At 34.4% G+C, this 119,676-nt stretch overlaps 19 protein-coding genes across 19 annotated transcripts; 13 read left to right on the forward strand and 6 right to left on the reverse strand.

Moving 5' to 3' along the window:
- Nucleotides 1-21,976: 21,976 nt before the first annotated feature.
- On the forward strand, nt 21,977-23,683 carry J7337_013878 (uncharacterized protein; the record flags this gene model as incomplete). Its single annotated transcript, XM_044831353.1, has 1 exon — nt 21,977-23,683. The coding sequence occupies one exon, from the start codon at nt 21,977-21,979 to the stop codon at nt 23,681-23,683; it is 1,707 nt and encodes a 568-aa protein (XP_044673739.1).
- A 1,019-nt stretch (nt 23,684-24,702) lies between these two features.
- Nucleotides 24,703-27,146, forward strand: J7337_013879 (uncharacterized protein; the record flags this gene model as incomplete). Its single annotated transcript, XM_044831354.1, has 5 exons — nt 24,703-24,895; nt 24,967-24,991; nt 25,049-25,630; nt 25,683-27,055; nt 27,109-27,146. 5 exons carry the CDS (start codon nt 24,703-24,705, stop codon nt 27,144-27,146), a joined length of 2,211 nt encoding a protein of 736 aa, XP_044673740.1.
- A 4,519-nt stretch (nt 27,147-31,665) lies between these two features.
- On the forward strand, nt 31,666-33,648 carry J7337_013880 (uncharacterized protein; the record flags this gene model as incomplete). Its single annotated transcript, XM_044831355.1, has 5 exons — nt 31,666-31,779; nt 31,853-32,254; nt 32,317-33,241; nt 33,290-33,535; nt 33,641-33,648. The coding sequence occupies 5 exons, from the start codon at nt 31,666-31,668 to the stop codon at nt 33,646-33,648; spliced, it is 1,695 nt and encodes a 564-aa protein (XP_044673741.1).
- Nucleotides 33,649-34,949: 1,301 nt separating this feature from the next.
- On the forward strand, nt 34,950-36,262 carry J7337_013881 (uncharacterized protein; the record flags this gene model as incomplete). The annotated part of the gene is made up of 3 exons (XM_044831356.1): nt 34,950-34,953; nt 34,978-35,306; nt 35,360-36,262. 3 exons carry the CDS (start codon nt 34,950-34,952, stop codon nt 36,260-36,262), a joined length of 1,236 nt encoding a protein of 411 aa, XP_044673742.1.
- A 1,784-nt stretch (nt 36,263-38,046) lies between these two features.
- Nucleotides 38,047-39,436, forward strand: J7337_013882 (uncharacterized protein; the record flags this gene model as incomplete). Its single annotated transcript, XM_044831357.1, has 2 exons — nt 38,047-38,407; nt 38,466-39,436. The coding sequence occupies 2 exons, from the start codon at nt 38,047-38,049 to the stop codon at nt 39,434-39,436; spliced, it is 1,332 nt and encodes a 443-aa protein (XP_044673743.1).
- Nucleotides 39,437-39,735: 299 nt separating this feature from the next.
- J7337_013883 (uncharacterized protein) lies at nt 39,736-40,727 on the reverse strand (the record flags this gene model as incomplete). The annotated part of the gene is made up of 3 exons (XM_044831358.1): nt 39,736-40,041; nt 40,174-40,418; nt 40,508-40,727. 3 exons carry the CDS (start codon nt 40,725-40,727, stop codon nt 39,736-39,738), a joined length of 771 nt encoding a protein of 256 aa, XP_044673744.1.
- Nucleotides 40,728-42,179: 1,452 nt separating this feature from the next.
- Nucleotides 42,180-45,686, forward strand: J7337_013884 (uncharacterized protein; the record flags this gene model as incomplete). The annotated part of the gene is made up of 2 exons (XM_044831359.1): nt 42,180-43,989; nt 44,140-45,686. 2 exons carry the CDS (start codon nt 42,180-42,182, stop codon nt 45,684-45,686), a joined length of 3,357 nt encoding a protein of 1,118 aa, XP_044673745.1.
- A 4,086-nt stretch (nt 45,687-49,772) lies between these two features.
- On the reverse strand, nt 49,773-50,720 carry J7337_013885 (uncharacterized protein; the record flags this gene model as incomplete). Its single annotated transcript, XM_044831360.1, has 1 exon — nt 49,773-50,720. The coding sequence occupies one exon, from the start codon at nt 50,718-50,720 to the stop codon at nt 49,773-49,775; it is 948 nt and encodes a 315-aa protein (XP_044673746.1).
- Nucleotides 50,721-52,332: 1,612 nt separating this feature from the next.
- Nucleotides 52,333-53,282, reverse strand: J7337_013886 (uncharacterized protein; the record flags this gene model as incomplete). The annotated part of the gene is given in 2 exon segments (XM_044831361.1): nt 52,333-52,388; nt 52,406-53,282. The coding sequence occupies 2 exon segments, from the start codon at nt 53,280-53,282 to the stop codon at nt 52,333-52,335; spliced, it is 933 nt and encodes a 310-aa protein (XP_044673747.1).
- A 3,734-nt stretch (nt 53,283-57,016) lies between these two features.
- J7337_013887 (uncharacterized protein) lies at nt 57,017-57,359 on the forward strand (the record flags this gene model as incomplete). The annotated part of the gene is made up of 2 exons (XM_044831362.1): nt 57,017-57,207; nt 57,314-57,359. 2 exons carry the CDS (start codon nt 57,017-57,019, stop codon nt 57,357-57,359), a joined length of 237 nt encoding a protein of 78 aa, XP_044673748.1.
- Nucleotides 57,360-57,515: 156 nt separating this feature from the next.
- On the reverse strand, nt 57,516-57,977 carry J7337_013888 (uncharacterized protein; the record flags this gene model as incomplete). Its single annotated transcript, XM_044831363.1, has 1 exon — nt 57,516-57,977. One exon carries the CDS (start codon nt 57,975-57,977, stop codon nt 57,516-57,518), a length of 462 nt encoding a protein of 153 aa, XP_044673749.1.
- Nucleotides 57,978-60,429: 2,452 nt separating this feature from the next.
- On the reverse strand, nt 60,430-62,367 carry J7337_013889 (uncharacterized protein; the record flags this gene model as incomplete). Its single annotated transcript, XM_044831364.1, has 3 exons — nt 60,430-61,402; nt 61,451-62,129; nt 62,178-62,367. 3 exons carry the CDS (start codon nt 62,365-62,367, stop codon nt 60,430-60,432), a joined length of 1,842 nt encoding a protein of 613 aa, XP_044673750.1.
- Nucleotides 62,368-73,923: 11,556 nt separating this feature from the next.
- Nucleotides 73,924-75,068, forward strand: J7337_013890 (uncharacterized protein; the record flags this gene model as incomplete). The annotated part of the gene is made up of 2 exons (XM_044831365.1): nt 73,924-75,020; nt 75,059-75,068. 2 exons carry the CDS (start codon nt 73,924-73,926, stop codon nt 75,066-75,068), a joined length of 1,107 nt encoding a protein of 368 aa, XP_044673751.1.
- A 2,836-nt stretch (nt 75,069-77,904) lies between these two features.
- J7337_013891 (uncharacterized protein) lies at nt 77,905-78,573 on the forward strand (the record flags this gene model as incomplete). The annotated part of the gene is made up of 4 exons (XM_044831366.1): nt 77,905-78,205; nt 78,252-78,424; nt 78,473-78,497; nt 78,527-78,573. The coding sequence occupies 4 exons, from the start codon at nt 77,905-77,907 to the stop codon at nt 78,571-78,573; spliced, it is 546 nt and encodes a 181-aa protein (XP_044673752.1).
- Nucleotides 78,574-83,020: 4,447 nt separating this feature from the next.
- J7337_013892 (uncharacterized protein) lies at nt 83,021-84,052 on the forward strand (the record flags this gene model as incomplete). Its single annotated transcript, XM_044831367.1, has 1 exon — nt 83,021-84,052. One exon carries the CDS (start codon nt 83,021-83,023, stop codon nt 84,050-84,052), a length of 1,032 nt encoding a protein of 343 aa, XP_044673753.1.
- Nucleotides 84,053-86,414: 2,362 nt separating this feature from the next.
- J7337_013893 (uncharacterized protein) lies at nt 86,415-88,172 on the forward strand (the record flags this gene model as incomplete). Its single annotated transcript, XM_044831368.1, has 1 exon — nt 86,415-88,172. The coding sequence occupies one exon, from the start codon at nt 86,415-86,417 to the stop codon at nt 88,170-88,172; it is 1,758 nt and encodes a 585-aa protein (XP_044673754.1).
- Nucleotides 88,173-92,428: 4,256 nt separating this feature from the next.
- On the reverse strand, nt 92,429-94,086 carry J7337_013894 (uncharacterized protein; the record flags this gene model as incomplete). Its single annotated transcript, XM_044831369.1, has 3 exons — nt 92,429-92,538; nt 92,600-93,535; nt 93,594-94,086. 3 exons carry the CDS (start codon nt 94,084-94,086, stop codon nt 92,429-92,431), a joined length of 1,539 nt encoding a protein of 512 aa, XP_044673755.1.
- A 445-nt stretch (nt 94,087-94,531) lies between these two features.
- J7337_013895 (uncharacterized protein) lies at nt 94,532-95,704 on the forward strand (the record flags this gene model as incomplete). Its single annotated transcript, XM_044831370.1, has 3 exons — nt 94,532-94,864; nt 94,920-95,539; nt 95,590-95,704. The coding sequence occupies 3 exons, from the start codon at nt 94,532-94,534 to the stop codon at nt 95,702-95,704; spliced, it is 1,068 nt and encodes a 355-aa protein (XP_044673756.1).
- Nucleotides 95,705-96,452: 748 nt separating this feature from the next.
- J7337_013896 (uncharacterized protein) lies at nt 96,453-98,165 on the forward strand (the record flags this gene model as incomplete). The annotated part of the gene is made up of 5 exons (XM_044831371.1): nt 96,453-97,291; nt 97,353-97,526; nt 97,576-97,726; nt 97,780-97,878; nt 98,127-98,165. 5 exons carry the CDS (start codon nt 96,453-96,455, stop codon nt 98,163-98,165), a joined length of 1,302 nt encoding a protein of 433 aa, XP_044673757.1.
- Nucleotides 98,166-119,676: the final 21,511 nt, after the last annotated feature.

The raw sequence follows: 119,676 nt of genomic DNA on the forward strand, positions 1-119,676 counted from the left end.
AATACTATAAGTACTATTTTACTACCTGGTTTATTTATTTTATTTATCTATTTACTTAAGGTCTAAATGCTATTATAAGTCTATAGTTGACTCTTAAGTAGGCTATTAATACTTACTAAAACTTACTAATAAATGTTATGTTTTTATTAGTAAGGATCTTTTTAAGTAATCCTTGTTCTTATACTATCTTATTATAAAAGATATAAGCTATTTTCTTAGTATCTGTATTTTCTTTATAAGGTATATAGATTAAAAATTTTATAAGTCTTTTAATAATAACTATAATACTATTATAGAAGATTCTAGTTAAGGGTTTTTCTAATAATAGTAATTTAATAATAAAGTCTATTATAATTAAGCTCTATAGTGCTTCTATAACTAGTAGTAGTTATAGTTCTCTATATAGTTTATATCTTTATGCTTTTATCTTAGTATAGATATTATATTACTTAATTACTTTTTCTACTATAGGTTGTTTAGCTTAATACTTATATTATAAAAATCTTTTTAGGGTTTTAGTAACCCCTTAGTATTTATATACTAGGTATTTATAAAATTCTTATATAAATTTTTTAAGATTGCTTAGTATTTCTTTAGTAATTACTATCTATATCTATCTTAGTATTTATATTTATTAAGTAAATTTAAGTTCTCCCTTTTTATTTCTTTTTAATACCTATTTCTTAGCTTTTATAATACTAGTATTATAATCTAGTTTATAGCTAATTATATCTACTTTACTATTTTCTAATCTTTTTTTATAAATAATTATAAAGTTAAATTTATATAGGTATTTTATATAATATAATTATTATTTATTAAGTTTATATATTATTATAAAGTAGGAGATATTTTAATAATTAGTATAGACTTTAACTTAATATTTGCTTCTTATAAAGTAATACTTAAATTCCTTAAAGTAGTTAATAATTGCTAGGAATTTCTTATTATAGATTAGGTAGTTAAGTTCTGCTTTATATAGCTTATATAAGTAAAATATAATAAGATATAGTTTTCCTATATTATCTTATTAGCTTATTTGCCTTCTTAATATAAAATCTAATATATCTGTTTCTAGTTTAATTTCTTTTTCTAGATTAAATATAGTTAAGACTGGTTTACTAGTTATTATAGCCTTAAGTTAATTAAAGGCTTCTTATGCTTTATTATTTTATTTAAATTTCTTATCTTTCTTTATAAATTCTATTAATAGGTTAGCGATCCTGCTAAACCCTTTAATAAATTATTAGTAGTAGTTAGCTGCTTTTAAGAAGGCCTATACTTCCTTAATATTATAAAGTTCTTTCTATTTTACTATTACTGTAATTTTCTTTAGTTCTATCTTAATCTTATTTAATAAGATAATATATCTTAAGAAGTCTACTTTTATAATATAGAAGTAACTCTTTTCTAGCTTAATTAATAGCTTAGTATTTTATAATATTTTTAAAACTTTATAGATATATTTTATATATTTTTCTTTATTATTTAAAAAGATTAGGATATTATCTAGGTAATATATTATAAAGATATTAAAGTACTATTAAAGTATATTATTAATTATCTATTAAAATATTATAGGTATATTAGTAAGATTAAAGGGCATTATTATATATTTATATAGTCTAAATTAAGTTTTAAATACTGTTTTTTACTTATCTTTTTTTTTAATATAGATAAGGTTATATATTCCTTTAAGGTTTAAAGTTATAAAGATTTTTTTACTTTATAGCTAATCTTTTAATTCTATAATAAGTAGAAGTAGGGTTTAGTCTTTAATAATATATATATTGACCTATCTATAGTTAATAACTAGTCTTTCCTTTTTAGTTTTTTTTAATATAAAGAATATTACTAATATTATTAATAAGCTAGATTCCTTAATATAGCCCTTTTTTAGTATCTTATTAATATATTTTTTTTAGACTTATAGCTTTTTTTAATTAAGTATATAGAGCTTTTAAAATAATAAGTTATTATTTATAAGGTTAATTTTATAGTCTTACTTATTATATTTAGGGATTTCTATTTTTAATTTTTCTTTAAATAATTTATTATAGATTTAATATTATTTTAAGATATTTTTAAGTCTATCCTGGCTTAGCTTTATATTTATTTCTTTTTTTCTTATATCTTATTATTTAAAGATACTTAGGATTTCTGTTTTATTTTTTATACTTTTCTTATACTTATATTATATTCCTTTTAGAGGTAATAGATACTCTATTCTATACTTACTTATGCTATCCTCCCTAGTTAGGGTTTAAGATCTCTTATTATTTATTATAATTGTTTCTTTCTTACTATTAGGATTACTAGGGAATATAACCTGGCCTATTTTTTAGTTAATAAGTAGATTTTTTTATATAAGCTATAGTATACCTAGGATAATATATATATCCTTTCCTAGAGGTATAATATTAAAATCTACTTATTAGCTTTATCTTTTAGTAATTATCTTAAGATAATTAGTTTTTTAATTTATAATACTGTTATTATAGTTAAAGAGCTGTCTTTCTATATTAATTAGTAAGTAAGGTAATAATTTCTTCTTTTAAGGTAGTTATAGTTCTATAACTATTTTTAGGTTAATAAAGTTCTTTCTTACTTTATAGTTAATTTAAGTATTTAGCTATCTCTCTTTAATCTAAACTTATAGTATTAGGCTATTTATTAAGTTTACTATATATAATACTCCTAGTATATTTATTATTTTAAGTTATTCTTATTCTTACTTTTAGCCTATCTATAGCCTAGTTATAGATAGTATATAGCTTTTTTTAAGGTATCCTTATAAGTCTTTTTATATTTACTATTACAGTATCCTTTACTATTAGTATAATTATTTATAAATTTATTATTAAATAGCTATTATTAAAATTATTTTTCTAATTCTTTTAATTATTTAAGGTTTATATTTTATTAATTTAAGTTTATTTCTATTATAAATTAAAACTCTCTTTTTATTATAATAAAGTGTTATAGTTTATAGTCTTTTTCTTTATAATTAAGTCTTTAGTAATATTTATTATTATTATTTAACTTACTAGTTAGCGTTTTTAGGTTTTCTATAAAGTACTTAAGTCTCTATTTATAGGTTCTTTTTTACTATTTTTTATATTTTTTTATTTCTTATTAGTATTCCTTGTTTATATAAAGAGCTTAATTCTTAGTTTTTTCTTTTTTTAAGTATAATCTATTTACTTCTTATTATCTTTAAAGTTCTTCTATACTCTTTAAACTAGTATTATTAACTAATAGTGTCTTTTTTAGATATATATATTTTCTTTAAGTAGTTTTTTTAAATTTTTTTTCTGCTTTTTTAATTATATATTAGGATTATCTAATTTTATTAAGTAGATCTTTATTTTTATAAATCTATTAATAATAAGCTATACTAAACTATAGTTTTAGTACTTTAAGATTATTATACTATATAAAGGGTAAATATCTTTTTATTTTTTTTTTAAAGTATAAGTTATTATTAAAGGTTTTAAGAATTATAACTAGAAAATAATTATTATTAAGTTTTTTCTATTTATATATATTATACTAGTAGTTCTTATATAAAACTTATAAAATATCTTAGTATTATTTATATATTAGTAGTATTTATATATTATCTTAAAAGTTAAACTCCTTTTCTTTATATTATGGGTTTATAGTATTGCTAGTATAATATACTTTAACTAGTATTAAGCTAATTATATTAATATCTTTATATTCCCTAGCTCTTTATATATAGAAGTTTTTATAACTTAAATATATTCTTCTAGTCTTATTTCCTTTATAAAGCAGTTTATATTCTTTAGTTTATTTTTATTAAATTTCCTTATCCCTATAGTAGAGGTATTATACTACTTATTTAGCTATGCCTCCCCTATATCCTATACTTTAATTATTCTTATATTATTAAGTATAAAGTTAATCTCTAGCTTTATATTCTCTTTTCTATACTTTTTCTATAGTTTAAAGTATAGTTCTTATTAAGATATTATTAATAGTTTATAAGGTTTCCTTTTACTTATCTTTTTTAAAGGTAGCTAGGCTTCTTTATCTTATTATCCCTAAAGCTTATATTTTTCCTAGTTTTTTTATTTTTTATTTTAGCCTAGCTTTTTTTATATTTTAATTCTTTTTTTTATAGTATTTAGTATTAGTTTACTATTATAGTTTCTTATTTTTATAGTATTTCTATTACTATTTTTAGTAATCCTTACTTCCTAGGTTACTTATATAGTTTCCCTTAATTATATTTTTAGTAGCTTCTTTTAAGGTTTTAAATAGGTTATATAGTTATTTAACTAAGCTTTTTAAGTATAGTTATTACTTAGGTATTTTTTTATTTTTAAGTAATATAGTTATTAATATATTATATAGGTTTTATATTATACCTAGTATTTATATTTTCTAGGCTATTTAAAGTTCCTGTTATTAAATTAATCCTAAGGCCTACTTACCTTAGTTTAGGTTTCTTAATTTCTGTAATTCTAGGTATTACTATACTATATATCTTATCTAATTATAGTTATAGTATTTATATTTAGATATATCTTATAGTTTATATTAGCTATTATTAGGTTATATAGCTCCTAGGGATATAAGTCTTAAATATATTTTATATAAGGTATTATTATAGTAATTACTTTATTATTATCTTTAGTTTTAAGAGTTACCTTAGTTATTATATTATTAGTTAAGGTAGTATAGGTTATAGTTATTCCCTTTTCTTATCTTACTTACTCTTTTTTTTTTATATTTATATTATTTTTTATTAATCTTAATTACTATTATAATATATTCTGTAATATTATCTAGCTAGTCTGCCTTATATAGTTTATTTTTAACTTCTTCTTTTAGTTCTTTATAGTAGACTTCTATAAAGGCTTTATTATCTTACTAAGTCTTAAAGGTAAGTTATTAAAATTTAATAAAGTAAGCAGTATATAAGTAAATTTACTTAAGTATTATTATTTTAGTAGCTACTTATTATTTTTTATTAACTACTTTAAAGTTATCTTTAAATATACTTTTAAAATTATTCTAGTTAGTAAAGATATTTTAGGTTTCCTAATTTTATATAATCTCTATATTCTTTAGGAAATCCCTAAAGATAGGTTTAAACTAGTTCTTAGTATTTCTTTAAATAAGTAATATAGTAAAAAGTACTTTTTTAATAGTAGTATCTAGCTTAGTTAGGAATATATAAAAGTATCTTTTTATTTAAGTTAAGAATAGGATTATATCTATAGCTTATCTTTTAAATAGTTCTAGCTTAGGTAATTTAAAGGCCTCTTTAATATCTTTTCCTCCTTAAAGGTTAATATTATTATTAGTTACTAGAGGGGTTTCCTAATTATTAACCTAATTCTATAGATTATAAATAGTATTTTATAACTAATAGATTTTAGCTATTATTTCTACTATACTAGGTAGTTCTTTAGTATAAGGAGGTACTAAGCTAGTATTACTAGATATTTTAATAGTATAATATTACTTAATATAAATATAATATAGTTTAAATAAGAGCTATTAATATATAATAGTTAGGGTTTTTAAATAAGTAAACTAGCTATACTAGGTTTATATTTATAGAATATATAAGGCATTATACTAAGTATATTAAGGTATTATATCTTTTAATAGTTAATAGTATAAGTTAGGCTTATTAAAGTAAAGAAGTATTATTAATAGCTAGTAAGCTAGGTTCTATTTACTACTAAATAAGTATATATATATACTTAAGTAATATATAAATTAAATAGGGTTTATTTAACTCTATTTATTTTATTATATAAGTTAAATAGGGTAGGTTTATCTTATTTATAATAGTTAATTCTATAAGTTAAATAGTATACGTTTAACTTATATAAGGTAGGTAGTTCTTAATTAGGAGAAAAAGGTAGGGTGTGTTTATATATGTATTAGAATGTGTTAAGTTATAATATAATCTAAAAATAGTTATAAAACTATAACTACTTTAAAAAAAGAAATTATTATTTTACTTACTAGTTAATATAGAAAAATAGCTCTTTAATTATAATAATAGTATTATAAATTAAAAAACTAATTATTTAAAGATTACTATTAAAAAATAAAGTTAATAAGTTAATTTTAATATTATACCTTTAGGAAAGGATATATATATAATCCTAGGTATATTATAGCTTATATAAAAAAATCTATTTATTAATTAAAAGATAGGCTAGGTTATGTTTTCTAGTGACCTTAATAGTAATAGAAAAATAATTATAATAAATAATAAGAAATCTTAAACCTTAACTAAAGAGGATAGTATAGGTAAGTATAAAATAAAGTATTTATTACTTTTAAAAGAAGTATAATATAAGTATAAAAAAGGTATAAGAAATAAAATAGAAATCCTAGGTATTTTTAAATAATAAGACTTAAAGAAAGAAAAAAATAGATATAAAGCTAAGCTAGGATAGACTTAAAAATATCCTAAAGTAATATTAAATCTATAATAAGTTATTTAAAAAAAAACTAGAAATAGGAGTCTTTAAATATAGTAAATAAAACTATAAAATTAACCTTATAAATAATAACTTACTATTTTAAAAGCTTTATATACTTAATTAAAGAAAGCTATAAGTTTAAAAGAAATATATTAATAAAATACTAAAAAAGGGCTATATTAAAAAATCTAGCTTATTAGTAATATTAGTAATATTCTTTATATTTAAAAAAAATAGAAAGGATAGACTAGTTATTAATTATAGATAAGTTAATATATATACTATTAAAGACTAAACCTTACTTTTACTTATTATAGAATTAAAAGATTAGCTATAAAGTAAAAAGATCTTTATAGCTTTAGAGTTTAAAAGAGTATATAACTTTATTTATATTAAGAAAGGAGATAAATAGAAAATAGTATTTAAGACTTAATTTAAACTATTTAAATATATAATAATACCTTTTAGTCTTATTAATATACCTATAATATTTTAATAGATAATTAATAGTATACTTTAATAATACCTTAATATCTTTATAATATATTACTTAAATAATATTTTAATCTTTTTAAATAATAAAGAAAAATATATAAAATATATCTATAAGGTTTTAAAAATATTATAAGATATTAAGCTACTAGTTAAATTAAAAAAGAGTTACTTTTATATTATAAAAGTAAATTTCTTAAAATATATTATCTTACTTAATAAAATTAAAATAAAACTAAAGAAAATTATAGTAATAGTAAAATAAAAAGAACCTTATAATATTAAAGAAATATAAGCCTTTTTAAAAGTAGCTAACTATTACTAGTAATTTATTAAAAGGTTTAATAAGATTACTAATTTATTAATAGAACTTATAAAAAAAAATAAGAAATTTAAATAAAATAATAAAGTATAAGAAGCCTTTAATTAACTTAAAATAGTAATAACTAATAAACTAATCTTAATTATATTTAATTTAAAAAAAGAAATTAAATTAAAAATAAATATATTAGATTTTATATTAAAAAGATAAATAAATTAATAAAATAATATAAAGAAACTGTACCTTATTATATTTTACTTATATAAGCTATATAAAGTAAAACTTAACTACCTAGTTTATAATAAAGAATTTCTAGTAATTATTAATTACTTTAAGGAATTTAAATATTTCTTTATAAAAAGTAAATATTAAGTTAAAGTTTATACTAATTATTAAAATATCTTTTATTTTATAATAATATATAAACTTAATAAATAATAGCTATATTATATAAAATATTTATATAAATTTAATTTTATAATTATTTATAAAAAAAAATTAGAAAATAGTAAAATAGATATAATTAGCTATAGACTAGATTATAATATTAATATTATAAAAGTAAAAAAATAAATATTAAAGAAAAATAAAAAAAGAGAATTTAAATTTACTTAATAAATATAGGTATTAGGATAGATATAAATAGCAATTATTAAGGAAATCTTAAGTAAACCTGAAAAATTTATATATAAATTCTATAGATATTTAATATATAAATACTAAAAAGTAACTAAAACCTTAAAAAGGCTTTAATAATATAGATATTAAGTTAAATAACTTATAGTAAAAAAAGTAATTAAATAATATAATATTTATACTAAAATAAAAGTATAAAGATATAAATTATATAAAGAACTATAACTACTACTAATTATAAAAGCACTATAAAGCTTAATTATAATAGATTTTATTACTAAATTACTATTATTAAAAAAACCTTTAACTAGAATTTTCTATAATAGTATTATAGTTATTATTAAAAGACTTATAAAATTTTTAATCTATATACCTTATAAAGAAAATATAAATACTAAAAAAATAGCTTATATCTTTTATAATAAAATAGTATAAAAATAAAAATTACCTAAAGAAATCTTTACTAATAGAAATATAATATTTACTAGTAAGTTTTAGTAAGTATTAATAGCCTACTTAAAAGTTAATTATAGACTTATAATAGTATTTAAACCTTAAGTAAATAGATAAATAAAATAAATAAATTAAGTAATAGAATAGTACTTATAATATTATATTAATTATAAATAAAATAATTAAATTAAAAAGTTATTATATACTTAATTAGCTTATAATACTATTTATAATAAAAGTACTAGACTTATACTATTAAATATTAACTTTAGCTATATACTAAAAGTATACTATAATATATAAAAAACTAAAATTATTAACTTTATAGTAATAATTAAAAGTAAAGATCTAAAAAATATATATAATAAACTCTAGATAAAGCTAGAGTTTATTAATAAATAGATATAATAATACTATAACTCTAAAAAGTTAAAGAGACTAACCTTTAAAAAGAGAAATATAATATACTTATTTACTAAAAATATTATTATAAAATAATTAAGTTATAAGCTTAATTTTAAGTATATTAAACCTTATAAGATTATTAAGAAAATTTTTAAAAATAACTATAAGCTAGACTTACTAATAAGGGTTAGGCTTTATAAAATCTTTTATATTATATTACTTAAATTAGTAGCTAATATAATATATATTAAAATTAGTAATAAACTAGAAAAAATTAATAAACTAAAATTCTATAAAGTAAAAGTAATTAAAGAAATATAAGTAAAAAATAATAAGAAAAAATACTTAGTAAAATAAAAAGACTACTTAAAAAATAAAAATATATAGGAATTACTAAAATACTTTACTAATACTTAATAACTCCTAAAGAATTTCTATTAACCTTAAAGAAATAAAAGTTAAGTATAGAGCTTTAATTAATAATATTATAGTCTTTTAAAAGCTAGATATTATTAAAGGCAAAAGACTTTATAGCTTAGTAATTAAAAGACTTTTAATTTTCTAGCTTTTTTAGCTTATTTAGATCCTTATAACTATAATAAATTATTTTAATAGCTTTCTTATAAAAATACTTTTTTTAATAATATAAATACTATAGCTAAACTAAAGCCTTTTAAAAGTCTGCCTTTACTTACTCTTTTTACTTATTTATATAATCCTTTTTATATAATATATATATAATTATAAAGTTAATAAAAAAAAGAAGAAAAATAGAAAGAACCTATAAGCTTAAAAAGTTATATTACTAAAATTATAATTAATATATTTCTTAAAAATATAAAAATTATATTATTATTTACCCTTAAAAACTATATACTAAAGATAATTAATATAAAAGTAAGTTAAATATTAAAGTATCTTAAAATTAAATTTATAAATTAAGTTAAAAATATCTTTATAATAATTAAAAGCTACTTTAGGATAGTTAATATATTTAAAAATATAGCTAGATATATTATTAATATAAAAAATATTTATAAAAGTAAGTTTAATATATATCTCTAGATTTTATACTTAATTACTTATAAGCTTTAAGGATAAGACCTTAAAGGGGGGAGAGATTATATTATAACTTAATATATTTTAATATATATATAAATATACTTTACCTTTTTTCTCTTAATTAAGAACTACTTACTTTATATAAGTTAAATATATACTATTTAACTTATAGAATTAACTATTATAAATAAAGTTAAACTTACTTTATTTAACTTATATAATAAGATAAATAGAGTTAAATAGACTCTATTTAACTTATATATTACCTAAATATATATATATACTTATTTAATAATAAATAGAACTTAGCTTACTAGCTATTAATAAGACTTTTTTATTTTAATAAGCCTAACTTATATTATTAACTATTAAGAGATATAATACCTTAATATACTTAATATAATACTTTATATATTCTGTAAATATAAACCTAGTATAGACTAGTTTACTTATTTAAAAACCCTAACTATTATACCTAGTAATAACTAATAAATAGGACCTAGATATTTTAATAATAGCTATAAAAGTATTAACTATAAAGTCTTTAGCTAAACTAAAATCTTAATAAACTTAATTAATAAAATTACTTTTAGGCTATAGTATCTTAAGTAACTTTAATTAAAATAAATATATTACTTAACTAGCTAAAAAGCTATAAAACTTAACTAATAAGGTCTATAACTCTCTTATAACCTTAACCTTTTTTAATCTATTTATTACTTAATAAAGTTATTATAATAATTATAAAATTATTAAAAAACTAACTAAGCCTAAGTTATTTATAGATTCTTTACTTTAACTATATTAAATTAATATTACTAACCTTAATTATAATTAAAATATTAAACTTAAATAGTCTATTTTCTTTTTTTTTTTAAATTACTATTAGCCTTATTTAAAGCTATTAAGCTTTTAACTTTTTATATAATAGCTTAAATAATAAGGCCCCTATAGTAAGCTAGAATTATAAAGCTTAAAATCAGTTAAAGTTTATCTACTTTAAGTAATATAATTACTGCCTTAACTAAGTAATATAAGTACTGCTTATCCCTTAGCAGCTATACTAATCTTTTTCCTTTACTCTAGTTAAAAGAATACTAGGCCTAGTATACCTATTATAAAATATATTCCCTAACCTAACTTTCCTTATACCTATTAATTATAGTTATTAATATCTATTAAAGCTACTAATATAATACTTATATAAAATAGCCTATAGCTATATAATTAGGCCTACTATATAACTAGCTATAACCTTAATATAGCTATTAAGCCTGCCTTATAGGCAGCTAATAAAGAAGATTTAGAAGATATTTATATAATAGTAGCTACTATTAAAAAAAACTTTTTATTAAAGTACTAATTTAACCTTATTAAAATAGCTATCTTTAACTATAGGTTAATTAAATTAATTAATTATATAAATTATTTAGCTTATTTTAATATAATTAACTTAAGCTAGGTTTATAATAAGCTTATAAGCCTTTTGAATTTAAAAAAAGGTCTTAAAAGAAGGTTATTCTTTTTAATTAAATTAAGTAGCCTTTTTTACTGCTTTTATAAGCTTAGATATATATAAAAAGTAGCTTTATAATATAGCTAAAAGGGTTATTACTATAAGGGAGATCTTATTATTAATATAATAGGCTAGTTATAGTCTAAGACTATAATAATTAAAAGGCAGTATATTTATATATAGAGTTAGATAAAGGTAAGGTAATAGTAGGGTTTTATAAAAGTTTAAAAGAAAAAGGTTAACTTTTATATAAGTTAGTTAGTAAAAGCTAAATTAACCTAAAGTTAATAATAACTTTATTAATTAAATGCATATACCTAGGCATATAACTAACTGCCTTTATATCTAAACTATAGATAAAGTAAAATTAATAATAAAATAGTAGTTAAACTAGGGTTAAATAGCCTATAACCTTAAACTATTAACTAATTAAATATATAATCCTTACCTTTACTTAACTATAATTAAGAGATTAATAATAATAATATTATAAACCTTATTTAAAGTATAACCCTAAAGGCTAGAATATAAGTATAAAAGTTAATAAAAAAAGTATCTATAATTAGCTATAATAATTAAATAGATAAGTAGTTACTTAACTTAATTAAATTTAAGTATAAAATACTTATTATAACCCTAGCAGTTATATTATATATTACCTGCAATTTTCTTACTAATTATTAAAGGATTAATAACTTTTATCTTAATCTATAATAGAAACACTAATTATACTAAGACTAAAGATTTATTATTATAGTCTAGGATTAATATTTAAGTATCTTAGTCCTTAAACCTTAATATACTAATATATTATAATAGCTAATATATAAAAACACTTATTTAGCACTTCTATAGATTCTAGCTTACTAATTATTAATAAAACTTCTTTATATTAATTAAGCCTAATATATATTAAATTTACTATTAAGAGATATAATATTTTAATAAGCTTAGTATTATACTTTATATAATTTACTAATAATAAACCTAAATATAGCTTAGTTTAATATAATTAGACCTAACTATTATATATTAATAGCTTTTATTTAGACTTTACTATATAATACTAAGTAATATAAATATAATAGTTACTAATATTAACCTTACCTAGTAATATACTATATTTAATAATAATATACCTTTTATTTTATAAGATATAAATATAAATAATAACTCTAATAGCAGTATTAACTTTAATATTAAATAGCTATATTAGTAGATAATTAATATAAATATTAAAATAGATAATCTTTAATAAGTACTTATTAAGGTAACCTAGCTATAAGCCTAGTAGGCTACTAACTAGTAAAATGCTATTTAGGAAATATATTAACTTACTGCTATTGCTATTAATAATAAGGAAATAGGTAAAATCCTTAAACCTAATATACTTAAACCTTTTAATAGAAACTTAGTAAAATTATTTATATTCTTTACTTAATATTAAGCTTTTATAAGTTATTTTTTAAACTAATTTAGTAAAGATAGTAATAGAATTATATATATATTAAGATAACTTAAAGGAAATATAATTTAGTAGTTTTAGCCTATATTAAAAGATATAATTACTAAACTAGAGCATAAACTGCTACTTTAAATATTCTAAATCTATAAGAGTTACTTAGCTTTTAAAGAAGCCTTATAATAAGCCTTTAAATTAGTTAATAAAAAAAGCTAAGTAAAATAGAAAATTAAAATACTTAAGTAAACTAAATCTATATCTAAATATAGAATTAAGTTTCTTTAACTAGCTATTAAGTTAAAATAAGACTAGAAACTGCTTATATTATTATTTTTTAATAGACTTAAAGAATCTATTTAAGTAAAACTCTATAAAGAAAAAAGACCTAAAATACTAGTTAACTATATTAAATAAGCTATCTATATTAATAATATATAATTCTAATAAAAAATTTATAATAATTAAAGTAACTAAAGATAATAAGGAAATAAACCTTATTATAATACTAATTAAGGGAGGTAATATAACTATAATATTTTATATAAAACTGAGTTAAGACCTATAACTATTAAGGTAATTAAAAAAGATAAATCTAAGATTACTTACTAGAACTATAGTAAAAAAGGATACTATAATTAGAAATATAAAAACCCTATTAAGACTAACTAGAAATATAAACCTATACCTAAAGGTAAGAAATATATTAATAGTATTAATAAAAAAGAAGAACTATAAATAGTAATTTACTTTATTAATATAATAAGAAAAAATAGATATAATATATAAAGAATACTTTATATATAAAACCTGAACCTAGGTATTACTATATATAACCTATTTTTTAGTAAATAATAGATATATAAATAATATTACCTAGATATTATAGAAAAGTAATAACTTAAATTAAGCTACTTACTAATTAATTTATAATATATAACTTAGATACTAAAAGAAAAGAAAATTAAAAAAAAAGAATATAATATAAAGAAATAAGAAAATTTAAAATTTAAAAAAAAAGAAAGTAAGTAATAAAAATAATAAAGAAAAAAAGTAAAATAAAATAAAAAGATTAAACTTAAATAGAACCTAGTCCCTAAGCTAGGATAATAATATATTAAATAAGGATATACTATTTATATAGTTAAAAAAAGAAAAGAAGTTAACCCTAACTTAGATAATAAACCTAATACTTAAATATATAACCTAAATATAAAATAAGTACTAAAGTAATCTTTAAAAGAAATAGAAAAAGAACTAAACCTTTATATATTAGTAAATAAAATCCTAATTAGAACTACTTTATAAAGACCTAACTAATACTATAATAATCTAAACTATATATTAGCTTTAAGGATAGTCTAAGACTTAAAAGTAATAAAAATTAAAAGATAAGTAAATTATATTATTTAAAATATAAATATTAAACTGTAGTATAATAAATATAGAAATTATATATAGTATAGTAAGGCACTTAAATATACTAAACTTATAAAATAAAAAGCTATTATAAAATAAAATAATAATATTTATATCTAGTTATATATAAGGTATAAAGTAAAAGACCTAATTATATTAAAGGAATAGATTTAAATTAAAGTAGACTTTTAAAGATACCTAGATTATTTAAACTATTAGTAGATATTATAGATATCTTATATATAATATTATTACTAATAATATAAGTAAGATAAAAAAATAAATAACTATTTCTTAATATAAATTAAAGAATATAAAAAATAAAAACCTTACTTAATTATTAATACCTTAGGATACTAGCTTACTAAAAGGTATAGAAAGACTTAAGTAGTAAAACTTATAGTAAATATTAAAATAAGAAAATAAGCTTTAAACTATATCTAAAACTTTTATTATATTACTTAATAAAAATTAAAAGTTTATAATAAAAAAGACTATAAAAAAAAAGCCTTAAATAAGGAACTTTATAAGATTATTATAGAAATTAATAAGCTAGAAAAAGTATAAGATAATATATTAAATAATAGCTAAATAAATAAAAAAAGTAAAAGCTTTAATAAAAAAAAATTAGTATAGCTAACTAATAAAGATATTATATTAGATAAATAAATTATATAAATAAAAACTAAATACTAAAATAAATTAGCTTATTAATATAAATACCTAAATAATATTAATTACTATAATAGTAAATATAGCTATAATTACCTTTAGATAGGAAAAGAATACTACTATCTATAATAAAGTACTAGATAAGTAATAGAATAAAAGGAAATAAACTTACTATAAAAGCTTTAAAAATAACTATAAAAAATAGTTAATAAACTTACTTTAAACTAAAAGTTAGAATTACAGGTAAGTAATTAAGTGTATTTATAAATAGTAAAGCTAATATAAATTATATTTCCTTTAATATAGTAAATAATCTTAAGCTATTATAAAAAGATAAGGAAAAACTATATATAGTAACTAATAAAAAAAGAGGAACCTATAATTATAATAATAAATAAATAACTTAAAAAATTAATTACTTTAAGGTATTTATAAATAAAAGAAATTAAGAAATTAATTTTAATATTATCCTTATTAGTAAATATAACTTAATACTAGGATATCTATAGTTAAAATGCTATAACTTATAATTTAATTAAAGAACTAGTTAAGTAACTTATAAAAAGTACTTTTTAAATAATAAAAATAATTTAGGTAATAATAAAATAAGATCTTAAACTTTAATTAAAAAGAATAGTAAAGTTTAAAGTAATAAATTATTACCTATTTTAAAAGGAATATAATATAAGTACTATAAAAATAGAATAAAATATATTAAATAAATAATAATAACTTTTAAAAGATAGTTTAAATAGCTAGACTATAATCTTTAAGAGATAAAATAGATTATTAAAAAGGAATTTAATAAATAATTTAAAAATATACTAATCTAGTACTATAGTTATAAGAAACTATTTTAAGAAAAACTTAATATAAAGTTACTTTAATATATAAATTATAATATTAAAATTATATTAAAAAATAGAAAAAACCTGAAATTTTTCTTAATCTATAACCTATCTTTAAATAAGCTTAATATACTTAAGAAATAGTTAAATAATATACTATAAAAAGGATATATTAAACTATTTAAATCCTTAGTAAAATACCTAGTTATATTTATATTAAAACTAAATACTAATAAACTTTAATTTATAGTAAATTACTAATAGCTTAATAAGATTACTAATAAGGATAGAATACTATTATTACTTATTATTAAACTTAAAGATTAACTATTTAATAAAAAATAGTTTATAGCTTTTAATTTTAAATTTATATATAACCTTATTTAAATTAAAGAAAGTAATAAATAAAAAATAGCTTTTAGAATAAAATATAGATTATTTAAGTATTTAGTAATACCTTTTAGCTTAACTAATATACTTATAGTATTTTAATATATAATTATAAATATACTTTAAGAGTACCTTAATATCTTTATAGTTTATTACCTAAATAATATCTTTATCTTTTTTAATATAAAAAAAGAGTATATATATTTATAAAGTCTTAAAAGTACTAAAAAACACTAATATATTTATTAAACCTATAAAAAGTTATTTCTATTAAATATAAGTAATATACCTAAAATATAAAATCTTATATAATAAGATTAAGATAGATAAATAAAAAATTATAGTAATTATTAAATAAAAAATACTTACTTTAGTAAAAAAAATATAATCCTTTTTAGGATTTATAAACTATTATTAATAATTTATTAAAGATTTTAGTAAGATTGCTATACTACTTATAGAAATTACTAAAAAGGATTAAACCTTTAAATAAAATAATAAGGCTTAAAAAGCTTTTAAATAGCTTAAACTAGCTATTATTAATAAACTAGTTTTAATTATATTTAACTTAAAATAGTAAGTTAAACTTAAAACTAATACTTTTAACTTTACTTTAAGAGGATAAATTAAATAATATAATAATAATAGTATATTATATTTAATAGCTTTTTACTTTTATAAGATATATAAAGTAGAACTTAACTATTTTATTTATAATAAAGAATTCCTAGCTATTATTAATTATTTTAAGGAATTCTAATACTACCTTAAAGGGAGTAAATACCCAGTTAAGGTATTCACTGATTATAAAAATATAACTTACTTTATAATAACTTAAAAGCTAAATTAATAATAACTATATTATATTAAATACTTATATAAATTTAACTTTACTATAGTATATTATAAAGGCACTAATAATAGATATATAAATACTATTAGCTAGTAAATAGATTTTAATATAAGTACTATTAAAATAAAAAAACAACTCCTAGAATTTAATAAAAAAAGAGAATATTAGTTTATATAACTTATTAAAACTATTACTAGAACTTATAGAGGGGTAATAGAAAGAGAAAAAGAAATTTATATTAACTTTAAAAAATATATTATAATATAAAAGTTAGAAAAATATTATTAGGATATATATAATAATCTTAAAAAAGCTAAAACTAACTAGCTTAATTACTATATTTATCTAAGATAGGATAAATAAATTAAAGAAATATAAAATAAATACCTTATCTATAGATAAAAACTAGAAAGATAGAGATACTTAATATAACTACTTTTAAATTAAGTATTATAAGAAAGAGTAAAGGAAGAATTTATTTATAAAATCTACTTATATTTATTATATAAATACTAAGGAGTTATAAAAATAATAAAATAACTCTAGGAATTAGGTTACTAATATTTTAAAAAGAAATAGGTAAAAAAGGTTATAAAGGAATATAACTTATATATAAAAATAAAAGTATAAAGATATAAACTTTATAGATAATTATAACTACTATTAGTAATATAATAACTTTAAGACTTAATTATAATAGATTTTATTATAAAGTTACTTTTATTAAAAGAACCTTTAACTAAAATCTTTTATAATAATATTATAGTTATAGTTAACTAATTTATAAAATTTTTATATTATTTACTATATAAGGAATCTATAAATATAAAAGAATTTTCTTATATTTTTTATTAATATATTATTAATATATATAATTTACTTATAGAAATTCTTTTTAATAAAGGACTTATATTTATAGTAAACTTTTAGTAATTACTTATAGTATAACTTAGACTAAACTATTAACTTATAACTATATTTTAGCTATAAGTTAATAAATAAATTAAAAGAATAAATTAAGTACTTAAATAATACTTATAGTATTATATTAACTATAAATAAAATAATTAAGTTAAGAAACTCTTAATAGCCTAGCTTACTTATAATACTATATATAATAAAAGTATAAAGCTTATATTAGCTTATATTAATTTTAGATTTATACTAAATATATACTATAATATATAATAAAAGAAAATAATTAATCTAGCTACTATATTTAAAAGTAATAACTTAAAAAACCTATATAAAGAAATAAAAATAGAACTTAAATTTATTAAAAAATATATAAAAAATTACTATAACTTAAAAAGGTTAAAGGGACTAACCTTTTTAAAAAGAGATATAGTTTACTTAGCTATAAAAAATATTAAAATAGATTAACTAAGTTATAAATTAGACTATAAATTTATTAGACTTTATAAGGTACTATAAAAAATCTTAGAAAATAACTATAAACTAGACTTACTACTAGAAGTTAGGCTTTATTTAATTTTTTATATTTTATTATTTAAATTAGCAGTAAATATAATATAAATTAAAATAGGTAATAAATTATAAGAAATCTTAAAACTAGAAATCTATAAAGTAGAAGTAATTAAAAATATATATAAAATTAATAGTTAAAGAAAATACTTAATAAAATAGAAAAACTACTTAGAAAATAAAAATATATAAAAACTACTAAAATACTTTATTAATACTTAATAATTCTTAAAGAAGTTTTACTAAAACTAGAATAAGGAATATTACTAAATATAGAATTCTAGTTAATAATATTAATAGCCTTATAAAATTAAGCTTTAGAAATAATTAAAGATTTAGCTTTATTAATAGAAAAACTACTTTATTTTTCTAGTAACTATATACTATAAATAAATAACTTATTACTTTATTCTTTAAAATAATACTTCATTTTTTATATATAAGTAAGATAAGCTATAGCCTCTTTAAAAGCTTACTTAGCTTTAGCTTTATCTTCTTTTAACTTTTTATACTTTTTTATATTCTTAAAAACTATAAAATTAATATAAAGTTAAATTAAAAAACGCTTTACTATATAGAAAAAACTTATAAAAAGTTATAATACTAAAACTATTATAAACTACTTTAATATTAATACAATTTCTATACTAATTAACTTGATTTTTATTAGCTTTATAAATAAAACTATAATAAAAATAACAAGAATATAATATAATATAATTACTAAATATATAAATATATTAAGTAAAAAAACTAGATTTAGAGGTTTTAGTATATCTAGCTTTAGAAATATAACTTAATATAATAATTAGTAAGATATATAGGAAAATAATATAAGTATAAGTTAATATATATTAAGATAAACTAATAGATAAATAGATAAGTATAGTCTTAAGGATAAGACCTAGAGAAAGGGAGAGATTATATTATAACCCTAGTAGTTATATTATATATTACCTATAATTTTTTTACTAATTACTAAAAGACTAATAACTTTTATCTTAATCTATAATAGAAATACTAATTATATTAAGACTAAGGATTTACTATTATAATCTAGGATTAATATTTAAATATTTTAGTCTTTAAACCTTAATATATTAATATATTATAATAGCTAGTATATAAAGATACTTATTTAGTATTTCTATAGATTTTAACTTACTAGCTATTAATAAAACTTCTTTATATTAATTAAGCCTAATATATATTAAATCTACTATTAAGAGATATAATACTTTAATAAGCTTAGTATTACACCCTATATAATCTATTAATAATAAACCTAAGCATGGCTTAGTTTAATATAGTTAGACCTAACTGTTATAATACTCTATTATTTAGACTTTAATTCTAATACTATTTAAAGTTAGTACTAAAATAAGATACTATTTTTAAGTATTAAATAATAATATACTAATACTTTAGGCTTAATAGATATTTAGATTATTAAATTAAGGGCCTATTATAGCCCCTAGATTATAATAATTATTATCTTATAATTATAATCCTTATAAACCTAGAGATATACTTTCTATAAGTAGTATTTAAAGTTTATATATAATAAAATTGCCTAGAAAATTTATAAAATAAAAAAGATTTTATATATAAAAAAAAGTTTTATTTAAAAATTAAAAAAGTCTTTTAGTAAGTAAATAAAGCTATAGTTAATTAAATAGAATTTGCCTAATTAAGTATATTTACCTTATAAAATAATAACTAATGCTAAGGCAATAAACAGTAGTATTAACAGTAATTTAATAAAGATAAATTTATTATATTATATATTTAAGCTTAGTTTTTTTTTATTAATTAAATTATATTATTTTTATTATTTTATAATATTATTTTTTAATTATAAATAACCTCTTTTTAATAATTATATAAGTTAATATTATAAATATATATATTAAAAGTAAAATAAATAAGATTTATAAAAACTTTATTTTTAATATAATTTTTTAAAATATTATTATAAAAACCTTTATAATTATTATTATTATTAAACTTTTAATATTTTTTATAATATAACTTTATAATATTATATAATATAAAATATATTAAAAAATATAAAAATAATATAAATTATTTATTAATTATTTATTATATAATTATAATAAAAGTTATTTTAAAAGTATTATTTTAAATTAATAGATTTACTTTAAATAAGTAATTTACTTTATATATATTTATATATTTTAATTTAATTATTTTTATAAATAAATAATAAATACTTATTTATATATTTTTAAAGTTAATTATTAAATTATTTAGTTTTTTAATTAAAAGTAAGATTTTAAATAATTATAAAAGTAATAAGTATATTACTTATATATATTTATTAATATCTTTTACTCTTATAGCTTTAAAGCTAAAGCCTCTTTTAAAACCTAAACCTTACTATAGAAGCCTGTAGCTGGCATCTAAGATAGCCTAAAAATCTTATAGATATTGCGATATTTAAGAGAAGAGAATCTAATGTTGCTGACTGAGGCATGCGCCAATGCCCAAGAGTAGGTACACACCATTGGCCGTCGAGAGGGCAGATATTTTTGCGTTGAGAGTTTCGTCGTTGCCGCTTACGGGTTGACCATTTAAACTCTTTAGCACGAACAACATGCTCACGACCAAAACGATGGAAACAAGCATTGAGAGAATCTGGAACCACCAATGAGTTCGCGGCACCCTTTTCTCGTGGCCAAGGTGAATGGTAAGTAAAGTTAGACGAAGAAAAACATTGAGAGTCGAGTGCGTGAATATTGTAGAGCTAATGAAACAGGACTTTGGCCACCTGTAATACCGTATGTATGTGAACCAGGCAGCGTAGGGGGAAAGATCAGGCAATCTGGAAATCTGCACATTTAAGCGCTGTGGCGTCGTGATAATTCTAACGAGTGCTGATGGAGGTTCGAAAATGGCCGCTATTGGATATGAAGTCTTACATAAACTTACTCTAGGTCTTGAAGCAGGCAGAATTTGCATCGGGCTCTGCCATTCCTGGCTGCACTGAGACACGAGCTGAACATGGGGTGCGCATCGAGCGGCACGGCATTATTAGGAACTGCATGGCTAAATCCGACCTCTATATGTGTATAGTGTGGCATTTGAGCCTAGGAACAGGCTGCTGTATCTTTTACAGTACTGCTCTCTCGTTCGAGAGAATTATGTAGACATACATTATGTTAGCCTTAAAGTCAGTAGCCATAACGCCCAACACATGCGCTTCCCGTCAGCTTTGTCTGGTGTGGCTTGCCGCTAGTAACGCCAAGCTGAAAAGAACACTTGGGTTGAAAGCCGGTGCAATCCGGTGAATATGCATGCTGGCATAGCAGTAAGCTGACAGGGCGTCAAAGATCTGGAGAAGACAATTCACCTTCACCCATTAAGTTTTAAGTTTTACATTTAAACTCGGCCTCTACACTTACTACAAATACCAAATGCTCATTCCCACTCAGACTCTAACCTGAGACATTGAACCTCTACTCATAATGGCAACATTCAGACTCATCAACCTCTCGACTGGTGTAGTCAGCGAGCAGGTCTTGGGTACCTCACCACCATACCTAGCCGCGTCACACGCCTGGAGTGAGCAACGATTTCCTCTCGGTAGGAAGTTTTTAGAAAGCCCAGGCCGACAAGCCCTCAAAGCAGTCAATGAGCAGCGATTTGCTGGTACAGTGGACTATTGCTGGGTGGACACAATCTGCATCAATCAGCAAGATGATGCAGATATGAACCAACAAATTCCACTGATGGGTCGCATTTTTGGCGATTCTATCGCTGTGGTGATTGTATTAAGCTGCGACCTGCAGATGTCCCAGGCGAGCGTAGATCGAGTAGTGGGACAGCTCAAGCCTGCGGTCAGAATGCATGAGGAAGAAGAATGGGCCGAGCAAGGTACGATTTGGAGGACGGGACATGGGCGAAAATTGATCATCAGAGGAATGAGGGGGCTGGCAAGGCTAACTACCACGCCCTGGGCCACACGGGTATGGACTTTGCAGGAATACATCCTTGCCAGCCAAGTAATATGGATTGGAAAGGAACTAGTACCCCTCGTCGTTCAAGATATTCTCTTCTCAGCATTACCGGATATCTGCGACACGCTGAGAATTGAGGAATGTTTCGGAGACGAGTTTCATAGATTATACAGTTACTTCAGTGGGATGGCGAATATGCGTTTGGCCCGGGGCGACAGAACACGGGTGATGGAGCTCCTCGGAAATCGGTCAGCTGAGCTGCCTCGTGACGAGGTTTACGGCATTATGGCTGCTTCCGGGGTGGAGATCTCAACATCGACAAGCGAGACGAACAAAGGAGCTTGGAGCAAGTGGTTCGAGCAGGCTGTCTCTTGCGGTCACTTGAGATGGCTTCTGATGCCGGTAGCGACACCGGCGCCTCTAACACATCGAGGCAAGCCTAGCTGCATATTGCCAGACTTTGATATAAGGCACAAGCTCTCTTCTTCAAGCTGTCTGGATACAGTCAAGCCACTAGGACTTGTTCGCATGGAGGAGGGGACCGCGATAGTCGACGGCCGATGGTTAGGTGTTTGCACTGTCAAAAAGCACTTGGGTACTGTGCATGAGCCTGTTCCTAATGAAATACATCGCGACATTACCCTAATTCTATTCAGTCAGGGTAAAAGTCGCAGAGCTCGCAAGGTCGCCAGTGCTTTTGGTGGTGGGCGATACAATTCTCGACAAATCTGCGTCATTGCAACAATTCTCCAGAGGAACTTTCGCAAGGCCGTCAGGGCGGTGAAGCTACAGAGAGAACGCGATTTCCGCTTGCGTCTCCGGAATGCGATTGAACACACCATCTGGGGTGACTTTATGGAGTTTCAGATGGGACAGATGCCGGGAATGAACGAAGGGACTGCTTATCTCACAGAACTTCGCCGAGGGTCGATCTTGGTGGAGGTCCCGATTGTCCTTCCTACCGCGCAAGCCATGCCGAGTACGGAGCTAGGTATTATCGATCTAGGAGCCCGCACAATCGATAAGAGATGCGTTTTCATGATAGTGGCTGGTGCCAACGCCGACGGCGATATGCGCGGTTCTGTCCTGCACAGAGTTGCTGTAACCCTGCCGGTTACTGGGGACTACGAAAGTCACATCGAAAAGCTCCCTTTGCGGGGGTTTGCCATTGGGGGAGAGGCTTGTCAAATCTGTCAGCAGGAAAGGGCTATCTAAGGCAGAACAGCTAAAATAAATATGCTTACGGCTTGAAACCACGCCACCAACGTAATGCTCGATTTTCAGCCACTGTTCGCCAGCCAATAACCCTTGTTATCTTAGTAAGGTCGAGTAAGAAGCAACGCAACGTGTTGGGTTTCGATTGGTTATAGAGATTGAACAAGCGGCAGTGCTTGATCACAGACTACATTCTTAGCTTTCTTTTCGCATCGCTGGGCGGTTTGCGGTTGTGTCTCTGATAAATACTGCAGCATTCGCATGTGCGTTCCGGAGTTCAATAACCTTGTGTCAGTCGTTTATGAACAGGTTCTTTTAGCTTCATAATTTCTTTCGTCAAGTCACCAGACTGGTTATATCAGTTTAATGGATCCTCTTAGCATCACAGCCGGTGTGATCGCTATCATTCAGACGGCCAACCAAGCTCTTTCGCTATGCTTGACCCTTCGTACTGCACTAAAGGATTCCCCTTCCGGATTAACAAGAACAATTGATGAGGTAAGGAACTTGAGAAATATCTTTGAAGCGCTTCAACTGGGACTCGACGGGAAGACGGACACACTGGCAGGGGCGGACGTCGGTGTCGTTTACGAAAAAGTACGAGGCTCTATAAGTGACATCTTGCCACATAGCCAAGCTATCCTAGATGAGCTGGAACAACGATTGAGCAGCCCGCTACCTGCTGCATCAGCACCAGTCTCAGCTATAAGCAGAGTAAGTGCTGCTGCTCGCTGGTATTTGATTGAGCCAGAAGTCAAGTCCTGCTTGGATCGGCTCGAGAAATGCAAGACTCGTCTCATTCTTGCCTTATCAGTACACCAATCGTAAGTCTTTAAAAACGGCCAACTTTGAAGATATGACTATATCTAAGGTTGACAGAACACTCCTTGTCGAAATACGTGCGACTACAATTACTTGGCATTCCAGGTTAGAGGCATCAAATTCCCGCATCGAGGATAAATTAAACGCGATGAGTGCTTCGAAATCAGGTTAGTCTTCGTCTCTTGAAAGGGAACAAAATGCCTGTTGTAACACGTAAAGAAGCAGAAGATCGCGATATTTTCAAGTGGCTGTCATCGATAACATTTCGACCGAGCCACCTTGACGCAGTGAGGCAACATCAAGTGGGTACAAGTAACTGGGTGTCCGCTTGCGATGAGTTCAAGAAGTGGTATCGAGGCGATACTCGATTACTGTGGCTGAATGGTGCTCGTAAGTGTCTCATATCCTGCCACGGGATCGAAGAAGTAAATCAACGGTGGAAATACTCATGCCTTTGATAGCTGGCACCGGAAAGACTCAATTATTGTAAGCTTGAGATCACCGGGTTTAGGAAATAGCTCTGACTTTATGATCCTGGTATAGCGCTTATCTCGTTGAGTACCTGATCACCGACACATCCGAATCCTCGGAACACTCTCTTGTCGCGTATACATACTGTGATTTCCGAAAGTCGGAATCTCTTGAACCTTCCAACATTCTTGGCTCTATCGTCGCACAATGCTGCATGGAGACTGGCTCCATACCTGGCGCAATTCGAGCTGCATTCAAGGCATCTCAATCTGCTGGTCATGAGGCGTCCCCGTCACTGACGTTACTCAAAGAATCATTATCAGAAATGCTTCAAACCCGAAAGATCTTCATTCTGATCGATGGACTAGATGAGAGCAAGATGTCAATCGAGCTGGGCGATATCATTCGCAGCATCTATATTACAGATTCGCATTCACATGCAAGGGTTCTTGTGACGGGACGCAAGACGGAGAGCTTGGAGCAAGTCTTCAACGACGCGTTACAACTTCAACTGCATGATCACAGGCAAGAGATCCGCGAGGATATTCAAGTATACGTCAGGAGTCAACTTCAGAAGAACCGACACCTTCAATGGCTGCCTTCAGAAATCAAGCAGCATATATCGGATGCCTTGTCGGCAGACTCGAACCCAATGTTCGTAAACGTCTGATTATATCTGGTCAGGGCGATATTGACGCATATATAGGTTTCGCTGGGCTCAATGCCAACTAGATGCTATCGCGCCACTTCGCTCGGTCAAAGCTATACGCCAAGCTCTTACCCAGCTTCCCTCGGGCCTCGAAGCTACTTACAGAAAGATACTTCTAGGAGTTCCCCAATACGCTTGTCAAACAATGAGAAGCGCTCTAGAATGGATTAGTTTCTCTTTGATGCCGCTCACACTCACTGAACTTTATGAAGTCCTCGCTGTTGAACCTGGCACCTTTGACCTGGACTCTGAAGCTCGATTATCCAAGCCTATGGACATCATTTTTCTAGGCAACTCCCTTTTTGAACTATCGCCAACGGGGCATGTCCATCTATCGCATCTCTCTGTGCGAGACTATCTTGTATCTCCGAAATATGGAAGCGATACAAGTGTTGATCACTTTTGCTTTACTATGCAAGACTCGCATCGCAACCTTGCTTTGATATGCCTCACCTATCTCATGCTGAGGGACTTTTATGATGGGCCAGCCAGGACTGCGGAGAGCTATACCCAGAGGTTGCAGCAATATCCGTTCCTCAAATACGCGGCGAGTGCATGGCCGTATCATGCGAACTTGGCCTTCGCTTATTATTCCAGAGACTCACAGAACGAAGACAAGACAGGATATGACGAGTTACTTAAACTTGTGCTGGAATTCTTCAATTTCCGCCACAGAGCAAATTTTATGGCCTGGGTCCAAATTCTAAATGCGACCTATAATTTCAAATGGGACATTTATCCTCGCCATGCCACACCTTTATACTACGCTGCCTCCTTTGGGCTGAATTGCGTAGTTGAAAAGCTCATATCAAGCTCAGAATTCAACCCAAATGACCTTGATGCTCCAGGATCACGTTATGGTGGTACACCAGTTCATGCCGCTGCGTATCGGCAACACACCTCAACGTTGCAACTTCTTCTGAACGCTGGGGCGAACGCTGCGAAAGCAGACTTCAATGGCGTCACACCGCTACATTCAGCTGCGGCAATTGGGGATCTAGATATTCTTCGAATACTTTTGGATGACCCTTGCTCAGGCGAGATGGCAAACGCAGAGGACCACGCAGGCGAAACACCCTATGACTGGGCTCAACGAGCGTCGCAGACACTGGCGACCGAAATGTTGAAAGCGAGATCTCATCTGCGTCCCGAATCTCCTCAGGGACCAGGAGCATTACCTAAGGCCTTGGCACATGAACAGGAGGTTGACGTCTACGCTGTGGATACGGAACGTAGCGAATTGGAGGCAGAACAGTCAGTCTCGCCGCGTTTAGGGCCGATCTCACCGAATCAGCCCGTCGGCTACTTTCCAGATTTTTACAGTAAGAGATCTGGCCTGGACTCGTCAGTCATCTTAGCAGTGAGTACAGGTAAGAGTGAAATATAGCATTGCATTTCCTGGCTGGGATACTATTAGAAGTAGGATCTAGTTTCCTTGGTAGGACTCTTGTTACGGTCTAAATATTATAATATAGCACAAGTATAAAAGGAAAAAGCAGCGCTAGATCAAGGATAGTGTTGAATCTTTTCCAAGCAAGGATCTTTCAGAGGTAGTGAGGAATTTTAAATGTTGTCGCGGAGGCTGGCTATTGTAGATATACATTATAGTAGCTCGATATCTAGGAGTTATGAAGAGTTTCTACTGTCTCTAACCCCATCTTCTGTTCTAGGAGCCGCCCCTCGCTGAAGAGAGACAAAGCAGGCTCATGCAGCAGCAAAGTACTTAGCAAATGAATACATGCCTCTGAGACTTCAATTATGTAATAAAAATGAACTTAAAACAGGGAGATTTTACCCCAAGATTATATCCTTATCCATAGTTCAGATCATTTAGTTGACAGTGAGTCCTGAACTAGCGAGGTTGGGGGTCTTCACTCTCTGGGCCAATTGAACGAGAAGACAGTTAATTGTTGTCCGGATCGTTAACTATCTGATATAAGAAGATTCTGCGAAGAATGTTAGATTCTTCGATTGGATATTTCCTCTCCAACATCCTTGCAATGCACCATAACATCAAGTCATTTTATTTTCTGCCAATGACTTAATAAATATCACCCTCTTATTACTCCCCATTCAATCCATGTCCTTAGTACTGTATCTCGTAGCTCTAGCTGTTGCTCCTTTGTTAAAGCAGGTTGTTGACACCCTCGTCTCATCCTTGATTGTTCAGTCTCATCAAGAGAGCAACATCCACTCATGTTAGAAGGACAGGTAAAAGAGCGGACCTCAGCGTTACCCCAATCAGTTGCTACATCCCTCATTAGTATCAGTACTTATAATTACAGTATTAACAATAACACACCTTGAGGATTGATGGCATTAACCCAGTCATCTGTTAGAAAGTGTAGGAAACAACCATGTGAAATCACCACAATTTCAGCTTCAGGCCTTTCGCTCAACCATTGTCTGGCCAGCTGAGCTCTCTCTAGGAGGCAAGATGTAGTTGGAGCCCATTTTCCCTGCTTTATCATAAAGCCAAATTAGACCTCTAGAACGGAAGATCCGGAATTGAGGTTACATACCTTGAGGTACCAGTCTGGCTCAACAAGGCTGAAGTCTACAGGCAGATCATAGAACCTGGCTTAATATCAGGAAGACAACTGCCAGTATCACAGATCAGATCACTTGCTTCCTGCACCTCTGCCCAAGCCACAACTTGCGTGCCGGCTTTGAGCTTTGATGGGAACGCCAATAGAGCAGTCTAAATAGTACTGTATTAAGGTTCAGGTTTTAGAAGAGGCTTTAGCCCCTAGGCTATAAAGGTAAAGGATATTAATAAATATATATAAGTAATATACTTATTATTCTTATAATTACTTAAGGTCTTACTTTTAGCTAAAAAGCTAAATAATTTAATAACTAACTTTAAAAATATATAAAAAAGTAACTATTTATTATTTATTTATAAAAATAATTAAATTAAAGTATATAAAATATATATAAAGTAAGCTACTTATTAAAAGTAAGTCTATTAACTTAAAATAATACTTTTAAAATAACTTTTATTATAATTATATTTATATAATAAGTAATTAATAAGTAACTTTAATTATTTTTTTACTTTTTAATATATTTTATATTATATAATATTATAAACTTACTTTAAAAGCTATAGCTAAATATTAGTAATAAAAATAGCTATAAAAAACTCTTTAAAAATATCTTAAAAAGTAATATTAAAAATATTATTTTTATAAGCTTTATTTACTTTACTTATAATACTTATAAAAATAGCTATAAAAATTAAAGTTATTAAAAAATAATTCCTTAATATAATTTAAAAGTATTATTAAATAATAAGATAATAGTAATTAATAAAATAAACTAAAACTAAACTTAAGTATATTATATAATAGATTTATAAAAAAAAGTATATTCTTTTTATTTTTTTTAATAATAAGTTAAGTAATAAGTAATAATTATATTAATTAAAGAGTTATAAGAGGAAAAGTTAAATAGGCTAGTAATATTAAGTAAAAAAGCTTATTAGAGATTTAGTTATAATTAAGACTAGGTTTTTAGTTAAATAAAGCTTCTATATTAAATAAGTTATAAAGGTTTTAAATATAAAGGTCTAAATAGTACGTCATAGTGGTGATAATACGATAAGCTCAATGTTAGCCAGTTCAGGCCTGCTGGTCAGAGCCTGGGCTTGTTCCTCCCCAAGAGGGGTCAATTCGGGGTCGGGTAGATCATGGTTCGCGTAACTGAGGTTGTGAACGCCCTGTCCATGGCGCACGCAGTGGATAACCGGTGGCATGATGTGAGTGTGTCTTCTCAAATAGCTTGCGCTGGGAGACTGGATGAACGTTCAAAGATATGGTTAGAACACTGATGTCTTGTCAGAATGTTGTTTAAGTACGCACATGAGGCCCTTCATTTGGTAGGTATCAGCTAAATATAGTATCTGCGGGAAGCGGGGTTTTGTTTGTATTAACCAACGAATTCCCCGCTGAGGTGGGTCACCGATCCAGGAAGATCATGATAAGAACTGCATATTAAGGAAATTTGTGGCATGTGGAGAATTTCCACTTGTATAAGAATACTGTTGGGCTAACAACTCATATAAACTGATGTACTTGTAACAATCCCTCAATTTACGTTTGTTTCTCCGCGACCGACCTATATCCCTAGCGACCAACAACCCGAAACAACCCGAATAGCTCTTCTTCCTGTTAAGGAGGGCCATTGCTTTGACCATTCGTCAACTATAAGGTGGAGCTTTCCAATGCCATACCGTCGGCCAAATGGAGACTTTCCACCAGAACGGCAATGTTGGGCATCAAAGGCCACCAGATGATGCGCGATGGTGGGCCTTCCGCATAAGAGAAGAGGCAACTAGCGCGACATGCAATCAACAAATGACTGTAACAATGACAACACCGGTAGAAGTCCGGACGGGCTAATGCTATCTCTCACTTTGAGCAATAACACTTAAGTGAGGAAATGCCTCGAGGGTCGAGGTGGTTGCAAATTCATATTCTTCATCCAATGCTCTTCTGGTTCAGCAGTTTCTCCATATACAGTAGACATAACCCGGAAAGGCAACTAACCCTGACTAAGCTGTTGGGATTGGCCAGCCAGAATGAAAGCAAATTCCAAAGGCGCCGATCTTTTGCGCTCATCTGGCTCATACTTCTGGAGGATCTATGACACCAATATGGGTGTCCATTAGCTGGTGTCGAGCGTCTCGCTCTCATGGCATCTTCTCCAGAATATCGATTCCCATCAGCCATGGATCCCTTCGATGTAACTTAATAAAAGCCAGTAGTGTTTCGCGATCTGATAAGACCTTTATAAATGCGGGATAGAAAGATTTTATCATGAGCTCAACGGCTTACGTCTTATTAATCGAGCCGGCCATCAGGTAAGTAAATGTTACCATAACGAGGGAAAAGGTTGAAGTCTCCGTCATACAGTATTTCTTTTTCTGCTGGACCGCGGAGGGATGTCTGCAGCGCAAACTTGGGCTCAAGCCTCAGCGCGGCGGTGATACGGACCAGTCAAGAACGAGCTCCACGCGAAGCGTGGCACCGTCATGGAACCTTTAGGTATGGGCATGCCTGAGGGAGATAAAGACTACAGTATTACCACAGAGTGGAAAGCGTTCTGCGATGATCTCTCTCGGCCTTGCAAGCATACGACTACCTGCAGGCCCGGGAGGACCACGTAAAAACACTGCAGCAACTGCAACAGCCATCCAGACAAGGGTAATGGCAATTACGGTAATAAGACCTAATTCTGCTTAGGCAGACAGGTGATTCTGCCAGGGACTCCGGTTCATGATATCGTAGATTAAATTGCTGCTGCGTTTCAGTGGGTAGAGTGGTGAATTATTTACATTCAATTTCTTTCATGTTATTGTGACTCTTAGCGTTCTCTGAATCCAGAAATGCAGTACTGCTTTGGGTAATATGGACCGCTATGTACGGAGGTAATGTGCTAAGTTGGGACGCAGCAACACATAAGCTGCAGCTTTAGAGGACAGACCCACCCCCGTAGCGCATGATATTTCCGATTTCGATAGATAATCAGAAACTCTATATGTGACAGTAAGACCTAATAGGCCAATCCAAGTGAATTAACCCGCACTGCAGGGATCAACGGCACAACTATAGGGTTAAGCTTATCTTCGGAGAGGTGGATTACACCGCAAAATCTGCATCGATGCTCGTTCATTCTTTATTAACCGCTAGCCAGGAAGGGGGGCGGAAAGTCATATGCCCTCAGCCCCCTGTCTGCCCACGCGGAATTGCCGCTCACGTAATCGACTCGCATGGCGGCATGAAGGAATCAGGAAACTATGGACGCTGAGAGAAGGTCCAAGCCACAAGTTAGAGGGAGCTGACATGGTTCTCGTAAGTATATAACACCTCGCTGGGAAACCACCATTGAATCTCAGAAGATATTACCAACGCCTTCTATCCTCACTTAATCAAAATCGTTCCAATCTCTCTTACTTATCTAATCTCTCACTACCATGCGTGTATCTAACTACATACTACTGTTGACTGCTGTGTTGACCCCACAAGCCACTGCAGCCCCAAGCTCTAACGAAAGCTCGACTTATCTCCCTGCAGTTGATCTAGGCTATGTAAGTGCCCTTTAAACATATCCGTGATCCCCTTGTACTTCATGGTCGGAAAACTGAGAGGAAATTCGTTAAGGAACTCCACCGCGCCATCTGGCATAACCTCGACACCGACCTCTACAAATTCCAAAACGTCCGCTACGGCCGGTCCCCTACCGGTAAACTCCGCTTCCGCGCCCCTCGACCCCCTCTTGAGACCCGCACGGTTGTTCAGACCGGCGCCGGAACACGCATATGCCCGCAAGGTCAGCCCCAATGGCAGGCCAAGACGCTAATGGCCATCGGCAAGTACTCGAACCCGACAGTGCCCTTTACCTTGGAGGGCTGGGTCGAGGCAATCGAGAATGGGACGGTGCCGCCGGGGAATATCAATGCAAATGCAACTGAGGACTGTCTGTTGCTGGATGTATATGTTCCCAGGAAGGTGCTCAAGGCAGCGGGAACGGGGGATAAGCAGGGTGTGCCGGTGCTTGTATTCGTGAGTTGCATCTCGCTTTTGTTATCATAAGAAATGGACTGACAGAGTTTTGATGTGAACAGATCCATGGCGGCGGCGGCGTCTTCGGCTCTAAAGACGGCTCTGGGCCCACCCTCTTTGAACCCTCGGGCATCCTGGCACAGGCCCAATCTGCCTTTAACCAGGACTTCGTCTTCGTCACCCTCAACTACCGTCTCGGCGCCTTTGGCTGGCTTAACAGTGCTGAGGTGCTTGCCGACGGTGACGCCAACGCGGCCCTCCTTGACCAGCGCTTCGCCCTCCAGTGGGTTCAGGATAATATTCACTTGTTCGGCGGGTCCAAAGACCACGTGACGATTATGGGAGAGTCTGGGGGTGCAAGCTCGGCTCTTCGTCACTTGATTGCTGCTGGTGAGGATAAGAACCAGCAGGGTGCTTCGTGTATGCCGACGAAGAAACTGTTCCAGCAGGTTATCTTGCAGAGTCCGGCTGATGTGCCCGTGGCGACCAGCAACCCAGATGAGCTCTATGACGGGTTCCTCTCCATCCTCCAAGCTGGCAACCTAGATGCTGTCAGGTCTATGCCCTCCGCTGCCGTCATCGCCGCCAACGCCGCCCAGGTCGCGGCCTTTCCCCACACAAATTATGTTCATGCCCCCATCGTCGACTCAGACACCTCGTTCGGTCCCGTGATCGAATCCTTGCAGGAAGGGAAGTTCGATAAATCAGTGAAAGTGATGGCCGCGCACAACATCTTCGAGGGCGGGTTCTTCTTTGATCCGAGTGTAAAGACAGATGCCAACTTTGATAAGTGGTTGGAGAGGTCGTTCCCGGGGCTGGATGTGAAGCAGAGGCAGGAGTTGGCGAAGGAAATCTATCCACCTGCGTATGATGGGTCGGTGGGGTATGTGGACATGAATACCAGACAAATGAGAGTGTGGGGTGAGTCAGCCATTGACTGTGCCTTCAACGCCATCAGCCAGGCTACTAAGGACAAGAGCTACGCTTGTAAGTCAGCCGCACTGCACAACAGATCATCGCTAACCCAACCTTTAGACGAATTTGGTGTCTCCCCTGGTTTCCACATCCAGGACCTCTCCTACACCTTCGGCACTCCCGCCACCGCCATGCGCCCGTCTCAAAAGTCTCTTCAACTCGCCATCGCCAGCTTTGTCCTGAAGGGGGTGCCAGTCCTGGAGAACGGGAAGGAGTTCCCTATCTTCGGTGACGAGGGTCTACTGGTAAATATTACAGCTGCTGGAGCTATTTCTTCAGTGCCGAATAGTGTCAATCAGACCAGGTGTAAGTGGTGGACGTCAATTGCTCAATCGGTTTAGTATATATAAGCCGCTTCTGGTATAGATTAGCTGATCTGTTATCATATACTATTCTTTTAATTTATATTAGGCTTTTAGGCAGTCTACATATGTAGGAAATGTCAAAACATCAAGTGCTTCAACCTCACTAACGACTCCATACGGTCGATTCCCCCGTAGCACCCACCTGCAACAAGCAATGTTGCAATTGGGTTCAAGAGCTCAAGTATCACAACAGCTGTCTAGCTTGAGACTGCCTGATGCCATAGAACACCACCTGCAACATATGGCCAGGAAAAAGAGTTGTATGTCTGGCAAGGTTAACATTACCATAACAATAGCCTTTGAAATGCAATAGTCTACTTAAAAGGGAAGTAAATACACTGCTAATGCTAGCCGCTATGAGTTAGAGAGAAGAATCCCAATCCCTAAAGACTTAACAAGTATAAGCCACCACTTTCCGAGTCGCCTTTTATCATGGAATTGACTATGACAATGATGCTTTTTGTGGCTGACGTCCCGGTCTTCGTGCAGTTCGCTGAGCATATCGTTAATCACGGTTGTTGCATCGACTCTAATCTCTCTTCCTTATGGTGATCTGGCTGGCATGGCCACCCAGATTGCGTCTGGTCTCAATCAACACAACATCCCCCCCGAGACTATTGTTCAGCTATATTTTGAAAAGTCGCAATGATGATAATCGCTTGACTTGGCGTTTTGAAGGCTGGCGGAGCATTTCTTGCCGGATCTGGACGCCCAACCCTAATTACATCTCGACCGGGACATCAAAACGGATTTGCCTTAAGAGATAGTAAAGGTGATTTTTCCAATAATGAATTAACTCTAAGCTTTGAGAGTCTTCCCAATTCATAAGCAACCTGTAATTACGGGTAAGAACAAGGGATGGATGTTAACATATAAAAACGAGGTAAACCTGTTTTTGACTAGAACTATCGAACAATCATCATACCTGAAATAGTTCATCAGTGTATCTAGAGGTAGAGTTCATTAGTAGCTATTGCTTTCATTTGTTCTTGAACGATGTAGATACTCTTATCAAAGATTGTGAGGTCTCGCAGAAGGAATCAGACAGCAGGCCGATAATATTAGGCATCAAAGGCCACCAAATAATTGGTTCTTTGGCGTCGTATTCGTCATCCTTGCTATTGCTTGCTGTATGTTGGAGGCCCACTAAGCGCTCTATGCGCTCGTGGAAGATCTCCTAATAATTACGGACGATAAGCAGAGGTAGGTCAGGGAGTGAGGAACTTGAAGAAAGCGCCTGGCTAACAAAATTAAAGGCCTTTGACTATCCTCAAATTCTTTAGAGACTAAATTTTAGTCTTTGTTCCAACAACCCCATCCTTCACTCACCTGTTTTAGCCTACCAAAAGCTTACCATGAGTCAATCTATACTAACTTGCCCAGACCGGATTCACAAGATTGAACAGCTTCGCGAGAGAAACACTGCTACTTACCTTGACCTACCCCAATTGGTTGCCGTCGGAGATCAAAGCTCTGGAAAGTCAGCCATCCTCGAAAATTTAACTGGGATACCATTTCCGCGTGGCCAAGAGCTTTGCACTCGTTATGCAACTCAGATTACTCACCGCCGCGATGCCATGTCTCGTATTGCTATCAGTATCATTCCAGGACCAGCCGCCCCACTTGAGCACAGAGAGAGACTCGAGAGTTTTAATAAGGAAGCGCATTCGACTGAACAGCTCAACACTGAGTTCCCGGACATTTTAAATGACGTAAAGACAACGTGAACTGCCTTGGAAATCCATTGCTAACTTTCGGATAATAGGTGAATACACTTATGGGAATCAAAACGCCCAGAAACCCAGGTGGTATCAAGAGGTTTACCGAAGACGTGTTGAAAATTGAGAGATGTGGACCAGACGAAGATTACCTAACAGTTATCGATGTTCCTGGAATCTTTCGTATCACCACCCAAGGGGTCACTACAGATAAAGACCGTCCATTAGTTGAAAGGATGGTCAAGAATTACATTCGTGACAGTCGGACAGTGATCTTGGCTGTTCTCCCATGTAATGTTGATATTGCCACTCAGGAAATTCTGGCATTTGCTGAGGAGGTTGACCCAACTGGCGAGCGCACACTGGATATTCTCACGAAGCCAGATCTTCTCAAAGAACGAAGTACGAAAGCCGTCGTCTGCGACCTGGTCCTGGGCAAGCGGCGACCTCTCACTCTTGGTTATTATGTCGTCAGGAGCCGTGGCGGCGACGAGGAAGATTCTGACGGGGATGCCGATTTGCTGCACCGTGAGGGCATATTCAAAGATGAACATTGGACCTCTCTGCCAGACCGCAAAACTGGGATCAAGGCGCTACGAGTGTGCCTGCAAGACCTTCTTGGTCAGATCGCTGACAAGGCGTTCCCCAAACTTCGATCCGAAACGCGTCGCAAGCTCACTGAGAAGCAAGAAGAGCTGGCGAGTCTTGGACCCCCACGCCAGACAGGACGACAACAGCAGCAGTTTCTAGTCAGCGTTGCGAGCAACTTTCAGAACATTGTGAGAGCAGCATTGGATGCTGGTTACTCAACAAACCAAGCATTCGAGGATGATAACTTACGCCTCATCACGGAGGTCATTAACATGACGGATGAATTTGCTGTCGATTTTGAAGGTTATGCACACTTACAGCTTTCAAACGACAAATGGGAAAAAGACTTCCTCACTTGAGATTCCTGCACCAGACCTTCCACTTTTCACAAACGAGGAGGAGGAAGAAATTGATGATAAGTCATCTAACCGCAGTGATCTTGATATATATCCAGATCTAGAGGGTATCTTGATAAAAGACTGGCTTCCACATCGACTATCGAAAGGAATCATGCCTTGGATCCGCTTCAACTTTTCCCATTTTTATATCTGATCCCTGATCCAAATTTCCCACTTTAAACCAGCAATTCGAACCTATCGCCTCGCTATTAAACGACTTTTGTCAAGGCGAGCCCCTTGAGTTGCAAAGGACTAGGCATAGAGTTAAGGAATGGCATGGGCTGGCTGCCTTTCTGGTCTCTTGACACTCGTCCTAGTCCAAGAGTCTTGGAAAACTGTTATATAACAGATAACTCTAGACAATTCAAAAAGAGAAAAATGCAAAAAGAGACTGAGGAAGGGAGAGTAAGAAAACTGAATCTAATGGTTCTGCTTTTCTTCTATCAAATAAACTGCCCATCGATAAGTCCTTTCAACAATCAACTACCAGAAACATGAAACTAATTAAAACCTGATACTTAATCTATCTCCCTCTTCTTTCTTTTCTGGCCTTGGTGACACTCGTCCATATGACGTTTCAAATTATCCTGTCTTGTGTATTCCTTGCCGCATTCAGCGCATGTTCCGCCTATAGGATGGTAATTGGTTTGCTTAGCCCATGGTCCATGATTATTTCATACATGGCGCCGAATCTGCTTTTCCTCGCTAGCGTCTCCCCAAGAACAGTCACTCTTGGGGCATGATCTGTGTTGCGCCATATGCTGGCTGAAAACAAAGGATGCTATTGATCAGCATGTGTCCAGCAATGCCGAGAAGGACCCTCGTCCGGGATGATGGCAAAAATGGCCACTTACTCGTGGTCTTCTTTGTCGGCAGCTTTATGTTTGCAATCTTTCCAATTACAGGTGAGTCGCGGTTTTTTTTATACCTGATCAGTTGACTTGTCGGAGAAATCCTGTGTGTCGACTGGAAGGGGGTTCGCCGGCCCAGACCGATCTGCGGAATTATTTGATTGCCGGACTATTGCATCGCCAGATGGCTCAAACACCTTTTGCATCGTATCTTCAGCGGTGACCATGGGTCGCTGGTTGCTCGATTGCAAATCACCAATTGCTCATGCGTCATGGGATGGTGCAAGCAGCTGAAGCCGTAGATGCTCTGGCGTCGCAGGCTGCATCAACAGGCTTGGATCAATCGCGCCGTGACCCTGATCAGAGATTGCATTTGCAGAGTCAGGTAGAGGAACGATTGCCTGGAGTGCCACAGAGTCCAGGAACTGTGATTCTCTGTATTGCCCTTGATCCTGTGTTGGTGCATCGCCTCCGCTCAAGGGCGGATTTTGGGCACCATGTCGAAATGGGTGATTCAGCATGGAAAGAGATACCTTTCGCAAGTTTTGACTGGGGAATGGTAAGTCACCAAGAACCAAGAGTATCTGCTCGCAATATAGTTATAATTCAAAGCTTTGCAATTGTAACTGTTAATGCTGGAAGATGGCCAAAGGAGAGATATTGATGTGAGCGGGGAACGTTATCAGAAGAAGTCCTAACGATACAAAGGTACATGCTGGAGGCCGGGCACGTAGACCCCTGCAACATCCATGAGTGGCTCTTGGTCTCCTCAATGACGCCCCATAATTGTCCCCAGCCTGCACCATGATTTTTGTACCTAGCTTGTAGAAGGGGCTCTGTGTACCCATCTGCAACGATATCGTTATTAGCCCCCCAGCTTCACTGTTGATTAATATGAGTACGACGTCACAAAACGGTGCCATAACTGGTGAGACCCACAAGCGCTTTGTCAAGGTAGCAACTCTGCTGTCTCTGATTGACCCGGTCCGAGGTGAACCGACAGTACATAGTCTCGACATGCACCCGCATGAAAATGCGCGAAAAATGGAAAGTCTTCAAAAGAAATTCCTCGATTCATTCGCTCTAATCTCTTCAACTTCTGCCAAAAGCGGCGAGACAGCTTCAGCTGTGTGTATGGAACAGGGTCATCCTACAGGAACAGTCTTGCGACTTGCTCGCAACCTTGGTGTACCTCAACAGTTACTTCAGTCTCTAAATGACGTATTGGATGACCTTACTGCTGCCTCTTCCCCAGGTATGTAACAAAGCTCGCCACCTAAACCGCTACAGCATGACTGACACGCAAGGCACAGAACTGCCAATTCAGCAGAAAGAACATCAACTCCTACTCAAGATTGTCGATCTTACGCGTCTTAGAATTGAAAGCATCTTGCAAAGACTTCGTGATCCAAAAACTCAACAGCGCACTGAGAAAGTGGTCAACAACCTGAAAAAAGACACTGCCTTCTGCGACGACCCGGAAAAGGCCGGCTTCGTGACCTGGATGGAACGTCTTCCGGTTCTGATGTCTCTTGAACCCAACGCTGATTCTGCCGTTTTGGTTCCTCACATCAAGTGGGCATCGCGGGCGAAATGGGTCTACTCTGAGCATCTTGAGGCATTATTCTGTCCAGGTGAAGAAGAATTACCAGACTGGGTCTTTCAGATATACAAGCTTGGTCGATACTTTGCAGCAGCAAAAGCGATGATCAAATTGGCGATCAAGCAGCCGTTCCTTTTTACATCGATTCACATTGAAGTGATCAATGCCCCAGACCAAGAACGTTTCACCTTGGGAAACGATTTAGCAGCGTTGAAGACAGTACTTCAGAAGCTCACCGATGTCGACCATGACAAGCTCATGTCTCAACTAGGCCAAATATGGCTCACCGAGGACCCTGAGCTACGGTTCCGCCAGGCTTGCCGTTTGACATTAACAGTACATGCAGAGATGCAAATACTCGGTTTTTATGACCACCATCCTGAACTGACGCCTCGACTTGCTTTCATGGGAACGAGTAAGAAGACCTGCTTCTTGTGCCATCGCTTTATGTCCCGCCACCCACTGCAAATGAGCGCGTCAGCAAGTCACCAGAAGCTGTATAGACACTTGGAAGAAACTACTGCTCGCGATCTCGCAACAAGGTTGGGAATTCGTCGCCGGAAGAATCTAGATTCAACAGCAGGTCCATCGCTTACAACATCTGGAAGTACTGCTTCAGATTGGTGGACTAGTGGATTGGCACATCCTAACAACATACTGGACCTGGGTCCTTCTGTTTAATGCCCATCCTCTCAGATGTTGACCTCACTAGTTTTTCTTTATAAAGATAAAAAGTTCTTTTTAAGTTTGTAAATCTCTGAATAATTTTATTCAAATTTTTAAGCTCTAAATCTCTGAATTCCAGACTACTTGCTAGCGCCTGTGGACCAGCCGTCACAAGTCACCCTTTACACTATCACCAAGAGTAATCGGTACGATAGGGTAAATAAAAACATCTTTCTGAGCGGTTTTGGGACCGGCGTCTCAACCGCAGTATCCCATCTTGTCGTCAATAAATCCGTAGTCCGATATCCTTTATCTTATCTGTTCATTCCCACATAATGCATGAACTCATTTCGAGTCTTACTCTTATGCTTAAAACATCCCAACATGCAGCTTGTCAGAGTTGTGGCACTGGTCTTCTCAACGCCGCGCATCACCATGCACAGGTGACTAGACTCCATGATGACGGCCACACCTTGAGGCTTGAGGGTGTCCATAATGGCATGAGCGACTTGCTTCGTCAGGCGCTCCTGAATCTGTAAGCGACGAGAGAATATCTCAGCGACTCGAGGAAGCTTTGAGAGGCCAATAACGGTATCGCAGGGGATATAGCCAATGTGCATCTAGAAGAGAGAATTAGCCGGCATATCCCAGAGTCAAGTATATAGCATGTATCCGGGGAAAGGGGAGCTTTCCTTTCCTGTAAAGGGCACAAGATGGTGCTCACAAAGGCTACATATGTCAATATCCTTCACAATGACCATCTCGTTATCGCCTTCATGGAATAGCGCGTTATTCACAACATTTTCCACACTGGCATGGTAGCCTTTGGTCAAGAACAGCAATGCCTTGGCATAACGCGAAGGTGTATTCCGGAGGCCGTCACGTTCAGGATCCTCACCGATGCACTCCAACAAAGTGCGCACAGCACCTTGCATCTTTTCTAGGAGTAAGGCGGCCCGTTCTGGACTGTCTCCTTGGAGAGTTCTAGTTTTTGTCGCTGTGCAGTTCAAGTATTAGTCAATGCAAAGGAATATGTACCTATATACACAAGACGACTCAGTAAAAAGTGATACCATAGTAACTTACAAGAATCTCCAGCATCGGTCAATGGGCCGGGCGACTTCTTAGACTGATCGGGGGCACTCCAAATTGCAATATCAGCAGTAGCCCCAAGGCTGTCGAGCTTGTGCCTTTTCCGACTTTTGTGCTCATCTTGCGATAAATTGTCGCTGATCAAGGAAGAGACAGTATCATCGTTGGGCTCTCGCTTCTTAGAGAGGACGCTACCGTTTTTTGAACTAGCCATGTGAACTGATAGACCGGCATGGAACAATGGCATGAGGCAAGGTATTTCATGAAAGAAATTTAGTCGCAATTTGGCCTGAAAGTCCGCGACCAGAAAGGCTTGGAAACGAAGACAAAGGAACCTGATCTTACGATAGGGTTACTTCTCAACTAAGTAAACGTGTGGATAAAGGAACTCGGGGGTATATATACCATTATGGCTTATCATCTCACCTGCTCTCTATCAAATAGAGTGCATTCACAACCATATATGCCTCTTTTTTCGCCCCATCAGGTTTGAGGCTGGCCTGTGCATGTACCACTGTTTATGCATTAAAGACAAATTAAAGTTATCCAAGCCGACACATCTGTGCATATTTGCCTACATAACCCCTTCTCCGCACCAGATATTTTATTGCATTTCTGCTGGAGGCCGGCTAGCAAAGGAATGCTGGCGGCCGGCTAATGCTGGAGGCCGGCAGCTTATGTGTCGTGTCTGGCACCATACAACTCATATGATCACTATCTATCTCGGATCAAATTACTCCATGCTTACAGGTCATATGTATAGCTCAGTATATGACTTTGATGCTTTTGTCTGCATGGACACGATGAAATGCGGGATGTCGAATACTCCAGAGCTAATGTGGTTTTGTGCTACTGGATGTGCATTTCAATCTTGACAGCTTTCACTATAATATATTCACTCGATTCGTAAAGGTTTAACTCGAGTTACTACATTCTCCTGGGATTTGGCGGCAGTGAAGGATCCCTCTCCATCGATTGCTTTCTCACCATCCCGTGTAGAGTTGGATTTCAGTTTCGCATTACGTATAACCTATCGATGTGGTGCACAATACGTGGATACATGTATTGCACTTTTGTCTTGCAGCGACGATCTCGAACCCAAATGCCTCAGCACGGCTTCTCATAACAGCCTAATACAATCATACCATGTATTGCGAGCATACCCGGATTTCTGCCGTACATGATAGACCATGCGGGAGGCCGGCCGAACCAGTTTTTTTCTCGCGCAAGGTGACCCGTAAGCTCTTCCACGCACCACGCGGTAAACGTGGTCGTCGTTGATAGGGAGAGCTGGAATCACTTCGCATGATGAGGGAGATGACGTGGCCAAATATTAATGTTGCCAAGATAACATAACGTTTACGCCTACGTCAAGGATTCCACCCACTATCTAAAGAGGACTTGAATATCTCAACAACTCCCGGAGCGAATATCTCACCGGTAAGAGAAAGCATAACAACAAGAGTAAGGTGATTTGACTGGTCAGTCAAAGGTCGATATATACTCTTCGATAAACGCAAGATTTTGACGCTTCTATTACACCCCATATCGAGGCAGATGAGAAGCGACAACAGCCTGGCAGTTACACAATTCAGCTGAATTCAATCACCTTCCATACGCAATCATACTCTGTTATATCTACCAACACGGCAGAGGGAAAGCTGATATGGCCACTCTCGACACCCTGAAGCAAAGCCTTAGGCAGGCAGCGAGTGCGACAGCATCGCACGCAACGCAGCCGTTGTCCCACGTGCAGTACAGTGCCGGTTTCGACGTCTTTATGCAAGGCGCGGAATCGACGACATACCATAACTTCATTGTCCCTCAACTCTCTTCGCTCCTAGACCGTTTACTGAAATCGCGGGGCCATATCTCGGTGCTAGAAATTGGACCCGGCCCAAAGAGCGTTTTTGGATACTTGCCCTATTATATCAGGCGCAAAGTAAGGAGATATGTTGCGTTCGAGCCTAACGACTTGTTTGCCATCAGGCTAGATGAATGGCTTCACCCCACCTCAGGTACAAAGCCACCTCTACCATGTCTGGAACGCCGCCCCGATATCCATCACATGCCGTTCGCACCAGACAACGACAACAAAAACACAAGGGGCGGTACCAGCTTCGGAACAAGTGATGGTGGGAAGTTCGATATCGTCATGTTCTGCCATAGCATGTACGGCATGAAACCTAAACGCAGATTTATCGAACAAGCACTGAAATCACTTGACGAACACCCAGAACCGGGAATAGTGGTAGTATTCCATCGTGACAGCGACTTGAACCTTGACGGCTTGGTGTGTCATCACACGGCGTCTTTCCCCACCGGGGTCGTTCGGGTAGCAACCGACGATGAGACACTGGACCGATTTAGTTCTTTCATCGCGGGCTTTGCCTTCCGAGATGCGAAAATGGACCAAGCTATTCGGGGCGAATGGCGTAAGCTGTGCCACGCACTTGGTCGTCGCGAAAAAGTATACCCCGACCATCTCTTGTTCAGTTCGCCCAACGTCATGATAACTTTTACCAAACATGCAATTGCATTGCCGGACTTGATGGCGCAGATGCCATTGGCGAATGAAGACAGGAGAATTAAAAACCAGGAGGCCCGCCTCCACCGTCCCGCATCGATTGTTAAGCCGACACGGATTCAGCACATCCAGCAGTGCGTGAAATGGGCCCTTGAACAAAACGTTGGCGTTACTGTCATAGGCGGAAGCCATAGCGGCCAGTGTCTTTGGCCCAACGTCGTCGCCATTGACATGAGTGCTTTTGATCAAGTACACACGGTAGTAGCTGAGAGTGAGGGAGGACAAACCAATCTCGATCCTAAGTCCCTGGTTGTCGCGGAGGCTGGCTGTAATGCCGGAGAGATTATCCGCAAGACAATGGCAGTAGGCTTAACAGTACCGCTGGGAGCCCGCCCCAGTGTAGGCTCAGGGCTATGGCTGCAGGGCGGTATTGGACACTTGGCCAGATTGCATGGACTTGCGTGCGACGCTATCGTGGGCGCCGTGATGGTCAGCGTTGCCTCTGGTCAAGTACTAGCCGTCGGTCGCGTGCCGAACAAATATCGACCAGCCGATGCAGTGCAGTCAGAAGTTGAAAGTGATTTGTTATGGGCTTTGAAAGGCGCAGGCACAAACTTTGGCATCGTTGTCAGCGTTGTCTTTGAAACTCATGCGGCCCGAACATATTCCGTCCGAAACTGGAGCATCCCCCTGAAAGGCGATCATGAAGCGCAGCTCAAGCTTCACGAATTTGATCAATGTACCAGGACGCTCCCTGGACACTGTTCTGCGGATGCTTATTTGTATTCGAACAACGCGCAGATGCATCTTGGCGTTACGTTGATCGAATCTGCTACGACCAAAGTGCCTCCCCAATCGCATACGCTCATAGGCTCAGCACTGGGACCGGAGGATACTCTCAAGACCGTTGATGGCGTCGGCCTATTCGAAACTGAGTTGTACATATCCGGTATGCACGGTGGACATGGTGGTGGCAAGACGTCCTCTTTCAAGCGGTGCTTATTTTTGAAACAAATTGGGGCCGTTGATATCGCAAACATCTTAGTAGCGGCCATAGAGACTCGTCCGTCTCCCCTCTGTTATCTTCATTTGCTTCAAGGGGGTGGGGCTGTCAGCGATGTGGCCGATCATGCTACCGCTTTCGGGTGTCGAGACTGGGACTTTGCCTGCGTGATAACTGCTGTCTGGTCTCGTGACCAAGGCGGGACTGAAGTTGCTCTGAGTGCCATGCAATGGGTGTATAGCGTCGCCAGTGACTTATTGCCCTTGAGCAGCGGGGCTTACGGTGCTGACCTCGGGCCAGACCCTAGAGACGCGGCGCTGGCGGCCAAGGCCTTCGGACCGAACGGACCGCGGCTGGCCTGGCTCAAGCAGAGCCTAGACCCGCGCAACGTTCTGGCGTACGCCTGTCCGCTCCCGAAACCGCCAATGAAACAGAAGCTAATTATTCTTGCTACGGGAGAAAGCGGCGTTGGGAAAGACTACTGCGCTGATGTTTGGGTCTCCATGTTTACTAGATGTGCCGACACACACTGCAAAGCACGCAAGGTGAGCATCAGCGATGCCACCAAGCGAGAGTACGCAGCAGCTACTGGCGCAGACTTGGATGCTCTGTTGGGCGATCGCACTTACAAGGAACAACATAGGCTAGCATTGACAGCATTCTTCAAGGAACAGATGCGTCAGCAACCTCGACTGCCCGTGAAGCACTTCCTGAATGCGGTGTCCGACGCTGCAGATATGGATGTACTAGTAATCACTGGGATGAGAGATGAGGCGCCGACTGCAACGTTGTCGCATTTAGTTCCAAACAGCAGATTGCTTGACATTCGTGTCACAGCTAGCGAAGAGACGAGACAAGCTCGCCGGAAGTGCCCTGTCAATGATAATAATCAACATGACAACCATTGCAAGAATGAACATTGTGGCAGCAATGGTAGTAATTCCGAGTCGAATTCGACCACATTGGACTATCGCCATAGTCTCGTCTTTGACAATGAAGCAACTGGGGATGCCATGGCCAGAAGGTTTGCGGATAAATACCTCCTTCCCCTCATTCATAAGGACTTGGAGCGACTAGCTAATATGGTGGTCCCTGTGCCTGATTACCCACGCCCAGGGATCGAGTTCCGACATGTACTCAACATCGCCCAGCAGCAGGGCGGTTTGGCTTTGTGCACTTCTCTGCTACGAACCCAGTTCAAAGGTGACTGGGGTAAAATTGGTGCCGTAGCCTGTTGCGAAGCGGGAGGCTTCGTGTATGCATCGGCGTTGGCTCAGCAAGTTGACGTCCCCTTGGCGCTGATCCGCGAAACTGGGAAGCTTCCCCCACCCACCATTTTTGTCGAAAAGCCTTTGTCGCATATCTCGGGCTCAAGATCTGATGATTCAAGAGGGAAGAGAATTGAAATGAGTCAGGATGTGATTCCTAGGGGCTCATCGGTGGTGGTGATAGACGATGTACTTGCCACGGGAAAGACACTTTGTGCAGTGCTTCAACTGTTGGCTAAAGCAGGCATTAGTAACGAGAATATCAGCATCATGGTCGTAGCTGAATTTCCAGCTCACCACGGCCGGGAACTCCTGTATCATCGTGGCTTTGGTGGTATCAGTATTGAAAGCCTCTTAGTTTTTCAAGGGGTCTAGCCGGAGATAGAAACCCGAGATCTCGATGGTGCAGAGCTTGAATAGCCGCTTTATAAGACGAATTAGTAAAGATCATTGGAAAGAAACCTTAGGTTGCTATCACGGACTGCTCCGTTTCCCCACTGATGAATCAAAGCTTAATGATGACGAGCGAGGGCCTAGATAGACCGGTCTTGTGCAAGCAGGCCTTTTTCGATTCTTAAGAAGCCGCAAAGCTTAACGTCCTGAGTATCAAGTCTACGCATTCCATCAGGTCCTAATTGAGCCTGCATTTGCCTTACCAGACCCGGATATTTCGCCATCTGTTGCAGAGCTGTACGAAGAGACATAGTACCTTCTCATTGAGCAACCGCGCTCGTATCTGCCCAGTCAATCTAGAATGGGCAAGTTGCCATCATGGGCTTCGGACTATAGCCAGGCGTATTGTCCTCCAGGGCACTGGATGTAGCTTGTGGTAGGATCTACTTCAAAAGACCAGATTTTTGAACGCATCCTACGACAGCTGAAACTTCGTGCACCTTATCTGGATGTTGTCGTGGCGCTTTTAGGCCGAATATCCGACGTAGACCAGACAAACGTATAAAATCTCAAGCCAGGTTCGGCATGATACAGCACTGCGATGCTATGAGACAATGTATGGCTGGGTGGAGTCAATTGTCGGTCTTGAAGCCCCATTGGCCTACGATTTGCAAGCCGAGAATACTGCATTCCTTCCGAAGGTCACCATTGGTATTCTAGACACAACATGCCCCACCAGGGCCATGACGCGCGGCTTGAGGCTGTTTGGCTAACTGCTTTGGCCAGACTTGTCGCCCTCAGAGGAAACCCAACCGACTCAATCATCTCTGCAAGACGAAATACCGGATCTGTCTATCGGCTACGATGAGAAAAAAGCGCTTGATATACGGTCGTCTGATTCGGAACTGGCATTCACGGGCCACATACTTGAGGCCACCAAGTGCCTAAGCGCACCGACGTCTAGCAAACCTACATGGGAAACATTCTCTGAAATAGCTACCCTCCCTCGGGAAGGAGGCAACCTTATGATGAAGCATCATGTCATAGGTAAGCAGGCAGTGGAGATCATGCTCCACACCCTCAGTTGTGGCTCCCTGAGTGCCAAGTCAGCTGCAGCCGCCGAAGACCCGAGCGGACTATCAACTTAAACTAGCACACTTATCAAAGCCATTCCGGGCAGTATACCAGCTACCCAACACAATTGCCACACCGACGGCGCATTACAGAGCAAGGGAATTTAGGTCTTGTATCAGAAGGCACCAGGACCAGTGATCGCCTTGTAAGCTTCAGTAGCTACTTATTCCCTTATTTGCTTCAAGGGCATTTAACCAAACACAGCAAATCAGGCCGAGGATACTACTACTAGTCGATATATAATAGCTAAGTTATATTTAAAACCTTATAGTATATAAGCTAGATATCTATTAGGATTATATATAAATATTAATATTATATTTACTTTAATTATTTATAAGTAGTATTATAGATTAAACTTTAATAAAAGAAAATAGGAATAAATAAAATATAACTTTTATATAAAAACTATTATTTAATAAATTATACTATCTTTTTAATTATATTTATATATATTTAAAAGTTTTATAAATTAAATTTATAAATAGAAATTAAAATACTTTACTAAATATTTAATATTATACTTTATATAAGTTATTAATAATATACTTAATATAAAGATTAGTCTTAAATATCTTAACCTAAGATAACTGTAGCTTATAGACCCAGTTTTAATAAGATACAAGAAGTATATTAATTAGGATTATACCTACTAATTGTAATTAAGCCACAGCAGCTGCAGTCAGTAATCAATTTAAGAGACCCCTAAACAGCCTGTAGCTATAGGGCTGTTATAGAGTAACTTTCCGATCTCTCTTATCTCTCTTGTATACCCATGTACTAGACAGGGATTAGCGATTGTGGCGTAAGTTATCTTGGGCAAAGACTTGTGAGATCGACCTCCGTAGCTATAAGTAAAACAAAGTAATTCTTAATTTAACTTTGACTTGACCCTTTTCAACCTAGGGATAAAAAGTCTAGACTATCTTATCACTGACTTGAAGTCCCTGAGTCATTGAATAAATGTTTTGAATCAGCTACGTTTACTCTTATTTGTCTTATAAAATGTTATATTACAGTGGGGGGCAATAAGTATAAATACCAGGTATGTATTATTTCTTTAATACTAGCTTAATTAAGCAGCCAGTATATGCTAACTAGCCTTACATATAGCTACTTTTTATACTAATTGGTTAAGATATGCCTCTAGCTCGGATTAGAAATTGAGATACCTCTTTTAGGCTTAATAGGTGTGTGTAAGTATATCAAAGGGTATTTATACTTATTGCCCCCTACTGTATAAAGCAATGACATATACGTAGAGGCTTATACTCACGCTGATGCTACCGAAGGAAGAGTTGCTAGGTTCTTTCTTCCGGAATAAGCTCACAGCCACAAGTCTCAACCGCACATAACCCGAAAAAAGAGTTACACAGTATAATAGCCTAGCCGTTACCGGTATCATCAGGCTGTGGCGGCCATGTCCAGTCAATATATGGGAGTTCAGATGGTGCAACCCATAGGGTATAAAAGTGGGAATGATCGACCCATGTAACATTGTAGAGCTGACATGTCCTTTGCCTTTCCAGCAGTAGGGACACAAAAACATAACATCTTACCATCTAGATCAGGGATCCTCATGAATTCTTTCAACTTGCATGGACCCAACGATTCAGTCATCCAGAGAGCTCAAGATGAGTATTGTCACGGCTACACATCGATGATCAACCAGGTGCCTTTAATCTCGAAGGCCGTCATTGTCTGCATTCACTACTTCAACACTCGTGGTGAACTTCGATCTCATAATGCCAGCGGCATAGCTACCTTTTTGCAACAAGTTTACGGCTGCCCTGCTGAGAACATCATCATACTATCCGATATTTACTCTCGACCGACGAGTCAGCCCACCAAGCGTGCTATTCTACAATCGATAAATTGGCTCTTTTCAGGATCCTTACCGGGAGATCGCCTGTTTTTTTACTCCAGCGGTAGGGTGTCCCCGCTGAGTCAGGGATAAGACGAGACGCTGACAAGCCAGGGCATGGCCAACCAGATAAACCGATATTTCCGGTCGATTTCAAAGAAGCAGGGTTCATAACAGAAGCAGACATTGAGGCTATCATGGCTCAGAAACTGCAGCAGGGGGTAATAACTACTGTCATGACAGACTACTTTGCTAGTGCGCAGTCAGCCGCAAGCTGGTTCGACTACAGGTATCTTGGATGTTACGGGGAATAACGGGAAGGTTGATGATCTACACTCGGTCATAGCGATTGTGCTCCATAGTATGTTGTAAAGAGATGGTATTTACATGCTGGCCCCATTCTCGAGTCCCCGGCCTTGATGCCACGTATAGACAATGTCGATATTTGAAGACTCATGATATCACTCGGCTCATTCATAGCGTATATCATGAGCTTGGGCCAGGGTCGCTTAGTGATTTGAGCTGGTATGACTCGATTGTGGACGATCTGTATCAGCACGGTATGGAGCAGGAGGCCCACTAAACAACGATGCTCCCGCTAGGAAGCAAAGCCATAAGGCACGCGAACAAGATATCCAATCGTCTCTGGTGTGAAGATCTGCAAACCGGGGCATCTGGCATAAGCGAGATCTGCTAAGCGTAGTTAGTCTATATCGTACGAGTTGGTGACCGGATATGGCGGTGGCGGTGGAGATAATGCGGGGAAATCTCCCAACATCTCTTGACAAGTCAGTCAAGATCGAGTCAATCGCACTAGGGATGACACTGGCCAGCTGAACAAGGGTCTCCATACTCCGCAGCGTTTTAAAGACCCGCATTTCAGCGACTAGTCTGCAAATGATCTCCCATCTCCCATGGTCGTACAGTACCGTATAAACTCACGAAATTGAGTATAATCTTTATAGTTTTTATAATTTTCTTTTATATAAAGATTTTTTTTATTTTAATAAAAAAAATCCTTTATTGAAATAAGTCTTAATATTATTACTTAAAGGTTCTATTCTTATATCTCAGATTCTGACCTGGACTACCTGGCCACCAGATACGTTATCGCTATTCATTCCAGCTGTGACAACAAAAACACTCTTGTCGTCTCTGCTTAAAATCACACTAGTAGGTCCAGCAAGAAGTCCCTGAAGGAGGACTGTAGCTTTGCCGTCAGGCTTGATCTTGATCAGCTTGTCTTGCCAAAAACCAACATATACATTGCCCTTCTTATCCATAGTAAAGTCATCAGGTATAGAGGGCGATCCTGTCTCAATCCTGTAGATAATCTCAACATGTCCAGCCTTATTTCCAAGCTTATCAATCTTCATTCGGCCAAAGGTCTGCCGATCGGTATTGGTGAAATATAGGTGGTCTTTATAGATCTTAATGCCGTTCACTCCAAGACCATACGGGCCATCGGCGCTGGGAGTAAATTCCTTATCTTGAATTGCCACTGTGATTCTGCCAGTCGTTGTATCTATACGTAAAATCTCTCCTCGTACAGAGTCAGCACCGAGGATGATATGCTTGTGATGGGGAAGTGCCACGATGCCATTAACGGGGCCATATGTAGACTCCTCAAATACAGTACCAACAGACAGCTGGCCATACTTGAACTTGAGTAGCGAAATTTTCATGCTGTTGTTCTGGAATTGTTGTCCGGTATCATTCCCTGCAGCCAGAGCAAAAATATCGTTGCCGATCTCGGTGATGCCAAACAAACTGTTGACGCCCTCAATTTGAGCAATCACTTCCGGTTTAGCCGGGCTCTTATATGGATTAACTGAGTAGAGTTTGCCTTCCCCCATTGTGCTAAGTAATAGGTCACCATTGGATCGACAGGCAACGTTCTCGATCCGGACGCCGGGAATCTCGACGATTTCCCGGACTTTTGCCTGGGAAGGAAGGCATGCAGAAAGGGTGCCCGAAAGGAGGAGAGCAGGGAGAATGGATGCAAGTGCGGAGTGCATGGTGCTGGATGGAACTTGAAAAAGATCGAGTTGCGATGATATCCAAAAACTGCGTTTAGATACAAACAAGCGACGTTCATTATATCATAAACGGCACAAAGCTGATATATGGTTTCTCCGTTGCTTTGATTTGTCAGCGGCTTATTAAAGTCATAATCCTGCTGCTTGTCCCGGACGCTGACATGCATATTCCAAGCTCCACGGAACCCGAAATGGATTCCCGTCCCTGACGGAACACCCTTACCAAAGCTAAAATATACCAGTCTCCTCTCATCCCAGAGACTGGCTGGTTGGTAGTTGGATTTGAGCGTGCCATTGATGCGTTGCTGCCAAGATTGTAGGAAAAACCCGTGCCTTTGATATCGAATCGAAAGACGCATCAAAGGTATTAAGATTACTTCTAATAGGGTCGCGAAGCCTCTACACACAAAAGAACAACAGTATTAGCCCCTGTCTGGTTGCATATTATATAATAAGTATGATGTGAAATCTGCCTTGTGCAGCCAGTTACGCTGGCTGACGCGTGGGTGTGACGTAGGCTAATCAAGTATTAAAGAGACGTTGGTAAACATATTACATAAACGCATATTTTGGCAATACCCAATTAAATCACTGTTTTCCAGAATTGTCGTTTAGGCCTCAATTTGCTGGCGCGATTATATATACCCGACTTGTCCTCCTCTTGAAGTCACTATCAGTATAGTCTCAGCTCCAAGATTCTCTCATGAACTTGTTTCTTGCTTCACGTAATGTTTGCCACTCAGATAATCCCGTCCAGGAAGCTTCCGAACAGCAAACGGCAGAGATGCAAAGATGATATTTAGGCCTTGTGTATTGGAGAAGACAAAACCCTCAAAGAGGTTCTTCGAATCCAACTCAAAGATACGGGTTTTTCCCCACGTGAGTACTCAGGCAATTGTTTCTGTCATGGAACCAGACCACCGGCTGGTGTACGCTCTTCGACGACAGACGAGCACGCCGGTCACGGGTATTTTCTAAGCCGCGCTTGAGATGGCTCTGTCAATCACGGAAACGGGATAGTAACGAAAACGGCGGCTTGGGGACCAGTCTTGCAGGTGTCTGTTCAGGAGCTCGGCTAGATGTCTCATTGCGTGGGTGTGCGTGCAACGAGGCTTGGAGTGTTGGATCTTGAGAGTCTTCCCGAAAGTCATGTCATAGAGCTCTTCCGTCGATCAGCCCAGGAACTTGTGAATGCCGGGGGTGTGTGTGTTTATTGACTGTGGCTAACTAAGGTCTCAGGCCGAGCTTAATAATTATTTCCTGAAGGTATCAATTTTAGGTATCGAGAAGATAAAAGGCTTCTTTATTTGAGCCTCTTACTACCCCCTCGATCTGCTCTGCAATGTTGCCGAAGGAACTGCGCCTATGCTCTGCATGGATAGTATGCCGCATATGTTCCTTCCAAACCGGATCCTCTCTATCCATACATTTTCCAAGGTCTTTCCAGGATGTCATTACGATATAATTACTATAAGACCTTTCTGATCGAATAATATTTATAGCATAATCAGTCGAACACCCACCACATGACCATATACGACCGTTTAGGCAGCTGTCCAATCTTGACCTTGCTTCACAATTGATCCAGCAATCATCTTTGTGAGTCCATATGCATTGCTGCAGGGCTCTGCCTGGGAGGTCGAAATCCTGTATTGACCTCTTACGAAATGACCACTGGCCTCGGCGCCACTTGAACTCGTCATCTGGGCGGAACAGGAAAGGGTAGAGGCCAGGCCAGTTAGTGTGTGCACAGATTTTCGATAGTTCGGGAGCGTTATCGTAGATAATCCAGCTTAAAGCACTAGCTCTGTTAAGGATTCCTAATAAGTCACGACCGGTACTTCGTCCAGTAAACAGTGTTCTTTGTGACTTGATCTGGATGTGATCGTCTTGTGAGTAATATATACTCTGCTCGACCCGTACGTGCGGATCCTCCGGATAATCATAGTGTGTGGTACACACGACCATGTCCTCTAGGTGGACCCACTGAGCCGCAAAGTCTGACTGGGCGGTGAATTTATGTCGGAAACGGCTAAATCTCGACAAAGCTGCCACGATGTCAAAATTAATATCTTCCAGGTAAGGAGAGAAACTCTTTTCCTCAAGTTTAGGATCTCCGTATTTAACACAGGCTCGTCGTGCCTCCTTGGGAGTGAAATCACGGCTCTTTCGTGGCTCATGAAACTTTTGACAGGCTTCGCAAAATATTTCAGACAGCCACATGCCGTCAAGCTCGAGGCGGCGAAGGAATTCTGCACGATCAAATTGATTGAGCTTCAGGGCGTTGCCGATGATTCTGTGTAGCCAGCTGGATGTAAAGGCAAGGCTTGCGCGGTCGATCGGGTGTAGAGCGGTCGCTATTTTGACGACGAGTTCTGTAGGCAGAGTTTTAAGCCCTATATCAGAAGGCTGTCCAGGGTCGGCGATGCTGTAGAATGTGAGTTCCATATTATCACCTGTTGATTGAATGTCATCAGTGGCAACATACTGCTTTTCTGAGGCATCAAGTCTCAGTACCTTGAGGAGCTTTTGGATCCCCATAGTGGGTGCTGGATGGATGCCATCTATAGACTTACGCATGCATTTGGGTTTGTGACTACCTTGTTGAAGGTAAATATTGTAGAGGGGCTATGAAATGTAGTATAAAGTAAATTTAGGGAGGTTACTTTGTGAACACTGTGTGCAGCTATTGTGAAGATTTCTGAGATGTAGAAAAGACAAGAGCAAGGAGAGCAGAAGTCGCAGTGGGAGTGATTAAGTACTGGATTCATGACCAGTGGCTGAGAGCTTATTGCGGCAGACAGAACTTAGTCCCGGAATCATGTATGATAAGGTTTAGTGAGCAAGGCTTGTAAAACTGAATCTGGGATTGGCCGAGCTCCCTTTCTAAGAGTGTTATTTTGAGTTGATAGACCCCATAACTAATGACTCACATCACGCGCCTCACACGACCGCCACCAGATCATCAAACATGCCACGCAACACCGATTAGACATCCAGAATCAGCGGCGAAGCTCTATATCGAAGGTACCTGCACCGTTTCCTTTAGCTATCTATCAAAGATCAGGTCAATCCCAGAGGCAGCTTGTCGCCAAAGTCTGGTGCGGTCAATGGCCCCAGGATGATGGGACTGGCATTGGTCTAAGGCCATGCTACATCCTCACCCGCCGTTGGTCATCGCCACAGTGAAGCGTGGTATATTTCGAGTTGACAGCAACCACAGCTGATGGCTCACGTCACGCGCCGCTCACACGTTGATATCATCATGTGTCAGAGGAAGGATTTGCAGCCCTGGGCTATGAGAAAATGCGTCGCTCAACTTGGGCCCCGACCGACTCATAATGATGACTTTGATCGCTTGATGCTGGGCCACACGTTGAATCAAGTTGTAGAGTTATATTGGAGCGATGTCAAACTCGTCAAGAACATCATCGAGGACGACAAGGCGCATTCTCCTCCTGGAGAAGCTTTAGGGGCGCGTGAAGAACTCGTACAACTCCCACTGGCTCAATGGAGGTAGGTCCCCCGACTCAAGCTCACGAGTTATGTGAAAGAGTGTCCATTTCCTTGGGTCAAGAATTGAGGTTAGTTTGGGTTTTTATGGAGAGTTTGATGAAGAAGTGCCCTCAGAACCCTTTCTCGGACTTCCCAAGATTGAAATCAGATTTCCAGGAGTAATATTTGATCTTATGTATAGGATACCCTACAGCCCATTTGGATAGATAATTGATAGTAGGATGTTTCGCGATATACTTCATGACGGTGAACTTTCCATCGCCGGGTTTTCCAGTAATTCAGCACTGTGTAGATATCGGATTTCCGTGGTCGGAATCCGGAGGTAGCATCGGAAGCAGGGCATTCAGCTTAACATCAATGCCCGCTTAGTGCAATGGAAGCTAGTGAAGGTGCCTCAGGAACCTCTAGCACATTTCAAACCCAAGAGAGGTTGAACCGCGGCAAGGCCGCAAGCAGAACCGCACCTGCGCTCGCGCCCTGCTTGAAGACTTCCAAGCTTCAAATCACAGTGAAGACCTGCGCTGCCTCTCATTTCCTGCTTCTAGACCTTCTTTTCAACACAAATGAGGGAACTACGACTGTTAAGTGGCACGGCAGGTGCTTCACACGTGGTCAGTCCCATGCACAGTCCTCGACCCACGCGTCACGCCAGCGACAACGCGTTCCTGGCGCTGCCCGGATCCCTTCCACGCCGACTCGCGTTCCACCTGCACCTCAGGGGGCAACAAAACACCGAACCTTAATATTGCGTGTCATAAAAAATTCGACAAAACTTATCCTAAGCTTAGACTATATTACCTAAGTCTTTGTTACCATTTATAATTACAGTCCTGTGTTTTCTTTCCTCCCATTACTGCACTACCAGTGCTTTTAATAATATAATAGAGAACATAGTGATCCTTGCTGATGATTGAATGGCTAGATTGTGCCTGCATCGGTAGTCTGCGTATATACCGGCTGGCAAATGCATTACCTGGGATACTTGGAACTTGGCCTGATTCAGTTAAGATCAGAGGTGCACTTGTGTACGGCAGACTCTTCCCGCCTCCAGGCTTTAGAAATACAAAGCGGCAACCCAAAATATACAAGCATCCATCCTGTAGCTCCCCATATCGTAAGCATCGGCACTAAACAATTACTTGGAGTACCGCTTTTTTAGTCTCAGGCAATGCATCTCTCTGATACCTTCTGACAATGAAAGGTAACAAAGTCGCGATTTGCAAGAGTCAGACAAGTTGGTGACGTGACCTAGTTCCCTGATACCAAAGCCTGGCAAGCTGGGCGTTCATCAAGCTCCTACAGGGGTTGGAGTTTGGCGGCGGGAATCTGCATGGGATGTTCGGCACCTTGCAATTATGATGCACCAACGATGTACCTTTTGCCCTGCATCTATCTTTCTGGTGAATTGAGATGTGCAATCAATGCAAACCAGGCTTGCACAAAAACCCAACCACTAAACTCACCCCATGGTTACTCACGCACCTCAACATCAGGACCTTGACTGCAGGTAACGCATCTCACTCTGACAAACAACTCACTCAATGCCAGGGCCTGCACACTCCCGCCGCCCCCACACAATGTCCATGTTCTGCCAGACGCGTCTGGTCAGCACTCATGGCAACCCCAGCCTCTTTACCCCAGGCTAGCCCCTCCAACGCGCGACAGCTCGCAAACGGCGACGACGCGCCAAAACTCAGTTGCTCAGCTCAGCGTGAAGTGGCGAGGCGTTCCAAGTGACTTGCCTCACCCCGACCTACTGATCTCCCATCTGTTACATTTTTTACACAAGCTCACCAGGCCTGCTCAAGCATTAAATCAGCTTGCGCAGCATTTAGTCAGCTTCTGGCGCCCGCCGCTGAGAGACATCTTAAGCACCAAACTTTGCATCTTCCATATCTCTGGCACCAAACTTACATCATACCGTCGCCACCGTGGGGGCCGTGGTTGGTCACTATGCCAGACACTACCAACCCATCAATCCAGTCTGACGATAACGACATTGACTTGATGTCACTTTTTGATACCTTCTACGACGCGCCTGGAAGTCCATCACCAGATGCCGCCCGTTCAAAGACAGCGGCGACACAGCAGCGCTAATTGCCCACCCAGCGGCTTTCAGGCACTTCAGACTCTTGTCGCCGACCTTGGGTCTCTTGTAACAGAAGTCGAGGCTCTTGCGAAATATTTCAGAGCCGATATCAAGGCTCCCGTGATCGATGATAAGGCTCGCGCGATTGATACTGAGCCTTCTCCTCCGGCCAGTATCCCCCATAACAACACGCACCAAAGCCAATACAAATCCCGACCCGACTACGAGCGAGTTTTGGCCAGTTTGACCTGGGGCGACTAGGCGCGACTCCTTGACAGAGCCGAAACTGCTTTTGAACAAGCTCAGGCTGCGCACCAGACTTCTGCCAGTGTCGTCGCCTACATCCTCGGTAAAGACAGAGCGCTTCAGATGCTTCGAGTTGCTAGCGATTAGCACACCTTCAGAACTGGCAATATTATCGACACTTCCTCTATCAATAAAGCTGGACCTGCCGCCGAGTGCAGACAGTCCAGCTCCAACGCAGACGATGTCAAGTGTGACCGCCACGCTCATCTGCGAAATTCTGAAAACCACGGCACCAACACCGTCTCCCAAGACATCAATCTATCCGTCCAAATCCACGATGCACTACTAGACGAAAAAGAACGCGCACAGCGCTGCTTGCTTCGAAAGCTCATATTAAGCCGTCTGGCATATATGGGAGGCCAAGATGAAGCGAGACGAGATTGCCGAGCTGGATAAGAAGTACGATGGCCTGCGTGCTGAGTATGGAAAGCTGGAAGATGAGGCGGCTGCAGTGGTCGTGCAGTTAGCTGCAAGAAGATGCGAGGCCAGAGAGTGGAACATCATGGCATATGAGGAAGACTGGCAGGGCATTTTCGATGAGGATGTGGATAAAGAGTGAGCTTTACCTGCATGATTCTCCATGGTTCTGCGCTGGGTGAAATGTTTGGGCGCACAATGTATTCCCTCTCCAAAAACGAAATATTATGCTACATAAAGGTAGTTCGACCGCTTTGCCCTCTGCTGTTGAGGCCTGGATAAGATTGTAACATGTCAAGGACAAGCTTGCATCTAGTTATGATTGAGATGGACTATATTTCACAGCATCTACTATTATCTTGCCAATCAAAATACATGGGAGCACGACCGACCCATCGCGATACAAAAGGATGACTCCTAGAGCGAGTGATGAGTTGATCTGCTTCCTACCCCGCGAGAACTGTGGGATCACCATCCAGCCAGATGATATTCGCCTTCCAAGTCTTCATCTTCCACAGATCTCCAATCTTGACCATATCGCAAGCATAAAACGCACCCGATGTGAACTTTGCCGAGCTTGGATCGACGCCCTCTCCAGGACGAACATGCTGGGCCAACGCCGAGCATGTCGCCGTCGCTGTCCTGCTGCTCGTGATATTAATGCGCACGTTGGAGAGAAAATGTGTTGTGTCGAGCTTTGAGACACGGTCGAAGACTGCCGCCTTGAACTCCGCAATGCCACGAGCGGTTGAGCCAGGCATCTCGGCGTCGATATCCTCAGTGATGGCTGACAGAAGGAGGGCTTCGTCGGCGTGGTCGAAAGCGAGAAAGGCGCGGTTGAGCGCGTCACTTATGGCCTCGCGCTCTGTAAGGCCGCTTGTGAGTTCAGCTGGGAGTGCAAAGGCCATAATGATAGTGTGAGATACCCTCCAAGAAATGGGGAGGCCTGAGAGACTATGAGATGGTGATTCTCGTGATGATTATCTGTTGAGGGCTTTATGTTTCATTAGCCCTATTTATATTCCTTAGTAGAACTATACTGTGGAGGTAACGAGCAGTAGATTGATGGCCCCAGCTTATTGGGTATGTCAATCTGCACCTAGTCATATGACAAGTCCGTTAACTCCTATGTCCGTTGGAGATGCAGCACAATCCATGTGAGAGTCATAGCCGTAGGCGAGGTTAGCAATGCATTCCTCACTTCATTTATCGTGCAATGTCCGATCGGATGATACGGATGGACAATGAATCTCAGGGTGCGAAATGTGTGGACATCTCATGCCCTTGGTATGGCGATCATGCAATGTTATTCGTTAGGGTAGCTTTAGTGTACGCTGTCCAAGGTGCGAGGAATAGCCATCAGTGCAACTCGAGACGACACTTCAGTGATGTAGTCACAATTGTCTAATCTTGCCAGGAACTCCCATGTCGTTGGAGTGAGCATATGGGGATTCTATCGACGTCGAGCAGTACGATCATAGTGTCACGGTTATCAGGGAGCGTGAACATAGAGGAACTCTCTAAGCCGGTGTCATTTGTGACTTCAAGGAGTACTATGAGGTTAGAGCCGCCTCCCCAATGATGGGAGACACACGATATGGCTGATAAGCGCTAAAACAAAGACCCAGGACTTTGCGTAGGTTTGCCGTCCTATTCAGGTACAAAGCCACCTAGTCGATGATGTCGGTAACTAGGAAAAACACATTTGGCGATCATCCTGAGGTCGCGAATGAATGACTGCTTGGTCCCTTATCTCACCACCAGACCCGTCAAATCGTTCTAATAGTTTTCGTCTCCTGCTCTAACTACCTATATACCAGCTGCATCACCCCTACCCTGTTCGACAACTACCGAGCTAGCATCTGGCTCTCATAAGCACTCTCCCCCCCCCCCCCCCCCAGATCAAGCTCACTACACCTGAAGCGCTTTGTTAAACATCAAGAGAACAGCGGGATTTAGCACATAATTATCCAATAGGTAAAGCAAGCATACCAGCTTATCAGACTAGTAGATACCTCAGTCCTTCCTAAGCCCTTTACATTCTAGAAGATATATAATGCTACAGAACCTGCTCTCGACTATAACAAACTCAACTTAGTCGTTACTTTTCCTCAAGGTCCCATCAACGCTCCTGTCAAGGACTGCCATCGGAGGGTCAAGATAATGCATAGCCCCCCATTCCATAATGTCCTCTCATTGGCGTGTTTGCCCCTTCCTCAAACATTACGTCTCTTACAGCCAGCTACGACCTAATTCAAGAACCCAAGGTAAGAGAGCACCATTGGCAAAAACGCCTACAAGAATGGGGATAAGGTCATTAGGACACAGTAAGCTCAGTCACATCATTGAGATTCTACATTCTCTCGGTGATAGTACGGTGTCGGCGGGTACCCTGCTCATCTCCACGATCTGCAGGACACCACCTGACCTATTAGTAGTCACCTTGTCTGTCGACTTTTTCCTCAAGATTTCTGACACATTGAGCCTCATAACACCACTATGCCCGTCTATAAGGTTGATTCTCTTCCATATGTATAACGAGGATCGTTCTAATGTTTGAATGCGCTCCTAGATTCATCATTCACTCTTAAGCTCGGCTAAACCTGTGGAAATAACACCAAGGCTTGGCGTTATCTGTGAACATCCGCCAACTCCCCCTAGATAATGGAGGTCACTTTCTCATTGACGATCAAGGTATGCAGCATCTGCAAACGCAGGATTGTTCACACGACGGATTTCCGTTAATCTGGCTCACTGATGTAACATGCTCCGCCAACATGGAATGCCTCCAATTTACGATGGGTGCCGATACCTTTTGCGCTGGATGAAAGTGCAATAAGGTACTCAAGTAAGTTGAGCTGCTAAAGGCAGACCTGGCGCTAGGGAATAAATTATCCGTGATATCCCGGTAGGCCAAACAACTCATCCCGCAAATGATACGTATCCTGTCCCCTGTATATTTGTCGCGGTACAAGCTTTACAATGGATTTCGTACAGCCTGCAGAGTCCTTGACCGTTAAGATGGAAAGTGTGTTACTTGATCTGAGTTATATTTTCTCGCTCGGTTTTGAGAGAAACCAGACTGGGATACTTTCCCCCGCTTGTAAGGTGAGTTGCTCAGTTCTAATCCATCGCTGTTCATCGCTTTACCTTAAGATACAGCTAGTAAAGACAAGGGTATAGATAAAATGCATTAATAATTATTTATTACATTTTAAACCATTATTGTTTTTTTTATTATTTATATTCAAAAGTAACTCCTCAACCTCATCGATATATTTAAGGTTAAGATTGTTGAATTTAACAACCCAAGCCAGACAATCAACCTTTGAAACATTAACGCTATGTAGCATCTTCATGTCATGTAGCATACTGCTGTCTCGACCAGTCATTAGAAGGGGAAGCCCTCTCTATCGGCGACAGCCTATCGTGATAGTGATAATCATGCATGTTCCCCTCACCTGCCAACTCAGCCGGCGGAGCCCCCTCACCGACCCTGCTGACTTGGAAATCATTTTTGGGAGTGATGCTCTGATGATGCATGTCAGGTGACCGGTGCTCACTTGTCAGTTCAGACGGGGGACTTGCAGGCCAGGCCTGTCCTCCGGTATAAGACGGAGATACAGGGGATGCCCAGCCCGTGACACCACTCACAGCCATTGGTGGTGGTGGTGGCGCCGCCACACCGTGGTTCTGGCTGTAGTGCTTCCTGCGCTGATACACAAGGCAACCGATTCCCAGCAGCGCAAGGATGAACGCCACTGTACTTCCAACGGCAATTCCCGCTATCGCTCCAGTGCTGAGTCCTGAAGATGGCTTGGTAGTGTGTGATGGGGGCGATGGCTTTTTGGTGCTTGTGCCAGTTACGCGCGTCGCAGTCCGTGTCCCCGAACCTGCAGTGCGTTCCATTTGCACAGCCAAGTCGGGGGCATCGAATCCACTGATGGGTGTTGTGGTGGTAGCGCCACCAGCAGAATTGCCTCCAACCGCCGTTCGAATGTCAATGGGCACAATGTAGGTGGTCAGACTGGGCTGATACAGTGCCCAAATTGCATCTTCTTTGTTCTGCTTGCCCAGGTTCATGTTATGTGCGCCCTGGATTGCTGGTACGTCGCAGACTTTGTCGGTAGCGTTGGAGTAGGTGCCTCCTATGACGAGCATTTGCGCATCGTCGACGACGTTGCAGCTCATCATGCTCTTCGGGAAGGCTCCAGTGCCATTCTTATAGGTCGGGTATGGGCCCCTGATCCATTGGAAACTTGGGATGGTCAGGATGTAGATATCGTCGTAGCCTGTCGTATCTGGAGGGAAGCCTCCACCGCCATAGATGTAACTGGAAGAGTCAGCTCTTGAGCATTGACATTCCATCTGTATGACTCACATATTGTAGCTCGAATGATCCTTTGCCCAAGTCGCACCGCCGCAGAAACGGCGCCTGTCCTGAGGGGTATTGCCTGATGTCTTTTGTGTATACCATTTCGCATTCGCGACATCAAACAGGAAGATCTCATCCAACGGCTGCGGCGTCAAGGTTCCGTTACCATACAGATCTAGAGCGCCCCCAAAATACACCAACATTCCACCATCGCCAGCTGGAATGAAGACCATAGCTCCCTCTGCTCGTCCTTGATCATCCGGTCCTGTCATATTGCTCCAAGTATTCGAATCCATCTCATACTTGATCAATCCATTTGATGCTCGCGGCGGACCCGACCAACCTGGAACTGAGGCATTGCTTAGCCACCCGCCGTAGTAGTACGCTTCCCCTCTCGACGAGATGGAGACACCAGCACCATAGCTAGCCGCTTGAACTTCTTGTGGAGGAGCACCAAACGAGACCCATTGATTGTAGATGATATCGTAGCTGTAGAGATCGAATGATAGAGGACGGGATTGATATGATTCGCCGCCGTAGAGGTAAAGTCTTTTATTGACCGAGTCTTCCCATAAAATGCCGCCGTTGACGCTTGGGATCGTGTCGTTCTTGGAGAGGTTGGCGTGGAACGGAGGCATGCCACCGCTGTTTACGGCGTCAAGATCATTGAAGGAGAGAAACGTGTCTGCGCCGATATTAGTACACTCTTAAATTGACGGGTAAAAGTGCTGACTAGTGAGGTTATTTGTCGCATCCTCATAGTTGATCAAACCACCATCGATGTACAGCTTCCGATCCACGACAGCTGACTGGTGACCCCATCTCCGACAGAAGTTTTTGACTGGATCATTTTGCCCGAATGAGGTGCCAAGAAGCAACCCTACAAGGAGAAAAACTGATGGGAATGCCCGCGGAGTGTACATGGTAGTGTGGTACTGATAGAACACAAATGATGATTTGTATAATTCTTTCCACAGAAGCTAAAGGATCGCCGCATCGGCCTTTCTTCATCCACTGGAGACGAGTGATATAAGTAGCAGCTCACATTCGTCCCCCCGCTCAATGAACTCGATCCCAAAGGGGAAATGAGTGCGGCTGGAGTACTCCCGATCGAGAACGTAGATGTGACGATGGCTGGAAACAAATGCATCACACCCAAGGAAGAATATTGCCAATAGCTCAAGTTGAGATGCATTAGCGTATTGATTCATCTGCAGACAAGGCTCTGTCGAGACCGAGCCTCAATCACGATGGAGAGCATTTGTCTCCTCACACTGGCTACAAATGACACTTTAACTACAGTGAAATGGCAATCCATGGCGGGCTGAGTGCAGATCCCAGATCTAGGCCCGCCAACTGCAGTGGTACCCAACAGAAGGGATGCTACGTCCTGGAACGGTGAGGCTCCACTGCAAAGGCTGGATCAGACCAGATTCCAGTTTGCTACCTGAAGGTGGCTTCAAGCTGAACAACCATTACCATGCCATTGGTCACAGAGCCTCGAACAAAATGAGCCCTTCAAATCTCTTTATCGCCAGTAGCAAGTCAAGGTTACAGTAAAACTGTGTTTACAGCTGGTTAGAGTTACCTGTCAGAAAGATCAGGTAGTAAACGTCTGATCCTTGGTAAAAGTAAAGCAGCTCCCCGCTCTTGGGCTGGATTCTGGATTTTATGTGGCTTATGCAGGGTGATATCTTGGTCAGTATTCTTTCATGGGCGCCACAAAAGTCACATAAGTGGTTGCTGCAGTAAGCAATTAGCTTTATCACGCACTTAGGTGTTGAGGGTGTGAATACCTCTACAGAGCGGTCCATGGTACGTGGTGAAAAAGAACAAATCAGGCTGCCAAGAAATATAGGTCTGCATAATGGTTTCTCCAGTTAGGTCTTGTACGACTCCTCTACAGTGCTTGCGGCGAGGAATGGCTTTTCTATAAAAACATAACAATAAAAAAAAGGTCATCCCCTGCGTCTGAAGTCTTATGTGAAAAAGGATTGCTTCATAAAGTTTATACACTGGATCTCCACGTCAACAGGTTTCTTACTTACCAGTAACTAAATACAAAAATAGAAAGATAAGCTCCTAGATTTTTTTTCTAGACTCTAATCCTTCTTTCTTAGTCCCATCGCTATGGACCGATGAGTTCTTCTTCATCTGTAGCGAGCCCTGGATATCGGAACCCCAGGTATCGGAACTCAGCTGAGCTGCGGAACGCCGGCACACGGAAATGCAGTTGACACTGAAGTAGAGCAAATTAACTGTGATATTAATCTTGCAAGCTCGCCGATTTACTAGGTTCTCTCTGCCAGAATAAGCTCTCAGCCACAAGCCTTAACTGCAAGAGTCTAAGAACACCTGCATCGCTAAGATTAGCTTTATAAAGTAAGTATATTAAAAGCTAATTTAAATATTACTTTATAAGCCTTTAAATTTAATTATAATTTTATAATATCTCTTTAGTTATTAATAGCTTATTTTTTTTTTTTAAGTTACTATTAGCCTTATTTAGGGCTATTAAGCTTTTAACTTTTTATATAATAGCTTAAATAGTAAGGCCCCTATAGTAGGCTAGAATTATAGAGCTTAAAATTAGTTAAGGTTTATCTGCCTTAAATAGCATAATTACTGCCTTAATTAAGTAATATAAGTACTGCCTTTTAGTAGCTATATTAACCTTTTTCTTTTACTTTAATTAAAAGAATACTAGGCCTAGTATACTTATTATATTTCTATTTAAAGGTTAGTTAGACCTTAACTAAGTAAGAGATTAAATATAAACTTAAAAATATATTCCTTAACTTATTAATTATAGTTACTAATATCTGTTAAAGCTACTAATATAATATTTATATAAAATAGCCTATAGCTATATAATTAGCTTATTATATAACTAGCTATAACCTTAATATAGCTATTAAGCCTACCTTATAAGTAGCTAATAAAGAAAATCTAGAAAATATTTATATAATAATAGCTATTATTAAAAAAACTTCTTATTAAAGTATTAATTTAATTTTATTAAAATAGCTATCTTTAATTATAAGTTAATTAAGTTAATTAATTATATAGATTATTTAGCTTATCTTAATATAATTAACTTAAGCTAGGTTTATAATAAGCTTATAAGCCTTTTAAACCTAAAAAAGGTTTTAAAAGAAAGTTATTTCCTTTAATTAAACTAGGTAGCCTTCTTTACTGCTTTTATAAGCCTAAACTTAAATATATATAAAGAGTAGCTTTATAATATAGCTAAAAGGGTTATTACTATAGAGGGGATCCTGTTATTAATATAAGGATAAAGGCAGGGTAATAGCAGGGTTTAAAGGTTTAAAGAAAGAAGGTTAACTCTATTTATATAAGTTAGTTAGCAAAAGTTAAATTAACTTAAAGTTAATAATAACTAGCTTTATTAATTAAATGCATATGCCTAGGCATATAACTAGTTGCCCTTATATCTAAATAGATAAAGTAAAATTAATTAATAGCTTATATAGCCTTTATTTTTAATTAATTATTATAATATTTTAAAATATAACTTTATAACTTAAAAATAATTAAATAGTAATTAGCTAAAATACTTAAAATATAATATATAAAAGTATTAAAAAATAATTTACTTTTATTAATTATATCTTTAATAAGTTTAAAGACTATTTATAAAAAAAAGCTTTTATATTACTTAATCTAAGTTACTATAAGCTTTATAATAAATTTATATAAGCTATTAATAAAAAAAAAGTATATTAATAATTAAAATAAAACCTATATAGCTTATTTTTTTTTTTTAATTACTATTAGCCTTATTTAAGGCTATTAAGCTTTTAACTTTTTATATAATAGCTTAAATAGTAAGGCCCTTATAATAGGCTAGAATTATAAAGCTTAAAATTAGTTAAGGTTTATCTACCTTAAGTAGTGCAATTACTACTTTAATTAAGTAATATAAGTATTACTTACCTTTTAGTAGTTATACTAACCTTCTTTCTTTACTCTAGTTAAAAGAATACTAGGCCTAGTATACTTATTACATTTCTATTTAAAGGTTAGTTAGACCTTAACTATTAGTTATAGTTACTAATATCTATTATAACTATTAATATAATACTTACTATATAAAATAGCCTATAGCTATATAGTTAAGCTTATTATATAACTTACTATAACTTTAATATAGCTATTAGGCCTACTATAAAGGTAATTAAAAAGAAAGAATATAAAGAGTTATATATAATAATAGCTACTATTAAAAAGAACTTTTTATTAAAGTACTAATTTAACTTTATTAAAATAGCTATTTTTAATTATAGCTTAATTAAGTTAATTTATTATATAAACCTTTATAACTTAATTAAAGTAACTTAAGTTAATAATAAGCTATTAGCTTTTAAGGAGCTAAAAAGAGACTTAAAAAAAAGTTATTCCTTTTAGTTAAATTAAATAGCCTTCCTTATTGCCTTTATAGGCTTAAATATATATAAAAAGTAGCTTCTTAATATAGCTAAAAGGGTCATTATAGTAAAGAGGGAGCTGCTTTTAAATTAATAATATGCTAGTTATAGTCTAAGATTATAATAGTAAAAGGATAAAGGTAAGGTAATAGTAAGGTTAGACTAAAGGTTTAAAGGAATAAGGTTAACTTTTATATAAATTAGTTAATAAAAGTTAAATTAACCTAAAGTTAATAATAACTTTATTAATTAAATATATATACCTAGGTATATAATTAACTGCCCTTATATTTAAATAGATAAAGTAAAATTAATAATAAAATAGTACTTAAACTAGGGCTATATAGCCTATAGTTATTAATAAAAGATTTAATATAGTTAATAAGTAAGTAACTTAAATAAGTAAGTAACTTACTTTCTTTAATCTTTTTAACTTATAGCTTAAAAGCTTAAGCTATAGTTTAAAAAAGCTAGCTTTTACTTATTAAATTCTTTATTAAATAACTTAAAAGCTATTTAATAAGTCTTTATATTATAATTACTTTTACTATATATATTATAATATAAATTACTTAATTACTTTAACTTTTTTTAAATATTACTTTTTAATAATTTAGCTATTACTTAAATATTAATATTTATTTAATTAATTACTTATAATATAGTTAATAAGTAAGTATTATAGATAAGTAAGTATTATAGATAAGTAAGTATTATACTTTTTCCTTATATATTTAACTTTTTATTTAATTTAATAATTCTTAATAGCTAAGAATACTATAACCTTTAAATAAAGCTAGAACTCTTTTTATATTTTAGGCTTTTTAAAATAATTTAAAACTTAATATTTAATATATTATAAAGAACTATAAGATCTTTAAATATAGATTATATTATTAATACTATAGTATTTAATTTTCTTTTTTTTTTAATTACTATTAGCTTTATTTAAGGCTATTAAGCTTTTAACTTTATAAATAAAGGCTTAAATAATAAAGCCTTTATAGTAAGCTAGAATTATAAAAATTAATATTAGTTAAGGTTTATTTACCTTAAGTAATATAATTACTACCTTAATTAAGTAATATAAGTACTACTTATAAGTCCTTTAGTAGCTATATTAACCTTCTTCCTTTACTTTTATTAAAAGATCTTTAATTAACCCTTATAATATACTAGGCTTAATATACCTATTATACTTTTAAAGTATATTTACTAACCTGACTTTCTTTCTATTAATTATAATTACTAATATTAATTATAATTATTAATAAAATACTATATAAAAGCCTAGAGCTTAATTAAAGCTATTATATAATTAACTATAACCTTATTACTATAATTAAATTAATACTAGGCTAGGCTAATAGTAAAGATTACTATAAGCTTTATATAATAGCTATAGCTATTAAAAAGAATTTTTTATTTAAAAGCTTATCTAGCTTAATTAAAATAGCTATTTTTAATTATACTTTAATTAACTTAATTAGTTATATAGATCTAGTTTACTTAAGTTATTTTATTTATTTAATTTAGCTAGCTAAAGAGCTAGCTAAATAAAATAAGCTAGAAAGGGCTATAAAAAAAGGCTTGCTTTTTAATATAAAGGAAGTAGCTTTCTTTATTATATTAATAAGTAATTTAGCCTTATATAAAAAGTAGCTTAAAAATGTAATTATTAAGGCTAATTATCTATATTATATTCTTTTAATTATATAAAATTAAAGGTAAAGGCAGGGTAATAGCAGGGTTAGACTAAAGGTTTTATAAAAGTTAAAATTAAAGAAAAAAAGTTAACTTTTATATAAGTTAGTTAATAAAAGCTAAATTAACCTAAAGTTAATAATAACTCTATTAATTAAATATATATACCTAGGTATATAATTAACTGCTTTTATATCTAAACTATAAATAAAGTAAAATTAATAATAAAACAGTAGTTAAACTAGGGAAAAGTAGTTATAATATATTAAGACCTGATTTTATATAAAGGTCTTATTATATAACTAAAGAATATATTATAATTCTAATAACTAATTAGGGTATATTATATACTAAAATAATAAAAAAATTTAGGGCTTTTAATTAATATACTTACTTAAATAAAATATAGAGAATTAAGCAAGTTCTATATATTAAAGTTTTTCTATAAACTTTAAATATTTCTTATTAAGGAAATATAAGTTAAAAAGTTATATAACTTAGATTATATAATAATTATATAATAAGGATTATATATATTAGATTTTTACCCTTTAGTTAGATAATTTATAATATACTATAAAAAACCTTACTTTTCTATTTTAGCTTTATAAGCCTAGCTAAGCCTAATGCCTTTTAAATTAGGTAAAAAGTATATTATATTTTTTATTAAATTTTAGTAGTTTTTATAATAGTCTTTTATTATTATTAAAGCTACCTCTCTTTAGAAATTATAATACCTGCTCTTTTATAAAGTCTATATAAAACTTTAGATTTCCTACTTCTAGAACTCCTTCTTTCTTAAAGACTAATTAACTTTTCTATTATATAATATATATTATTAAATTTAGAAAAATTCGCTTTATTTAATAAACCTACCTTTATCTTATAAATCCTACCTTATGCCTTATTATTTAGTAATTATAACCTTTTATTTACTTAATTTCTCTTTAACCTTTTTATTAGTTACTATAATATATCCTACTACTTATAGTAAATTTATTAACTATTTTACTTAAGCCTTAATATAATATAAAGACTTATTAAATTATTTTTAAATTATTTAAAGAGGAATTTAATAAATAAAAGCTAGCCTTTTTAAATTATAGCTTAAGCTTTTAAGCTATAAGTTTAAAAGGGTAAAAAAAGTATAATACTTACTTATTTATAATACTTACTTATTAATTATATTAATATATTTTATATAATTATTATCTTTTTTTTTATAATTTAGTCTTTTTTATCTTTTAATATTAATTTAATATTTTATTTATATTTTAAAGATTATAAAGCTTAGCTTTTAATAAAATAACTTTATATATAATTACTTTTATTACTTTAATAATTAACTTTAAACCTTTAATAATAGACTTTAAGAAGTTATTATAATACTTTTTAATTTACTTTTTAAGGTATTTAAATTAAAATTAAGCTTTAATAACTATCTTTAAGGTCTTTAAAGCTTATAGTATTAGTAATTAAATAGCCTTTTTAAAAAACATTAAGGTTTATAGTTATATATTAAGCTTTAAGATTATAGTTTTTAAATTAAAAAAAGTAAATCTAACTCTTTTAAAATTACTTTAAATATTACTTTTTATAAAAATAGCTTAAAAAGTAATATAAAAAGCTAAAAAAGAATTAATTTTAAAGATATAAGTTATTTTTTTTTTAATTACTATTAGCCTTATTTAAGGCTATTAAGCTTTTAACTTTTTATATAATAGCTTAAATAGTAAGGCCCTTATAATAAGCTAAAATTACAGGAGTTAATATTAGTTAAGGTTTATTTACTTTAAGTAATATAATTACTGCCTTAACTAAGTAATATAAGTACTGCTTATAGATTTACTTCTTAATAGCTATATTAACCTTTTTCTTTACCTTAATTAAAAGATCTTTAATTAACCCTTATAATATACTAGGCTTAGTATACCTATTACACTTTTACTAAATATATTTACTAACCTGACTTTCCTTTTATTAGTTATAGTTACTAATATTAATTATAACTACTAATAAGATACTTATATATAAAAGCCTAAAGCCTAATTAAGGCTATTATATAACTAACTATAACCCTATTACTATAATTAAATTAGTACTAAGTTAGGCTAATAGAAAAGATTATTATAAGCTTTATATAATAGCTATAGCTATTAAAAAAAACTTCTTATTTAAAAGCCTATTTAATTTAATTAAAATAGCTATTTTTAATTATACTTTAATTAATTTAATTAATTATATAAATCTAGCTTACTTAAGTTATCTTATTTATTTAATTTAGCTAGTTAAAAAGCTAGCTAGATTAAATAAGCTAGAAAGGGCTATAAAAGAAAGCTTATTTCTTAATATAAAGGAAATAGCTTTTCTTATTATATTAATAGGTTTAAACTTAGCCTTATATAAAGAGTAGCTTAAGAATATAATTATTAAGGCTAATTATTTATATTATATTCTCCTGATTATATAAAATTAAAGCATATCTGTAAATAGAGTTAGGTAAAGGCGGGGTAATGGCGGGGTTCTGTAAAGGAATAAGGTTGACTTTTGTATAAGTTAGTCAGCGAAAGCTAACTTGACCTGAAGTCGATGACTCTATCAATTGAATGCACGTGCCTAGGCACGTGACCAACTGCCCTTGTGTCTGAATAGATAAAGTGAAATCAATAATAAAACAGTAGTTAAACTAGGGGTAATAGCTTTTATAGCTATTAAGGATTAAAAGATAATATTAAGTATTTAATTATTTAATTATAAATTAATTAAAGTGCTTTAATTACTTAAAACCTAGCTTATTATTTATTTACCTATCTTAGCTTATTATAATAATTTAATTATTTAAAAAGTTATATTTTTAATATTAATTAATAAGGTAATATTAGCTTATATTAATAATAACTAGTATAATTATTTAACTTTTTATATTAATTATTTAAATTATAATAATTTATTTCTAATTTTTAAATTATATTAATTTTAGCTTTTTTTATATTTTTAAACTTATAATAGCTATTTTAGCTATAATAAAGTCTATTATAAAGCCAGTTTTATTAAAGTTCTAGATATTATTTAATTAAATATTATATTTTATATAAACCTAAACTAGCTATAAATAATAGTTAAATCTTTATATTTAGCTTTTTAATAGTTATACTTTTAAAATAAATATATCTTTAGCTTTAGTTATTACTTTATAAAGTTATAAGCCTAGTACTTATTAAGAAGTAATATATTATAGTTAACTAGTAAAGAATTAGCTATTTTATTTATAAAATATAATTATAAAAGAAATTCTTATAAATTTAAGTTAAAAATAAATTAAATTATTATTTACTTTTTTAAATTAAATAGTTTTTATAAGTTTAAAATAGAATTATATTATAATTAAATACTATTTTAATAGTATTATAAAGTATAGTAATAGACTTTATATTTAATTACTACTTATTATATATTTAATTTAAAGTTATTTTAAAGGGCTTAAAAGGTAAGAAAAATTCTAGCTTTATTTAATTATTATAATATATTTAGTAATTAAGAAGTATTTAATTAAATAGAAATATTATAAAGTAAGGGATTTTTAAGTTACTTACTTATTTAAGTTACTTGCTTATTAACTATATTATATTTAATATAAAATAATTATAATTTTTTTATTTAAAGCTATAAAACTTTTAAATAAAGGGTATTATATTAGTTTTTAGCTATTAAGGTTATTACTGCGCCTGATTTGCTATAGACTGCTAGATATAACTTACTATTCTATCTTAAGATGCTTTTATCTATAGATAAGACTTAAGAGGAAGTTAACTCTATATAAAACTCCTATCCAGCTTCTGCTAGAAGTTCTATCCAGGCTAAGATAACTAAAGGTATAAGAGCGCAGATAAGAGTCTAGTTATAGTATACTGTCTCTAATCTTTCCCCAGGGTTGCTAACGGGGTTACTGAGGTTATTACGACCCAACACAGTCTGACACACGTAAGACTGCATACCCTACCTTTTTCCCCTAATTAATTGCTACCTACCCTATAGAAGTCAAACACACGCCATTTAATATACATAAATAACTATAAATATAATCAAACTAACCCCATTTAACTCCTAATAAATAGAGTTAAACTAACTTTATTTAATTTATATATTATTTAAATATATATATACAGTTACTTAGCAGTAAATAGAGCTTAGCTTACTAGTTATTAATAAAGCTTTTTTATATTAATTAAGCCTAATATATATTAAATCTACTATTAAAAGATATAATACTTTAATAACGCTTAGTTAATGCCTTATTCAATCTGCTAACAATAAACCCAAGCATAGCTTAGTTTAATACAGTTAGACCCAACCGTCACAGAGGTTGTCCAATCAACAGCCGCCTTTAGGCAGGCAAACCTGAACCCCGCTTTCGGGTTTCGCTGGGCAAATTGTTCTAGATACATAGCACAGTGTTATCTTCTTCTAATATGGAGAGTTCCATTCGAGATACCGGAATATCTATAGTTTATGAGCCTAAAAACAGACCTGCAGTCATAGAGTACGTTTATTCGTTCTCCTGGCGCTTCCGGTGCTTCATACTGACTGATCAGCATCCTCCTCGTACATGGCCTCGGTGGTCATCCTCGGAAAACATGGAGTTGTCCCAAAAGGGCCCCCGTAACACCCAAGCTGTTGTCAGCCTCTGAGTCATCAAGGAGGAAGTTTTGGAGGAACAGCCTCGATCGCGCTCTAGATCATCTCCGTCAAATATCTTTGAACACGGCAGGAGAAGCTGTGCTTGAGGCATTACACGACGATGCCAACCCCGGCGTGGTGTTTTGGCCCGTCGACCTTCTCTCCAAGGACTTCCCGGATTCACGCATTCTCGTGTTTGGATATGATAGCAAGATAACCAAATACTCTACTGGCTCAGTCAGTGAGAATAGTGTCTTTTCACATGCCAAAGACCTTCTTTTTGCCCTCGGCCTAGAGAGGCCCCTTGATCGTCCTCTGATATGTGTATTTCATAGCCTGGGCGGTATTATCTTCAAGGAGGTACGTCTTTTCGCAGAATCAAGTTGCAACTAATAATTTATCCTCTAGATGCTTTCGAGAGCTTCATCATCCACACGACATGAGCATCAAGATATCCTTAAGTCAGTCGAGGCAATTATCTTCCTTGGTACACCACACCGGGGTAGTGTAGATATTGCCGCTAAGGGGGAGTTAGCTCGGTCGCTGCTTAGTGCCCTAGGAGTAGCCACGACTCCGGTCATTCTAGACTCTCTCGGCCTGAAGAACACAGATCTAGAGAGAGCACAGGAGGAGTTTTCCCGGCTTTGGCATACGAGCAATTTTCGGGTCAAGACTTTCCAAGAGGGTCTCATTCACCCCAAGTTAGGAAAGAAGGTTGTTCCTGAGTATTCGTCTCTCATTGGGGATCATCGCGAACATGCCGAGACGCTGCAAGCTGATCATCTGGAGATTTGTCGGTTCTCAGGGAAAGACGATCCAAATTATCAAAAAGTCGCTCGCGAGATCCGTTCTACCTACCTTTTAATCACGACATCCAATCGGCAAGAGTCAAGTGGAGACTGGGGAGAAAAGAACTATCACCCAATACCGAGTGTTGGTGCACCTCAGTATCTGGGGGATATTCTCCATTATCAAACCAGTAAAGTATGTCTCCAGTCACTGTGGTTTCCAGCTATAAATAGACGATACGAGACTTTAGGGAGACCAGCTGAGCAGACATGCCATTGGCTTTTTGATGATGAAAACTTTCAGGATTGGCTTAGCGAACGAAATAAGGAAAGACATCAAGGCCTTATCTGGATCAAAGGTAAACCAGGCTCTGGAAAGTCAATGCTGATGGGTGAAGCGTTCCGTCGAGCAACCCAAAGGCAAGAAAAAGCCCCAGCCCCGTCTCAAACAGCGGCTTTCTTCTTCAACGGCAAAGGTGATGAGCTAGAGCACTCTGTTTTCGGCCTTTTTCGGTCCTTGATATATCAGCTTTGCTCCAAACATCCCCCTTTCCTACATTGTTTCCAGAACATTTGGAAAGCAAAGGTCAAGACTGCGTGCTTCACGGCACTGGAACATATTACTTGGCATGAAGCTGAACTCAAGACAGCATTTGAAATGTTGATGCTCCAGAAACGAAGCAGCAGAGTATTGATCTTCATCGATGCTCTGGATGAGTGTGACTCAAGTAGTGTGCGAAATCTAGCCTACTTCTGGAGGAAGATAACAAAGTCAGCTTTTGCTTCGGGAATCGACCTGAAAGTCTGTCTATCGAGTCGGCATTCTCCCTCCGTCACTGTGGGTGACTGCTCGGAAGTCATCATGGAACAACACAACAGTCACGATATCTCGACACATATCAAGCAGAGAATCGAGATTGGAATTGGCATCCAGAATGCACAATGGCAATTATTGGAAGAGAAAGTAAGAGAAATGTCGGATGGCATGTTTCTCTGGGTAGACTTGGTTGTTGACGACTTACTTCGAAGCTGGGATGAAGGTAGAGGTCTCGAATACCTTTTCAAGCGAGTTGAAAACACCCCACAAGCTCTCGAGACTCTATTCTCTGAAATGTTGTCAAATTTGACACCCGAAGGGAAGAAAATCGCTGTCAAACTATTCCAATGGGCTACCTTGTCCACAAAACCACTTCGTCTTCACGAGTGGCATCACATAATGGGGTTTATCAGGCATCCCACGCCGAAGTCGCTTTCTGAATGGCGAGCATCAGATTACTTTACAGCAACTGATGAGCAGTTGGTGAAACAGATCAATTCTCTTTCTACGGGACTTATCGAGGTGACAGGAGCGGTCGAGGTCCCGCCGCATGACTCGGGCTCCGACGTATTGTCAGTGGGTGTAGACGCAGGATCTTTAACACTCGATTACGGCGGTACTAGGATCGTGCAAGTAATACACGAGTCGGTGCGGGACTTCTTTTTGAGAGGCGATGGGTTCTCGGTGCTAGACTCCAGTTTATCGACCCATCCTATTGGTACTGGACACTTGTCTATCATGGCCACTTGTCTGGACTATGTCAATATCGGTGAGCTCGATGCTCTGGTAGCGGCACGACAACGAGTTACGGGTCAAGAAAAGAGCCCAATGTCATCAAACAAGTCGAACAGTGACTGCTCTCTGTCCGCTTGCTCTCTTGGATGTGATGAATATCCCCCACAAGGCACAGTCACTCTACCTCTACGTCGCAAGCGGACGCCAGAAGAATATAGAAGATCAGGGCAAACCACATCAGATATTCCAGAGTCATACCCATTCATGGCTGTACATCGATGGCTGGAGGAGAGCAGGAATTCGAATGTTGAGTCGGATTCACTGATCAAAGTTCCACAGGCTGCATACTCCGACGTCTCTGACACATTTCCTTCTCAAATCCTAGAGGACCATCCTGCGCTTCTCTCGTATGCCACATTCGCATTGTTTGAACACGCTTGCCTAGCGGACATTGACGGGGCTGACATAACTCCAATTCTCGATCGTCTCAACGACGATTCAACATGGACTCGTTGGAAGTCTTTGAGAGAAGATGTACCGCAAGGTACAGAACTGCTTGATTTCTTGCATGACTTGGGCCTTGACTCATGGATCAGCGCTTTTCACGGTCGATTCAGTCGCGGTCAAAAGAGACAAGGGAGTTTTTCTCCATCCGAAATTAGCACTGGAAGACGCAGTCTTTCTTCGATTCATCAAACATCGGAAGATGAGAAACGACGGAGTACTTTTCGTGGGCCGGTTTCATTACCACGAGTCGAATCTCAAGAACACCCTCCTCCGATGAGTCCCTGGAAATTGCGAGGGGAGAGCCCCCAAAGTCTTAACCGCGTACCTAGAAGACGAGGCAGTGTCGCCAGCTTTGGCTCTGCTAGCAGCCACGATGGATACGGCCGACATTCCCCAAAATTCGAGTCTCTGAGGCCAGTCAATCCGAAACACTTCGGAGGGACAAAGGTGCCAGGATTCTTTATGTGCGAATGCTGTCCTAAAAAACCGAAAAGGTTTGATACGTTAGAAGAACTCAAGTAAGTCCCTTGATGATATAAGCTTCGCCTTTATTAACGGTAGTAATAGTGCACATGAGGCTGAGAAGCAATACGAATGCTCATTTTGTGGAAACAGATTTAAGAATAAGAATGAGGCAGAGAGACATCAGGCCTCGCTCCACATAAGACATCAATCTTGGTCTTGTTCATACCTACTAGGGTATGATCGCGCCTTTCAGGAGTCTAGTCAGCGACCCAAAGAATGCGATATGTGCGGATATTGTGGTGGTGACTTTCCACGTTCTGGTGCAGATGCCGGGAACGGGGCCCATGCTACAGGAAAAGACTGGGATGAACGCATAAGACACTTGTTGGAGATCCACAACTTTTGGAATTGTGAAAGCACGAACAAGTTTTACCGAGAGGATCACTTTCGGCAGCATTTAAAACATAGTCATATGGCTACCCAAGGGAAGTGGTTGGATAAACTAGGCGAGTTATGCTGTAGAAAGGGAGAATAGGAGATTGAGTAGCAGGAGTTACTTAAGATATGCGGCTGGGAGCTTCACAAGAAGCTATGTTTCTCTCACCCCCGAGACTCTGGTGCACGGTCTACTTCGTGGGGACAAGGCAAGCCGGCACTCATTGCTCTTCTGCATATGACTAAGATGCTCTGTGCCACATGCCTATGCACACGATGTTGACGGGGCTGTGTACTGCCACCGCTGTGTTTTCAGCCAGGGTGCCGACACGTGACTTCAAAATGAAGCCCCAAGATATTGGAGGTATGCAGTCCTTCTTAATATATAATTAAAGCTAATAATATTTAGAATTCTTAATTAGCCTATCTAGAAGACTAGGTTTATAATAGCTTTAAGTATTATAATTTAAATTTTAAAATTGTAGAAGGGTCGGGTCGTCATTTCAAAGAAGACCAAGATGGAATTGTTTCCCTCAGCTTGTAGGGTAGGTTATATAATGCCAATCCAGTTCCATATATCGCGTCCTTCCTTCCGACTTAATTACATTAATGATAAATGTATTACTTTATAGTTTAGACTAGCGTTTGTGCGATACTTTCATCTCGATCACTTCTTGTAGTGTTGGAGTTGGAGTTGGAGTTGAGGCTCTCTTTATTGGGTTTGGCCAGAATTACCTTTGCGATGACGCGAGTTGAACAATTCGTAAACTAGCTGCGGGGCGAGTCTGGATCTGGGGCTCAGAGTTGAGATATGCAGTACTGCACAGTGATAAGCTTAAGTCATGCACATTACATTTTTATGCTCTTCTTTCTCTCCCATCACGCCAGCACAAGCTGGCACTTGACATGGTATGATCATGAATGCACCCGTATGCTCGATGGGGAGTCACCTCGGTCTCCTTTCGTCCGGTTCAGGTTTTCGCTCACGTGAGTGCTGTTGATGCACCTGTAGTATTTGTTTTGCTTGTTACAGAATCGCCAAGCACCGAATCTTACTGCTGAAACGCAATTCTTCCGAGTCAACATGGAAATATTTGTTGCCATTTGCTCATTGCTCCTTGCTTATGCCCACGTGCTCGGTGGTAGGAAGAGACGTACCATTTGCAAGGTCAGGCCTCAATTCGGAATAATTCCTTCCGACCCTCCATCAGCAGCTGCAGCCTCACCTCTATCCCTATGCTGCTGAAAAGCAAGTCTGACAGTCTTTCAACCCCTCTCACCAGTCCAAAATTGTTCTCATCTTCACAGACGGAATGGACCTCACGCAACCATCACAAGCGGTTATAACTTCAATACCTAAGGAGGGGGATCAGATTTTACAAAATGCTATCGATTCATTTCGGACCGTTCTTACGCCCTAGCAGCTTACCGAGTTCGACAAGATTCAATCTGTACCAGATAAAGACGCGGTTCTTGTGTTCACGCCCGAGCTAGATCTTTGACGACAAAGCCGGAAAGGCAAAAGTATTGCCAGTCGTCTATTTCCTGTCCTTCAAGCAGTACACAGCTTTACATCTGTTATAAGTACCTTTGTTTCGTCAAACCCTACTATTGCAGCTCTTGTTTGGGGAAGTGTGCAAATGATAATGATGGTAAGTGGGAGTGTGACTGACGACTGGTAATGCCATCGTAGTTGATCATTACCAGATCATGCTCAATGCGGCGCCTTATTATGAAGCCTTTATTGAGTTATGTATGGAACTTGGCAGGATTTGCCCCAGGTTCGAGCAATATCAGGCTCTGTTCCCCGCCTCAGAACGCCTACAGAACGCCTCATGCACTTTCAATCCCTGTATCATCCAGTGCTGTCGGCACGTCGTCGCAATGCCGAAAATCTCGAGCGGATGGACTTCTCCTCTCAATCCACTCAATCCCGAGTTCTGGCAGTCGTTCAAGCAGACCTTTGAGTCTGATTTACAAGTGCTCCGCGATCACAGCAAGAATGTCAACAAGGAGATTAGAATTGCAACAGATCAGTTCCAGAATCGGAGCAACGAGCTCCAAAGGATAGAGAACGAACAAGCTGAACACTCCAGGCGATCGCTAAGTCGCTTTATGTCCCGCACCCGGGATGATTTCGACAGAGTGCATAGGTTGCAGATGCTGAGAAGTGAGGAGTTAGGGAGTACGTGTCGATCTCAGAAGGAAGAACTCGCTTAAACATATAAAAGGGGAAAATAACCAAAAGCTTCTCGACTCTTTATCTTCTTATGACTACATTAAGCCTCTGAAACTGGCTCGTCAGAAGCGATACCCCAAATCAGCAGAATGGATCTTTAGTACAGACGAGTTCCAACGCTGGGTCGATGGGACTACACCGGTTTGCTCTGGTGTTATGGAAAAAGTGAGACTTGGCTGTTCCTGTGAAACTAGTTTCTCTAACACTTCGCAGTGGGTTCGGGAAAGTCAATCCCCTGGTAAGTCTACAAGGCCTTGATGCTTACAGGCTGCAATCTAGGCGAGGGAAATGCCTCCGCCCAGCTTGAGCCTTGATCCCTCGGCCCTCCTGCTATATATTTCCTTAATATGCCCCTTCTTGAAGCTATCTTCAGAGCCTTTCCATTCGTTTCCTAGTCATCTTCACTGTGGCTTTGTCTCAAAATTGCGAAATTGAGATTCTACTGACGACTGAAATGCGAGTGTAATCAACTATCTTTTGACTCAACGATCCAGTGCCCAACGCCGTGTGACGTTCTTTTTCTCACGATTTGACAACTCAGAGTCAATGAAAGCTGAGACTATTCTACGAGCTCTAGCAAGGCAGTTGGTCACCATACATGATGTTTCAGGTGACACTTAGCAGGCTTCGGAGAGCATAAAACATGAGTCTGAACATATCTTATCGGAACTCTCTCGGCTCTTGGTCCGTCTACTATCAAGAAAAGGCCCACTGCCATGGATTGTAGTAGACGGCATAGATTAGTGTCAAAGGGAAGAGCGCCAAGTACTCATCAAGATGTTGAAATCTATGCTGAGCGACGGCGTTAACGTCAGGTTATTTGTTACTAGCCGAGATCATGCAGATTCTATGTTCAAGGAATCCTCTATTAACCTAGAACAAGTTTCTATGATTTCTATGAATTGCTCTCTTGCCCAAGATGGCATGGCACAACTCGTTGATCAGGCTGTCCAAAAGTGTTCTGATTCTGGGGAGCTGCTCGTTAGTGACCCGACACTCATAGCCGAGATCAACAGCACTCTAACAAATCACGCTAACGGCATGTATATTTCTTGAATTTTCCTATGACTAACAGGAGCTGAATTCGTTATAGGATTCTGTAGATATCCCTTATCCTAAGACACCTCTATAGCCAGCCAAACAACGAAAAGTTCCGCGAAGCAATTGCTTTGAGAAATCTACCTAGAAACCTGACGGATACCTCCAAGAGAATTTTAGATCGCACAATCTCTGATGGGAAAGATGGCATTCGTTCAAGCACTTCTCCCGTGGATAGTGGCCGCAAAGCAGCCTCTAACGCTCTCCCAACTCGAGGAGTGCTGTCTCATCCGTCCACTTCAAGAGTGCACTATCCGAGATCGACATGTGAACGGGATTCATCTTATCGACACCTGGTTCCAAGGTCTCGTTGAGATCGATTACGAGACAAAGACGGTTCATTTTATCCATGCCTGTGTTCAGCAATTCTTTCTCACCGTGTCAAATAAACCGGCCTTTCCGAACTTCCATGTTAGCATCCAAGATGCTGACCGCCACATTGGGGAAATTTGCCTCACGTACTTGAACTTCAGTAATTTGAAGACAACCTTAGCTAAAGTGGATCAACCTCTGCCACCAATAGCCCCGGATGAGATCTGCCATAGGGCTCTCAGCAATGAGTGGAGTTGGCCTACGGCACTGAGACTTTCCCAGAGAATCCTTGGTCACAGTCGACGGGCTGCTGACATTACTGGCACTATTGCTTTGTATAAGAGAGCGTCTCATGCAACTGTTCAAGAAACAATGATTCTTAATCACCCATTTCTTGCGTATGCCTCGGCCCATTGGCTCTCACACTCAGTTAACTTCGACCAAGGGCAATGTCAAACTTGGAGTCTATGGAAGAATATGGTGATATGTGGGCATGAACTAGCTGTATCGCCAGTGTCCGATGAACATCATCGGACTATCGATAAAGCCCTTGTTCTCTGGGCAGATCAAAACAGGCACTCTGCACTTTTGCATGTTGTTGCTACGTCAACCGAGCTAATTGTACAATATCACCAGGTCCTTTTCAACTATGTGTTAGAACAGAGTGATGTTAATCTTCTGCAACGCATGTTGAAAACTAAAGGATGGGGCTCGGCGCTCAATTCACTATGCTGCAGAGCGGCGCGTAGGGATCGTCTTGAGATTATCAAGACGCTGTCTGAAGCCGGCGTGGATATCAATGCATACGGAAGGCTCTCGACGCCCATCATTCGTCTGCCTCTAATAGAGGCTATTGCGAATGGCCACATTGAAGTTATAGAATTTCTTCTAGAGAAGGGGGCAAACCCTAACTCGCAAACTGATTTATATCAGAGTACGTTGGAACCAGCGGCAGCATTGGGTGGCTTGAAAGGCCTCCAGGCTTGCAGGTTACTTATCGAGGCCGGCGCCAACGTGAGAGATACCAGCGCCCTGCTGAGATCTTGTGCTCGTGGCGACAGGGAAATTATAAAACTCCTCCTTAGTGCGGGTGCTGATGTCAACGCCTCATACCCTTGGCGGCAATGGAAACTCCAAACCGTAGGCATTTAGATCAATTGTCGGTTACTATCACCATGCGCTAACCTCAAAACACAGAATGATGGTAGCTTGATGTACGAAGAGAGCACGGCCCTACTAGAGGCTTTCTCTGTTCCAGAGCCAGATGTTGATATTATTGAGCTTCTGATTGAATCTGGAGCTAAAATAAGGATTGGAAGTTTAGAGGACAGTGGCTACAGACTCTTACGAGAAGCGATCAGAAGTCGTGATTGCAATCTGATAAGAATACTGATACGGGAAGGCGCTGATCCTAGTGGGAGGCCTGGTCTTTATGCTGCTGATACTCCCCTGGCGCTGGCAGCGAAGGAAGGCTTGTTTGAAATTATGCACTATCTACTGAGTAATGGTGCTCGGGTTATTGGTTTCGACTACCTAGCTGCGGAAATACCGGGTGGTATGAGAAATGGAAAGGACTATGAGGAGATTTTAGCTGCATTAAGACAAGCAGATCAACAATAAGTAGGTTTGCTTCATCCTATCTCTCTGAGATCACTCAAGCTAAATTATTACGAGAGATTTCTGATTATTTTATATATAAACCATTTCCGACCCTTACGTTTAACTTGTGACCTGGGAGTATACAATCACGTATGCATGGTTGCGATACTTAACAAGTAGATAAAAGCTTACCTCACAGCTTATCAACTAGATCTCGTCTGCTGCACAGACGTTATGGAGACATCTCAAACGAAAGATATTACCAAATCCAGATTTAAAGGCCAAGCTCGGGCCTGCGTCTGTAAATCAGGATTCTGCAGATGAGTTCTGAGACCGAGCAAGGTTTCCATGGCTTGACGTTATCATATTACAATGTGATACGCAACACTCAAACCACGTCCATTTTATCCTGACAGCACAACTCACAGCTCTCACTCATGTTAAGCCTTCTGAGAATCATGCCCCGCGAGTAGGGTATCCTCACACCGACGCCACTCCATGTCCGTGGTGATCGGGCGCTTACTGTGACGGAAATACGCTGTCCTGGATTTTACAGCGCACGAGGACCAGCACATACTCTATGACAGGGTAAATACTGTAGCTACTACAGCTCTCTTCTATGCGAAAACATCAAGTCGCTCCGCCCAGGTGCAATACAAGCCAAGGCCCCGAGGCCTGCATCCATCTCACAACTAGCAGGATACACCCAGGCATCACAGTCAGTTATCTACTTATCAGCCCGACGCCTAGCCCTTTGTGTTAGGGCTAGAGCCAATTTATCTACAGCTTTAAATTGAATACGGATGCACTGTCGCTGGTCAACGTAACTGTCTCGGAACGTGTTTGCCTCGTCCACGAGTTTAAATAGTGACTGACAGGCCAGCCTAAAAAGGAGAGCGGCTAAATAAGTAACTCAGCATAATAACTAAGTATATAATGTATACTTGAATTCCTGATATGTGTTTTCTCTACTCAGAAGAAAGAGGTGAAGATATTAGATGGTCAAGCTTTTGGCAGATTTTCAGGAATTGGGCCATTGCGCAGCAAGCGCAACATTCTCTGCGACTTAATCAGCCTTACTGTATTAACTCTCTTGAGCTTAGTGCATACGCCTTGGGTGTCGGGCAGATTGGTGAGTCCTGAGAATGCCTCACAGCCCACAGCCAATCAGGTGTTGTGGCAACCTCATCAGCTGAAAATTAATGCCAATACCCCTCATTTAAGAATCTCATAGCTCCGAGTAAATTAACAACAAACATCCCGCATCAAGCATGGATCCTTTGTCAATAACTACAGGCTGTATAGGTCTAATCTCGGCTATCGGCACGCTCTCTTTATCAATCAACAGCTTTGTGCGAACTTGTCGTGAAGCTCGTAGTGACCTAGATCGAGTCGCACGAGAGCTCCTGTCCCTGCAGACAGTCCTTGAGCTCATTAAAGATGCAATTGACGAGGATAGATCATTTCCTGACACTCTTGCATATCATGTTTCAGGTATTTTGGCCAACTGTCACTCCGTCGTCCTCGAGTTACAAGGATGCATTACAAAATATTGCAACAATCGGTTAAGGACGAGGGCCTCGTGGGCTATCAGTGGCCAGGGAGACGTCGCGAAATTACGGTCAAATTTGGAGGCTCACAAAGCGGCACTGGAATTGGCTCTTGATATGCTTGCCCTGTAAGGCTGATCCTGGCCTCGGAGACCTAACCTTGCATGCTGACTTATCTAGGCATACGGCTAAAGCAATAAAAATGGACACAACAGAGATCCGGAATGATACATCAGCTATAAAAGATAGTACGGCTCAAATCCTAGAAGAGATCAGTCAACTCCAGGCACGGCTATCACATCAGGATGACTATATCCTGCAGAGCTTTTTGGAAGACATGACAACATACACGGAGAACGCCTTAGACGGAGCATCTATCGATTGGGAAAGTTCTAGCTTACGGGCCCCATCTCCCATCATTGAAGAGGAAGAAGGCGCAGGCTCTGATCACCTTTCAGATTCGGGGTTTTCCGCGCAGTTCGCGCTTTTCAATGTTCACAAGAACCATTCTGAGTATCAAGTTGCTGAAGAGGACAGACTTTCGGTGTGGGAATGCATCACGAACGTGGAAACCTACTATACGGGGGTAGAGGGAGAATGGCAGGACATCTGCTTGAGACGACGGCGCCGAGCAGCAGTCCTGACAGAGCGGCGTCCCCCATCCCCGTCTACAGTACCTTCAGAATTCTTTGATACCTTTAGTCTGAGTTTTGATTGGGGTATGCCACAGGGCGGACCAGACCCTTTTGCTGACGAGTCCGACGCTGAATCTTACACGACTAGTTTTACAGCATTGACGTTGCCTGGACGAGAATTCGCCTTTCAGGACATTCTTCGGCCCAGCCGCTTCCGACCACCCAGACGGATCAGGATCGCATTCTATATCCCAGTAGATTCTTTCAGCATGTTTCCTGATGAATTCCAAACTCAATGGAACTTCATTTCTCATTCTATTGAAGCACTCGCACAGCGGGTTACATCACCTTGGCAGAACATTGTTGTTATCATCGAGGGGCCTCCTAGGTGGACGGGTCTCTACCCTGAGATCCTTATGCTCTTCAGGGAACTGGGTATCCTGTTTGAAACAGATCAGTCGATAGATTATGTTGGCCGTGTCTCGGTATATCCGCCTTATACTATGGAACGTGATGAGATCTTTGAGCGACCGATCCTGGGGACTATATACGAGGTAGGGCATTCACTCAAGAAGCACGCTGTAGTCCGTTTTGTCTAATATTCTTTTAGCATACAGTGCGGCCAACAAAGTATTCCCGTGGAGCCCATTTTCAGAATATTCTAGTCACTACACCACTACAGGTAATCGCAGTAGCACCACATCAGCATCGAAAGGACCCAAGCCATTATAATTTACAGTACCATGACAACTGGGCTGTAGCTGTTTGTAAAGTTTTGAAACCAGAGTTTATAGTCACTCTGCCACAAGGTGAAATGGCAAAGATCCCCCATCCCGGGCGATTTCTTGCAGACCTCTGGAAGTGCCAGACCCGATTTAACAACTCAGAGCATAAGCATGTCAATCAATGTGTGCTGCTTACACCCTTGGAGTTTCAAACAGGCCGCGTTGGGGTAAAACCGGCAAGGCCAGCAAAGAGCAGAGTTGAACTTTTCAAGAAGACGCCCACGCAACCCGAGCAACTCACCACGGCGGTAGAGAGCGTGATCGACGTCAGGTCTCAGCCAGAGTCAACTGCAAGGAATACACCCAATAGCTTCAAGTCTCAGCCAGACTTAACTTCAAGGGACATAGCGACTAGCGTCAGGTCTGAGCCAGAGTCAACTCGGAACATACCTCCTGTTATAGATTGGAATAATACTTATATTTTATCCGGCTTGCTTATCTTATACATCTTACTTTTCTCTACCTTTTATACCTATATTCTATTTAGCTTAGTTTTCTTTTATTTAGTCTTTATTGTCTTTTTTACTTAATATTAATAATACTATAATTATATATTTTATTTTAAATTTCTTTTATTTTATTTATAAGAATATAATATAGTATTAAGGAGATATTAAATAAAGTTTTATATAAAATAATTCTTTAATATTTAAACTTTAAACCTTAAGTTAAAGTAGCTAGTTTATATCATCCCTTTTTAAAAGTTAAATTCTAAGTAAAAGTACTTAACTTATCTTTTAAACTATAAGCTATATTAAAAAGCTTTTATTTTATAAGTAATAAGCCTAGTAATATAATAAAGTAAAGGTTAATAAATAAAAAGCTAAGATAGTAAATAGTAAGTATATTATAATTAATTAAATCTTAATATTAAAAATAAGCTTATTAACCTATATATAAAGAATTTAAAAAGCTATATATTATAGTTTTTACTAATATAAATAATATATTATTATAGTAAATTAAACATATTATCTCTTAGCTAGATAGTAAAATCTTAAAAATATTAGGCTTATTATAAACTTATTCAGCTAGTGTCTTCTTTATCAGCAGGGGCAAGGCCATCATTATCAATAATTGAAGAAGCATGAGACTGACTGCAGCGGATTGGTGAGGGGAGGAGACATCAATGGCCACGTAGCAGTCCATGACAGATCCCTTGCCGGGGCGAATACAACCTGTTGGAATGGTCGAGAACTGGCCCTGTATGGTGGCCACTCTCAATCAGTTGTTCTGTTGAAAACAATTTATCGTGGTTGTCGATAGCCGGCTGTGCACGGCGACCGACCTGAGTAATATTCTAAGAGGAGATGATTTAAGTGCATGAGCCAGGACGGTAAGTTCGGCAGGCACTATAATTTGATCATCGTGCCGCCGTTGCGTCCGATAAAAGATATATAGCCTGGACAAACTGAAGTATAAATCTTGCAGGTTATTACTGTAATAAGGTTGAGGTTAGAAGAGGTTTTAGCCTTAAGATGTAAAGATATGAAATGCATATTAATATATTTAAGTAATATACTTATTACCTTTCTTAAAAGTTAAGACTTAACTTATAGCTGTAAAGCTAATTACCTTAATAATAGCCTTTAATTACTATAAATAAGTATGCCTTATTACTTTTCTATAAAGATAATTTAGCTTATTATATATAGAATATTTATAAGCTAATATTAAATAAGTCTATTAACTTAAGACAGTACTTATTAAATAGAGAAAGCTTTACTAAAAGAATAGAATCGCGTGGAACGTACTGCCTTTTTTACAGGCTCATGCAGTCAGTGAAATCCAACCAGAGAAGTCGGGGCCAGGCAGGTACCATGTACTTCTCTGAGCTGACGTGTCACGAGTCGTTGATGATTTTAAAGGTCCGTTTCGCACCAATGTCTGGTGCCTCGGCTAAATCAACGTTCAATCACTCGCTCACACAGGTACTTAACATCCAGCTTACCTCTTTTGAATGCATTTTTTGTTTTCAACTACCCACATTTCCCACAAGGCGAGGAGGGTCTCGAATGTCCGGCATTCCGACTTGCAACTCCATCAAGCTTACGAAGAGAACTTCGATAAATTATCGTGTGGCCGTCAGAGATTACAGGATTAGAGTACTCCCAATAATTCTTCCCACCACACACTTACCCCGCAACGCTCGACAATCCGCAGCTAGTCCCTTACGATGGGCTTCGATTGTGGCTTTGATATCTATCCACGGCTGGAAGCGACCGCCGCAAACCAAATCATCTATCAAAGGTTCCTGGAGGAAATTACAAAAGAATATGGGGAGGTCTATGAAAAAGAAGGAAGGCGATCGGATGGCAAAGTGCTAACTACGTCGACAGAGTCCGATCCCTCCGACAAATCATATATTTGGTTCATGGTCGGCGAGTGTCCGCATTTGCCGAGCAATCCCAATACATGTGATTACTTCCTCCGCTTCAGCTCAAAGATCAGTGGGGGTTTGACATCACCTGCCGAACCGTACATCAGAGGCGTATACAAAATTGCAAAAAAGTACTTTGGTGGTAGGGTCCATTTCTGGCACGAGATGAATGAAACTGGTGATGAGAGGCAATATGGCTATTATGATTGGCGAACGATAAATGATACGAGTAAGAAGCTCAAAGAGCAGCGGGATCTGATAGATTTCATGGATGAGGGAAGAGAGACGACCCTGCATCACTCAGCGTCATCACAATGCACCTCGGGCGTGCCTCGAATTCCATCCCAAGGCTCAAAGCAGGATGGCAGTTCCTCGCAACCTGCACGGAACGATTACTTTTCACCGTCCTCACCTCTCGGAACAGATGCAACAAAGAATGCATATGTCATCAGACCGGTTCAGGGGAAGGGACAAGGCTTGTTTGCCACTTCCAAAATCCACAAAGGCACGCGTATACTTTCAGAGGCACCCATTTTTAAAATCCCCCGCGACGAGCCCGACATTGAGGTTGTAGATCACGCTATCATCAGGGCATTGAAGATTCTAGATCGGGATCATCAACGAGCATTCTTTGGTCTTCACAACGCCTATGGAAAATCTCATACTCCGTTCCTTGGAATTGCTAGGACCAACGCTCTACCCCTCGGCTCCGAAGCCCGCGAAGTTGGCATTTTCCTTGACGCATCTCGTTGTAACCACTCGTGTCAAGCTAATGCCCAAAATACCTGGAATGCAAGCATCGGATGCCTCACTATCCACGCACTCCGTGACATCGAAGAGGGACAGGAAATCACCATCTCTTACCTGGGTCGCAGGATGGAATTTGCAGAGCGCCAAGTTTTCCTGAAGGCAAAGTTCTTTTTTGATTGTAGCTGCGACCTCTGCACGCTGTCGCTGGTCCAACGTGAGAAAAGCGACCTCAGACTGCGGAAGATCCAATTCATTGACGATTCGCTTGGCGAGTCCACCTCCGACTACGACACAGGACTTTATCTCGCGCATACCTTACTTCATTTATTGGAAGAGGAAGGCATCTGCGATGCAGGTGTTCCAAGAGTCTACTACGACGCATTTCAAATGGCGATCGCGAACGGGGATGAGGCAAGAGCAAAGATCTTTGCTGAGAGAGCATATGCTGCTAGGGTGCTTATCGAGGGTGACGATAACCCAGACACAGCGAAACTAAGAACATTGACTGAGCGACCTTCTCAGCATCCGCTCTACCAAACCAACAAGGATTCCCCACCAGACATCACTCCTCCTCGAGAGATTGATCAGCCGAAGTTCGATGACTGGCTTTGGAGACGGAAAGAGTGGTCTGAGCAACCGGTTGCCTCGAGTGCCAATGATCCTTGGGATATTTTCAGTAACGATCCCCCGCATATCTACGGCCAGTTTCTGAACGATGGGGAGTCTGAGAGCTTTGACTCGTTGAGTACCAGTTCAATTCAGGCAGCTCTATTTCGGAGTCTCAGCAAGTCGCGATTTAATTAAGATAGTTATTCCTAGTAGTTAATTCTATAGCATGTACTTTACCAGGCTCGTAGAACTTCAGGGGACGGTCCCTACCATATCTACTACCCCTACAGGTCTGGCTCCCTCCCATCCACCGTAATGAGCCAGCAACCGCAATCAAATAGTACATGGAAGGCCAATACAATAGATGGACCAGTGCACTGAATGGGCTGGCTTTTCAAGGAACTAGCCCAGAATCTAGGTTGGTATATCATGGGGTGGCGCATCACTTGGACCAGCTTACTACATAATATCGTTACTCTACTCAAAATAAGTACTGAGGAGCAAACCTATCCAGTTTTAGAAGGATGGGTACCCGTAGCCATAGCAATCTTGATTGCACGGTCGCCCCTCCCCTTTTGAGATGGGCACATAGCTGATGACGAATGTTATGACTTATACACGCTATTATGTTTCAACTCTAGAATATCAGCAAATTGCATGTAGTATGGATTGGGCCACGACTCGGCTAACTATACTGTGAGAACCTGTTGTCAAAACGGAGAGTGGGTGCGATTGACACGATATCAGATAACAGCGTCAGTATCTGAGCAGCTAATAATAAAAGCCCTGAGGTAGAGCTAGACTAGCCTAACCTAGACTGAGCGCCAGCGAGATAACAGTATTATTTCTCGTGGTAATAAAACTATAAGCAGCCGCACATCACTTCGATTTAATAATGCAGGGCCAAAACACACTCGTTACCAGTACCTCGTCAAACGTCGCTGAGCGGTAGCCCGCAAGGACGTTTCCCTGTCCGACCCACGACAAATGCTTCGCGCCATAATCACACCAAGGCATCACAATCAGAATCTCATAAACGAAAACCGATGCCTAACACCAAGTATCAGGCCAGAGATCACTTACCAACAGCTTCAGACTAGACACTTAATCACCATGACTGGTCGATGTAACTGCTGGGAATGCGTGCGCCTGGACAGTCCACTGAGGGAGGTTATGGCGATATTAGTAGTAGCACCGGTTTATCACAAAATCTTGGCCAATAAACAGTAAATATGGGATGCGCCTAGCCTAATGCAGTTACGCTAGCAAACGCCAGCTAATGTCCGGCTGATAACTGAGTTCGGTCATCTTGCACTGCTGTCTGAAGCTCATATATTCAAATACTGGTATTTTATTAAAGCAGAAAGATTGTGGTAGGCCTGTATGCTCTTGCTATACTTCCCTGGATCTGACACTTTTTATTTGCAGTTTGTGCTCCTATTGAACTGTTTTGGTAAAGTCGGGTGTAGCTAACGATGAGGCGGATCAAGCGTCAGTTATCCCCAGTGTCACATAAGATCCGATTGCCCAATTGCATATTTTGACAATTCGCCTATGAATGAAGAAACTCTCCTCTTTTAAAACAATACGATGATTTTACCTTTATTTTATTTTGCAGTTGGGTGTGGACCAATCGGTTGTAAGTTTCGTTTTCACCAACGTAGGTTGAGAGAAGGAGATCAAACAAAATTATATAATCATGTGGCTGGGAGTATACCAGTTGTCTTATAACCAATTTCAAAGACAGACAACAAGGACTTTTTACATAGTTGTATGGAATTGCATCAGGATTGCTTCCGACTCCCGTATTTCGGAGACTCGGATACACCCCATCTCTCATATCAAGTGACTTGGGCTAGCGCATTGCGACCGCAGGTACCAGCGGGGATACATAGTCTTGTCATGATCGCAGTCATAAGGCGGACTGGTGACCTCTAGATTAGAAGGCCCTCGAAAGAAGAATTCAAGAGTTGATGAGGGGCATTGGCAGATTCCCGAAGTCGAATTTCCAGGATTGCAGAATACGAATATAGAGTGGAGAATATGGAGCTGAGAACATGGAATTGAGGATATGGAGTTGGGGATACTCTAGAAATTATCTCCTCAACCAAGAGCTTACCTGGATGTTTTCCTGACCCTGAGATCGATTACACACTTTCTGTGGATTCTGTTGTTTAAGGGTGTCTCCGATAACTGGAACCACGAGTAGGTTCTGGGGTCTATGAATGTTGGTGCATAATCGCTAAGAGATTCCTTTCTCAGGCCTTAAACCCACCGTTACCTTTGGCTTCTACACTATTATAGAAACATCTGGCGAATTCACATTTTAGTTTAATGTTACATAGGAGTACAAATATATAAGCTATAAAATATTCTTCAGTACTAATTACTACTTTCTTTTATGCTCCGGTAAGGATGAAAGATACTGGTCATGTAACTCCCCCCAGGTCATGCCAACCCACTTTGCCATCTGTTCAGCTCCCTTTCCCGACCAAATAACACTGATAGGAGATGCGTTCAGTTGTACAGCTGCGCCTTTGAGAATCAAGTATCGCATGAGAAGTGCGGCCTCTCTACTAGTATTCTTAGAAGCCAGGTGGAGAGCAGTAAGTTCGGTCCCATTTTCATCCCGCGGAAATTCTATAGAAGCACCTAAGGCGATAAGCTCCTTGGCTAACAGTAGAGAACAACTGGACTTCGCCACACTTGTGAGTAAAACCCCCAAAGAATGGGTACTCAACCTGTTCCCCAGCCTTCTCAAGGTGTGCTTTACCCTGGCCTCCTTCATTGGATTGTTCTTGATGGAGGTGAACAATGTACGATTGAGAATGAACTCCAACGTCACTCTTTCCTTGTAGCTGGGTCCAGGTTTGACAATAGGCGGCAATGTTGTAAGATAGTCCTCCCACAGAGTATATATCTCCTCTGACTTGTTGGAAAGGGCGACTTTCATCATGTTGACGCAGTCTTCTGGTTCTGTTTGTGGAATGGCCCATTTAGCAAAATCGACATCTTGGCTCTGGATGGCTAATTTGATAATTGATTCAGGTATTTGAGGCTGATCAACTGGTACCAGAAGCTGTGTCAACACCAGAGATCCAGTCTTGGCTGCAAGCCTCCTGGCCGATTCAATACATTCGGGCCTGAGATTCTTTCCCCCTGGAGATGCTAACAAGCGTTGGACACCGTAGACATCCCCTTCGATGACCAAGGCTGGCAGAAATCGTTGAAGTTCAATGACATCCATCTTATCGAAGTCAGTGGCTCCCTTTTGGAGCTCCTCTGGAGCGGGCAAATGGACTTTCAACCAATGTTCATCGCGTCGCGACTTTGTAGAAAATCCAATGGTGGAAAAGTCGCAATTTGGAGAGAAGCATTTCCAAGGCTTTCCATGATTCTTGGTATGCTCACTTAGTTCTCCAGGGGTCTTGAAGCCTCGGAAACTATGTTCACAGAAGGCATGTGTGCATCGAAATAGGTTAGAGCCGTAGTTAGATCGTAGCAAAGATATCTTCAAATTATCTCCGCTGTCCACGAGACTTGCATGTTCCTTTTGGATGCGTAATAACATATGTGAAGTAGTCAGAGGATTCAAGTTGATCCATGTGTCACCTGGAGATCTGTCAGCCTAATGTACATAAGGCTCAGCAATAGTGACGTTACTGTTGCCCCAATTCCAATCCAGTCTTTTATCGTTGAGATAAAACCTCAAGGTTTCAAAGAAAATGAAAAAGACTTCAGGAAAGTCCTCTTGCAATTTCGCACATCTGAAAGGCGGTCCAGATTCGTCGATGGGATGAATAAATGAATGGTTCTTCCCCTGCAGGAACATAATATCCAGAAGCCTAACAAGGCTACGCGGATAGTCGCGACCTATGGACTGATGTACTAATGTAGGCCAGTAATGGCATCCGTATTCAAAAAGCCGATACCTTCCGACGAGTATGTTGCCCCGGATCTCGTCAAGGTCCAAATCCGCATCTATGAGTGTTAGATTCAGATAGGAGATAATGGTTTTGGCAAGCTCTTTGGTAGAGAAGTCCTTGTCGATCGATTGAGAGACGGTGCTGCTGAAAAGGTATCTAATATATATCAGACCTGTCGTTAGAAGCTGAAGATATCTCCCATGGATACGTACTCATGAACAGTAAAGTGGACAAACTGCAGTTTCTCTTCCACAACCTCTATGATTGGACCACACATCTTGATAAAGTTGAACTTGTTAACAATCTTCGGCACATGTTTCCCATTTCCTCTGGCGTGAAATTTGACAGCCAGTGCTTGTTCCATTTCTGGTACGGTCATTGCTAACGGAGCACAGCCGATCCAACCCAGGAGCCTTCGGCATTTAGAGCGAAGTGTATCATCAAGGGTGTTGATACGATGGAAAATGCGATGGTAGCTTGGGCCATGTGTCAGTTACATCTTCCTAGGCAGCGTGCATGAAAGACCTACGCGCCCTCGAGATCATTTGGCAAAGCCCTGAGTTCGTCTCGGATCTCTTCGATGGTGTTCATCTGTTCCAGATTATCGAGAATAATCCGTGCATAAAGAAACATTCCTAATTGAGATAAAGATGTTATTATAAGATTCTCAATCCTACCAGACAAAGCAAAGCTTACCATTTGCCTTGGCCAATATAGGTGCAACTGATTGAAATAACTCCCTTCTGACTGCCGTGTCAAATCCCTGATTTGCCAACCATAGTTCCCATCTTTGGTCGATGTAGGTTTGAATACTCCCCGAGTTCCTGTGATCGACCCGAATCGCAGTGGCTTTATCCTTGAGGGCTGTGGCAATGTCATCTTCAGCTCGGCTTGAAATCATCAGTCGCAGATCACTGCAATCCTTGGACAACTCATCGAAACGCTTCAACAAAATCTGGCGTTCGTATTCGTTCATTTCATCAAGTCCGTCAATGATGATATGTGTGCGCCCGGCTGTAGTAAGAAACTTTTTGAGCAGTTCCAACACAAAACTTGTATTACCTTGAAGCTCTCGTTCCTTTGAGTCGAGTAAGTGAGCTTGAAAGCTTTGATCATCTTCAGCAGCCTGGAATACAAGGGAATGAAGAATTGATAAGGCAGATCGGCTGCTTTTCGTTCCGTGTGATATAAATGCGAAGAGTGTCTGGTGATGTTCCCTAGTATGGTCAATGGCTGCTGCCGACAAGTAGGTCTTCCCCGCGCCGGGGATTCCCTGGAGCCAAATATATGTCGTGTTGTTGCTGTTGGGGTCCATCCATTCCCCAAACTCTCCATCCTTCAACAACCATGTTTCGCAGCCAGAGACACATCTGTTGCGGAACCAATCTAGACGACTGTCATATAAGTCTGGCGATACTCGAGATCTAAGGGCACGAAATCTTTGAAGCTGCTGGGAAGCTTCGGCTCGGCTTAGCTGCTCGGACGTGTGAGCTCGAGCTTCCCTTGCTTCTTGTATGTCGATAAAGGTAACTTCGTTTTTCATCAGAAGTGAGTGTTTCTCGAGATTCTTGATGACAGGATCAATCTTCTTTAAGCAGTTGGGCCACAGGACTTCGAAAAACTGCTTCCATCCTGTATATGAGAGGTTATGTTTAGGACTTATCTTCTGCTCAGATTGAGAGAGACCTACTAGTTTTACGAAAGAAGTGAAAGAAAATAGCATAAAGGTCAAGTATGTCCTCAAAATAGAGAGTCAAGGCTGAGATGACCGCATCGCTGGTGTTGAATGTCTGTGCCATTCTGGCAAAGTGCGGAAGGGCGTAGCCGATAGTTTCTAAGATATCGGCAACCTGGTCTAGGACGGAGCTGATCTGGCTGGACCAGTGCAATATGATCTTGATAGGGCCCCATAACAAAGCCAAGATATCAGGTTTTGCTTGGATAAATACTTCAATCACGCTGGCGTACTCAGAAAGTCTGTCTAGGAAGGGCTTGATCTTCGCTAGGTGCCGGAGCTTGCCCTGCGGGGCTAGTTTGGATTGAATATCATTTGTAAGCTTGTAAACCTCTTCGATGGTTCCTGCACTCAGTATTTCATCGTAAATACTTGGGCTTTCGACTTTGCTTCGGAAAAGTTGCTGCGCTTGTTCTAGTGCTTGTTGTGCTGCAGTGCTTGTTGACATGGTGGGAATACTGAAACAGTTATGATGGAAGTGACGGAGAGGAAGAGAAATGCACATTCATAGTGCTTTTAGGTCGGAGAATGGCCGAATAAAAGCCTAAGTGTAAGCGCTGGTAGTACAGCCACGCAGTAATGGTGTGTGATTATGTCTCAGAGATAACCAACATGCATATAATAGCTCGAGGTGGACGAATTAGATCCCTGAATTCATGGCCTCGAAGCTGCGGCCACTCCATCCTCGCTTCACCTCCTTTGCCCCAATGCCAATTAATTAATAATTATACTTTGGTCATCGCAGCCATTTGTTGGCCAAAGATAGGCCGTTTCAGGCATCGATGAGATAACGCGTCGTGTTGTGCTAAGCCCTAACCTGGAATTGACTGTTCCATCATTCTTCTCATTTTTCATCAACTCTTCTTCTCACAGCCCAGAATCACGTTACAGTCATGCCTGTACCAATTTCCAAGAGGCCCAGTAGAATTCTGAATGATTCCAGACCGAAGAAAAGAGCAAAGCAATCCAATGACGATGAAGGCATTACAACACAGGAGGGCTCTACTGTGCGACCGCCTGAGCTGAGTCACGCCAAAGCCAACTCTCTGGTATTGGACGCATCATCTTCACCTTTACCAGAAATATTAGATGGCTATCGCCAGCTACCGAATTCGCGACATGCTGGCTCCAAGCACCAGTCTGAAACAGCTCAGCCTGACGTTACAGCCAATGGTGCAGCGAGAGCTTCGACTCCGCCAGAGGCGTACGATATATGCTTTGGCATGGTAATGCACGCCTGCCAGCTTTCCACCCAAGATCATGTTATCTGACTATTTCTAGTTGATGGTCAAGGCCACATGTACGCAAAGTAACCTTGCGACTCAGGAATGCACCCCCGTTACGCTCGACTTTGAGGGTAGATTGCTGAGGGTGCGAGAAGAAAGCTCGAACAGGCGAATCGCCGTGGTGGTGTCCAACGCTCTCTTTCGACTTGTCAATGAATTTGCTGTCACTCTGACAGCAAATATATGCGGGAAAAAGCCACCGATTGTCTATACATCCAAGAAAAAAGGACAAACCGTATCGGAAATAGATGGCATCAAGTTCTGTTCATTGCGGATTGTTGTCTATGGTTTCCTTCTGCAAAAGGACGAAATATCAGCTATCCTTGCGCAAGATGAATTGTTTCTTCAGCATCCAGGGAAAACTGAATTTGACAAGAAGGTCAAGTACTTTAATCCTCACTATCTTCTGCCACCAGGGCAAAATATGCCGGACGTAGAAAAGCTCACCACATACGCATGTTGTCCGAGATGGTCATCACATTTCCGAGAGCTGCAGACTTCAATGCCCGAGCATGAACAAAGCCAGATTCTACAGATATTCAACACGACGTATCAGCCTATCAGTGACTTGAAGACTATCGAGACAAGTCCTAGATTGGCGACGAGGCTAAAAAGGTAAGGCGGAATGGCTGGGGCACAGGATTCTACTAATGGTTTTTTCATAGGCACCAAGTCGAAGCTCTTGTCATGATGATAGAGAAAGAAGCAGGTGCCTATGAGAACGCACAGTTCCCGGCTATATGGGTGCCGCATACTTCTCCGAGGGGTGATATCAGGTAGGTCAAAGACTTCAACTTGCCGTTAGTTTCCTACATGATGTATAACCTATATAGATATCAAAACATTGTGACCGAGACTTTTAAGATGTCCCGGCCTCCACCCATTAGTGGCGGGATACTTGCAGATGTACTACAGAAGCTTCTATCTCACTTATAGACTTGGCCATACTGAAACCTCTGTAGGAAATGGGACTTGGAAAGACACTCTCAACGCTTTCCCTTATTTGCCACTTTCTTGACGTGAAAGAGAAACGTCCGGACAAAGTTCGCGACCAGCCTAGAGCCACTCTGATTGTGACTCCAAAGTCAAGTAAGTCTTAATGGACTATATAGCAAAAATGCAGTACTTACCTCACATAGCTATCTACTCTTGGGAGAAACAGATTAAAACGTGGGTTGGCTTTCCTAAGCTATTCTGGCACTGAAAAGTGTGAGATGTACTAACTTGGAGGTGATAAATAAAGTCATATCTACGCCGACAAAATCCGATGGCTTACGTATCACGGTGTAAAGCGACACGAAACCTGGAGTGAAATAAAAATTCAAGATATTGTGTTAACAACATATGAGACATTGCGGTCTGATAGAGCGAAGGAATCTCCGCTCTTTGAGCACGATTGGGCCAGGGTAGTGCTCGACGAAGGTAGTTATGTATTCCATCCGTTTGAGTCCAGAACCTCTGCTATCAGGGCTAATACTTGCTATCAGCACACAAGATCAGAAATAGCTCATCCCAGATATTTGCAGTCATGAGTAAACTGCAGACACAATCTCGCTGGTGCCTTACCGGAACGCCAATACAGAACTCCCTCGACGATTTTGGGGCATTGCTCGCATCTATCAAAGTTCCCCCGTTCGAAACCACGGCACACTTCGACCACTACGTCATAAATCCAATAAAGGAGAATCGCCGGAAAGGCTTCTCGATGCTGAGAAAGGTAGTAGCCGCGACCTGTCTGCGAAGAACCAAAGCGACCTACGGACAGATACTCAATCTACCACAAAAGACAGAACGTGTAGAGGTTATTGATATGAGCCGCGAAGATAGACGCCTTTATGAGTTCTTCAAGCGTTTCTCATACCTCACCGCGGGGCTCGACAAGATCTCCAAGAAAAAGCCAGCCACAAATATTCTTGTTCTCATCTCTATGCTACGACTCATATGTAACCACGGCGAAGCGCTCCTTCCTGAGGCTGCTCTAAAGGCCTGGAAAGAGAGGGACTCCAGTGTCTTGTCTTGGGAAGTGCTCGAAGCTAATATCAAGCGGTGCATCTCTTGTAAATTTGAGATTGAAGAATCAGACACAGCTATCTCGCTGACAGAAGACTTGCCCTGCGGCCATACTATGTGCAGCAGGTGTGCATCAAAATTACAGAGCCCTCCCGGTCTTGCTCCATGTCTTGAGTGTAGAGCGCCTGCGGAAAGCCAAGCAATACCTATGATTGGGGCAGGCCTGTCACCGTCTGAAGCTATGAACGGAAATGCTTCCAAGCCGAAACCCCCACCATCTGCCAAAGTTCAGGCACTTATCAGGAATATTTCCAGGGCAGAAAAGGGACCAGAGAGCAGAGTAGCTCGACCAAAGAGGTATGTGGTCCTGGGTTTGGGGCCCTATATCTTTCACTAAATCTGTCAGTGTGGTATTCAGTTACTGGACTAAAATGCTCGACCTCATTGGTTTTGCGCTCAACAGCCAAGGTTTCCAGTTCCAGAGGATTGATGGGCAGTCGTCAATGTCGCAACGTAAAGCAGCACTAGAGACATTTGGAGGTGACTCTGAGTGCAATGTTATGCTGGCAAGCATAGGAGCAGCTGGAGAAGGGTGCGATCTAGATTACTTTTCCGTGAAATCCTTGCTAATCGCTGTGTAGGATCGACCTCACCTCAGCCAGTATAGTCCACATCGTTGAGCCCCACTGGAATCCTATGGCCGAAGCGCAGGCTGTGGACCGCGTGCATCGGATTGGACAACAAAAGGATGTCTATGTCATTAGGTATATCGCCAATGACTCCATAGAACAGGTACTGGGTCTATGTTATAGCTACAGTGGGTAAGGGCTAACTCTATCGTGCAGTACGTGCAGTGGATGCAAAGGGACAAGCAACGATTAATTGCAGAATCACTCTCGATATCAGAGGATAAACCTCAAGATGTCGATGAAGCTCGATGGAAGGTATGTTATTTCTATTTCTCTATAATAAAGTATATTAATATAAGTTTTAGAAACTTATAGAGTTTTTAGAATAAGGATTTTAAAGCATTATTTAACAAGATTAGATAAATTCAACTTAGAATACTGTCTTACGTCCTAAAATCAGAGATTTAAAGGAAGTTACATCTACTAGTCGAAGTATATGATTGATATCAACAGTCATTCCTTAGTACTTGCAACTCCAGTTGATATCTGAGAATTTTCTATAGCGCGTCTTTTATCGTAACACAAGACAGTTCTTCCTTTAATAGAGTAGCATTTCTCATTTTCTAATCTTAGTCTTTATTTAAGAGACTTTGCTGCAACTTCAGTATGTAAAAGAGACACTGACACATTCCGGTTATAAAAGGTTTTCCCCCAACTCGCCTCTCAGCAGCTAATCAGCTTGTATATACACCAACATCTCCCACAGTCCCATGGCACCAATAACTCGTCAGGACACGGAATATCTACAAGCATTGGTAATCTGGCCTTCCTGATTTCTTGGGGTGTTGGCTTGTGTGGCAAATCTTTATCTAATATTAGGTCCCAGGGCTTGAGGTCTTTGAGTAGGTTGCGATAGACTCCTACACAGACTAATTCGACGAACGAGCGAGATAGTGGAGACGATCCTTGACCCTATAATATGCCTACTATCCCCTAGACCGTTTCCTCTTGGGCATTGTTATATGTGTCTACCATCTTCTTGTGAACATTGGCGGGGTGAAAGTCGCAGAATGTAGAGGGCGGGGACAGGATCAGACAGCGATACCATCTATATTAGTAAGGATGCCTCCCACAGCGGAGGCGAGGTCTGGGCACAACTTTTGAATACACTGGAAGCTGCGTGTAATTGATGCGTCTAGAGGTTCCAAAGCGAGCACGAGTCGGGCTTGGGCATACAACAATAAGCCAGGAATATCCAAGGGCACATTTGGGTCTCGCGTTGCTTCAAGCTGCCGATCATACCGATGGGTGAATGGTTGCGGGGAGGCGACAAAAATTCGCTTTAGTAAAACGATGTCCAAGGCCGGTGGTTCGTCGAGGAGCGTGACAGTGTATAATGGTGCGTGAGATGCAACTAGCAATTACTATTTTCCAAGAGCTATATGCCGTATGTCATACAACCCGAACAGGAATTAATTCGAATGCCTATCCTTCTATTCTTAATCGCCTTGTCCTCGTGATTGTCGTATCTTGTCCACCTCTTAAGTGCTTGTTCATCTCCGGTTTGTTCCCATTTCATCCATCTTGTAGTAGCTTATTTGTCTCGTTTCGATCAACTGTCTTCGCCCGCGTCACACACGCCGTGTGAACGCATACTTTATTTGACATACTCTACTCACACTATCTACAATCTTTAGCAGAGGTTTGCTTTATAGACAGGAATATTTTACATGCCAAAAGGTATATTATTTGCTAACATAAAGGGGTCCAAGTTAGTATAGGTTAGAGTATTATAATAGAATAAATGCTAGCAGCTTAAATTTATTTATAGGAAGTTCCTAGATCCTAAAGGTAGGCCTAGTAGGAATCCCGGACAGATAGAGATAATGTAGCTAGTTAAACTTAGCATACAGTGCTGTGATATTTGTACTTCTTAGCATTGGAAAGCCAGCGAGGCTGGGTGGGTTTTGCTTACAGCATCAGGTCTTAAAAAGATAGAACCCCCTATCAGATGTCTCAGCAGCGAGATAAGATATTATAAGTTCAACGAGGTGTACTCTATAGAAGTGTTATTTGCAGTTGAGACTTGTGGCTGAGAGCTTATTCCGGCAGAGAACCTAGAAATTTACTCTATAGGGTGGAATAAAGTATGTTATTTATTTATTTATCAATTAAATACTGCGTATCAAGTGGTGACTTATAGTCATTCTCGAATAACATTCAACTTGCTAACCTAGTACACATGTTGCACCCTAAACATTGGAGCAGAGATCGTGAGATCCGTGACAACTTTCTTGGAATCTAAATAACTTGTGATAAGGACTTTTCAATTAGGTTATCTGGTAAGTCAGCAAGATCATACGATTGAGTGCGAGCATGGCCGCTGCCACTTTCTCTTAACCATGTGCGAAAACTCAATTGCATGGCTATCCTGTTGGCGATGCTGCTAAGAAAATATAGCTGACTCTGATTTGAGCACAGGCCATAAACCCAGTTAACGCTTATTGTGGCCCGTACGGTATAGATGTAGGTAACCTAATATATGCCCTGGCACCTAAGCTAGTAGTACCCTTTAGGTACTAGGGTTAATCTAGCTAGAATATTCTTAAGCTAGTAAAAGCTTTTTAACTTTTAATTAGCTACTATTATAAAATATATCTTAAGTTAGCTCCTTTTAATTAAAGCCTTCTTTTCTTTTTTTATACTTTTTATAATAAAATATAATTAAGCTATATTAGTAATATATATTTAAGCTTTATTTATTTTTTAATTATAGTAAGTTAGTAAAAGTTCTAATATATTCCAGATCGGGTTAATTACCTTAATTAAAGACAGCTATTTTACTCTATAATTAAATAGGTAATATTTATTTAATTATAATAAATAATATATTAATTTATAAAGAATTAAAAAGAGATTCTAGCTATATAGCTTAATACTTAATATAATAACTATTTATATTTTAATATATATTTAATTAGTTAGGTATTGATTTTATTATATTTTTAATTACTTTATTTTTAATTTTAAGCTAAACCTTTTTTATAGCTAAAATAAGTTACTTTAAAGCCTTATTAGTTTTTAAATAAGCTGTAATTTTAGAATACTTTTTATATATCTTTTATTTAAGGATTTTCTAGATATTTTTAATAAAATTAAGGTTAAGACTATATAGAAGCTAGTTAGTAAGAAAAACCCTATTCTATCTTGCTTAAGGCTATAGCTAATCTTAAACTTTCTAGTAAGTAAAGGTATAAGTATTATTATATTAAAAAGTCTTTTTTTTCTTAATAAGTCTAGGAAGATAGAACTGTAAATAAAATAAGATATAGTAACTTATTATACCTCTTTTTATAGACTTAGGATTGCTAGGTAAAGGGATAATTCTAGATAGTCTATTATAGTTAATTTTACTAAAAAATATTTAAGAATATCTTATAGGCTATCTATAGGCTTAGACCTTGCTTTTATAAAGTCTTTTGCCTTATAGTATTATTAAAAAAAGCTTTTAAAATAAAAGTCTTTAGACTTATAGCTAAGTAAAATAACTACTTAATATAGTTACTATCTATTCTATTAACTATAACTTTATTAAAAAACTACTAATTATATTAAAATAACTTATTTTTATAATAATATTTATTATAAAAAGATTTCTTTAATTAAGTAGCTTTTTTATTAAGAAATAGGTAATAAAGTATAAGCTTATATTATATCCTTTTTTTAAGAAGCTAGTAATAAATTATTTTATATAATACTGCTAACTGTGCTTAATAATAAATATCTTAATATAAGATAAAAGTATTACTTTTAATAAATATTTTAATATAAATTTTATTTTAATTTAATAAAATTTATAGCTTACTAAAGTATAGTTTATTTTTATATAACTTTTAGGTTTAACTGTATTAAATAATTCTATAGATTATATAATAACTTAACTTTATACTATTTATAATATCTTTAACTTAAACTCTTAAATTATATATTATTATAAACCTTATTCTTTTATAAAGAGAATAATATATATTTTATTTATATTAGGGCATTTTAATTTATTTAAATAATATAATAAAGTTATAATATTAATATTAAAGTTTTATTAAAAGCAGGGTTAAATAGGAAATATATTAAAACTTTTACTAACTTACTATAATATATTACTTTTATATTATTAAAGTATAGTATAAAGCTATTTATATTATCTATTTTTTATTAAGTTATTATTTTACTTATAATAAGTAAAATAATAGCCTTAAGCTATATAAAGTTACTAGCTTACTTAAAGTATATTAGTAATTAAAATAAAAAGAAATTATATTAAAATAAACTTCTAGCTTTTAAAATTATATATTATAAATTAATTAAACTTTAATAATATTTTACTTATATATTATTAAGAAAATAATAAAAATATTTTAATTCCTTTTAATAAATGCTTTTATTATATATTAATTAATTTAAAAGACTTAAAAAAATAGCTTTACTTTAATATAAGTAAAGCTTTAATAATATCTTAAAGATATATTAATAAGATATAAAATATATTATAGTTATTTTATAATAACCTTAAAATATATATTAAAAGCTAATATTTTAATAGCTTTTATTACTAAGTAAGGTTTTATTTTAAAATTAAAAAAAAAATAATAATATATTAAATTAAGTCAAGTAAATAAAAATAATAAGTAAAGTATAAGTAATATATTTACTTTACCTAGCTAATACTTTAAAAAAGCTTATTATAATAAAGTTATCTTTTAATTAAAAGGTAAAGTAAGTAATAATATATTATTTTTTAAAATACTAGTAAAACTACTTATAGTAATTAAAATAATATATATATAATATATTATTAATACTTTACTAATATATAAAACTAGCTAAAATATAAATATAATAATATAAATAATAATTAAAATAATAGTAAATAATATAAAAAAAAGCCTAAAAAGAAAATTAAAATTAAAATTAAAGCTAAAGCTAAAAAGTAAAAAAGCTTTAAAAATAAAGTTAAAGCACTTAGTAATACTTTAAATAAAAAGGTAAAATATAGCTAAAATATTAATATTATATTACTAATACTTTATAATATATACCTATAAGTAGCTTAAGTCCTTAAAGTTTAATTATTAATAAAGCTAGTATATTTAATAAAATTAATAAAATTATAAATCTATTATTAAATTAAAGATTTACTATAAAATAAGAGATAAAAGTATATATAATATATAACTTATATTTAAGCTATATATTACTAATATATTATAAGCTAATATAAATAATAATATAAATAATATCCTTACTTTAGATATTTAAGTTAATATTAATTTTATAAAACCTTATTATAGTAGTATATAAAGTTAATTTTTAAGCTAGTTATAATATATAAGCCTAGCTTAAGTATATTATTAAAAGTACTTTATTAAATTTTTACTAATTATTTACTAATATTTTATTAAAAGCTTTATTTTAATAATAAAAGTATTTTTATTATTTATAATAATAAAGTAAGCTTATATAAAATACTTATATTACTTTTATAAATATTAAAGTTTTTTATTAAAGTAAGATTTACTAAAGTAAGATATAAGTAAGGTATATATAATAATTTACTTACTAATTAATTAAGTTATATTTAAAAATATTTATTTATTTAATAGGCTTTTACTTTTAGATTTTATAATATTATATTTATTTAAAAAGCTAGTAAAAAGACTCTATAGTTAAGGTATAGTATATATTACTTATATATTATAAGAGTTTTACTAATATATAGCTAGGAAAAGACTAAATAGCTAATAATATTAAAAGACTATTTAAGTTATATAAAGGCTAGTATACTTACTAAATATAAATATATTAATAAAAAGAAATGTAATAAAGTAAAATACTATTAATATCTAGCTAATATATTAATAATATATAATTAATATATAAATTAAGTAATTAAGCTATATATTATTAATAATATACTTTTAATTACTAAAAATACTAAAGTATAATATTTAAAATTCCTTAATAGTAATTTTAGTAAACTTTTTACTATTAATAATATACTTTTAATTACTAAAAATACTAAAATATAATATTTAAAATCCTTTAATAGTAATTTTAATAAACCTTTTATTAAGCTTATAAAGGATATAAGTTTTAATAAAGCCTAGGTAATATATTATAAAGATATAATTAATAAATTATTAAAAAGTAAAAATATCTTTATAGTAATATATAAGGTATAGCTAATAAGGTCTTATAATAAAAATAATATAATATAATACTTATTTTTTAATATATTATATATAAGGTATTATATATAATGCTAAAAAAATATAATAACTTTAAAAGTAAATTTTAAGGTTATATAATACTACTGCCTTTAACCTTATAATCTAATTAAATAAGTAGCCTTAATCTATAAGTATAAAAAGATATTTCCCCTAGCTTTAGTAAACTAAATACTTTCTTTATTATTACTTAATTAAAGTAATTAATATTAAGGCTCTAACCTTAAAGGCCTAATTTTAAATAAGCTAAAGATTATAAAAACTAATATAAAATATAATATTATATAATTAATATTAATAATAGCTATAACTATTTAATTAAAGCAGTTAATACTTATATATCTAGCTTTTTAATTAAAATCTATAGCTTTAAGCTTAATATTATATTAATTCTCTAATCTTTCTTAAGGTATTATAAAATTATAAAAAAATACTTACTATATATTAATAAACTATTAATAATATAATAAATTAATCTTATAATTTTTAGCTATTAAGTATAGCTATTTAGTATTAATAAAAATAAAGCTAAAAATAAAGCCTTTAGTAACTATATTATAGATTAAATATATATATTAAAGGATTTAATAAATTACTTAAAATAAGGTTAATACCTATTAAAGTAATAATAGGCTTTTATTAATAGTATTATATTAAGTAATAGTAATATTTAATATTAGCTATAGTTTATAGAGTTAAGATATATAGTTATAGTAATTAAATTATAAATATAAATATTATATTATAAGAATTAAAGGCTATTATAATATAAAAAAAGAGAAGTAAGAGAGGAAAAAGAAATAAAAAGGTAAATTAGGAAATAAAGGTTTTAGTATTAAAGGAAAAACTATAAATATTAGTAAGCTAAAGCTAGTTTAGTAAGTTAATAATAGATTAGATTAAGTTATAAAATACTATAAAGTAATATAAAAAATATAAATTAAAAGTAAATATAGCTAATAAATACTTAAGGTTAATAAATTATAAAAAATCTCTTTTAAGTATTAAAAGATAAAATATCTTTATAGTAATATATAAAGTATAGCTAATAAGGTCTTATAATAAGAATAATATAATATAATATTTATTTTTTAATATATTATATATAAGGTATTATATATAATACTAAAAAATATAATAACTTTAAAAGTAAGTCTTAAGGTTATATAATATTACTTTTAATTTTATAATTTAACTAAATAAGTAGCTTTAATTTATAAGTATAAAAAGATATTTTTTTTAGCTTTAGTAAGTTAAAGGCTTTTTTTATTATTACCTAGTTAAGGTAATTAATACTAAAGCTTTAACTTTAAAGGCTTAATTTTAAATAAGCTAAAAACTATAAAGATTATTTAAAGATATTATATTATATAATTAGTATTAATAGTTATAACTATTTTATTATAGTAATTAATACTTATATAAATAGTAATTTAATTAATATTAATAATCTTAATATTAATAATATTTTTAATTTATATACCTTTTTTTAATATTTAAATATTATAAATAAAAACTTACTATATATTAATAAATTAATATTAATATAATAAGTTAATTTTATAATCTTTAATTATATTATAAGGCTTTTAAATATATAAAATATATTTATTATATTAACTATTATAAGTAAATTAAAGACTTTAAAAGACTTAGCTAATTACTTAAAATAAGATTAAGATTTATTAATAAAGTAATAGGCTTTTATTATAATTATTAAATTAAATAATAATAATAGCTAATATTAGGTATAGTTTATAAAGTTAAAATATATAGTTAAAGTAGTTAAATTAATAATATAAATATTATATTATAAGAATTAAGAGCTATTATAAGGTAAAGGAAAGGAAATAAAAAGGAAAAGAGAAATAAAAAGGTAAATTATAAAATAAAGGTTTTAGTATTAAAGGAAAAACTATAAATATTAATAAGCTAAAGCTAGCTTAATAAGTTAATAATAGATTAAATTAAGTTATAAAATAATATAAAGTAATATAAGAAATATAAATTAAAGATAAATATAGCTAATTAATACTTAAGCTCTTTTAAATATTAAATAAATAGCTATTAAAAGTATTAAAGTATAATATTTTAAACTTACTTTTTATAATTTTAATAAAGCTTTTATTAAGTATTTTAAGTAAAATATAAGCTTTTATTAAGTATTTTAAGTAAAATATAAGCCTTAATAAAGTATATATAATATACTATAAAAGTATAGTTAATATATAATATAAGTACTTATTATTACTAGCTTTAATATATCTCTTTTATTTAATATAAATACTAGATTAATTAATAAAAAATAAAAGTAACTAGCTAATTAAATTAATTTATATAAGCTAAATATAAATTTAAAGCTTATATACTAGAAAGTCACTAACTTATTAATAAGGCCTTTAAGCTTAAGGTTAATTAAGACTTTAATAAATCTAATAATATTAAAAATAATATTATTTTTATTAATAATAAGCTACTATTAAATCTACTTTTATTAAAAAAGGTAATAAAGATTAAAAATAAAGTATATATTACTTATATTTTACTTATATATTACTTATATTTTCTTTATATATTACTAATATCTTACTAAAAGACTATTAAGTTTTATAAAAAATTTAATTTTATAAAGTATTTTTAATATCTTTTAGATTTTAATTAATTAAAGATTTTTATTAATTAAATTACTTTTACTTACTAAAAGGATTATAATAAAAGTAAAAAAGGAAAGGTATATTTTAGTAAAATATAAATAAAATATAATTAATTATATTAAGTAAACTTTAATATAATATAAAAGAAATATAGCTTAAATAAATATAAGACTTATAAGTATTATTATAATAAAGGTAAGTTATATATTTATAAGACCTTACTAATATATTACTAATACTTTATTTATAAAATATCTTCTTTTATAGCTAACTTATTAATATATAATTTAAAAGTTTTATATTAAAGCTACTATTAAGTATAAGGATAATAGACTTAAAAAATATAGTATTTTAAACCTTTTAATAACTAAAGAAAATAAATAATCTAGACTTACTTTTTAAGTTAAAGAATAAGACTTTTATTATAGCTTTAATAAGGTTTTATAAGTATATTAAAAAGGTATTACTAGTACTTAATAAATATATTATAAGTATTAATATATTATATTTTAATATTATAAATATAAATAATAAGTAATTATAAAGGAATTATTAATAAGTTATAAAGGTTTAAGAATTATATTTTATTTTTTAATTAATTATAATAAATAAGCTTAATTAAAAAATATTAATTTATAATAAAGTTAAATTAATTTTCTAAAAATACTTTAATTAATATTAAAATAAGCTAGATTAAATAATTTAAATTTTATAATTTATTTATATATTTTCTAATTTAATAAAACTTATAAGGTATTTCCTAGGATTTTATTACTTATTTATTAATTATTTTTTATTTTTTTTATCTTTCCTTTTTATAATAAAGACTTTATAATATAAAGTAACTTTATATAAGCTAGCTTCTTATTATATTTTAAATATATTATAAATATATTTACTTTTTATTTTTCTTTTTAATTTAATTATAATATAATCCCTTTTTTTCTAAAGTCTTTTACTTACTTTAAATATATTAAAGATAAAAATAGTAAAAAAAAGTATTAGTTTTATTTTAAGGAATTTAATATTATATATATTATTAATATATTACTAAAATATTACTAATATATTATTTTTTATTATAGTAAGAGAAAGAAGTTTTAATTTCTTTTAGTAAGGTATTTTATTATATAATATATTTTTTTTTTTAATTACTATTAGCTTTATTTAAGGCTATTAAGCTTTTAACTTTTTATATAATAGCTTAAATAATAAGGCCCTTATAATAAGCTAGAATTATAGAACTTAAAATTAGTTAAGGTTTATTTACTTTAAGTAGTATAATTACTACCTTAACTAAGCAGTATAAGTACTGCTTACAGGTTTACCCCTTAATAGCTATACTAACCTTCTTTCTTTACCTTAATTAAAAGACTAAGATAATACTTTTTAATTAACCTTTATAATATACTAGGCTTAGTATACTTATTATAAAATACATTCCTTAACTTAACTTTCCTTCTATTAATTATAATTACTAATATTTATTATAGTTACTAATATAATACTTATATAAAATAGCCTATAGCTATATAATTAGGCCTATTATATAACCTGCTATAACTTTAATATAGCTATTAGGCTTATTATAGGGGTAGCTAATAAGAAAGAATATAAAAAGTTATATATAATAGCAGCTGCTATTAAAAAGAACTTCTTATTAAGGTATTAATTTAACCTTATTAAAATAGCTATCTTTAATTATAGCCTAATTAGGTTAATTTATTATATAGATCTTTATAACTTAATTAATATAACCTAGGTTAATAATAAGTTATTAGCTTTTAAAGACTTAAAAAGATACTTAAAAGAAAGTCTTCCTTTTTAGTTAGACTAGGTAGCCTTTTTTATTGCCTTTATAGGCTTATTAAATATATATAAAAAGTAGCTTCTTAATATAGCTAAAAGGGTTATTATAATAAAGGGAGAGCTGCTTTTAAATTAATAAAAATAAAAGCAGGGTAATAGTAAGGTTTAAAGGTTTAAAGAAATAAGGTTAACTTTTATATAAATTAGTTAGTAAAAGTTAAATTAACTTAAAGTTAATAATAACTTTATTAATTAAATATATATACCTAAATATATAATTAATTGCTTTTATATCTAAACTATAAATAAAGTAAAATTAATAATAAAATAGTAGTTAAACTAGGGATTATATAATATATAACTTAAAGTATTATTTTACTAAACTCTATAGTATAAGTATTTATACTTTTATAATATTACTTATAAATTAATAATATATAAAGTTAAGCTTATTTTCCTTATAATCTAGTTACTTATATTAAAATATATATATTTAAAAATAGTTTATATATTAAAACAAGTTAAAGTATTAGTAATGCCTATAAGGGCATATTAACTAAATATAAGTATAAGGCTTTAATAAATAAATTATAATAAATATATATAGTATATATAAGTAATATTAATATTTTATAAAAGACTATTATATTAAGCTTTTTACTTAAATTAAGCTTTTAGAAAATAATATATTACTTATACTTTAAGTACTTTATAATATAATAAAATATACTTTATTTAATACTTAATAAATATATTATTAATATATTATTAAAGTAAAAGATAAATTAATAAATAAAAAGTTTACTTTTATTATACTTATAAAATATAAAGCCTTAGCTATTAAGTTAGCTAAAAGTAATATAGCTATTATAATTAATATAATTATAGTTTTTATAAAATATATTTAAAGAATCTAAGATATAAAAGTTAGCTATATATATATAATACCTTATTAAGGTATTATTAATAAATTATAAATTAAAAAGAAATTTTATTAATTTAATATATATTATATTATCTTAATATATAATAAAAGTAATACTTTTAAAAGTAATAACTTTAAAACTATATAGCCTAAATACTATAAAGTTATTATAAAAAATAAGTTTAAAATTATATTTCTAGTTAAGCCTATTATTAATTTAGTAAGTAATTTTTATTATAATTATAATATATTACTAATATATTATAAATAAAAAAAGATAATAATAATCTTATATTACTTATAGCTTTAATTAATTAAAATAAAATATAAGTATATTATATTTAATATATTACTAAATTCTTATTAATATATTTATTATAGCTTAAGCTTATAATTACTAAGCCTATAAATCCTAAGCTTATAAATCTTAAACTTATAATTCTTAAAGCTATAATAATTAATCTTTAACTTAATTTATTAACTAATCCTAGTACTATAAGCCTTAAAGAACTTTTAAATTATTTAAACTTTTTATAAGTAATTAAAGTAATAACTAATTAATATATTAGTAATATATAGCTAATATATCTAGGAAATATTTAAAGTATAATATAATTTTATAAAAAAGAAATATTATATTAAACTTAAGCTATATAAAAAAGTATATAATATATTAGCTAAAATTAAATAGAAAAAGAAGCTACTATTAAAGCTACTTAAGATTAATAAGTAAAGTAAATAAGCTATTACTAATATATTATAAAAGCTTTAACTATAACTAATATTATTACTTAAGTTATAAATATTAATAACTATAATATCTTATAATTATATATTAAAGTATAAAGTATATATATTACTTAAATATATTACTAATATATTTAATATAATATTAAGCTTAATTATAATAACTTTATTAAAAATAAGGATATTATTAATCTCTTAATATATAAGTCTTTTAAGAGAAATTAATATAAAAAAGGTAATATATATTACTTATAAATATATTATTAGTCTATTACTAATACTCTTTAAGTAAACTAGCTTTAAATATTAAAAGATTAAAAAAAGGAGTATAATTATAGTAAATCTATTACTGCTTATAGTAAATATATTTTTTAAAATTATATAAGTAAGTTATTAATAAAAAATTACTAATATATTATTAAAGTATTATAAATATATATATCTTACTTAACCTTAATATTTTATATTATATTTAAAAATAGTATATAGATCTATCTTTAATACTATTAAAGAAAAAAGTAATTTTAAAAGCTATAAAAAAAGGTATAAAGGGTATTAAGGATTAGCTAAAATATTTATAATATACTTTTAATATATTTATAATATATTATTATAAGAATTTAAAAGATTTTTAAGAGATATAATATTAAAAATAAAAATAATAAGGGTTTATAAATATAATTATAATACTTTACTTATTATATTAATACTATAATTTAATAAGATTATTTAAAAAGTAGTAATTTAATAAAGCTTTATTAAAGTTTTAATAACTATTTATTAATCCTTTAACTAGCTTTAAGTAAAGCTAAATTTAACTCTTTAGCTTTATTTTTTATTTATTTATTTTAAATCTATAATTTTAATTTTCTTTTTTTATATATTTATTATACTTTTAAAAATTCTTTATTTTAAAGTATAAAAGTAAATACTAAAGTAAGTAATAAAGCTTAAATTTATAAGTTTTTATTTATTAAAAAATTAATAATAGCTTACTAATATATTAATAAAATATATTAGCCTAAAGACTTTTATTAATATAACTAAGCTTATATAAGCAAAATAGCTTAATATAAAGGTTTTTATAAAGATTATAAAGGATAATAAAATTATAAGTAACTTAATATAATTAGCTTATAATAATAAATTAGCTAAGTAATAGCTTAATATTATTAATAACTAGGATTATATTTAAGTTTATAATATTACTAAATACTTTAAAAACTAATTACTTAAATATAATTAAGCTTTAAAAAAAGTATTAATAAAATATAGCTAAAGATTTATAAGCTTATTAATTATCTTACTATATATATATTTAAATTATATTATTAATATAATTAATAAAAATACTAGATCCTGTTTTTATATTATATTAATTAACTTTTTTTTAATTATTTTATAAATTTTTTTAAAAAAAAAATACTTTAATAAAGCTTTATTTAAATATATTTAATACTTACTTTAAAATAGCTTTAATATATATAGTAAATTAGCTACTTAATTAATATAATATTTTATATAAACTTTTAATATAGTTAATTATCTTTATATAATAATTTTACTAAATATTTAATATATTAAAATAATATTAATTAAATATAATTACTATAACTATATATTCTTTATTTTATATTTATTTTTTTAAAGTTAAATAGTTTAAATATTAATTATACTTTTATTATATATTAGCTAGGCTTTACTTTTTATAAGTAATTTATAAATCTAAAAGTATTAGCTATAAGTTTTAGTATTTAGTAAAGATATTATATATTAAAATATTAAGCTACTTTTATTATAAAGTAATATCTAGGCCTTATATATATTAACTATTAATATATTAATAAATAATTAACTTACTTAAAAATAAGCCTTATTAATACCTTATTTAAAGTATATTTAGTAAATTTAAATATAAGTTATTATATTTACTTACTAGCTTTAGCTATAAGTATTAATATAATTTATTAAGTAAATATTAAGTTTTATTAAATATTAGTAATATATTAAAAGGGTATAAGTAATATATATATAATCTTTACTTTTTAAATTTCCTTAATTTTAATTAATTATTATCTTTTAAAAGCCTTTACTATAAATATATTACTACTTTACTATAATATTAAACTTTAACTTAAGTATATTAAATACTATTTTATATATAAATATATAAGTTATAATACTTTTAGAATTTATAATAATATAAATAAAAAAAATAACTAAGTAATAAATTAATAATATATTAATAATATATTAATAAAGTATTAATAATAACTTACTTATAATAGTAGCTATTAAGTAAAAGCCTTAAATAACTTCTTTATCTTTAAAATTAATAATATACTTAAAGTTTATATTTATTTAAAAAGTCTTTAAATAGCATATATTAAAAATCTTAGCTTATTTTTAAAAAAAGTATATAATAAAAAACTATAACTTATTATTAAAATAATATTATATATATTATAATATATTAGTAATATATAATTAATATATTATTTAAGCTTTATCTTTTTAATATTATCCTTATAATAAGTTTTATTTTTTTTTTATAGCCTTAACTTAATAATAATTAATAAATAAAACCTAGATATTTTAATAATAGCTATAAAAGTATTAACTATAAAGTCTTTAGCTAAACTAAAATCTTAATAAACTTAATTAATAAAGTTACTTTTAGGCTATAGTATTTTAAGTAACTTTAATTAAAATAAATATATTACTTAATTAGCTAAAAAGCTATAAAACTTAACTAATAAGATCTATAACTTTTCTATAACCTTAACCTTTTTTAATCTATTTATTACTTAATAAAGATACTTATTATAATAATTATAAAATTATTAAAAAACTAATTAAGCTTATTTATAAGTTTTTTACTTTAATTACTTTATTAAATTAATATTACTAACTTTAATTATAGTTAAGATATTAAATCTAAATAGCTTATAACTTTAAATTATTAATTAATTAAATATATAATCTTTACTTTTACTTAGCTATAGCTAAGAGATTAATAATAATAATATTATAAACTTTATTTAAAGTATAACCCTAAGAGCTAGAATATAAATATAAAAGCTAGTAAAAAAGGTATTTATAATTAGCTATAATAATTAAATAAATAAGTAATTACTTAGCTTAATTAGATTTAAATATAAAATATTCTATTACTTAAACCCTAATTCTAATACTATTTAAAGTTAATACTAAAGTAAGATATTACTTTTAAGTATTAAGTAATAATATACTAATACCTTAAGCTTAATAATAAATTATTAAATTAATAAATTAAAGATTTATTATAGCTTTTAAATTATAATTATTATTAATTTTATAAATATAATCTTTATAAACTTAAAAGTATACTTTTTATAAGTAATATTTAAAGTTTATATATAATAGAATTACTTAAAAAATTTTATTAAAGTTAATTATATAAAATAAAAAATTTATTATATAAAAAAGAGTTTTATTTAAAAATTAAAAAAGCCTTTTAATAAGTAAATAAAGCTATAGTTAATTAAATAGAATTTACTTAATTAAGTATTAAAAAGTTAAAATATCTTTATAGTAATATATAAAGTATAGCTAATAAAGTCTTATAATAAAAATAATATAATATAATACTTATTTTTTAATATATTATATATAAGGTATTATATATAATATTAAAAAAATATAATAACTTTAAAAATAAGTCTTAAAGTTATATAATACTACTGCCTTTAATTTTATAATTTAATTAAATAAATAGCCTTAATTTATAAGTATAAAAAGATATTTCCTTTAGCTTTAATAAATTAAATGCCTTTTTTATTATTACTTAATTAAAATAATTAATACTAAAGCTTTAACTTTAAAGGCCTAATTTTAAATAAATTAAAGATTATAAAAACTAATATAAAATATAATACTATATAATTAATATTAATAATAGCTATAACTATTTAATTAAAGCAGTTAATACTTATATATCTAGCTTTTTAATTCAAATCTATAGCTTTAAGCTTAATATTATATTAATTTTTTAATCTTTTTTAAAGTATTATAAAATTATAAAAAAATACCTATTATATATTAATAAATTATTAATAATATAATAAATTAATCTTATAATCTTTAGCTATTAAGTATAGTTATTTAATATTAATAAAAATAAAGCTAAAAATAAAGCTTTTAGTAATTATATTCTAAATTAAATATATATATTAAAAGACTTAGTAAATTACCTAAAATAAGGTTAATACTTATTAAAGTAATAGTAAGCTTTTATTAATAGTATTATATTAAGTAATAGTAATACTTAATATTAGCTATAGTTTATAAAGTTAAGATATATAGTTATAGTAATTAAATTATAAATATAAATATTATATTATAGGAATTAAAAGCTATTATAATATAAAAAAAAGAAAATAAAAAGTAAAAAAGTAATTTAAAAAATAAAGGTTTTAATATTAAAGGAAAAACTATAAATATTAATAGGCTAAAGCTAGCTTAGTAAGTTAGTAATAGATTAAATTAAGTTATAAGGCAATATAACCTTAGTTTAATTACTATTTTATTATTAATTTTACTTTATCTGCAGTTTAAATATAAAGGCAGTTAGTTATATACTTAAGTATATATATTTAATTAATAGAGTTATTATTAACTTTAAGTTAATTTAACTTTTATTAACTAACTTATATAAATAGAGTTAACCTTCTTCTTTTAATAAAACCTTTAATTTAACCCTGCTATTACCTTGCCTTTATCTTTATATTAATAATAAGATCCCCTTTATAGTAATAACCCTTTTAGCTATATTATAAAGCTACTTTTTATATATATTTAAGTTACTTATAAAGGCAGTAAGGAAAGCTACTTAGTTTAATTAAAAGGAATAACCTTCCTTTAAGACCCTTTTTAGGTTTAAAAGGCTTATAAGCTTATTATAAACCTAGCTTAAGTTAATTATACTAAAATAGGCTAAATAATCTATATAACTAATTAACTTAATTAACTTATAGTTAAAGATAGCTATTTTAATAAAGTTAGATTAATACCTTAATAAAAAGTTCTTTTTAATAATAACTACTATTATATAAATATTTTCTAGATCTTCTTTATTAGCTACCTATAAGGCAGGCCTAATAGCTATATTAAGGTTATAGCTAGTTATATAATAAGCTTAATTATATAGCTATAGGCTATTTTATATAGTAGGTATTATATTAGTAGCTTTAATAGATATTAGTAACTATAACTAATAGGGTCTAACTAACCTTTAAATAGAAGTGTAATAGATATACTAGGCCTGTCTTTTAACTAAGGTAAAGGAAGATGGTCAGTATAGCTGTTAAGGGACCTGCAGGCAGTACTTATACTGCTTAGTTAAGGCAGTAATTATATTACTTAAGGTAAATAAACCTTAACTAATTTTAAACTCTATAATTCTGGCTTACTATAAGGACCTTATTATTTAAGCTATTATATAAAAAGTTAAAAGCTTAATAGCCCTAAATAAGGCTAATAGTAATTAAAAAAAAAAAAAAAATAAAGCAATATAAAGTAATATAAGGAATATAAATTAAGAAAAAATATAGCTAATAAATACTTAAGCTTAATTAAATATATTTACTTTATAAAATACTAACTAATATTAAAGTAATAAATAGTAGTATTAATAGTAATTTAATAAAAATAATAAGTTTTATATTTATAATATAAACTAGCTTATAATTAACTAAAAGGGAAATAAATAAAAGTATTTTTTTATAATAAATCTTAAAGCTAACTTTAATTTATAAAATTATTATATAATAAAGTAAAAGTTTTTAATTTATATTTTATAAAAAACTATTAAACTATTAAAAACCTTTTTTATTTACCTATTTATATATTAATTATATATTATTTAAGCCTTAAGTATATATTAATAAAAGTTATTTAATATTTAAATTTATTTACTTTAACTATTAAATAATATAATAAAGTTATCCTTAATTTAATTAAGTAGCTATAATAAAGGTAAAAAAGAGTAATTATAAACTTTATAAGATATAAAAATAATAAATAGCTTTTTATAAAGTTTAAGTTAATAATACTTAAACTTTACTTTATAAAAAATTATATATATTTTACTAAGCCTAATTAGTTAATAAGTAAAATCTATAAAGTATTAGCTATATATTAATTATATTTTATTAAGTTATTAATAGTCCTTTATTATATTATTTTTTTTATTACTTTATTTTACTAATTATAAAGTAATATTTATAAATAACTTTACTTTTATTTTTACTATAATATATAGCTTTTACTTATTATTTAATTAAAGTATAAAATTAATTAAATTAACTAAATATAAATATATAATAATAATAATTTTAATATATATAGTTATAATAATAAATAATATATTAATTATATTTTATAATAGCCTAATTTAAATATTAATAATAACTTAATAATATATTACTTAAATATTACTTTTAATTTTAATTTAATAAAGCTAGACTAATATATAAATAAAGAGCTACTTTTTACCTTTAAATAAGTAAGGCCTTAGCTATAGTTTTATAAAATAGCACTAATCTAGCTAAATAATACTTAATAAGTTATTAAAGCCTTTTTTATATTTTTATAAAAACTTATAAAAGTACTTATTATTTTTTTTAATATTTACTAATTTAATTATTAATTTTAAATTAATAATTTTAGTATTTTTTTTTTAATTTCTTAATAGTATTAATTTTAAAGCCTTAAGTTAAGATATTTATAAACCTTAACCTTTAAATAAATAAACTTTTAAGTCTTAATTAGGCTTTTACTTAAAAAGGTAAAAGTTATTAATTTATTTTTATATATATAATATATATAATATAAGATTTATATATTAAGTATATATTAAGTATATATTATTTATATATTACTAAGGCTTTAATAAGATCTTAAAAAATACTTACTTATTTAATTAATACTTAATCTTTTTCTTATTTAAGCTTTTATTAAAAAATAATATATATAATACTATTTTTTAAAGTTTTTAGCTAAAGTAAGATTTTTAATATATAAATAATAATTTTAACTTATATTATTATTAACTATAGCTTTATATAATTAAATACTTTTAATTTAAATAATATTAAAATCTGCTTTTTACTTAATATATAATATTTTATATCTTTTTATAATCTATTATTAATACCTTTATAATAACTTTATAAAACTTAAATAATATTTATTAAGTTTTATATAATATTATTTTTATAATTTTTTATTTCTTTTTATATTATAAAAATATAAGTACTTTTTTATAATAATAATTTTTATAATTTATTTAAATTATTAAAAATATTATTAAAATTAAACTTATTTATAATACTTTTATAATATATTAATAGCTTTTAATTAAAGAAATTAAATCTCTTAACTATATATTAAAAAGTTAAAGTTTTATTAAAATTATAAAGCTAAGTAAACTTAAGATATAGTATTTTACTTATAGTAGCTAATTAAAAGTTAAAAAGCTCTTACTAATTTAAAAATATTCTAGCTAGATTAACCCTAGTACCTAAGGGGTACTACTGGCTTAGGGGCCAGGGTATATATTAGGTTACCTATATCTACTGTATAGTGACATCTTAAGATGATTTATATCTTATCGCACGTGCATCATCCGGATAAAGTTTATCTTAGCGTGACTTTCTCATCTTATCGCGCTTGGATGCCATTCCAAGAGTGAAAATCCTCTCTGATTGGTCAGATCAAACCCACGGCGTAATTGGCTGGGTTTATTGAACCGCCAACTCCATTCAAGCCTCTCTCATCAGTACTAGAATTCTCATGGCGCTTTATACAATACATACTCAAGAACCTCTATGAGATCATTATCCCTCTCACCGCAGTAAAGTCATCTATGAGCAGACCTCCCAATCTTCCAAGAACGGCCGTTCGGTTCGTAGTTGCTTGGTGCTCTGTAGCCGCTGTGTCAACTGTGATTTCAGTCTTCTATTGGCTCAGGACGCGCCGCCACTATCTCGAGAAACGGCATGATTGGCGTATAAATATAGACTCTGACATCTGGCAGGTTGGCTACAATTCAAAAGGGGAGGACTTTTTCCCAGGACGAGGCCCAACTTTATTCTTTGTTTCCTGCCATTACTACCATTTTCACCCACCACGACTTCAACCTAGAGAACATGTCAAACACTCGCGTTGCAATCGACCCCAATGGTGACACTCTAGTCATTCTTGCAACCAAGCAGGACCCTGCCTCCTCTGAAGAACCCACCGAACCTGCTGGCACTACCGAGTCACCAACATTTATCGAGAAACATTTTCTCTGCTCTCAGAAGCACCTTACACTTGCATCGCGTCGTGCTTCCAAGTTGTTCTCAAGCACCTTCAAAGAAGCTTCAAAACAAGACGATGGTCTTTATTATTGGAACTTTGGGGATGTTTTTGATATGCAAGCCTTTAAAGTGGTCTTGAAAATCATACACGGAAAAGCCCGCGGAGTTCCTTAGATTGTTGAATTAGATCTTCTATTAAAAATGGCTTCCATTGTGGATGATCTGGAGTGCTATGATGCTCTTTCGTTCTGCAGTGAGAGATGGCTTGTGTCATACCGAGGGTTTTATAGACTGCCGGAAAGTATGGATGAGACACTGGCACAACTTATTCTCATTTCTTTTATGTTTGCGAATAAAGATATCTTTCAAAAGTGTATACAAAGAGCTGCTCGGTATACTTGCGAGGGCATGCCTACATTTCATCTACCAATCCGCGGAGATATTCCAAGTAAGTCGCCTCGTGCGTGATAGCTTATGCTAACAAAAATAGGGCGCATTGAAGAATGCAGGACAGAGGTCCTACAGTACCTAGTTGATGGACTATATAAGGTTCACGATGACCTTCTCCAGAAGAAGCTGGGATGTAGCGAAGGATGTAGAGCTTTGCTCTTAGGATCTTTGCTACAAGTCATGGCAGCAACCTGCCTGTATCCACGACCCGAATCTCCCTTTTACTCGCTGAGAGTCGACTCGATTATCAGTTCTCTGCGCGACATGCAGCCATCGATTTATTACAGTTCGGTAACAGGGAGCCGTACAGGAAAGCATTCGGGTACATGGCTACTACATGAGGAGTTAACATCTCCACCTGCTTCCCAGTCGAATACTGCTACTACTCAACCAACTTCAAGCCCTTTTGGGTCTGGTGTCTCTGTCTTCGCTGCCGCCGCTGCCGCTCAAAACACCTCTGGCCCACGTCCATTTGGTGCTCCTATAGCTGACACTAGGCTTTTCGGCATTCCATCAACTACGCCCCCAACAACCGGTGGACTTTTTAGTAGAATGAGAACACCGCAGCCTACTTCTACCCCAGGAGCTCCTTCTGGCGGAACTTTTGGGGGAAGAGACATACCTCAAACAAGCGATCCGTGGAGTTCAGCTCCTGGTAAGAACGAGGAGGCGCCCAAGAAGCTTGTTCAACACACCTGTTCTCTGAAGAGTTTCATCGATCCTTTGTTGGTTGTAGCAGAGAGTAAGATAAAAGAGTTAAAATTGGATGACTTTCCCCAGCCATGGTTAATAGACAGCTGAATGTCGTCTTGCGATGACTATTTATCAAGAGAATGAATCGAATGTGCAAGCATGTTAGATCTTTATGATAAGATTGTGGAAAGGAAGGACCTACATCC

Source organism: Fusarium musae, chromosome 12, assembly GCF_019915245.1.
Source record: "Fusarium musae strain F31 chromosome 12, whole genome shotgun sequence".
In the NCBI taxonomy this organism is placed as follows: Eukaryota; Fungi; Ascomycota; class Sordariomycetes; order Hypocreales; family Nectriaceae; genus Fusarium; species Fusarium musae.